The sequence below is a fragment of the Ranitomeya imitator genome, chromosome 3 (genome assembly GCF_032444005.1).
Source record: "Ranitomeya imitator isolate aRanImi1 chromosome 3, aRanImi1.pri, whole genome shotgun sequence".
In the NCBI taxonomy this organism is placed as follows: Eukaryota; Metazoa; Chordata; class Amphibia; order Anura; family Dendrobatidae; genus Ranitomeya; species Ranitomeya imitator.
Window position 1 is genome coordinate 118249361 of NC_091284.1, and position 132887 is coordinate 118382247.

General features: G+C 43.3%; 1 protein-coding gene across 2 annotated transcripts; it reads right to left on the minus strand.

Annotated features, from left to right (window-relative positions):
• Positions 1-19415: 19415 nt before the first annotated feature.
• On the minus strand, positions 19416-113725 carry SLC43A2 (solute carrier family 43 member 2). 2 transcript variants are annotated; one of them, XM_069761340.1, is made up of 14 exons: positions 113498-113725; positions 87824-88009; positions 61136-61358; positions 60989-61044; positions 59659-59735; positions 40621-40713; positions 39529-39662; positions 39243-39445; positions 35381-35527; positions 28929-29064; positions 26419-26551; positions 26207-26280; positions 22262-22385; positions 19416-22050 (listed from the first exon to the last, which is right to left on the minus strand). In XM_069761340.1, the coding sequence occupies exons 2-14, from the start codon at positions 87981-87983 to the stop codon at positions 21889-21891; spliced, it is 1722 nt and encodes a 573-aa protein (XP_069617441.1). In that variant the 5' UTR covers positions 87984-88009; positions 113498-113725; the 3' UTR covers positions 19416-21888. The 2 variants fall into 2 exon arrangements, with proteins under 2 accessions (XP_069617441.1, XP_069617442.1); XM_069761341.1 differs by lacking the exon at positions 113498-113725 and adding an exon at positions 88998-89197.
• Positions 113726-132887: the final 19162 nt, after the last annotated feature.

Genomic DNA, 132887 nt, shown 5'->3' on the forward strand with positions numbered 1-132887 from the left:
ACAATTATTAGGCAATTTACATTCTAAATGATTAATTTTATTATTGAACAACTACAGTGCTGCCGTCAATCCAACAGGTTAATAAAAAGTGAGGTTTTGTCTATTTTACGAGAATATCTCTGTCCAGAATTATTTGGCAACTCAATGAAAACGTAAATTTACCAATCTCATTTGTACATTTCTGACATTTATAAAAAAGATCAGTGACCGATATAACCCCCTTCTTTTCAATAACAGCCATGAGCTGTGGACATATAGATACGTCCAAGGTCGTGTCCCAGCATTTGATGTGAGCTCCGGCACTGAGCCTGCATCTTTCCCTGCATATGACAGCTGATCAGATCAGATGTCTTGTACTTCTAACAGCTTCCAGTGGATACAGGATCCATCCACAGCTGTTAACAAGTTAAAAGCCACTGTCAATCTCTGATGTGCCAGATGGAAGCGCGTTGCGAGACCTGTCCATCGATGCCCACGTCACCTGATCGCGGTGCGCCGATGGGTGTCATGACAGCCGGGGGTCTGCAGAACACCCCCATGCCCCTCATTGTAAATCTCCCTTTGAGTGGGCCCCCCTTTTGCCCCATTCAAAATAAAGCCAAAAAAATAAAATAAAATAATATACTTTTGGTATCGCTGCTTTCAGAAATGTCCAATCTATCAAAATATAAATATTCAAATAAGTCCAACCATCTACCTCTAATGGTACTTCCTTGATACATGCAAACAACCACAAGGTGGCAGTCAAATTACTGTCACCTTAACCCCTTAGCGACCGCCGATACGCCTTTTAACGGCGGCCGCTAAGGGTACTTAAACCACAGCGCCGTTAATTAACGGCGCTGTGGAAAAAGTGTATAGCGCCCCCCACAGGCCGATTTTCTCCGGGGTCTCGGCTGCCGAGGGTAGCCGAGACCCCAGAGAACATGATTCGGGGGGTTTTTAACCCTCCCCGCATTTGCGATCGCCGGTAATTAACCGTTTACCGGCGATCGCAAAAAAAAAAAAAAGCGATCTCTTTTTAATTTCTCTGTCCTCCGATGTGATCGCACATCGGAGGACAGAGAAAAGGGGTCCCAGGTGGCCCCCCAATACTCACCTAGCTCCCCCGATGCTCCTCGTGTCTCCCGGTGGGCGCCGCCATCTTCAAAATGGCGGGCGCATGCGCAGTGCGCCCGCCGGCCGGCACCGGGAGAATCTTTGGGGTCTCGGCTGCCTGGGGTAGCCGAGACCCCAAAGAGCATGATCGGGGGTCGGTTTTAGCGACCCCTGTTTTGCGATCGCCGGTAATTAACTGTTTACCGGCGACCGCAAAAAAAAAAAAAAAAAAAAAAAAGTAAAGTGTAATTCTCTGTCCTCTGATGTGATCGCACATCAGAGGACAGAGAAATAGGGGGATTCGGGGACCCTAGCATACTCACCTAGGTCCCTGGATCCTCTTGCTGCTCCTCCTGGCCGCCGGCAGAAGAACATGGCGGACGCATGCCCAGTGCGCCCGCCATCTGTCTCCACCTGCCGGCCGGCAGGAGAACAGCAGTTAGGGCTAAAATTAGGGTTAGGGTTAGGGGTAGGGTTAGGGGTAGGGTTAGGGTTAGGGTTAGGTTAGGGGTAGGGTTAGGGGTAGGGTTAGGGGTAGGGTTAGGGGTAGGGTTAGGGTTAGGTTAGGGGTAGGGTTAGGGTTAGGTTAGGGGTAGGGTTAGGGGTAGGGTTAGGGGTAGGGTTAGGGTTAGGTTAGGGGTAGGGTTAGGGGTAGGGTTAGGGGTAGGGTTAGGGTAGGGGTAGGGTTAGGGCTAGGGTTAGGTTAGGGGTTAGGGTTACGGCTAGGGTTAGGTTAGGGGTAGGGTTAGGTTAGGGGTAGGGTTACGGCTAAGGTTAGGTTAGGGGTAGGGTTAGGTTAGGGGTAGGGTTACGGCTAGGGTTAGGTTAGGGGTAGGGTTAGGGGTAGGGTTGGGGCTAAATTTAGGGTTAGGGTTGGGGCTAAATTTAGGGTTAGGGTTGGGGCTAAATTTAGGGTTATGCTTCTTTCACACTTACGTCGGTACGGGGCCGTCGCAATGCGTCGGCCCGACATACCGACGCACGTTGTGAAAATTGTGCACAACGTGGGCAGCAGCTGTAGTTTTTCAACGCATCCGCTGCCCAATCTATGTCCTGGGGAGGAGGGGGCGGAGTTACGGCCACGCATGCGCGGTCAGAAATGGCGGATGCGACGTACAAAAAAACGTTTCATTGAACGTTTTTTTGTGCCGACGCTCCGCCAAAACACAACTGATCCAGTGCACGACGGACGCGACGTGTGGCCATCCGTCACGATCCGTCGGCAATACTATGGGCAAAAAACGCATCCTGCGGGCACATTTGCAGGATCCGTTTCTTGTCCAAAACGACGGATTGCGACGGAATGCCAAACAACGCAAGTGTGAAAGTAGCCTTAGGGCTAGGGTTAGGGTTGGGGCTAAAGTTAGGGCTAGGGTTGGGGCTAAAGTTAGGGTTAGAGCTGGGATTAGGTTTAGGGTTTGGATTAGGGTTGGTATTAGGGTTAGGGTTGGCATTAGGGTTACGCTTGGGATTAGGGTTAGGTTTGGGATTAGGGTTAAGGTTAGGGTTGTGATTAGGGGTGTATTGGGATTAGGGTTAGGGTTGAGATTAGGATTAGGGGTGTGTTGGATTTAGGGTTTTGATTAGGGTTATGGTTAGGGTTGACATTAGGGTTGTTTTGGGGTAAGGGTTGTGATTATGGTTAGGGTTAGTGATTAGGATTATGGATCAGGTTGGGATTAGGGTTAGGGGTTGGAGCTAGAATTGGGGGGTTTCCACTGTTTAGGTACATCAGGGGGTCTCCAAACACGACAGCCAATTTTGCGCTCAAAAAGTCAAATGGTGCTCCCTCCCTTCTGAGCTCTGCCGTGCGCCCAAACAGTGGGTTACCCCCACATATGGGGCATCAGCGTACTCGGGATAAATTGGACAACAACTTCTGGGGTCCAATTTCTCTTGTTACCCTTGTGAAAATAAAAACTTGGGGGCTACAAAATCTTTTTTGTGAAAAAAAAAAATATTTTTTATTTTCACGACTCTGCATTCTAAACTTCTGTGAAGCACTTGGGCATTCAAAGTTCTCACCACACATCTAGATAAGTTCCTTGGGGGGTCTAGTTTCCAAAATGGGGTCACTTGTGGGGGGTTACTACAGTTTAGGTATATCAGGGGCTCTGCAATCGCAACATAATGCCCACAGACCATTCTATCAAAGTCTGCATTCCAAAAAGGCGCTCCTTCCCTTCCGAGCTCTGCCGTGCGCCCAAACAGTGGTTTACCCCCACATATGGCACATCAGCGTACTCGGGATAAATTGGACAACAACTATTGCAGTCCAATTTCTCCTGTTACCCTTGTGAAAATAAAAACTTGGGGGCTACAAAATCTTTTTTGTGAAAAAAAAAATATTTTTTATTTTCACGACTCTGCATTCTAAACTTCTGTGAAGCACTTGGGTATTCAAAGTTCTCACCACACATCTAGATAAGTTCCTTGGGGGGTCTAGTTTCCAAAATGGGGTCACTTGTGGAGGGTTTCTACTGGTTAGGTACATCAGGGGCTCTGCAAATGCAACATAATACCCGCAGACCATTCTATCAAAGTCTGCATTCCAAAACGGCGCTCCTTCCTTCCGAGCTCTGCCGTGCGCCCAAACAGTGGTTTACCCCCACATATGGGGTACCAGCATACTCAAGACAAATTGGACAACAACTTTTGGGGTCCAATTTCTCTTGTTACCCTTGTAAAAATAAAAACTTGGGGGCTACAATATCTTTTTTGTGGAAAAAAAAAATATTTTTTATTTTCACGGCTCTGCATTATAAACTTCTGTGAAGCACTTGGGCATTCAAGGTTCTCATCACACATCTAGATAAGTTCCATGGGGGGTCTAGTTTCCAAAATGGGGTCACTTGTGGGGGATTTCTACTGTTTAGGCACATCAGGGGCTCTCCAAACGCGACATGGCGTCCGATCTCAATTCCAGCCAATTCTACATTGAAAAAGTAAAACGGCACTCCTTCTCTTCCAAGCTCTGCGGTGCGCCCTAGCAGTGGTTTACCCCCACATATTGGGTATCAGCGTACTCAGGAGAAATTGCACAACAACTTTTGTGGTCTAATTTCTCCTGTTACCCTTGTGAAAATAAAAATTTGTGGGCAAAAAGATCATTTTTGTAGAAAAAATGCGATTTTTTTTTTTTCACGGCTCTACGTTATAAACTTCTGTGAAGCACATGGGGGTTCAAAGTGCTCGCCACACATCTAGATAAGTTCCTTAAGGGGTCTAGTTTCCAAAATGGTGTCACTTGTGGGGGGTTTCCACTGTTTAGGCACATCAGGGGCTCTCCAAACGCGACATGGCGTCCAATCTCAATTCCAGCCAATTCTACATTGAAAAAGTAAAACGGCGCTCCTTCACTTCCAAGCTCTGCGGTGCGCCCAAACAGTGGTTTACCCCCACATATGGGGTATCGACGTATTCAGGAGAAATCGCACAACAACTTTTGTGGTCTAATTTCTCCTGTTACCCTTGTGAAAATAAGAATTTGTGGGCAAAAAGATCATTTTTGTGTAAACAAAAGCGATTTTTTTATTTTCACGGCTCTACGTTATAAACTTCTGTGAAGCACTTGGGGGTTCAAAGTGCTCGCCACACATCTAGATAAGTTCCTTAAGGGGTCTAGTTTCCAAAATGGTGTCACTTGTGGGGGGTTTCCACTGTTTAGGCACATCAGGGGCTCTCTAAACGTGACATGGCGTCCGATCTCAATTCCAGCCAATTCTGCATTGAAAAAGTCAAACGGCGCTCCTTCACTTCTAAGTTCTGCGGTGCGCCCTAACAGTGGTTTACCCCCACATATGGGGTATTGGCGTATTCAGGAGAAATTGCATAACAAAATTTATGGTTACATTTCTGTTTTTACACTTGTGAAAATAAAAAAAATGGTTCTGAATTAAGATGTTTGCAAAAAAAAGTTAAATGTTCATTTTTTCCTTCCACATTGTTTCAGTTCCTGTGAAGCACGTAAAGGGTTAATAAACTTCTTGAATGTGGTTTTGAGAACCTTGAGGGGTGTAGTTTTTAGAATGGTGTCACACTTCATTATTTTCTATCATATAGACCCCTCAAAATGACTTCAAATGTGATGTGGTCCCTAAAAAAAAATGGTGTTGTAAAAATGAGAAATTGCTGGTCAACTTTTAACCCTTATAACTCCCTAACAAAAAAAAATTTTGTTTCCAAAATTGTGCTGATGTAAAGTAGACATGTGGGAAATGTTATTTATTAACTATTTTTCGTGACATATCTCTCTGATTTAAGGGCATAAAAATACAAAGTTTGAAAATTGCAAAATTTTAAAAATTTTCGCCATATTTCCGTTTTTTTCATAAATAATCGCAAGTAATATCGAAGAAATGTTACCACTAACATGAAGTACAATATGTCATGAAAAAACAATCTCAGAATCAGCGGGATCCGTTGAAGCGTTCCAGAGTTATAACCTCATAAAGTGACAGTGGTCAGAATTGCAAAAATTGGCTCGGTCATTAAGTACCAAATTGGCTCTGTCACTAAGGGGTTAAAGAAGCCAACCATTAATAAAAACTTGAATAAATTTTATTTAAAGAAACAAAAAATGAAGACAATACATATACATTTTAAAAACTACTTCCATTTTTCCGGATCCTCCCCCTGGGGAAAGCCATGAGAAGTACACAATTATAAAACAACAATAAAGTGCATATATCAAAAACAAAGAGACTCAGCCTCTCAAACAACACATAGACTATATATAAGGTGCTATCAGCCTCCCCTTTCTAATGCTAGTGTCCTATGTTATTGAAGCAGCCCTTAGTACCATTATGTCATATATTGCCACCATTAACCGGTCATATTTCGGATCACAACATAAGGTGCATAAAGTTATACAAATGCCATTACCTAGGATAGGTCTTTCTATTGTGTGCCTCCTCTCCTGGCTTCTCCCAGCGCCCCGACGCGCGTTTCGCCCTTGCTTCTTCCGGGGGCGGCCTTTTTTTTCTTCTTTTTTTTTAACTAAGGGCTGCTTCAATAACATAGGACACTAGCATTAGAAAGGGGAGGCTGATAGCACCTTATATATAGTCTATGTGTTGTTTGAGAGGCTGAGTCTCTTTGTTTTTGATATATGCACTTTATTGTTGATTTATAATTGTGTGCTTCTCATGGCTTTCCCCAGGGGGAGGATCCGGAAAAATGGAAGTAGTTTTTAAAATGTATATGTATTGTCTTAATTTTTGTTTCTTTAAATAAAATTTATTCAAGTTTTTATTAATGGTTGGCTTCTTTAAGGTGACAGTAATTTGACTGCCACCTTGTGGTTGTTTATCAAAATATTAAGTAAATTAATCTGATCGGTAAACAAAATTCTCATATGTATTACTAAAGTCCCTGCCCAACCTTGCTTTTATACTCTTAGTCACTTAAATCTGTCATGCTCCACTAAGGAGCCAGATGGCACACTGCAAAACGGATGGGAAGGGAAGCATTGCAACTAGGTAAAGATTAAAGGGACACCACCAAATCTTGCCCTGCGCAAGACTGCGCTCCCTGATGTCATTAGATGAGTTCTTCTACCCTGTGCGGCGATTACGTTCCTAATCCCTGTCCTGCCCTGACTAGCGCATGAGGCAGCACAAACACAGACACAAGGGTAAAGAAATCAGCAATCAGTCTCAGCGCACCTAGAGTAAGGAATGGTATATAATGGTAGAGGAAGGGAGAGAAAAACCAAAAAGGGAGATAAGGAAATCACCAGACAAGGTTCTAAACAACAATCTCCAGAGACGACTCCTAAACTACTTCTCTTTCCAAGGCTCACAGCTCCCAAACCAACTCCAAGGTATAGCAAGCTATCACTGGCAACTACTCCAGCTAACAGGTGAGTGTTTCTACCTTTGCAACAACAGAGCAAAGGAAATTTGCACAGCTAACTGGAAGGCGAAGGAAATCCAATCAGTGCACATGTACGTGTAGCCAGACACTACAATCTTCTTACACGTCTCTGTTGCGGTATGCCCGTGACAAAATCCATGTTTCAAAAACGGATTTAAAAGCTCCATTATTCTTATATTAATTACGGCTTTGACTAGTCAGTGGGGCTAGTTTCCTCCTACTGGTTGGCCTTCTTGGCAAGCTATGACGCCTCTGTCATCACCAGCTCCCTGCACATCTCGTGTATGCGTGTGGCTCTATTCGGCAGCATCATTGCACATCTGAAGCTTGGGTGTATTTGTGGCGCAACAGGGTCCTGGTTGTCACAGTAGCATTACATTCCTCACGGGGACAGCGATGTTACGCTTGAAGGCAAGAAGGGATAACTGCAACCAGGTACCACAAACATGCAACACATTCACTCTCCAGGCCAACAGGGGGAGCATTTGATCCTACTTGCTAGGTGACTCCCCATTTATATGGAGCATCCCCAAGGGCAGTGGGGTACTCGGTACCGGGTCCTTCGGTTCACAGGGAGATGTCACGGTGGCTGACCTGGTCCGCGGCCCTGGGACATCTGTGTCGCCACCAGTGGTATTCGGTCAGGGTGACCGACGCTGCTTTAAGGGGTCCGCTGGGGTGATGTTATGGCAGCTAGATGGTATACCTTCCCACATGTGAAGTATGTCCCCAGGGCTACCCAGTGTGTAGATGGTGGATGGTGAGAGGCGCAGTGAAGAACGAGGACACAAGGTTGCAGTCTCTTTACCTTTTACTGAAGACTTTAGCATCCACAGTCCAGGGCACCAGATCACAGGGCAGGCAGAGTCCGGCCAGTTTGGAGGCAAATCCAGAGTCCCCTTGTCCGGGTAGAAATCAGTAGCCTTCCTCTAGCACTGTGGTGTTGTAGTACCTTACTGCTAAGCTTCCCATAAGGTCCTCACAGATGTTGTAGATGTTATGTTTCTCTCTCTGTCCCCCAGATGGATAGGACAAACCCTTATGACCGGTGGCTTGAGGCATTTTACAGGGACTCTATCATGCCCCTAAGGGGTGCCACCTTGCCTCCTGGGTGTAGGGGCAGACAGGTAACGTGAAATTAGCTGTCCTGCCAGTCTCTGGAGCAAGGCATAAAGGATCGTTGCTCCCTCAGTGTTCCGGCTACCGGGATCCTGCGCCTCAGAAGGAGGCAACCTTGTAGGACAGAACTCCTCCTGGTATCCACTCCTTTGCTATGACTTCTTCACCCTCTCTACAATACAGTTCTCTTTCAGTGTCTCTTTTTAGAAGCTGCCGCACTTAGGGCAGGCACAGCTCCGTGTCCTTCTGTCTCGATCTCTGACAGGATCCCACCCCTGTCAGGGACCAACTACCTGAGCAAAGCTCAGCCAGCAACTAACTTCCTCCCCAGGCAACCAGTTTTACCTAAGTGTGAAGAGTGCCCTAATAAATAGGAGCAGAGCTCCCCCGGGTGGCCTGGGAGTGCAAAATGTGTCGCATGTTTGTGATACCTGGATTCAGTTGTCCTTCTTTGCCTCCAAACGTAATATCACTCCCCCCTAGAGGAGAATGGTATTACTGCACCGACCAGGACCCTGGGGCGCTGCATATATAACTGGTAGTCTGTAGGGAAAAGTCAGTGAGTTCCAGGCAGGACCAGTCAGGAGATGGACTGGATCAGTCTGAGGTAGCAAAAGGTTTTACAGAGCTGTGTAGCCGCAGCGCAGCAGTTCCTGGAAAGAGACATTCAGAGAGCCGAATACATTGCAGAGAGCATGCAGGAAAGCAAAGCACAGGAGAGGACATTAGGGGGAGCAGGCTGCCTCCTTCTGAGGCACAGAAACCGGTAGCCGGAACACCGAGGATCGTAAGGCCCTCTACGACTTACATCAGAGACTGGCAGGACAGCTTAACTCTACGTTACCTGTCTGACCTAACACCCAGGAGGCACAGTGGCAGAGTTCCTATAAACAGCCTCAAGCCACCAGTCATACGGGTTATGTCCTATCCTACCCGGGGGGACAGAGAGAGAGATAGCATCTGTGAGGACCTTATGTGGAGCTTTAAGCCGTAAGAGACTACAGCACCATGGCGCTAAGGGAAGGCTTTTAATTTCCACCTGAGTAAGGGGACTCCTAACTTGCCTTCAAGCCGGCCGGACCCTGCCTGCCCTGTGATCTGGTGCTCTGGACTGTGGATGCTGAAGTCTTCAGTCAGTAAACCAAGGTAAAGAGTCTGCAACTTTGTGTCCTCGTTCTTTACTGCACTCCTCACCATCTTCCATCTACACTACAGGACCCCTGGGGATACACTTCACCTGTGGGAAGTTATATCATCTAGCTGCCATAACATCACCCCAGTGGACACCTCAAAGCAGCGTCGGCCCCCACTGACCGAATAGCACAGGTGGCGTCATGAACATAAACTTTATTTCCCTTTAAAGACCAAATCCCTTTTACATGGGCGCCCAGGGCCACGGACCGGGTCGCAGCCACCGTGACATCCCTCTGTGAACCGCAGGACCAGGCACCGAGTACACCACGGCCCTTCCCGGGGCACTCCATATTCTGCCCAGACTCAAAGGTGCACTGCACATGACCAAATGTGCAGAAGAAGGCCAGTGACCGTAAGAACACTCATTCCTGATTATCGGCTTGTCTAAGCAGGCTGGTAAACTACCAGTGAACAAGCTAAAATTCATCAACATTGGCAGCACATTTCCCTGAGCAAATAGGAAATTTGCTGCTCAGAAAATGATGTGTTATGCACAAAGAACGATCATATTGTGTGCACTTACTTGCCTAAACAGGCCTTTAAATTACCTCTGATCTCCTTGCATGTTGCTAATCGGCTGTTGATTAATGGCCAAAGTTTTTGAGTTTTTGCCACTTAAAACCTATTAACTTTAGTGTCAAAAGTTTTAAGCAGGTGTGAAGAAAATGCTGCAAAGTAAGAAAGGTTTTAAAAAATAGAAGCGTTAGGTTATTTTTCTCAATTAACATGATGCAAAGTGAATGAATAAAAGATAAATCTTAATCCTATCAATATTTGGGGTGACCATCATTTGCCTTCAAAACTACATCAATTCTTCTAGGTGTACTGGCACAAAGTCAGGGATTTGGTGGGATTATAGTCAGGTGTTTAGTAACAAATTATACCAAACATAATAATGACCATCATTTTCATATGTAGGTTGAAACACATACATTGACTGAAACACAAAAGAGGAAATATTTCCACCCTGCACTGACTGACAGCCATAATGATGCTATCAGTCAGTGCCGGTGGTGCAGTTACAGCCTCTATACACAGAGCCTACATCCACAAAAGATCTAATATCTGACAGAAAAAATGTACAATATGTACAATATGTACAATAATAGTAAAAAAGTACAAATTTTTAATAACAAGAAAAAATGACAGACAAGGTTAGAAAATAGTGGGAAACCACAGAGTGGCACCAAGCACCCACCATACATCAAATAGAGGCTGTACACATTAAATTATAGAATAGAAAAATATTTCCCAAGATAATGTATACAAAAAACATCATGAAGTCATGGTGTTCACAAAAGAAAGCACAGAAGGTCCAATAACAGGTATTCAGTATAGTACAAACATTGCCTCTTGTGGTTGATGGTACCGGCCCCAACGCACATTTCGGCTTCTGCCACAAAAGATCTGTGGTTAGTTCACCAAGGTGTTTGGAACAACCTCCCTGCAGAGTTCCTTCAAAAGCTGTATGCACATAGAAGAATTGATGCTGATTTGAAGGCAAAGTGTGGTTACACCAAATATTGATTTGATTTAGATTTTTATTTTCTTAATTTACTTTGCAATTTGTTAATTGGTAAAATTAATTATTACTACATTTAGTCATTTTTTCCACATCTGGGTCGTTAGGCCATATTGATTGCATGCATCCAGTATATATTATTACATTAGGCATCCATTTGATTGGAGAACAATCTGTATAAAAATAATTGGATTAGGGATTTGTCTTTACTTTTGTCATAAATTATGACGCTCACGATCAGCAAGCAATCTAAAAGTTATGATAAAAATATAATGAATTCATTTTGGTTGCATTAGAAAATGTAATCGTCCTACTTGTTGGCTGTTATGATTAATCTGATCAGACTTTGATCAGAATGCTGTCCAAAAGGTTTTATGTTTTTCCTGTACTAGGAGAAATAAAAAAAAATTCTCCACCTTCACCATTCTGACAGTCTGTGAAAATCGAACCGCACTCAGATGTCATCAGAGTACAGTCCCATTTTTTCACAGACCCATAGACTTGCATTGCTGATTTTGATCTTACATTCAGATTAAAATCTGACTTGTGATATTTTCCATGGACCGCCAGGGTCAAGGAAAATATTGGACATGTGCAGAGCCTTAAATAATATTAAAGGTGTGACCATGGATAGCACTCGTATGTGAAATTCAGACGTAATTGCAGCATTTTACTGATAATGCACCAGACTTCATGAACACTCCAAACCTCACAATGTCCATGCTATTGGATGAACTTCTCACGTATATGTGTGTGTGACTGTCAGGCACCTACTCTATTGCTGACTGTAGATAGAAATAAAAATCCTTGTGAATTAAAAATAATAATAATATTTTTTGCTAATTAATATGAATTTCTAAAACATACATTTTCCATAAATGTCAATGTTAGAAATACATCTATTTTACACTTTTTTTTAAGCCCATAGGTTAAAGTTAATGCTTGACAGGAGAGGTGGTCTACCTGGGATGACATGGACAGGCTTCTTAATAGATTTGACATTGGGTTGACCATGGAGCAGAATCTAGTCAATTTCTTGGTTTGACCCAGTAGTCTCCATTTGGAGATGTGGATTTCTCTGAAGGGAATCCCAGGTCTCTAACCCCAACGTAGCCACCATTATTAATGTCTCACGTGCAGAAGACTTAATTTCAAAACATCAAAGCAATAGGATAGCATAGTCATTCAAGCCGGTTTTCCGTCTTTGACAACAGTAGACGGACAGAACTTCAGGGTAGACAGCGGGCAGATAGATATGAATAGGCAACAAGTCATGTCAGTGCCAAGAGATAAAGAATAAAGACCAGGACCTTTGAAAAGACCAGGAAGGAAATTAACCTAATTGCTGTTGTGCGGGAAGGATCCTAAAGAAACCTAGATACTGGTGAGAAGGTACTTTGGCATTCACAGACCTTTTAAGAAGCTAAGAGTCAAACGCATGTAAGGGGGTGTATTATGTCCTTGCATTTTTCTTGCCCGTCCTGGTACCGTATGTTATAATGTATATTTATGTATAATGTTATGTTTTACCTTTGACTACTTACATTTGGTATGTTTCCTAATATACATATTTATTATTGCTGCTTTGTATAAGGAGATGTTCATTGTTTATCATAGGGAAAGCATAATACTCTGCCCACTAGATGGGGATATAGTGATGCTCAGAGTGTAAATAGTTAATGTAGGAGGAGCTAGCTGTAGTTAAGCCGAGGAGCAGTCCACCCCTTAACGTTTTTACGACAGGAGCCCAGCCGTTCAGGGCCTGAGGGCCACAGATGGCAGCACAGATTACCGCAGCCCAGATTATAACAGCGCAGGTGGTAGCAAGACAGCTAACAACAACTGTAGAATGGGGTCCCATTATATGGTGTCCTCTGTAATGTTCAGCACTGTCCCATTATTACTTACTATCATCTTTTTTTACATACAGTGCAGACCAAAAGTTTGGACACACGTTCTCATTTAAATATTTTTCTGTATTTTCATGACTATGAAAATTGTAAATTCACACTGAAGGCATCAAAACTATGAATTAACACATGTGGAATTATATACTTAACAAAAAAGTGTGAAACAACTGAAATTATGTCTTATATTCTAGGTTCTTCAAAGTAGCCACCTTTTGCTTTGATGACTGCTTTGCACACTCTTGGCATTCTCTTGATGAGCTTCAAGAGGTAGTCACCGGAAATGGTTTTCACTTCACAGGTGTGCCCTGTCAGGTTTAATAAGTGGGATTTCTTGCTTTATGAAAGGGGTTGGGACCATCAGTTGTGTTGTGTAAATAAAAAATTAGTGGCCATCATTATTTTAAGAAATTAAGGTAGGTCAGTCCGAAAAATTTGGGAAAACTTTGAAAGTGTCCCCAAGTGCAGTGTCAAAAACCATCAAGCGCAACAAAGAAACTGGCTCACATGAGGACCACCCCAGGAAAGGAAGACCAAGAGTCACCTCTGCTTCTGAGGATAAGTGTATCCGAGTCACCAGCCTCAGGAATCGCAGGTTATCAGCAGCTCAGATTAGAGACCAGGTCAATGCAGCAGACACATCTCTACAACAACTGTTAAGAGGAGACTTTGTGCAGCAGGCCTTCATGGTAAAGACATATTTTCAGTTGTTTCACACTTTTTTGTTAAGTATATAATTCCACATGTGTTAATTCATAGTTTTGATGCCTTCAGTGTGAATTTACAATTTTCATAGTCATGAAAATACAGAAAAATATTTAAATGAGAACGTGTGTCCAAACTTTTGGTCTGCACTGTATGTAAAAAAAGATGATAGTAAGTAATAATGGGACAGTGCTGAACACTACAGAGGACACCATATAATGGGACCCCATTCTACAGTAAAGTGGATCTTTGAGAAATGAAACCTTGCAATGTTCACATGGCATCGGATGTCGTGCAACATACAGCTTCTATGCCTGTTATCTTATTTCCTACTGGTTGTTCCTAGACATTTTGTCAGATGAAGGTCCGAGTGAGTGGACTGAAACGTCAGGTTAAATTTTATCTTGAATTGCACAAAAATAAAAAGCATCTACCATTTCTATGTCGGGGATTCGAGTTCTTCCTCAAGTGAATATTGTACAGAAGGATTGTCAGACTAATCTCTATTGGGAGAGATACTGCTCTGGATCAGGATGGATAGAAAACATAATACCCATTGCTTTACAGTCAATATTCTGTCAGGCTAATGTAAGAGGGTGGTGCTGTTATGGACAGTAACCCTAGAACGCATACCCATAGAAATCTACACATTCATGCACCTGGGGCCTTTTAGGCCTGTTTACAATTATCATGGAATAACTCAAATAAAAATACTTTTCAAAGTTTATTGCAAAGTAAGGATGCATTCCCACTAGCGCAGGGGTCTGCCAGGATGGGATTCCCTAATGGATCTGACCTCCTGGTGACCCCAGCTAAGGCTGGCGGACGCATACCTGGGGCCTCGCAGGCCTGCCAGGTTACTTGTTTTCTATTTTCTGTAAAATTACTTTAGTTAGAATGTTGAAACTCTAGGTATTCCTCAGGTATATAGTTGTTAGTAATTTCCAGTTGTTCATATATTTTTATGTTATAGGCATTTTGGTATAACAACCTTTTTTTGGGACTACCCCATATTCACGCACCTGAGGCCTTTTAGGCCTGTGTGCAAATAACACGGAATAACTCAAATAAAAATACTTTTCAAAATTTATTTTACAATTGCAAGATAAAGATGCATTCCAACTAGCGCTGGGGTCCGCCAGGAGGAGATCCGTAATGGATCTGACCTCCTGGTGACCCCAGCTAAGGCTGGCGGAATCCCGCCATTCCGGCAGCCTTAGCTGGAGTTACCAGGAGGTCAGATCCATTATGGATCCCCTTCTGGCGAACCCCAGCGCTACTGGGAACACAGCCTAAGATGTGTATATTTCAAAACATAATTATGTGCATAAAACAACAAAAAAGTAAGTAAACGGGCACGCCAAATATAGGCATTCTATATGCAATTTTGTTATGAAAACATTTTTTGGTTGTAGCAAACTTGGTGCAGGAATATTTATTTGTAACTTTACATATTCCCCCGACAATTCTCGCATATTATTTTTTCGGCTGAATGTTCCTTGCATACATTTTGTCCGCAAGTAGAACAGAAACGCTCCGATTTTCTTTCCTTCTTTGCTGGACAAATATAGCAGCGCTTTCTTTTTTTTTCTCTTTGCTCTGGATGTTCCAGAAAGCGTATTCCACATCGGATCATTGCCTCCGTAATTTGCCTTGATAAGCATATCATGCTGCTTCTCTCCATCATAGTATGCATCAAAAGTTCATAACAAAGTTCTGTCAAAAATAGACATCTCTTGTCTTTCCTGTTGGCATGGAATTCTGGATTAGTTTGACAATAAACAATGTAGCTATTGAGGGCTGACACATCAAGGATATTGGAAAAAAGGGCAACAGGCCAACGTTTAGTCTGCCTTTTGCACGAATACTCTCCAATCATTTTGTCTATCTTGTCGACACCTCCTTTTGTCTTATTATAATGCAGTATGATTTCAGGTTTTTTTTTCCTGTCATTGGTGTCAATACTTCCATTATGATGCATTGTACTCAGTAATATCACGGATTTTTCTTTCTTGGCTTTATAAGACACCATTGTTGCTTGATTGCAGAAACCGAATACACTCTCGTAGATTGTTCGCTGTGCATTGTGCTTCATGATTGGAGGAATTTTGCGGCGGTTTGGCCTCATAGTACCAACAAGTGTAAGTTGTTTTTGAAGCAAAAAGTTGGCCAGTTCAAAATTGGTAAAGTAATTATCCATTGTAATATTTTTTCCTGAATTGAAAATTGGTAGAGCAAGTGTTTTTACTATGTCGGAACATAGGTCTTTCTGGACTGGAGCATCAGCTTCTTTGCCACAGTAAATCACATGACCATGTTGTCATGCAGAATCCTCACTCTTCCCTGCAATAGCAGAGTCATAAAAGTTCTTCCCCAGCAACAATACAGACAAAAAGACTGAGTATCACATGTAAACCTAGTACAGGCCTAAAATGCCCCAGGTGCGTGAATATGGGGTAGTCCCAAAAAAAGGTTGTTATACCGAAATGCCTATAACATAAAAATATATGAACAACTGGAAATTACTAACAACTATATACCTGAGGATTACTTAGATTTTCAAAATTCTAACTAAAGTACTTTTACAGAAAATAGAAAACAAGTAACCTGGCAGGCCTGCGAGGCCCCAGGTATGCGTTCTAGGGGTAAGGAACACGCTGTCACTTTAAGAGACTGCACCCCCTTGTCTGGCGTGATGGAATGTTCTGCTTCTCCCCTGCAATAAACTGTGTGAATGAACAGGACTGTGCAGAGAGTGGGGGTGGAGCCTGAACAGTGTGTGAGAACTGAAGCTGCTGCAGAGAGAACTTTGTGCTGTTTGCTGCAAGAGAGGACCCACAACCTGTAACGGAGTGGACTTGTGAAATTTGACAGACTTTTCCGTGTGAAGCAAGAGTGGCTGTCCTGTGTGAGTTTGAGAAGCCACAAAGATACCGAGAAAGGGATTCACAGTTTCCAGGAGCACCTCCAGGACCCCAAAGCAAGGAGATGACATTTAACGGAGCTGGCAGAAAGCCGTGCCTACCACCGTACTAGACTGCTGCCCCCCCCCCCCCCTTCCCCGGGACTGGATCTGAGTCCCCAACATCACCGTGAGTTTGTTCCTGTTTTGAGCACATGTCAGGGCCTAGTGTAGGCTTCAATAGTCAAAACACGGCAGCCGTGAGGCCTGCTTAGTAAAGGCCAGTGAGGTTAAACGTAAAGTAGCATTATTCTTTGTTTATTGTTTGCATTTACTTGTGTGACATATATTGAGTCTGTAACAGATTGGAGCAACATGCTATTTTACGGACAAGCTAAAGAATATAACTTTTGTAAATTATCTTTTGCCATTACATACCCGTTTGCATCTTCCTCATCCACTTCATTCCTTGCTACCCTTTGTTGTTTGCACCTCATCTTGTGTACGGTAGTCTTCCTGTACCGTGGTGGTCCCCCAGCCATCACTTCACAGACAGTCAGTCTTCTTTGCCCATTTCTCCGCCATTTTTTCCCATCATCAATTTTACTAATACTTTTTTTTTCTCGTGTTTTCTCCTTGTCATGTCCAGCGTTGTCAATTATTTGCATGTAAACTAATGGTATGATTTCAATCGTTATCTAAAAATTAAAGACCCCCATATATTAAAGCTAAAATCATCCAAACCAGCTGATATCAGTGGATCAATCGACAGTCTAATATGGATAGGGGCCTTTCGACTGCATTGGCTGATGATGTTGGGGGAGATAAGGATTGGAAAGTTGAATAATGTCTGACAATTTTATTATTCAGGAGTTAAGCCTCTTCAAGGGCCGCTTGGCAGCAGATCTCCACTTTCCCCCTTGGAAACACATGAACTTCCAGAACCTTCTTTTCTATTGTGGAGTTGGGAAAGATAGATGTCGGCTAACTGCTATTTAATATGTTTGGGGTCTTTAGACTTGATGTAGACACTTTTTTTTGTGTACTGGTTCTCACTGATGTTGCATTTTCTAAAGATAGTGCATCGTGTTTCCTGGCCCGTGATTATAAGCTGCTGGGGCATTTGGGCAATAGTGAAGGATCCACAGGACAATGTGGTCCATGTAATTCTGCAATGGACACAATAACACTGAAGTGTAGTAAACACACAGAGCCAGGGATTGAAATGCAATAGACTAAATGCTTTTCGGCCACCAGCAGTGAATATATAATTGTTCATGACCCTCAAACACATTGCAATGAATTTCAAAGCAACACGTTATTTAGTCTCATAGTAACATTCTGATGAGTCTGGCAGACATCTGGTGAAAAATGAATAGGTTTGATTTGATCTGCTGACTTCAGCGGAGTTAAATGGCTGTTAGCAGTCGGCTTTATGCTAAGCTCTAATGTGTGTGGATATTTATAGCTCCAGAAATTATTTTCTGAGATGTCCCTGGTTTCATGATATGGTGGGTTGTCCTATATGGTGGCGCCAATATGACCTGGTGGGACGAATATGGTGCTTGCCGTCAGCATTGTTAAACACTGTGCCACAGTGGATAGGCGAGACAGAAAGCAGCCGATAAAAGGAATGGTTTGGCAGTAAGAGAGTCCAGATGGTCCACAGTGTGGTGACTACCTGACCAGTGATTGGACCAGTTATGCTCAGGCTATCCATCGGTGGTACATCAGTGAGTTGGAGGATGGGCCGGCTTTCTCATCAGGAAGCATGGCTGGGAAGCTTGTTTATAGAAAGAAGAGAGGCAGTGAGCTGGAGACTAATAAATGACAAGGATCCTTGGAAGATTCCAAATATTATTATACATTTTTATAGCGCCATTTATTTATTCCATGGCGCTTTACATGTGAACGGGGCAAATATAGACAAGTACAATAAACATGAGTAAAACAAGGCACACACAAGTACAGAAGGAGTGAGGACCCTGCCCGTGAGAGCTCATAGTGAGGATACACTAGGAGAGGGTAGAGCTGGTCATGCGGCGGTTCAGTAGACTGAGGATCACTGCAGGTTGTAGGCTTGTTGGAAGAGGTGGGTCTTCAGGTTCCTTTTGAAGGTTTCCGTGGTAGGCGAGAGCCTGATGTGTTGGGGTAGAGAGTTCCAGAGTATAGGGAGAAGTCTTGGATGCGGTTGTGGGAGGAAGAGATGAGAGAGGAGTAGAGAAGGAGATCATGAGACAATCGGAGGTTGCGTGTAGGTAGGTACCGGGGAGACCATGTCACAGATGTATGGAGGAGTCAGGTTGTGAGTGGCTTTGTATGTCATTGTTAGTGTTTTGAACTGTAGCCTCTTTGCAATAGGAAGCCAGTGAAGGGCCTGGCAGAGAGGAGAGGCTGGGGAATAATGGGGAGACAGGTGGATTAGTCGGGCAGCAGAGTGTAGGATAGATTGGAGGGGTGCCAGAGTGGTAGAGGGGAGGCCAGAGAGTAGGAGGTTGCAGTAGTCGAGGCAGGAGATAAGGGCATGTACTAGTGTTTTTGTGGTTTCATGGTCAAGGAATGCACGGATCTGGGAAATGTTTTTGAGTTGGAATCGGCAAGAGGAGGCAAGGGCTTGGATATGTGGCTTGAAAGAGAGGGTAGAGTATCACCCCGAGGCAGCGAGCGTGTGGGACTAGGGAAAGTGAGCAGCCATTGATGGATAGGTCGGGTGGAGGGGTAGAGTAAGGTGGGGGAAAGATGATGAATTCTGTTTTGTCCATGTTCAGTTTTTGAAAGCGAAAAGAAAAAAAAAGATGAAATAGCAGACAGACATTTTGGGATTTTGGTCAGTAAGGAAGTGAGGTCAGGTCCAGATAGGTAGATCTGCGTATCATCAGCGAAGAGATGATATTGTAAACCGAGAGATTCTATGAGCTGTCTCAGGCCGAAGGTGTACAGTGGGTATGGAAAGTATTCAGACCTTTAAATTTTTCACTCTTTGTTTCATTCAATTCTGAACCACAATGTCACGTACAGGTCATCACATGCTCCTTACCTAACACGCATATTTCATGCATAGAAAAAATAATGCAAGAGTCTTGAGAAGCAATTAGTTATAAAAAAGGGTTTATTTTTTTATTTTTATTATTTTTTATAGTAACAACAAGCACTGTATGTAGATAGTACAGGCACAATAAATACCCACTCATGGGAGCTTACAATCTTTTTTTGCACCTGAGGCACTGAGAGATACAGTGATTTGCTCAAGGTTGCACAGCATCGGCCTTACTGCTTCCATATAGAGATGGAATATCAAGGTGTCTTCACCTGAAGGCCAGCTCAGCACTAGACATTGGGAGAAAATGGTGTATTGCTTTTGTACTCTATATTCCCCGCCATTCTGATTGCAGTTTAGGAAAAATACTGGTGCTTCCCTGTGGTTCCACTCATCGAGTTTAACTAAAACTTTCTGTAGTTACTTGATTTGACAGCACTAGAAAAAAAAGGAACATGAGAAGATAATAAAATGCACCTGTTACCTACTGTCAGAGGTAAGTCCGGCCTCTACAATGCTGATTCCTTGCTTTATTTTTTTCATGATCTTATAGATAATTAGTGCATGTAGGTGATAGGTGCATGAAAATATACTAACTGGGTCTTCTCATTATAACCTGGAGTCTCAAAATACTGATTCTAAGGCAATCACCTTAGAATGATCTGATTTTCGCTGATTTTTAATCTTTACCTCTTGGGACTTTTAGGCTAGCCTCCATTACAAAACAGTGTTTGTAGAGGTGTTTTGTTTTGGAAACTTTATATTAATCTGGAAAAAAATGAACATATTGAATAAACGAAACACTAACATAATCGATATACTTTGAGTGCAACAAATCACTAGTAGACCTGACAGTAATCATGTCTTATACACCCTGTTCTGCACAACAACCGGTTTATTGGGGTGACCGGAGAGTTACATTGAAGTCTTACAGAAGGGTGCACTGGAGTGAGGTAACGGCAAATCTCCCAATATATTGGAGGGCACCTATGAAATTGTACACCCAGTATGTCAGTAGTACAATAGGAGATGATGTAACGAGCAACCAAGCAGATTTTATCACCTTCTAGTGGTTTGCAAAATAAAACGCCATATTTGTTTGCAGTTCTCATAAATGTCCTCCAAAATATCAGAATATATCTGAATATAATTATCACACAAATATAATCAGAAACTATCGAGAACGAGGAGACATAAAAATTTTGGAACTAAATGATAGCGGAATAATACAACTGAGGAGATAAAATAAAGAGAAGAAAATGTAGCACACATCAATGAGATTAGGTGGAGTGATTATAAGAACGAACAAAAAAAAAAATCAACGTAGGGAGGATAGACATCGGCTTTCTGCTTCACCTTACTTATTTGGTTGTCAAGGATAAAAGGTTTTGCGACAAGGAGTTTCTCCAGCTCCGTTCATCAGAAAGCACTTCACACAGACAATTCTATGTCTCAAATATAAAAAATACCTAATTATATCATGCAAGGAACATAAAACATCATATTAGTAATTTATATATAAAAAGAAATAAAAACAAAAATAAAAAAAGAAGAAATAGACATAGGTATTGCTTAGAACACAGACTAGAAATCAGCGACACAGCCCTGGATGCTGCACCCCAGCTTCATGGGAACAGGGGTGTAGTAACGACTAGGGGGGGGTCACAGATCATCAATTCCTGGCTTGTGAGCATTCGCCAGGTAGAAGGATATTATGGCACAACAATTATATATGCATCACATATATATCATCACCTATATGGACATAGAGGATGGATGCGTTATCCCTTTTAAAGTGATATGCCTGCCTTTGTCTACTATAACTATATGTGGAAAGCAGCGAGTTCCATTAGTGCAGAGAAAGAGAAAGTTCAAGGAACAGGTGCATATTCTCCATCGTAATGCACCAAAAATACCACAGGCATCATGCTGCAGGACAGAGACGAACTCCTCCGGGGGGCGGAAATTCTCGGCTGTGCTTCCTGCTGACAAGGTTTGGCTTTCACAATACCCATTGGAGAATGCCCTAAGAATGTAGTTTATCAGGTATTGCCAGTTACATAACAGGCATCATCAGAGCCAGAGATCATGCTAACTGGATCATCATAGAAGTAATCTTGGGTAGCATGATAAATCCTGCTACCACTCTGCTGAGCACCCACGGAAATCAATCCAGACAGCAGAAGATAATCTCCAGCCTTATGGCAACTTACTACAGCGATCTCAAGTCACCAAGAGTCACCGCAGAGGAAGAATCTCCGGTCCAATCACTCAAATTAATTCACATCATTCCCCAGGATACAGGATCAACTTTGGATTTTCTTTCGCAGTAGGATTTATTGGATTTCTATGATGAAGAGATTCAGCCTCCTGTTCTGAGGAGAAGGCTGGTTCACCGGTGGTTGGGATGCTGGAATTGGAGATATGTTCTAAGATGGTGACTTTTTATGCTGGAGTGACGCCTTTCCAGAGATCGAGTGGAAAGGAGCATTGTGAGGATACAGACCTAGCATCTACCTGACGTCGCTTAAACAAAGGCTTCATGATCAGGGGTGCCGTTTATTTTCAGATACAGTTTCGAGTCTTCCATCTTCTGTTTCCTCTGGCGTTCCAGGCTCCGCTTGAAAAAGATGAGGTAGAGCGGGAGGCAGAACCCGAACATGCTCACTGCCAGCAGTCCGACATTGACCTGAAACCAAAGCATCAGTTAGTGGGGTAAAAGGGACGGACGTGATGCAATAACTATCACACTGGATCAGATGACTGAAACCAATATCAGCCTAGGTGCCAAGGAGAAGTACAATTCTCAGTGTCTGATGGGCTGATTTCCCATGTTTTGTAAACCCATAGATATCAAGCATATAAAATATTACATTATTATTGGTTAAATGAATCCTTACCCAAAGTGGATCTCCTTCCAAGGGTCCCATCATAGCCAAGAAAAGTGGCTGCTGAAGAAGTGCAAAGAGAGCGCTGATAAGAGACTGAAGTCCTGTTAAACTGCCAAAATGTGAAGACGGATATCTGCAAAAATAGACAAAAATACCTACAATTAAGGAACTATATGTCCACTGCAACAAACGTTAACTTACTTGCATAGGCGGCACCTAGCACATGAGATCGCTCGGGTTCAGAGCCCTGGCTTGGTGAGGTTACTGTCAGATGCTACATTGGAGTGTGAATGATGAAACCACTAACTCTATAGGAATGTGCATGTGCAAATTGCTGGTTTGTCGCCTCTGTCACACGATTTGAAGCCATGTTGCTTCGGTAAATGTTAATAGTCTTCAGCGTAGTAATAGGTTGTATACAACGTCTGTGATGACTCTGGTTTATAAGCGGCAACAATGAGGGGAGACTATTTGGGATTGCTGAAAGTCTATGTACCAATTAGCTCCTGTGTGTAATATTGTTTTCCTTGTTGTAAAACGTATTGTTATCTACATACAGTATATGGCATTTAGATAACTGAAATGACCTTTATACAGACTTTACAGCTAAAATCAATGTTGATAAATTAGGATGAACAAATATAGTGATTGGAAAATTGGGGAAAAGAAATTCAAATTTATATATATATATATATATATATATATATATATATATATATATATATATATATATATATATATATATATATATATATATATATACACATATACAGTTAGGTCCATATATATTTGGACAGAGACAACATTTTTCTAATTTTGGTTACAGACATTACCAAAATGAATTTTAAACAAAACAATTCAGATGCAGTTGAAGTTCAGACTTTCAGCTTTCATTTGAGGGTATCCACATTAAAATTGGATGAAGGGTTTAGGAGTTTCAGCTCCTTAACATGTGCCACCCTGTTTTTAAAGGGACCAAAAGTAATTGGACAATTGACTCCAAGGCTATTTCATGGACAGGTGTGGGCAATCCCTTCGTTATGTCATTCTCAATTAAGCAGATAAAAGGCCTGGAGTTGATTTGATGTGTGATGCTTGCATTTGGAAGGTTTTGCTCTGAAGTAAACATGCGGTCAAAGGAGCTCTCCATACAGGTGAAACAAGCCATCATTAAGCTGCAAAAACAGAAAAAACCCATCCAAGAAATTGCTACAATATTAGGAGTGGCAAAATTTACAGTTTGGTACATCCTGAGAAAGAAAGAAAGCACTGGTGAACTCATAAATGCAAAAAGACCGGGGCGCCCACGGAAGACAACAGTGGTGGATGATCGCAGAATAATCTCCATGGTGAAGAGAAACCCCTTCACAACAGCCAACCAAGTGAACAACACTCTCCAGGAGGTCGGTGTATCAATAACCAAATCTACCATAAAGAGAAGACTGCATGAAAGTAAATACAGAGGGTTCACTGCACGTGCAAACCACTCATAAGCATCAAGAGTAAAAAGGCTAGACTGGACTTTGCTAACAAACATCTAAAAAAGCCAGCACAGTTCTGGAAGAACATTCTTTGGACAGATGAAACCAAGATCAACCTCTACCAGAATGATGGAAAGAGAAAAGTATGGTGAAGACGTGGTACAGCTCATGATCCAAAGCATACCACATCATCTGTAAAACACGGTGGAGGCAGTGTGATGGCTTGGGCATGCATGGCTGCCAGTGGCACTGGGTCACTAGTGTTTATTGATGATGTGACACAGGACAGAAACAGCCGAATGAATTCTGAGGTATTCAGAGCCATACTGTGTGCTCAGATCCAGCCAAATGCAGCCAAACTGATTGGTCGTCGTTTCATACTACAGATGGACAATGACCCAAAACATAAAGCCAAAGCAACCCAGGAGTTTATTAAAGCAAAGAAGTGGAATATTCTTGAATGGCCAAGTCAGTCACCTGATCTCAACCCAATTGAGCTTTCACTTGTTAAAGACTAAACTTCAGACAGAAAGGCCCACAAACTGAAAACCACCGCAGTGAAGGCCTGGCAGAGCATCAAAAAGGAGGAAACACAGAGTCTGGCGATGTCCATGAGTCCAAGACTTCAGGCAGTCATTGCCAACAAAGGGTTTTCAACCAAGTACTAAAAATGAACATTTTATTTAAAATTATTGAATCTGTCCAATAACTTTGGGTCCTTTTAAAAACAGGGTGGCACATGTTAAGGACCTGAAACTCCTAAACCCTACATCCAATTTTAATGTGGATACCCTCAAATGAAAGCTGAAGGTCTGAACTTCAACTGCATCTGAATAGTTTTGTTTAAAATTAATTGTGGTAATGTCTATAACCAAAATTAGAAAAATGTTGTCTCTGTCCAAATATATATGGACCTAACTGATATATATATATATATATATATATATATATATATATATATATATATATTTTCCCAACTTTCCTATCACTATCTTTATCCACAAAAATCTCAGAAATCTGGCCACTATCACACTGAACAATAGGCCTAATACTGGACTCACACTTCCTATTTGCTACTGAAGACTTTTCAGCACTCTCATTATCATCACAGACAGGATATCTATGAAAGGTAACACCTCTATATACAGTAGATAAAACAGGAGCCACCATTCACAATAACTCATAGCTTCTCTCTTCCCCCTTCCTGCAAAGCCGATCATGCCAACCATGGCTGTGGAGTCGGTAAGCCAAACCTCCGACTCCTCAATTTCCATGACACTAACTAAGACTCCACCAAAATGGGCTCTGACTCCGACTCCACGACTCGGACTCCACAGCCCTGACACAGCTATGGAGTTGGTAAGCCAAACCTCCGACTCCTCAATTTCCATGACACTAAGACTCCACCAAAATGGGCGCTGACTCCGACTCCACGACTCGGACTCCACAGCCCTGACACAGCTATGGAGTCAGTAAGCCAAACCTCCGACTCCTCAATTTCCATGACATCAAGTAAGACTCCACCAAAATGGGCTCCGACTCCACGACTCCGACTCCACAGCCCTGATGCCAAAAAAATACTTCTATACAAGTCAATGTCTCAAAGCCAGTCTCCTGCTGCTTACATCTATGAGACTGCTGAAAAGAACAGAATTATGAGTCTAATATTAGGCCTACTGTCCACTGTGAGAAACCCAAGATTTCTGAATTTTCTTTAATAAAGACTGTGACATGGAAAGTATAAAAAAGAAATGCATTATCCAACATTTAAAAAAAATCTAAAAAGTTTGTACACATCTCAGAGAACCCCTCCTCAATTACAACATTTCCCCACGTAGAATAAAAACACACTATACTCACCGTCTTGGTTCCCGGGGCTCGCATGACGCTCATGTAAGCCCTGCAGCCAATCATTGACCACTAATGAGCCGCTTCACTTCTTTTGGCCGATACTGACATCCCATAATGTAATGTGAGCCCCAGGAGACCTGGCGATTACATTACCAGCACCGGAGGTGCTTGTATTCTATGTGGGGAAATATTGTAACTGAGAAGGGTTTGTCCGAGTAGTGGATAACCCCTTTAAGTATTAGTTCTATTTTGATGAAACATTTCATTTAAGTAAAGTACAGGTATACTAAAACAAATCAATTTTGGAACAAATAAAGCCAGACACTCAAAGCAAGGATTACCAAGCTATGACTTGCCTACTGTAGTCAGCATACAAAGAGAGCAATCACTGGAGAAGGACATCATGGTCAGAAGAATAGAAGGAACAAGGTGAAGAGGAAGACGAGCGACTCCATGGCTTGATACTATCAAGATAATGGTGGAGGAGAACCTGGTGGACCTATCTAGGTTTGCACAAGATCGATCTTCCTACAGAACGTTCATCCATCACGTCACCATGGCTGGAGATCGAGCCAGAGGCCGTTAAAACCGAAATGTAGTGACCTGTATTGCAGATACTTACACAGCAGCATAGAGCCCTCCAACAGCAGAATGGATGAATCCTCTCACTATTGTGTGCAAAATAAATGACAGAATCTGTAGAAGCAAACATAATATGAATGTTATAATAATGATAAAAACAACAGCAGAAAACAACAAGTATTTATTCTGAAGTGGCGGTGAGACAATGAGTATAACATAGGCAATAGAAACTCCGGAGGGACTTTATCATACCTGTAATGGCAGGTTAGGGATGAGACATGTGATCCCAAATCCCACTAATAAAAAGTTGGTAAAAGCAAAAGCTCTTGTGGCATTTGTGATCTTCTGAATCTGACGATCTGGTTTTTTCTTTTTCTTTGCATCTCTGCATAAATAAATGAATACATTAAGGATTAAGATTTAATATTAGATAACATTAAAATGTGGACATCAGAGACAACCCCTTTCCGAATGCTGCAGCACCTGATTTTACCAATGGACGTCATGGGCATCCAAGCATCCCACAACATAAAATGTAAAATAATTGATCCTGTAACTCAAGAACGAGTTAAAGAGTAGCCGTCATTTTAATTTTTATTTCATGATTCAATAGCACACATGAAACTAAGAAACTGTGTAATATATCTTACCACAGAAATATGCTTCTTTCTTCTTCCGGATTAATTTTCACACTCAATTCATGGGTAAAATTGCTAGATCTGTATTCAATGAAGACAGATTTCTCCATTAATGAGATGGGAGAAGACAGTTGGTGTTTTGGAAATTCTATGGAGAAGGAAGGAGGAGCTAGATCCAAAAACACACAGACTTTCTGCTGCAAGTTCTCCTCACATGACAGTTACAGTTCTCCATAGAACTTTATAAGCACCAACTGTCATCTCCTATCTCAGTAATGGGAAAATCTATATTCACTCAACACACACTTTACTTGTGAATTGAGAATTTTGAGAATGAATGATCAGTTTAGGAGGCGAAAGAAGCAAATTTATCTGATAAGGTATATTACAAAGTTTCTTATTTTCACATGTACTACCAATTTATGAAAAATAATTAAAACAGTTTCTTTTTAATTCCAGAATGAAAAGGAAAAGCTATTATAGAGCGTCTCTCTCTCCCCTGTCACCTACAGAGGTGTTACAAATGGATGACCCCTCTCTATTACACCCCTACTCATTAATAGGACACGTCTGTAGGGCTTTACTTCATGTGACAGCCCTTGATTCTCATGTATTTAATGGCAGAGAACAACTCTCCCATCTGTCTCATAGAGGGGAGTCTGAATTGGGTGATCGGAGGGGGGGGGGAAATCACCCAATTAAGATGGGGGCATCTAGGATTCCTATCTACTATATAATTGTCTAAGGATCTAATGTTGAAACTAATAAAAAAAATAAAAAAAATCATCTTCCGCTGCCTTTCCCGCTCCTTGCGACGCTCCGGTAACCGCTCCATGCAAGCGGCAGGTTCCGGTGGCAAGGATGGTATGCGACAAGGACCTGCCATGACGTCATGGTCATGTGACCGCGACCTCATCACAGGTTTTGCGCGCCTGCGTGAGAAGGACCTGCCATGACGTCACGGTCATGTGACCGTGACGTCATCACGGGTCCAGCGCTACCAACCCTGGGACCGCAAGCTGCCAAGTGCATCGCACACAGGCGACATGACTACAAGGGCTCCCTCGGAAGGTGAGTATATGTTTATTTTTCATTTTGTAACCTGTGACATACGTGGCTGGGCAATATACTACGTCGCTGGGCAATATACTACGTGGCTGGGCAATATACTACGTGGCTGGGCAATATACTACGTAACTGGGCAATATACTACGTGGCTGGGCAATATACTACGTAACTGGGCAATATACTACGTAACTGGGCAATATACTACGTGGCTGGGCAATATACTACGTGGCTGGGCAATATACTACGTGGCTGGGCAATATACTACGTAACTGGGCAATATACTACGTAACTGGGCAATATACTACGTGGCTGGGCAATATACTACGTGACTGGGCAATATGCTACGTGACTGGGCAATATACTACGTGGCTGGGCAATATACTACGTGGCTGGGCAATATACTACGTGGCTGGGCAATATACTACGTAACTGGGCAATATACTACGTAACTGGGCAATATACTACGTCGCTGGGCAATATACTACGTGGCTGGGCAATATACTACGTGACTGGGCAATATGCTACGTGACTGGGCAATATACTACGTGGCTGGGCAATATACTACATGACTGGGCAATATGCTACGTGACTGGGCAATATACTACGTGGCTGGGCAATATACTACGTAACTGGGCAATATACTACGTCGCTGGGCAATATACTACGTCGCTGGGCAATATACTACGTGGCTGGGCAATATACTACGTGGCTGGGCAATATACTACGTGGCTGGGCAATGTACTACGTCACTGGGCAATATACTACGTGGCTGGGCAATATACTATGTGGGCTTTGCAATATACTACGTGGACATGCAAATTCTAGAATACCCGATGCATTAGAATCGGGCCACCATCTAGTATGATATAATAGGACATATGACATATTACATTTCACATTCTGCTCTTAAGAACATAGAAGAAATCACTATTCTGAATATGCTCTAAAAGAAGATTGGTGTGTTGGGGCCTTAAAACACTAAAGACTGTGTTAGTGACTCTGGACATAAAAATAAATATTAAAATCTCAAGTTCAATTAAGAAAAAGATAACATACGGAGCAGCGTCCTTATCTTCATCATCGCTGCCATCGTCACAGTCTTTAAGCTTCCAGTCCATAATGTAGCCGATCACAGGGGCTGTCATCAGGCACAGAAGTTGTAACACTCCAAAGATGGAGGTATACAGGCTGACTGCAAAACAGAAATCACCGCTATTAGTTCCAGATATGTAATAACTCATCTGAGTATCACTGCACTGTGACACAAGAAGACATGCAGTATGGTGAGACTATCACAAGTATAGGTACAAAGAACAGGGAATAAAAAGCTGCTGGTTAACAGGATGGTACAAAGACCAGCACACCGTTCTGCCATGTAGCAAATGTTCTTCCGAGAATGGGCATTATAACCAGCAGCTGAGGATGAGACTGCACCTGTCGGCCATAGTGGAGAAGACCTTCTTCAAGGGGCAATCTAGCCAGAAGCATTCAGTGCCTATCCACTTGGTAAGGGCTATATCTGCTGGGACCCTCTTCATTTCATCTTTTTACCTCTATTTGCAAGACCAGGTCTAGGAAGAGTATAAATGGAGTGGTGATCAAAAATGCCCACAGCTACTCCCAGTCTATGGCACTTACGGAAATTGTTATAGGAGGTTTATCAGAAGTAAGATCTTTTAGTGTACATTCAGATGGAAAACAGGTAAAAGCTTACCGTACTATTATGCTATGATATTTATGCACTATTGTTAGGCTAGATCATCGATATCAGAAAGGTGGTCCGATACTCGGCACCCCCACCGGTCAGATCTTTGCACACCAGGCAGCGGCAGGATGTATGGATCATAAAGGCACAGCTCTGTACACTATTTAGCCACTAGAGATGGGTGAACCAGAACGGTTTGTACCGCACACCTAGTCTCCGATGCTGAACTGCGAACACAGACTTCTGGATGTCCGTTTCACAGTTCAGGAAGGGGAGAGAAAAAGAAAGAGAGAAAAAGAGAAAAAGAAAGAGAGAGAGAGAGAGAAAGAGCGAGAGAGAAAGAAAGACAAAAGAGAAAAAGAAAGAGAAAAATAAATAAAAGGAAAGAAAGAAAGAAAGAAAGAAAGAAAGAAAGAAAGAAAGAAAGAAAGAGAGAGAAAGAAAGAAAGAAAGAAAGAAAGAAAGAAAGAAAGAAAGAATTTGAAAGAAAGAGTTCCACTTGGTTCTGTTCTCTATCCTCGTTCAGGAGTGATAATTTGAACCAAACATCAGGACTTGCCACCACTCTGTACAGCCATGACGGTGACTGACCATGTCACTTTTTTAACCTTTTTTGTGAGCAATTACACACAGATCATGGCGCCAAAAGATGAATATCAGAAATTCAGTTTCATGTGGTGCAACAATGGCAAAGAGAACATAAAATGACTGAACTATGTCCTCCTTCTGGGGTGTAACATCTTACCCGTGTGCATCACTGTATGAGGAAAGCAAGGCAGCATGTGACAGCAGAGGAAGCAATACAAGAGGACAAGGGTTAGCACAGACGGCAGAAAGTGGTTTCAGCAAACACATACAATGGTACAACGGATGACGAATATGCTGACATGAAACTGGATTCAGCCTCCCAGAGAAAAAGGAAACCACCCCGTCTTCTGCTTGCCTACGCTGACTTTGCATCTATTACCCAGAAGGGGAAGTGAAAAATGTGAAATATTGGAATTAGAAATGTAGAAATGTGCTGCTGTGAAAAATATCATTCATTTAATTAAAACTGAGGACATGTGATATGTTTCTTTTGTGGAAATACCCCTTTAATTCCACAATTCTGGGGGGGGGGGGGGGGATGAATAATTTCCCCTATGCTTCCATTTTAGCGTGGATTCATTGCGGACCACCGTGTTATGTACCGTGCAGGCACCTCTCAGGTACATGCTTGGCACGTACAGTCCCATTATCAGGTAATGGCAGGTTATTAGGATATTTCATAGATTAGTGATTAGCATCATAAACGAAGCCTTCCCGTTACTCTGATGTACAGGAGCTAAGCTCCACCATTGCTGCAGACATGCGCTCTTTATACGCACTTTGTTTTTATCCCTGCACTCATTTCATGCTTTGGTTTCGGGAAGTAATTTCCCCAGACTTGATCCCACAGGATGCATTCTCCTCGCATGACCTTACACATTACGTCTTTCCTCGCACCAACACTCCAGGGCAATATTAGGAAATATGAGCTCTCTGGATAGAACAGGCACAGCGTGTTCTGAGCGGTAGCAGCACAACAGCCGGAAATACGCAGGTTAACGCCGCCCTGGGATATTTGGGGGCAACATATGGAAACCTGTATCTTTTGTTACAATTTAATGATAATTTCTGAAATCTTCCCATAATGGAAGCGTCTGCCGGTGGACATTATGCAATCAATAAGGCATCCTCATGTATCTGCTATGTATCTGTAGTAAGGTCCTATATAGGTGAGTGGCAGAAGCCCCTGTCAGTAGGCCTGGCCGCGGCCCCGCGCCCTCGTCTCCCGTGCCCAGGTCTGATCTATATACGTATGTTTGCACGCCTGCCAGCCTGTCTCATTACATGACTTTCCACTTGTGGTTTCATCGTTCCTGATAGATCAGGTTCAAACTGGATTTCCCTCATTGAACTTCTGCCACAAATCATTTTGCAATCTGGGACGAGTAACGGAGGCGACCAGCACATGAATGTATCACATGCTAATAACAGTTCCTACATCGGGGGGCGCTGTGACATCATGGACGCTTCCTTATTGTACCTGTATCAGACAAGGACAGATAGGAGAAATGCTGTAAAGGTCATGGATGTATGCAAGAGGGCTCGCTCTTCTGGAAGGTGGCGCCCCATGACGCAGCCAATAATATAATATGTGCCTGTGATAAGGCTCGTAATAACGGACGTTCTACCGGACGGAACCATGATTCCCATAGAGCCCTGTGGTGAGCTCCGATCCGATCAGTAGGGCCACATAATGTCCCAGTCTAGCAGCCATACAACAGACCATAATACATCACCATATTGATGATGATTGGGTTGTAGAAAAAAAATGCGTAAAAAAAAAAATATATATATATATATTGTATTACTACCTGCACCGAACTGCGGTATATGAACATGGCCTTAGGCCTATAGGCACAGAAAGGCTATGGCTCTTTCTATCTTCAGAAGCGCACCGCTCCCCTGCCTCCGGGTTACCAGGGATGCTGCGCTCCTGAATACTGACAGTTTGGACCACTGTCATGGCAGCACCGATGGTCCAAACTGAGTGATTATCCACTGCAGCACAGGAGAAGCACAGGGGCCCTGAAGATGGCCAGATCCGGTGATCCAGCCAGCTTCAGAGCAATGGTTGCCGTATCTAAAGTATAAAAACTGCAAGCCGTGCACACTCCTTGGTCACTCCGAGACCTCAGAGGTGACCGGTAACCTAGGCAACAAGATGTACAAAAGAACATTAAAAAAAAAATCTCTCAGTCCATAAGAACAGGGAGGATTTTTTGAAAGAGATAAATGACAAAGTTGCTTGTCATTTAGCAATTTTAACCACTCAGCTTGAGACATCCCCTTTAATTTTTACACTGCGACTTTAGCCACGCGAGCAAAGATCACTCTACGCTGCCGCTACATTGCAAATAAATGCAACGGGGAAAAAAGGAGGGAAAATACAGTCTATCCGCTTACCGCACACACCACGGGCCATATACATGAATTCCAAACTGATGCTCAGATATCTCAGGACTGGTGTCCCCAATAGCTAATCGTAGATGAGAAAAAGTGGTAATCCGGCACCAAAAATGTATTAAAAATCCATTTTATTACTATCCATTAAAATAAAAAACAGTGTATTTAAAAAAAGAAGGGGGGAATGTAAGAAGGAGGTGGTGATCCTCCCTTTTCTTTTAAATGCACTTTTTTTATTTTATTTTAACGGATATCTATGAAATAGATTTTTAACACAATTTTTGGTGCCGGATTACAACTTTTTCTTTTTGTTTTTAATGCAGTCACATGGCGACCTACAAGATGCCGTGACCAAGGCAAGAAAGTCGTACAAAGTCAGAATCATTTGGATTTTTTACAACTTGCTTGTCACAATACCTTGGGGCTGCCTTATCATGCAATGTAGCGGTGCTATACTGCGATATCTGGCGGGTAGCGTGTATCGTCCTCAGGTAGCCGTGTAGCCCCAGTCCTTTCGTGGAAAGGCTGAAGACATGAAACGGGCGTAAACTTAACACAGTGCTCAGTTTCCTTCAGGGTAAAGTTGTGTGTAAAATGACGACCTGTGAATAATTCAGGTGCGAGACAACACATACTTTTACTCTGAATCATTATCTGTGTGTGAACACCATAGCAAGCAGAAAATAACAACCCCAAGGGCTCATGAATGGCGGAGACCCCGACATCTAGGAGTGTTCTGGAGTCTTATGTGTTCTGTCATAGAACACTCTCCAACATACATCGATCCGTGTGCCAATAAATATGACGATGGTGCTCAATAACGCCTCGGTTTGTAATGGCGATCTTCTTATACAATGCAAAAGGCAAAAATGTGCTAAAAAGAACCTGCCTGCGCTCCTAGAAAATTATGAGTAATTGATGGCCATGTTCATTCTGTTGGGGTGTATGTCTGTGCGATCAGTGTTGCCAGTGCCAGACACATCCCTTTAATAATTGAAATAATAATAATAACGCCCAGTTATCAATGTATTCAGCAAATTCTATAGGAGGAATAACGGGAACAGCACAACAGAGTTCTGAGAATAGATTCTCCATCATGATTTTATAGGAATACAAGTACAGGTCCTTCTCAAAAAATTAGCATATAGCGTTAAATTTCATTATTTACCATAATGTAATGATTACAATTAAACTTTCATATATTATAGATTCATTATCCACCAACTGAAATTTGTCAGGTCTTTTATTGTTTTAATACTGATGATTTTGGCATACAACTCCTGATAACCCAAAAAACCTGTCTCAATAAATTAGCATATCAAGAAAAGGTTCTCTAAACGACCTATTACCCTAATCTTCTGAATCAACTAATTAACTCTAAACACATGCAAAAGATACCTGAGGCTTTTATAAACTCCCTGCCTGGTTCATTACTCAAAACCCCCATCATGGGTAAGACTAGCGACCTGACAGATGTCAAGAAGGCCATCATTGACACCCTCAAGCAAGAGGGTAAGACCCAGAAAGAAATTTCTCAACAAATAGGCTGTTCCCAGAGTGCTGTATCAAGGCACCTCAATGGTAAGTCTGTTGGAAGGAAACAATGTGGCAGAAAACGCTGTACAACGAGAAGAGGAGACCGGACCCTGAGGAAGATTGTGGAGAAGGACCGATTCCAGACCTTGGGGAACCTGAGGAAGCAGTGGACTGAGTCTGGTGTGGAAACATCCAGAGCCACCGTGCACAGGCGTGTGCAGGAAATGGGCTACAGGTGCCGCATTCCCCAGGTAAAGCCACTTTTGAGCTACAGAGAAGCAGCACTGGACTGTTGCTAAGTGGTCCCAAGTACTTTTTTCTGATGAAAGCAAATTTTGCATGTCATTCGGAAATCAAGGTGCCAGAGTCTGGAGGAAGACTGGGGAGAAGGAAATGCCAAAATGGCTGAAGTCCAGTGTCAAGTACCCACAGTCAGTGATGGTGTGGGGTGCCATGTCAGCTGCTGGTGTTGGTCCACTGTGTTTCATCAAGGGCAGGGTCAATGTAGCTAGCTATCAGGAGATTTTGGAGCACTTCATGCTTCCATTGGCTGAAATGCTTTATGGAGATGAAGATTTCATTTTTCAGCACGACCTGGCACCTGCTCACAGTGCCAAAACCACTGGTAAATGGTTTACTGACCATGGTATTACTGTGCTCAATTGGCCTGCCAACTCTCCTGACCTGAACCCCATAGAGAATCTGTGGGATATTGTGAAGAGAAAGTTGAGAGACGCAAGACCCAACACTCTGGATGAGCTTAAGGCCGCTATTGAAGCATCCTGGGCCTCCATAACATCTCAGCAGTGTCACAGGCTGATTGCCTCCATGCCACGCCGCATTGAAGCAGTCATTTCTGCCAAAGGATTCCCGACCAAGTATTGAGTGCATAACTGAACATTATTATTTGTTGGTTTTTTTGTTTGTTATTAAAAAACACTTTTATTTGATTGGATGGGTGAAATATGCTAATTTATTGAGACAGGTTTTTTGGGTTATCAGCAGTTGTGTGCCAAAATCATCAGTATTAAAACAATAAAAGACCTGACAAATTTCAGTTGGTGGATAATGAATCTATAATATATGAAAGTTTAATTGTAATCATTACATTATGGTAAATAATGAAATTTAACACTATATGCTAATTTTTTGAGAAGGACCTGTATTTACTAAACCAGATATATCAGGGACACCGACAAGTCTTCTTTATGAATGAATATACAGCGCGTCAGTGACTCTGCAAAATAATGGCAAATAGTAGCAGAAAAGCACTTACCGGTCTCCAAACTTCCATCCACCAAGAACTCCAGTATGTTGGTCATGGCCCCCATGTAGAAGATGAGACGTAGCTGGGTGACACACATTGTAATAAGGCTGAGCAGTAATATGGGGCTGAAAACACTCTTCATGAAGGAAGGAGTTGCTGCAAGGAAGAAGCACAAAACCACATTGAATATTTCCACAATATGGGTACAGAATGCCTTACGTAGAATATTAGAACAAAACAAGATGGCACGTATTTCAATGAATGTGAATGTGACTAAAGTACCACATTTTGTGCTGATTTATTTCATGATATAGTTTTATAGCTTTATTTATTTCATACAAAGTGTCAAATTCTCTGCATTGAGTTAACTGCTACAACACTGACTGCCTGCAGCCACCACTAGAGGGAGCTTAGAAAATCACTGCAAGCAAGCAAGCAAGCAAGCAAGCAGCCAGAGTTCTACTGCCTGCAGCCACCACTAGAGGGAGCTTAGAAAATCACTGCAAGCAAGCAAGCAAGCAAGCAGCCAGAGTTCTACTGCCTGCAGCCACCACTAGAGGGAGCTTAGAAAATCACTGCAAGCAAGCAAGCAAGCAGCCAGAGTTCTACTGCCTGCAGCCACCACTAGAGGGAGCTTAGAAAATCACTGCAAGCAAGCAAGCAAGCAGCCAGAGTTCTACTGCCTGCAGCCACCACTAGAGGGAGCTTAGAACCTCACTGCAAGCAAGCAGCCAGAGTTCTACCAATAACCCTATGACTCTGTAGAGAATTCAAAGCTTTGTACCAGCAAAAAGGGAACATTTTACCTCCCACACCACCAAATGCATGTCCATATCAGCCAGAATATGGCAAACTTACAGCACTTTTAGTGGCTATTACTTTTGTAATATTGAGACTTATAAGCACCTAATTTTGCACCCATTTTACATTTACAAACATTGTTTTTAAGGGTTTATATTCATTTTAAAGGGGTAAGATATGGATAGGTGATCATTAAGTAAGATAATTTAAGATAAATAGGCAAGTACTGATTTTAATGGGAGGCAGGATAGGGGCTCACCATATACTACGACTAGCAGCGTTAAGGCTACGTTCAGACTAGCGTTGTGCGCCGCTGTGTCGGCGACGCGACGCACAACGCACTGAAAAACGCGGCAAAACGCACGCAAAAACGCTGCGTTTTGCGACGCGTGCGTCGTTTTTTGCCGAAAATTGGACGCAAGAAAAATGCAACTTGTTGCGTTTTCTTGGTCCGACGCTTGCGGCAAAAAAAGACGCATTTGTCGCAAAACGCAACAAGCAAAAACGCATGCGTCCCCCATGTTAAACATAGGGGCGCATGACGCGTGCGTCGCCCGACGCGGCGCCGACGCACACTAGCACAACGCTAGTCTGAACGTACCCTAATTGCGTCAGAAACGCGTCAGTTTTTAATGCTCTTGCATGGATCAACTTGTTTTCATGGAATTTGAATAAATGTGGATGTGCGGCATTCCTCCTGCCTTCTTTGACTGATCTTAATGCATGCCCTGCAATGCTTTCAGCATATTTCTTTGCTGTAGGTTTCATCCGATCCAATTTAAAGCACTACTCCAGTATTTTTTTATTTTATGTTGGAATGGTACTTCTAATCTCAGGTCCCTGCCCCCAGTCTTCCCCTGCTATCGCCGCCGCTCTCTACGGTCTCCAGCAGTTTGTGACCTGCCCGGAACGCTCCAGTGTTTGCTGGAGAGAGCCAGAGGTCACTTTTCAGTGCAAGTCTATGAGACCATCGTTCTGGATATCAGACTTACAGTTAGAGCTTGAGACCATTATTTCTGACTTCTGGCCATTCAGAAGTTGTGGTCACAAGAGGGACCAAAAGGTAAAGACAGTAGCGGGTAAGTATAAGACTACAGGTAAGGAACTTATAATAGAAGCACCACTCCAGCACTGAAAAAAAAAAATGCTGAAATGGTGCTTTAAAAGGAACCTGTCACCCCCAAAATCGATGGTGAGGTAAGCTCACTGTCATCAGTGGCTTATGTACAGCATTCTGTAATGCTGTAGATAAGCCGCCGATGTTACCTGAAAGAGGAGAAAAAGAGGTTAGATTATGCTCACCCAGGGGCGGTCCTGCTCTGTTGGGTGTCTCAGGTCCGGAACAGCGCCTCACATCTTCATTCCATGACGTCCTCTTCTGGTCTTCACGCCGTGGCTCCGGCGCAGGCGTACTTTGTCTGCCCTGTTGAGGGCAGAGGAAAGTACTGCAGTGTGCAGGCGCCGGGAAAGGTCAGAGAGGCCCAGCGCCTGCGCACTGCAGTACTTTACTCTGCCCTCAACAGGACAGACAAAGTAGACCTGCGCCGGAGCCGCGGAAGGAAGACAAGAAGAGGACGTCATGGAATGAAGATAGGAGGCGCCGGAGCGGACCTGAGACACCCATTTGACCGGACCGCAGCAGGACCGTCCGCCCAGGTGAGTATAATCTAACCTCTTTTTCTCCTCTTTCAGGTTACATCGGGGGCTTATCTACAGCATTACAGAATGCTGTAGATAAGCCCCTGATGACGGTGAGCTTACCTCACCATCGATTTTGGGGGTGACAGGTTCCCTTTAAGTCACAATACAACCTCCTACAGGTTGGCATTTAGAGCAAGTACCAGCAAAGTGTAATCAAGCACTATAGAGATAAAATATGGAAGGCTTTCACATTGTACGGTAGAAGAGTGTGGGTTGTAGCTTCTGAATAGACTAAAATATATTCCGCGCAAAGCAAATGTCATATCGACAAAACTACTGTGATAAGAATCCTGTGTTTGTAGAAAGGCCATAATCAATCTACATCTTCATACCCTGAACATAAAACTACAGGACAGGAAATTATTGATCTAATTTAACGAGAGGATGAGATCCTTCGAAGCAGAAAAGCAAATGTCTAACTACGTGTAATAAATGCAGAAGGGGAAGCAATATCGTGCTGATCGCTTCCATCATCTGTGTGACTACCTATAGAAATACACAAAGAAGCTCTTTCCTTGCAGTTCTTCATGCGATACTTCATTTCTAGTTCAACTGCTTTTTGTTTCAGGAAATAACATATGTACATGGCCACAATGGTCAGTCCCCACGACCCTATCTTTTGTATGAAAGTAAGTAATGAGCCTGTGCAAAGGGGATGTGAAGGAAGCAAGTGACATCACCTATCCTCTGTTATATATAGAGGTGTTACCTGGCATTCTAATCCTGACTCTGATGATAAGGCGTATGCTGAAAAATCTTCTTGAAAGAACAGAAAGTATAAGTCTAAAATAGCTTTAGTGGCCAGTATGATTTTTACTATATTGCTTTTTTTCGTAAAGATCGTTATATGGGGAAAAAAAACCATTAGTGAAATTAAATAAAAAAAACATGTAACACAAAGACCTGATTTAGGCTATAGGTCGTTTTCTACTGATAGCTCCACTTAAAACGCACTTGTGTGAAAAAGTCTGGAGGCCATCATACTCTTCCAAGCTCTGTAGAAAAGAGCTTGTAAGTACTTCTTCGCTCCATGATTACAACAACGGCCACTGCTGACAGGCAGCAGAGATAGCGGTAACCTTGGCAACGAGCCCTAAACAATAAAATTTAAATTCTCTCCCTTCTGGAGAGCAGCAAGGATATATAATAACAAGTTGCAAGGTTTCTAATATAGTTGTTGGTTTTAACCTAATTGCAAATTAACGCATCACTATGTTTTTGGAGTGCGGGAGGAAACCGGGACCCCTTTGGTCAGATTCCATTTCAGGACCCCAGGGGCTGAAAATTAGCTATGATAACCATTATTTTTCCCAATAAGTTCCAACTTAGACGGCCCTTGTATAGGGGGTATGTCAGACTAAGCATTTACCTGCATTGTCAGCTTGGCATTTCACTTCCAGGTCTACTGTAGACAGGCACAGTTTATTGCCTTCCTGTAATGCTGACAGCTCTTTGGGATTTTTCATGGAGCCCCCCACACTCAGCCGTCGGCCCACCGTAGTCACTTGTTTGTAGAATTGCTTTCCTGTAATTTTGTGGTCAAATCCCAACCAGCTGAACTTTATCTTCACACTGTGGACATAACAAACAGCATTAGCGTGACTCCGAGTGGTATCATGGAGGCAGATACTTGCTAGTACTGGTGGTGCCCTTACGTGTAGTCCATGTCCTCTGGTCCGGGGAATGGCTCTAGAGGCCAGTTGAAGAAGCAGTTGAAGAAAACGAGTCCTGCGCAGGCAGCCCAGACAATCAGAATAGTTATAAAAGTCACACCGAGGTCATAGATAATCTGCAGACAAAAGCAGAAATTCTTGTGATAGAAAGTCACCATTCTAGGAAATTCTGGTTCGTGTTCTTTTAACAAATCTGTTTTTAACTGTCTGAAAAATAAAGTGTCATGTTTCTCTCTCAACTTGAATGATACAAATATCGGAAAAATATAATAAAATATAATAAAATAAGGTTTCTGCTTTATTTACTAAGAAGTGTACTAGAAAGGTCCTTCTGAAATGAAATCCTGTGCAAGAGAGCATAGGCTAAGTGGATTGTATGCCTGAAAAGCCCCTCGCACGTTGCACAGCGGGCCATATTATCGTGCCTTTATGTCGCCTCTTGGTTCTATTAGCTTTGAGGATGATACGCGGATTATTACAAATGTGCTCTGAGACCATGGTCTGGTATGGGGTGTATTGTTGGTCCATGTGCCACTAATTTCACACATTTTCTTTAGGATTCCATGAGATTCCACAAGTAAAAGATGGTGGCATGTGACATTCCATGTATGAAGGAGGAATCGTTCCCAAGAAGCTTTGCCTCTATAGGAGAACACAGTGACTTTTAAGAGCACAATATGACCTATGGACCTAAGGTGCCAACAGAGAGTTCATGTGCCGCCATACATTATACTTCTATTTCTTCACCTTTTTAGGCCAGTATTTGGTCAGTATTTTACCTCAGTATTTTTAAGACAAAACCAGGAGTGGGTGATAAATACAGAAGTGATGACGTGTTTCTATTATACTTTTCCTCAGATTGTTCCTCTGCTGGTTTTGGGTTACAAATACTGATGTCAAATACTGAACATATGAACGTGGCCTAATGCCTCTTGTTACTAATCGCCACAAATGCTCATTCTGCGGTAGGTCCCAGGAAACATGATTATTGCTGAGAAAATCTGCTCTAGTGCATATAATGTATACTTTTCTTCTGGGACATGTAATTCTCAATCGCAGACAACAAGTCCTCACCTTGATGAAGGGGAAGGTGACTGCAGAGGAAGCATAGGACCCGATCATCAGTGCAATAAAAGTTGAGCGCAGGTCGCCAAACATGTTGGGCAGCTGTAAACAGAAAGTGAGACAGTTAAAGGGACCATATGGAGCCGTGAACGCTTTCATCAACTCACCAGGAGCAGTAGAGCACAATGGCTTCACAAAGGCATAAGAAATTATATTTTATCTGTCCAAAGCGGAAATTAAAAGATGCTATCTGCCTCTGTGTGACAGATGAATGATTACAGAGTAGTCTTTATCGTGTGGGTATTGTCCTGGGGTATAGCGCACCGTATGAGCCCATAATAATAAGAACCGATGCTATTTCCCGACATTGCAGAAGACTTTCTCAGTTTTAAGCAGGATTTTTCTCTTGATACTGGAAGTATCTGTTCCACTGATAAGACATTAATATATAACGCATACAAGAACGGCCATGTTTAATTAGTTTTGCTTCTGGAAGGAGCCAATATTAGTGAATGTGGGATCACACAACTGTGTATCCTCATCGCTGACCACAAAACTCTCCATTCAAGGGACTAAATTATACATGGGGGTTCTGGCATTTGTCCAGCAGATGCTGATTTTTCCTTTGAGGGGCATTACAATCACAAACCCATATGGCATATGTATGGGTAAAGCCACGGTGTTTAATCAATGGAGATCCACCAGTAAGAACCTAACCGAGACCTGTAGCTACATGTGCCATTTATCTGATTTTCCTGGGGGAGTAACCGCACGTTCTCAGTGCAGACCTGGCAATTTAGTCAGGTTATATTACCGTTACATTTTCAAGATGATATTTTTTTGCGCCTGTGAATCTGATTCTTCGTGATAAGGGTTTGTTCACACATTACGTTTTTGCAGCGTTTTTGGAGTGAAAACACACAGTGAATGAGATTTCAGAAGTTTCATGCACACTCCATTTTCTTTACCTTGCGATCATATAGAAAGCATTGTACCAAAGAACCAGAAGATACAAGAGATTCTAACAATATAGTAATCTTTATTAGTCGACATTACAAAAAAATGAATAAAAACACAGAACATTTTAAAAGGTCATTCAGTGTAAGAGCAATGGTACCAAATATTAAATGTATGTAAACTTTTGACTTTGCAATAAGTAATAAAAATGCCTTAAAACATTTTCTCTCATATTATTCTGGCATTTGCCAAATATTAATAATTATGATATTCCTAATTGACCTAAAACGGGAAAGTTTCTTCTGATTTCATGTCAGAAATTGAGAAATACATGCATCTTTATATAGTGTCTGTAAACTTCTGGTTTTAACTAGTATTAGAAAGGAGGTTGTCACAAAAAGACGACCATGGTCCATACACCCAACTAGTTGATATGGACATCATATCTGGATCATGGCCTCCATGTATGAGCCACACTGGAGAGATACACAGTCCGAGCACCTCCCATTCAGACTGACTGCCGCCACCATGTATCACAAGTATAGCCTTTTCTCTCAATGACCGCCATGTACGGCCATTTTCCCATATAGTGCATTTTTTGCCACATTCTTTTTTTTGCAGTATATATGCTGTGTTGACCAGTTAGAGGAAAGTGGATGGGATTTCATGAAAACTCATGCCTTCTGTGCATTTAAGGATTCTGCAGAACTGTGTGTTTTTTGCTGCATTTTTTCCCCTACAGACTTCGATGGGGAGCCTGAAAAAAAACACGTGTAACATTGCAGTTGTGTTTTTAAATGCATTAAATATGCAATAAAAAATACCATCAAAACCACACCAAAAAAAAAAAAAACACAAAAAATGCAAAGAACAGCAGATTGCAGATTGCATATTTTGGTGTGACCATTTGTGTAAAGTGTGAAAAAACCACAGGGTTTACAGTACGTGGGAACATGACTTTATACTATATTTACCCTGCAGCAATGTCTTCAAAGAAAATAGCTGGCTGGCCATGGCTTCGACCAGCAAAACCAGCTGTGTACCAGTGGAGGGTGCCCGGGGACTGTTCTGGTAGTAGTGGACACATAGGGTGATATTCCATTTGTGGGGTCTGTGAGCGCTTGTGTGGGGTACACTCTCCTCACCCTCAGACTGGCGCCCTGGAATGTCCTTACATGAGCTGCATACATTATGGGAGAAGCAGTAGTGTAATGTGCTCGGGTTATGGGTAGCACAGAGCCATCGGTCATAAACTCCACACGTACAGTTGTTAATAAGTAACTATGAATTATGTTCTTGCATATATGTGGTGCAAAAATAGGTTTGTATATATAAGTGGAATGATAATGAGCATGGTTTTCTTGAATGTACCTAATCTTTGGTACGATCCCCTGAAGAAAAAGTCCATTTGGGTAACGTCTGGAGACCATTGTGGCCATTCAACCAGACCTCGTCTAGCTATCCACTTACAATATACAAAATAATATGAATAGACACTGTATGGACACTATGCCAACGTATGCACCCCTGTATGTACCCCTGCATGCACCTCCTGTATGCACCCCTGTATGTACCCCTGCATGCACCCCCTGTAGGCACCTCCTGTGTGCACCCACTGTATGTACCTCTGCATGCACTCCCTGTATGCGCCTCCTGTATGCGCCCCTGTATGCACCTCCTTATGCACCCCTTGTATGCACCTCCTGTATGCACCCACTTTCTGCACCCCATGTATGCACACCTGTATGTACCCCTGCATGCACCCCCTGTATGCACCCACTATATGCACCCCTGTATGCACCCCCTGTATGTACCCCTGCATGCACTCACTTTATGCACACCTGTATGTACCCCTGCATGCACCCCCTGTATGCACCTCCTGTATGCACCTCCTGTATGTACCCCCTGGACAGGCAGAGTATTGACCAGGTAATTGGCGTTTGCTCCCCTGAGGCCCAAACACCTGCAGTGCTTACCATGTCTCACGAGGACAGACTAGGTGAGGCTGTGGATCAGCACAAGAGGGTTTGTAATCAGCTCTTCCCATTCCTAATCCTCTGATATAATGCAGCCTCACCTGGTTTATTTAAAGCTCTAGAGGAATTCCTCCATTGTGTATAATGACAGACATGAGCAGCTCACTAACCCAACAAACTGCACCTGGTCTTGTCAAGCATGGATCATAACAAGAGCGGCGGCGGCGGTGTGGAATAATAGTATCTGCAGGAGGGGAATGTAAGCGTACAACCTCAAGGAGTCAGACGCCGTAATCCTGCCATACATGGATCAAAACATCCTCACACAGGGCAAACAGCTGTTTCATAAACACCAGCAAACTGATTTCCTTCAGTCCCTTGTAATGCTAAAGTCAATTTACTGTGAAGCCACCAGGTAATAACTTCTAATGTTGTACTAGACTATGCCTTAATCATTTCCCCTTAAAAGTTTTTTTTTACTCCCAACTGAGAACAGCATGATGTAGGGACATAGGCCCTGATTCCAGTGATATATCACTTACTGGGCTGCTTGCTGTAGCACTGATAAAATCAGCGTTTTATCAGCAGGAGATTATCACAAGACCTATTTAACCTGCTGCTAAATATTCTCTCATGTTCATGAGTTCTGCATAACCTCGCCAACACCATGGATTTTACTGTAATTAATCAGCTATTAAATATCTCAGAAACTAGAGCTAATCTGGCAAAACCAAAGTCTTATTCTTAACCAGCCCCATAAACTTAATATAACACCGTTCAGACATTGTTAGCACCGAAATCACTGTATACCAGTGTTATGTGTGTACGGTACATAACATTGAGCTGGAACTTGCGGTAACTTTTGGATCCAAGGACAACTGAGCTCAGCATAATCTTTTCCATGGGCAGTGTTTAACCAAGAAAATCATGTCCGGTCTAAACGCTGTCTTCGAAAAAAAAACTGACAGTACTCGGACCATTGTTATTCAAATATGTGACATGTGAACCTAGCCTTATAAGCTGGATGTGACATGTTTAGGTAACCCACTAAGTTAGATTAAGGGTGGTTGTTGGGCCTGAAACACATCAGTATTTAACATTTTTGCATGGCTCTACTCGTTTTCATGGACTTCTAATAAAGCATTTTTATTTTACTGGATGGATGCGCTGATTCCCCTCTTCTGTCTTCTAGTTTGCTGTGTTACACCGGCAGGATCTGTCCTCCATTGAGCCTGATACTCTCAGCTGTGTGTCCAACAAGCAAGCGCAACACCTGATGAAGGCTTTGTTTAAGCCGAAACACGTTGTGTGGAAATATACATATATAGGCATTTTTTAAAAATTATTAGATATATTTTTTAATATATTTCAATAAATTCCAACTTTAATTGATGAAGTTATCCTGTTGGATTAACAAAAGTGCACGGGAAATTTTTTCCTGAAACGGAAGCGCCTACCAGAATTTTCCTCGTTAATAACAAGCAAGCACGGTGAGCTCTATTCAGCTTCATTTTACTACACTATGTAGTTCATTTTACCAGGTGGCAGAATAATACATAACAATAAAAATCTCTTCCATAAAACACTTTTATTTCTTTTAAAAGCTCACTTGAGGAAAAATGATAATTACTTACCAGTAATTTGATTTTCCAGATCCATGACGGCACCTAACGTGAGAGATGGTCCCAGCCCCCCCAGGAACAGGAAACCTGCATAGGAGATAAAAGATGGGGGTGGCACCTCTCTCCTCAGTTTATTGACAGAGTATGTAAGGTAACCGCTTTGTTAGTTCAGGTTTAATGTAAATTACATTTATCCCCATAGCCGACACTAGGCGTAGTTATATTTCCCCATCAGCTTTTTATCATCTGTATATATTTATATCTTATATTATATATACATTCTATATACATATATACTTTTTTTTTGTGCAACACACAACCATCACCAAGATAGGGCGGGAATTAATACGGTGCCGTCATGGATCTGGAAAATCAAATTACCGGTAAGTAATTATCATTTTTTCCCTTCCCCATGACGGCACCTAACGTGAGAGGAGAAAATAGAAGAAGACTCCTAGGCTGGGACAACAGCCGATAAGACTTTCCTCCCAAAGGCAAGACTTGAAAGCCCCAAGTTTAACCTATAGTGGCGAAAGAAGGTAGAGGGTGAAGACCATACTGCCGCATTACAAATTTGCTCTATCGACGCGTTTGCCCTCTCCGCCCAGGATGTGGCGATAGCTCTTGTGGAGTGTTCTGTCACCCCTAGAGGAGGGCATTACCCTGCAGATGAGTAAGAGAGTGCAATAGCCATGCGGACCCAGCGTGCAATAGTAGATTTCGTGGCTTTCTTACCCATGTTTGCTCCCTGAAAGGAAACAAAAAGGGCTGAGGACTGTCACAATGATTTTGTCACTTCCAGGTATTAGACTAGGCAACGTCTGACATCAAGGCAATGAAAAGTTTGTTCTCCCTGGGATTTTGGATTGGAACAAAATGAGGGTAAAACTATCTCCTGGTCCCTATGGAATTTTGAATTGACCTTTGGTAAGAAGGCCGGGTCAGTTTTGATTATTACTCTGTCCTCCAGAATTGTAGTGTATGGAGGATCAATAAAGATAGCCTGGATCTCACTAATGCGTCAGGCCGACGTCGGGGCAACCAGGAGAACCGTTTTTATGGTTAGATTTTTTTCTGACATGGAGCTATGAGGCTCAAAAGGAGGAGAAGTTAAGGCCTGGAGCACTAAATTTAGATCCCAGGGAGCAACCTTTGGCCGAGGTATAAATGGTCTGGCTGTGAAGGAGGCTCGAATGAACCTGTACACCCAAGGGTGATCAGCCAAGTTTTGATCAAATAAGGCGCCAAGCGCTGAAACTTGCTGGTAGATAACCCCCGTTCCAGACCTTTTGGAGGAACTCTAAGACTTCCCTTATTGGGACTTTCTGAGTGGTGGTAGATAGGCGTCGGCCTGAGAACTCTATAAATTTTTCCCAGATTTTTTGGTATTTATTGGATGTAGTTTTTTTTCCTGCTGGATAGCAGAGTAGAAACTAACGGAGCCGAGAAACCCTTTTCTAGAAGAAGCCCCCTCTCAAGTTCCAGGCAGTGAGATGTAGACTGTGTACTTGAGGATGGAACACTGGACCCTGGTGTAGTAGATTTGGCACATCTGGAAGGATCCATGGGTCTGATATGGACATACGCCTGAGCCAGGTGAACCAGGCCCTCTTCGGCTAGAAGGGTGCAATCAATCCTCCCGGATTTTCTTCAACACTGTTGGTATTAGCGGAATCGGGGGAAATGCGTAGGCCAGATGGAAGTTCCATTGGTGTAACAGCGCATCCACTCCTTCTGGGTTCTCTCGTGGGTTCAGGGAATAGAACCTTTCTACCTTCCGGTTTTGTTTTGTGGCAAAGAGGTCTATCTGTGGGATACCCCAAAGAGCACAGATTTCCCCCAAAATTTCCTGATTTAGAGACCATTCGTTCTGATGTTGTATATGCCTGCTCAAGAAGTCCACAACAAGGTTGCTTGTTCCTTTCAGATGTGTACTTGTCAACGATAGGAGGTGATTTTCTGCCAAAGAAAACAGTCTTTTGGTTTCTTCTAACAGAGATCTTGACCTTGTTCCTCCTTGACGATTTATGTAGGAGACTGCCGTGCTGTTGTCGGACAAGACCACTAGGTGTTTCCCTTTGATAATTTCTTCTGTCTGCAGAACTGCTAGCCTTACTGCTGTTAGCTCATTTAGGTTGGAGTATGCTGACTCCATCTGAGGATCCCATCTGCCTTGCAGAATCTGATCTTCCAGATGTGCCCCCCAGCTGAGAGGGCTCGCACCCATGGTTAGCACCACTGGATTTTGGACTGACCATGGCACCCCGTTTTTAAAATTTTCTATTTTTAGCCACCAATCTAAAGAGTCCAGCACTTGTGGCCATAGAACGATTTTCCGGTTTAAATTGTGGGGATTCTTTGCTTGTTCAGTAATTATTTGCCATTGTAGGTCCCTTGATTGCAATTGTGCCCACCGAACCGCTGGGATTGTGGCTGCCAACATCCCCAGAAGGGACATGGCTTCTCTTAACGAGATGGGCTGGCCTAATTGTGTTTGATTTATTTTTTGTTTTATGGCGTTGATTTTCCTGTCCGGAAGGATACAAATTTGCTTGATTGAGTCCAGTTGAATTCCCAGGAATTCCTGTATCTGGACTGGAAGCATCTTTGATTTTTTTTAAATTAACCAACCACCCTAATTTGGACAATAGGTCTCGTACTTTTGAGACTGCCATTTCGCATTCTCCCTGGCTGTCCGCTACAAGGAGAAAGTCGTCTAGATAGGGTATTAGTAAGATATTTTCCTTTCTTACCAACGACGCTATCTCTGAAATTATCTTCATAAAGATTCTGGGAGCCACTGACACCCCGAAAGGGAGACATTGGTACTGTAGATGAGTAGGGATTTGATTTATTTCTACTACTAGTCTTAGGAATTGTTGATGTTTTACACAAATGGGAACATGATAGTAGGCATCTGTGAGGTCTATTACAGCCATGTAACAGCCTGGATATAGCAGTTTTGTTGTAGTTTTTAACGTCTCCATTTTTAATTTGTCTACTTTGATGTATTTATATAGGGATTTTAGATTGAAGATTGTTCTTAGTGAACCATCCGGTTTTGGCGTGAGGTATAGGGTACTGTAAAACCCTTTCCCGATTTCTTGTGCTGGTACTTTGACAAGAACTTGTTTTTCCCTGAGGAGATGAACTTTCCAATGTTGCCTGATTTCTTTTTGCGACATGGGTCACTTTTACACGATGAGGTGGGAGGGAGGTGAAGCTTAAAAGTAGGCCTTCGGTTAAAAGAGATATTACCCATTGTGATGTTTGTAATTTTTCCCATTGGTGGACAAAAAATGAAGCCTCCCCCCACCCGGATATCGGCGTCATTGCTGTTTGGGGTCTGATTTCTGAGGAGGCTTATTAAAGAGATATCCTTTCTCTCTTCTCTCCCCCAGGACTTCCCACGTGTGGATTTATCCCCTGGCGAACCACGGTCTGTTTTTCCCGAACCCCCGAAAGGAACGCCGGTTATCATTCCACCGCCGTCTTAAGAAGGGGGGAGGTTTTTTCTTATCTGCAGCCTTCTCTAGAATCTCATCTAGTGCCTTCCCAAATAGATATTGGCCCTCACAAGAGACTGCACACAATTTGACTTTAGATTGAAAGTCAGCTGACCAATTTTTAAGCCATAATGCTCTTCTACCATAGTTGGAGAGAGCACATGCACGGGCAGAAAAACGCACTGAGTCAATGACTGCATCTGCCAAAAAGCCTGCTGCATTTTGAAGTGAGGGTATTACCTCTAAGAGTCTCCCCCTTGGACATTTGTCCCTTATTTGTTCACTCAATTCCTCTAACCACTTTATAATGGCCCGAGCTGTACAAGTGGCAGCCACTCCTGGCTTAAATGCCCACGTCCATGCTTCCCAAGCCGATTTTAAGAAGACGTCTGCCTTTTTATCAAGGGGATCTTTTAAAGCCCCCATGTCTTCGAAGGGAAGCGCTATGCCCTTGGAAGTGCTCGCAATTGCTTAGCCTAATTTAGGTGTTTTTTCCCATTTATCACAGACTTCTTCCTCAAATGGATATTTCCGCTTAAGGGCCTGAGGAACTGACATTTTTTATTTGTTTTTTTCCACTCTTTTTTAATTAAATTTAACACATTTTCGTGAAAGGGAAAAACTCTGCGTTTTTTCACCTCTAGGTTGCTAAACATAGAATCCTGGGTTGTTTTATGTTCTTTTGGTGTTTCAACCCCCAATGTTGATCTAACTAGCTTAAGCAATTTCCCCACATCCTAAGATAGTATGGCCGACCACACTCTTCATCTGTAGAGTCTAAAGGTACCGTCACACTCAGCAACTTTGCAACGAGAACGACAACAATCTGTGACGTTGCAGCGTCCTGGATAGCGATCTTGTTGTGTTTGACACGCAGCAGCGTTCTGGATCCCGCTGTGACACCGCTGGTCGGAGCTAGAAGTCCAGAACTTTATTTGGTCGCTAGATCGGCGTGTATCGTCATGTTTGACATCAAAAGCAACGACGCCAGCAACGTTTTTACATGGAGCGAGAACGATAAGTGAGTCGCCGTTACGTCACTGGATCGCTCCTGCATCGTTCTAGAGTTGCTGTGTTTGACGTCTCTACAGCGACCTAAACAGCGACGCTCCAGCGATCTAGTTTAGGTCGGATCATTGTCTAGATCGCTGCAGCGTCGCTGAGTGTGACGGTACCTTAAGTCTGAATCATCATCAGGTGGCAATTCCCCTGGTTCGCCTTCTGATTCCACGTCAGAGATTTGGGCAGGTTTTGGAGGTGGATTTTCGGAGCTATGTAACCCATGCTGTTTCATTTGCTCCTTTACTGTGATTTTTACTTCATCCCTAACGATAGCCTTTATAGTTTGGAGTAATGATGAAGACTCCTCGGCCACAGTCTTTTCTACACATAAACGACAGATCCGTTTGTCATAAGTTTTAGGGAGAGCTTTATCACAGAGTGCGCAGACTTTGTTTTTCTGCTTGGCCGTAACCTTCCTCCCCTGTACAATATAATACAGAGATACTGAGTTACTGACATGTTATTTGCCTTACAAAGGCACTCACCCACCGAAACCTTTAGTACCCCGGGTGTCTGTGGAACGTCCACTGGCACCGGCGATTCCACAGTCGGGTCCGCCATGTTTGGAGAGGCTATTGGCACTGCTGCTTATGCCTTGCCTCTTAATATAGTATAGAGGAGAGAGCGGTGTCAGCGCCCCTGAACTTCCTCCCTCCCGGGAGTGTCAGCACAGCGCTCTCCTCGGCATGTGACACTACTTCCAGTCAAACCCGGAAGTACTCCCATTCACCCCGGCGCCAGCCTAGTGATGGGACACATCTCTGCCCCGGCCCAGCCTCCGGCCAGGAGCGGACACCGGGGAACTCCAGCGGGAAGGACGCCACTACTGCAGCACCCATGAGTAATGTGGCCGCATACACTGCCAGCTGCTCCCACCGCGGGCCTCTGTCTCTGGACCGGCACCTCCAGAGAGCGATCCCTCTGGGTTGACGTCGCAGGTTTCCAGCAGGAACAGGAAACCAAACTGAGGAGAGAGGTGCCGCCCCCATCTTTTATCTCCTATGCAGGTTTCCTGTTCCTCACGTTAGGTGCCGTTATGGGGAAGGGAAAATACTGTGCCGTTTGCCAGCAGGGTACAGTCCCAGTCTCACTAGATCTTTCATGCCAGCTCATCCACCACCTATGCCATGCTGAAAACACAGGCGAATGCTGCTGACAAAGCAGGACTGTGAGTGCCGGTCATTGATATACTATCAAAGGAAGTTAAATTCTAAGAAAGTTAATTCCAGGTTCTAATTGTGCTGACAGTTAGAGGATCAGACTACCAGCCTCTTCACAAGCTTCTTTCTAAAAACAGCCTGAAGATATTGGCCTTGCCCAGTGTTATTCCTTCCTTTCCCTTTTGACAGACTCTTATCAGCTCTCCATGACCTGTGCCTGTGAACAAATCCCCTGTAGATGGGCACATTCCCTGAGTCCTTCCTAAATCTCTCAGCTTTGCCTTTGTAATAATAAACAAGAACATTCTGTCTGACCTCCTAAAACTGAGAACATGGAGTACATCCCTCCGCCCCCGTCACCAAAAGGCAGTAACACAGCACCGGCTCCCCACACACAATCATCTATACAAGTTGGACTGCATTCAGCTTCTGACAATACACACTGGGATGAAGACGTCACCTGTAGAAGGACGGTTGTCATTGCCGGAAGGTGAGGCCTTCTCTGCTCTTTTTACCTGTTCTGCAAATTAAAGATCTATTTCCTTCTGACGTGGGAGATGGTGTCGTTGATATCTAGTTTGGTTTTATTTCAGGCCTTCTGGGATAATTCACTAGGTAACATCGGACTTCTTCACGGCATATAGACTGGACTTACCATAAATACCGTGTGATCCTTATATCACATTGGTTTCTCAGTTGATACGAGTTTATCATCTGGAATCCCAAGTACCAAGAGGAAACCCAAGTAAAACACAAGGTGAACATACAAACTCCATGCAGATTCTGCCCAATTTTGACAAATTAGAACTCAGTACCCCAGTTCTAACCACTGTACCACAGATAAAGCTAAAGGCCCTCATTGGAAAAAAAGTCAACCGAACCCACTAAATTTGGCAGGCTTGACTGACCATCTGATGTATGGGGGTCTCTTGGTTATACAGTGGGGCAAAAAAGTATTTAGTCAGTCAGCAATAGTGCAAGTTCCACCACTTAAAAAGATGAGAGGCGTCTGTAATTTACATCATAGGTAGACCTCAACTATGGGAGACAAACTGAGAAAAAAAAAAATCCAGAAAATCACATTGTCTGTTTTTTTATCATTTTATTTGCATATTATGGTGGAAAATAAGTATTTGGTCAGAAACAAACAATCAAGATTTCTGGCTCTCACAGACCTGTAACCTCTTCTTTAAGAGTCTCCTCTTTCCTCCACTCATTACCTGTAGTAATGGCACCTGTTTAAGCTTGTTATCAGTGTAAAAAGACACCTGTGCACACCCTCAAACAGTCTGACTCCAAACTCCACTATGGTGAAGACCAAAGAGCTGTTAAAGGACACCAGAAACAAAATTGTAGCCCTGCACCAGGCTGGGAAGACTGAATCTGCAATAGCCAACCAGCTTGGAGTGAAGAAATCAACAGTGGGAGCAATAATTAGAAAATGGAAGACATACAAGACCACTGATAATCTCCCTCGATCTGGGACTCCACGCAAAATCCCACCCCGTGGGGTCAGAATGATCACAAGAACGGTGAGCAAAAATCCCAGAACCACGCGGGGGGACCTAGTGAATGAACTGCAGAGAGCTGGGACCAATGTAACAAGGCCTACCATAAGTAACACACTACGCCACCATGGACTCAGATCCTGCAGTGCCAGACGTGTCCCACTGCTTAAGCCAGTACATGTCCGGGCCCGTCTGAAGTTTGCTAGAGAGCATTTGGATGATCCAGAGGAGTTTTGGGAGAATGTCCTATGGTCTGAGGAAACCAAACTGGAACTGTTTGGTAGAAACACAACTTGTCGTGTTTGGAGGAAAAAGAATACGGAGTTGCATCCATCAAACACCATACCTACTGTAAAGCATGGTGGTGGAAACATCATGCTTTGGGGCTGTTTCTCTGCAAAGGGGCCAGGACGACTGATCCGGGTACATGAAAGAATGAATGGGGCCATGTATCGTGAGATTTTGAGTGCAAACCTCCTTCCATCAGCAAGGGCATTGAAGATGAAACGTGGCTGAGTCTTTCAACATGACAATGATCCAAAGCACACCGCCAGGGCAACGAAGGAGTGGCTTCGTAAGAAGCATTTCAAGGTCCTGGAGTGGCCTAGCCAGTCTCCAGATCTCAACCCTATAGAAAACCTTTGGAGGGAGTTGAAAGTCCGTGTTGCCAAGCAAAAAGCCAAAAACATCACTGCTCTAGAGGAGATCTGCATGGAGGAATGGGCCAACATACCAACAACAGTGTGTGGCAACCTTGTGAAGACTTACAGAAAACGTTTGACCTCTGTCATTGTCAACAAAGGATATATTACAAAGTATTGAGATGAAATTTTGTTTCTGACCAAATACTTATTTTCCACCATAGTATGCAAATAAATTGTTAAAAAAACAGACAATGTGATTTTCTGGATTTTTTTTTCTCAGTTTGTCTCCCATAGTTGAGGTCTACCTATGATGTAAATTACAGACACCTCTCATCTTTTTAAGTGGTGGAACTTGCACTATTGCTGACTGACTAAATACTTTTTTGCCCCACTGTACCCCTCCAGATGATATTGAGGGAAGAAGAATCTGGCCTGTTGAATTTTAGCAACCGATCCTTTTGTTTGGTGCGGCGGAGGCGTATCTCTCATAGAGAATACTGGAGACAAGTGATCCTGCGGATGGGAAAGCCGGGGGAAATCGCTGCCACCACACTATCATTCGGCCACCAGTTCTCTAATATGTATGGCCGGTGGACACTGCACACTACGGTTCTCAATTTACAGATTAGGAGTTATGTGATTAAAGTATGACTATTTCACAATAGTTGCCTGTAACATAATGCAGTTAAAGTCCAGGTAAAGCAGCTGGTCCACCCAGCATATAACTGGTCTCTATGACTAAGGTATGACTTGCAATGGGTTTCCTGTCCTGTATCGTATGTTAAAGGAAACCTGTCAGCACATTTTAAAATATGGAAGTTGTAATATGGCTGTATAGATGCTTCTCCCTCAATACAAATGAGTCCTTTGTTGTGATGATCAGATCTGTCAGTCAAGAGAAATTCAGCATAGAAGCCATATGCAAATCAGGCTTTAAGTGCATTGGGGGCGTGCCCATGCACTTCAAAGATGCAGTCCAAGACCACCGACGCGCCCCTCGTGTTGCATTTGGCTTCTACACTAGATTTCTCGTGACGGGCACATCAGATCTCTACAAAAAAAGGTATGATTTTTATTTAGGGACGAGCAATTCTATTTTCACATCTCAACATCCATACGTAAAAAAGTGATGACAGGCTCCATCTAATATAGGAAAGTTATATTAGTTTTATTATGTGAAATTTTAGGGAGAATGTAAACAAAACACATTAGGACAAACTTTTGCTCGCTGTCTGACTATAGATTAAAGACTTCGAGGGACTCCACTTATTGTCAGGAGTCAGTCCCCTGGGAGTGGCGCTGAATCACTTATCACATTTTATTTTTTTCATTGTACCCGTCATCTTCAGGTATGAATATACAAGAAAAACAAGATTTGAGGCGGAGATATGGTGGAGAGGCTTTCTATATGTTTAGATAATATACGTAAGGCATATCGCCATCCCATATTATTATTTCACAGACTAAATCACAAGAACTACAAGTACATATTTTCTATCACTGACCAAAGGACTATGAGGTATTTCATTCTGTGATAGAGAATACATTGGGGTACAGACACAGAATAGATATTAGGGGAAAAGAAATTGACAGTGGGGGTGACCAATGAGTGGAACAGGCTGCCACGAGAGGTGGTGAGTTCTCCTTTAATGGAGGTCTATAAACAGAGGATGGACAGACATCTGTCTGAGATGGTTTAGTGAATCCTGCATTGAGCAGGGGTTTGGACATGATGACCCGGGAGGTCCCTTCCAACTCTAACATTCTAGGATTCTTACTACTTTTACTTAAGTTTGTCTATTTTCTTAATATATCAGGCTTAGGCTTTAGGACTCATGTAGACGTAGGTGCAAATCGATCTAAGAACGGACTGCTAATTTACAGACTGGCCACGGCTCTCCCGGACAGCTTCATATATTTCTCTGAGGCTTTGACGCTGGGTTCGGGAGAACCGCAACAGTCCGTACATTAGGGGTCCATGCTCAAACGAATTTGCACGGACGTCTGCATGACACCAAATTCACTGGTTGTCAGAAAGGGAGGAGATATTATCAGGGGAAGCAGGAAAACCTCACCTCCCTGCTTGTCATTGGCTTTTTTTTTTTTACAAAAATACAAAGCCCTCACTTGGTTAAGACAATACTAAAGGGACTCTGGCTCTCATTCACCAAACTCAAAAGTGTCACCTGTCCCATAAAAATTAATAATAAGCCGGTTGAGTATGTTTTGGAAAAGGACCCAAAACAAATCCTGGTCAAAAAAGGGTTACGGTAATTAGAATGCCCTGAATGCTCCAGTTTACATAAAGCAGTCTAGAAAAAATAATCACCATAATGTCTGGCCTTAGAGACCTGGTCTATGCAGAAATGACCCCGGGTTCCTTTCCTAATTTATCAGCATGTTATTCAGGAACTTCTCAGCAGGAATCTGCAGACGTGCAATTATTAACTCTGTGATGATAGATGAACATACAGGAACCTTTTCCTTGTCCTATTATAGAGTTAAAGAGGTTGTCTCATCAAACACATTGGAGCAAAAATATGGACATGATGGGATCAGTATGCAGCTCTTTATTGCAGACAGGTGCCTTTCATTGTGTGCATTATCCTGGCCCATAAAATGGGGTAAAGTGATGCATGCTGCGATTTCTTTCCAAGCAGACCATCAGTCCAATTGGAAAGTCGGCCCTGTGCACTGGCACTTTTGCTATAATGGATGTCTGTGCTCTACGTGTGCAGAAGGACAAAATAATACTCTCATCTGAACAATCCTTAAAGGGTTTTTTCAACAAAGATTTTATTCAATTCATCTTGGAATAATAATAATTTCCACAATTGGATGTGATTAAATAAAATGTCCCTGTGCCGAGATAATCTTATAAATGTGCCCCTGCTGTGTACTGTGTAATGGCCGTGTCTGACCGTGCAGGGACATGGTCTGATCATACCACAGCTCCAGTGTAGGGGAGGAAGCAAAAGAGTATATAGACAGGACAGCATGAGATCACAGCTGATTATTTGTGTGGTAAAACAGTTCCCTGCCTGTTTTTAAACCATGTTTTATCTCAAAGAAAAAATTGACTGTATATAAAAAGGTATATATATCCTTCCCTACCCAGGAGATGTGGTATGATCAGACCATGTTCCTGTACGGTCAGACACAGCCATTACACAGCACACAGCAGGGGCAGTGGAGCACATTTATAAGATTATCTCGGCACAGGAACATTTTATTTAATCATATCAAATTGAGGAAATTATCATTATTCCAAGATCAATTGATTAAAATGTAATTTGTTTGAGGTAAAAGCCCTTTAATGCCGCCCAATTGGTGGTGGTTAGAGTTCTGAAACTTCTCACATCCCAGAACAAAATGGCACACTCGCCTTTCTCCGGATTTGAACAACCAACCACTGACTATAAGGCTAGGTTCACACGAGTGTATAAAAATCATTCAGTTTCATCAAGAAAATTGGAAAAACATTTTCTCATTTGTCATCTGTGTGCAGTCCGTATACAATCCGTTTTATTACGGCAGCAGCTATAAATGATTTCCAAGACCATTTACAGTTTCCTATGTTAGAGAATTGCAACGTATCCATAAAAATTGGATGCTATAATGTGGCTCCGTATGGCATCCAATGTTTTTTCTCACACACTTAGACTTGAATGGCCGAGTCTCATCCGATTTAGGTGCATGCTGCATTTTTTTATCACACGATGATTCAGACAGGGAGAAAAATTGGTAATCTGCACTGCCCCATGGAACAACATTGGTCTGAGTGCCAACAGACAGCGCTTAAACCGAAATTACGGTCATGTGCACGAAGCCTAAGAGCCATCCATGTGGCCTCCTGGAAATAGGTGAATGGAGATTAAGGGCACGTGGTTTTCCCAGCGCTGCTGTCACCTTCAGCGGGTGTCATAATGATTCGGAGATCAGTGGATTATCCTAAAGATATGCCTATAATCTCCTTAATGAGACAGCCACTTTAATAACAATATTGCTGATAGTTTACGGAGACTTTCAGCACATGTATCTACATGCTGGGAGCCTTTACTACGATGTACCCAAATTATAAAGTGAATATATGTAAAAAGAGAAAAACCAGTGGGGTACACATGACCTGGGAGGGATATATTACTAATTGAAAACAAAAGAGGAGAACTCCATGGCGTGAACTCTCTAATAGGCCATAAAACTTAACTTTTATTTAATATCAAAATAATAAGGGTATTGCAGATGAAAGATTAAAAAAGATTGGCCCCTAATCTGCTAGCATTGCACATTTTAAATAAGCTATAGCGTCTGATTATCACACCATTGTTAGGCAGAATAGGGCCCTCAGATTAAAACAACAAGTCCCACTGACATGTTTCACCATTTACAGGGCTTCATCAAGGGAAGGGGCAAATGTAGTACTTCCCCTGATGAAGCCTTGCATATGGTGAAACATGTCAGTGGGACTTGTTGTTTTAATCTGAGGGCCCTATTCTGTATAACAGTGGTGGCAAATGAATAATGGTGCAATCACTGTATGCTTGCACTGCACATTGGGCGGACACGCAGACACGATTTCCAGTGCTTTACCTCCGATGGATGCCACAGCATTTATCTACTGGCAGTATACACTTTTTTTACTGGATAACTATGCATAGAATAGCATCGTTATTCCGTACAGATGAAAAAATATATATTTACATAGGAAATATAGATCCTATGAATAAGTTTGATGTGGTATTTTAGAAGATGAGTGGCTTTAGCAGTAAGAAAAGTACTAGACCTAACATATTTCTCATTCCTTTTGAACCCATTTCTGGTTTTGTTTAAATAAAAAAACACATCTAAAAACTGTTAAAGAAATGTGTTTTTTTCTTACAAAAAGTCTTGATGTGAAGCCACCCTAAAGCTATATTCAGACGACTTTGTGTCCTATACATGCTTTATCCATGTCTGTATGGATGGAACTTGCACCCATTATTATCTATGTACATATTCACACAGATTTTTTTGTGCAGACCGATTGACTTAAAAAAAATCAAACAAAATGGAGACTTGCTGATTTTGATCCGATGTGAGAATAAAATCATCCAGACAATTCAATTGGTCCATGAATCTGTCATCCAAGTGCTGTCCGTTTTTATATGGATTGGGAAGGAGAATCTTGGAAACTGTATTTTTTACTAACAGATGAACAGATTCCACGCAGACACACGGACAGCAAAAAACATACACACGGACCAAAAATTGGATAATAAATACTGCTGAATATCGATTCGCTTTTCTCTCATTGAAAAAAAAAGTTGGACGTGTGAAACTCGCCTAATGCTGTTTTCAGTTTAGCTAGTAAGTGGAATGGTATTTATTGGGGTTAACTGGTATCATTTATAGCAATGTACTGATACAACACAGAAAAAAAAATGGCATAAGCCATAAAGTAACAAAACAATTTGGACTTGGTGCCCTAAAGGGATTAGTGTAAGTGTTCCATAAACAGAACACTTATACAAGGAAGAGAGCGGGTACTGAAAAGCAAACAAGGATCACACACATGAGCAAACCCATTTGTGCATTAGGGCAGTGACACAGAAGGCACATTACAGCAGTGAGTGCGACCCATTGCCTCTCCGAGCAACAAGACCTGCTGGTGGTGCAGCCAAAGCTCCTACTGGCATCTTATCACTAGGACTTAGGCCGATACCAGCTTATAGTCGTCTTGTGATCGCATGGACATGTATGAATAAATCAGCACAGCTGTAGCAACTAGGCTAAGTTACAGGAGAATCATAAAAAAGGCTTTTATGTCATGTCCAAATCGTCAGAATGCTTTCGAGACTGGACCCCAACCATTCTGGACAATGAACAATTCCAGTTTCAGACCCTCAGTGAGAAGATGACAGTATTTGTCTGTTTTATTTCCAATCAAATGAGTGGATGGTTGGGGACCCTATAAGGCTTTCACTTACGGGCTTCATACACATTAGGGGATGTTCACAGGGAGTTTTTGAGGAGGAAACTCTACAAATCCTTCTGAAAAACTCAAAACTCATCAAAAACTTGGGAGTGTGCTCCAAAGACTTAGAAGAAATAGTCAGTGTGCACATACTCTTAGATCACTGTCGACTACATGATCGTTCCTCAGGCAGCTATATCCCCCAACTACCTTTAAAAAAAGAGATCGGCTGAGCGCTCCTGTGTGCTATATAAAAGAGCTGCTGCCAGACTCCTCTGGCAGTGGCTTATGTCACCGAGACAAAAGGATTGTTATTCCAAAGTGGGACATTCCAGATCCTTGTCTTCCTTGACATCATCTGTCAGGGTAGAATCTGGAGGCCCCCATACACATTAGTCTGCTGATTTCGGCGGGTTCGGACAAAGTTAGTCTAACGTGTATCGGTGCCTTTATAGGTTTCTTATTCATACTGGGCTACATATGTTTGGATCCACATAATAATGTTGAAGACCAGCTTCGTATCTGTGGGTGTTCCTGCTGCTATACCACCACAGACTGGCATTTCATGACAAGGACCCAGCTATCTAGAATTACTTTGAAGGAGGATATTGTTCAACAATTGTAGATGACAGTGTCAATTCTGTTAATTTTGGACTTACTGTAAGAGAAGTGAAGGTCATGCACATTCCACCAAAACCATTCAGACATAAGGCTACGAAAATCAGCACAGACAGAGCTGTAATGGGAAGAAAAGCATAGGGTTACAATCTGACATATTATTGTGACGTCCTCACCTGTTAACTAGCTGGCAAACACGGCTAATAGAGGACTTTATGCCCACTGGTATGTACTAGATACAAGCCCTGTTTCACACGTCCACAAATGATGGTAGGCTCGGGGTCTCCTGACACAAATTTGACAACCTGATTTATGCCTATGAGGGTGTTGAGTTTAGGTCAGGAGACCTGTGGCCAATATGTACAGTGCACAGAAACCCAGATTTGTGAAGAGTTGGCATTTAAGAGACCTTCTCCTGATGTGTGTTCTCAAATAGAATTCTTTTCTTTGTAAGACCAATTTTGGAATCTTGTTTCTTAGAACTCTGCATTCTGCCATGCTTCAGTTATTGTTCCTGGAAGAGTAGGAATAAACTGACAACTGGGTGTTCCTCTTTAGGGGATGTACTCTCACAATCTGAGTGTGAACGGACATGTTGTTTGACCAGACGAATGGTACTAACCAGTTTTCAATTTATTCATACATTTCAAGTAGGAATAACAGAGGAACAGCACGACACAGTTCTAAGAAAAAAAATCTACAAGATTATTATTTTATGGTGAGTACAAGTATTAACTAAGGCAGACATGTCAGGATAGTAGGCAGATCATCTTTAAAGGAATCCAATCAGCATGATCCACCCCCCAAACCTCACATGTGTACAAGTGGGGCTTAGAAATATAAAACAATATGTACCTGTACCGATCCGTTGTTCTGTTACTGAAAAAACATTATTTTATTCCATATGAAAGTAAGAGTGAAGTGCTCGGGTTGTGATTGGAGAAATGCCCCAACCTTTGCCTCCCCGGCTCCATTCCCCACCTAGCGCACCCTTCTTCTGCTTGTCTGACAGCTCACTGCCTGTGTTGTCAGGTTAGTGAGTCAAGATGAAGTAGGTAGCGCTAAGCGGGCAATAGAGCCGGGAGGCGGAGGCTCAGGCACTTCTATGGCCACACCCAGAGCACTTCAGCTTCATTTGCATGTGGAATAAAACATTATTTTTTTAACTTATGTTTGAAAGGCCTACAAGCTCTTATATGCATATCCATGTGGCTTCCTGGAATAATACAGCTGGCTCACCAATAGGGGTAATCTCTGGTGTCACAATTTGCCGGTTTAGGTCTCTGATATAGGGTATACCATGTACATAGCACAACTCATAAACCAATGGCACAAAGAACTGCAATGTATTGGCAGATGGCTCTTACTTACAGTTGGGATTACTTGCTCCATAGGCAATTAGAAGACAAGAAACACCAAAGCTGGCACTGAGAAATAGAAAACAAGTCGTTACATTACATTATATCACATAAAAAGTGAAGCCATAATAATAAATGCACAGTATAACACATCACGCACCTTCCACTTAGCCTCAGCTTGCGGGGCCCATACTTGTCCATGATGATTCCCAAAGGCAGGGAAATGGCACTGAGAAGAAAAGACCCCACAGTGAAGGCCAGGTTCAGCATCTCATCCTGCTCTTTGCACACCAGCCAGCCATTCACTTTAATGATTTGTTCTTCATTTGTGTTATTCCCAAGCTGGGAGCTGCCGTTGGTGGAGTTGTCCCATGTATAGTTATCTAGGGTTAAGAAAAATGGGTAAGAAATGAGCATAATTGGAAATATGAAAGAATGTGCAATATCCAGTTATGGGGAAGCTATCATCAGAAAATTACCTATTGCTTAATTTGAGTTTTGTGCTACAATGTACTTTTGGAAAAAAATGGTAATGTTTTTTCTTTTTTCATATCATGATTAGTAATCTTGCCATTTACACACTGGCCACTGGGTTACTTTACTTTAGGGTTCATTCACACTGATGCATGTTCTCTTAGGTGAGAGAATTGGGACAATTATGCTAATGACACTTGGCTCAAACTCTGTCAGAGATTGATCCCAGCGTCATCTGAGTGTGATCCGATTATCTCGCACAGGTGCGGAGAAGAAGGAGAACATAATTTCTCCATCTTCTCCATTGTCTCTGTGCGCGTACATCGGACAGTACTGGGATTACATAAGAGTCCAATCCATTATTTCCCACACACCCATAGACTTGTATGGGTGCACGTGGCCCGAATATCAGAGCCACTCGCACCATGCTGCCTCGGTATGAGAAAATATTCAGATATCTACATTGTCCCATACTATAGCATTGAGCCGAGTGCTATCTGATAAAACATTGCCGTGTGAGCAAACCCATAGACTCATATTTCCTGTCCTTTCAGGAAGAGTTTTCAGCAGGTTCCTTACCATCAGAGGCAGGGTTACGATCACAGATAACACCTGAATACACAGCTGATAACACAGGATCCAGGTGATGCCACAGCTGACCACTGCACACATTTATTTGATGCTTCAATGCAAAAAATAATTTCTGAGTCAGTGTATTGCTGCTAATGTACATGTAAATTTCCACCAAAAATCTTGAAATTAGATTCTTTAAAAGCCCCAGTGGCCAGTATGAAAATTGCAAAATTTCTAATTTTTAATTTTAATAAGGGTTGTGATATGGATAAACAAATAAAATAAATTTTTCACATTATTTAAATGGATTTATCACAAAGCTTGCGTTAAACAATAGGTCATTTTCTCATGGCACATTCCCTTAAAGGGAACCTGTCACCAGGTTTTTCCCATAAAAAGTAGGATCAGCACGTGTAAGTCCTGTGTTACAGCATTCTAGAATGCTGTATATATGTTCGCAACACAAAAAATAGCTTTTATTATACTCGCCTATGGCGATGTCCGGTCCAATGGGCGTCTCTGGTCTTGATCCAGCGCCTCTTCTTACTTTTGTGGATGACTCGTCCTACATCATCCACACAGTGTCCTACGTTGTGCTCCTACACAGGCGCTCTTCTCTCTGCCCTACCGAGGGGAGAGCAAAATACTGTAATGCGCATGCGCAGGGAAAGGCCAAGAGCGCCGGCGCATGCGCACTATAGTATTTTGCTCTGCTCTTGGCAGTGCAGAGAGAAGTAGACCTGCGTAGGAGCGCAACGGAGGACACTGTGTGGATGACATAGTACGCAAGAAGGAAGACGGCGTTCACAAGAAAGAAGAGAGGAGGCGCTGGATTAAGACCAGTGACGCACATTACACCAAGCCATAGATGAGTATAATAAAAGCAGTTTTTGTGTTATGCAGAGCTCATTGGGGACTAGTATACAGCATGCTAGTACTCTATACGGGAAAAACCTGGTGACAGGTTCCCTTTATGAAATGTAAGCTGCCTCTCAAATGCCACATAAATCCGTGTTGTCCACCATGATAAAAAGGGTCTGCCCCTTTACAGAAACAGTGTCACTCTGGTCCATGTACTATGTCTGGTATTGCTTTTAATCCCCCACTTGAAGTGAATGGAGCTGATATGTAATAGTCACTGGATAAAAGTGCAGCATTGTTTCTCAGACACTTTATAATATCAGCCAATTGTTTTAAATCAACAATATAATCCGAATATAAACTAAATGCATGTATAAACTTGTACTGAGTACAAAGTGACAAAAGAAGTGTCTAATCTTCTGTATAGAAGTCATGGTCAAGGATCTTCGATAGATTGTGAAGCAAATGTCTATTTATCTAACATAAAGTAAGTAACGTGTTGATCCTAAAATTAAAGCTGCCCATAGATTTCAGATTTTTGCAGTGAGAAATGCAACATTTATGAGGCTGGCCTGGATGTCAGTTCTAATGGAGCCAATGAACGCCACTCTAGGGGCATGTTCACACTGAGAATTTTCAGGAGGTTTTAGAGCAGAAACTGAGCCAAAACTCTCCAAGTCCTCAAAAACTCAAAGCTCCTCATGGAATCTCTGCTCCAAAAATGCAGCAAAAAAAGATTCAGTGTGCACATACCCATGCATAGTAACTTTCTGGCTTATGGAAGTGGATACCAGCAGGTAACCTTCTCTATTATATCTATACACTGCATTGGAGCCGATGGATGAGGATTGTCATTTCGAGACAGACTCTTCAAGGTGATAAAATCCTTGGTAAACCGTTTATTTTTATGCATCTTTAACAAATAACCTGTTTCTTCTTTAGGCAATTTTATGATTTGCCGCCTATGTAAAATCATGAATGTATATAACAGACATAACAGTACATTGATAACATCAGGTGCATTCCTCCGCACACCAGGGTTCAATGATTAACAGATATCCAATCCTTCTTTAAGAGCAGAACGCAAACAAAATGTATTTTAAACAAAACCTTGCTGCCTTTAGCTTTTCTTTTCTTTTCTTAGGATTGCTACTAGAATGGTGGTGTGCTGATAGCCATATGTGTTTAGTGCTTTTCAGGACTTTTCTAGACAAAAGTATGTTTACAATTAAAAAAGGTGCTGAATTTCTCAAGTTTATGGATTTAAAAAAGACTATTATTCTTCTGTCTTTTGTGGCATTTAAATGATAATTGGGCCATTAGATGTACAAATAACACTTATGATTATGGAAATAATCCAGGTAGCTCATATCAGCCAAACTAGAGACCAATCTGTAAACAGCGCTGTTTTAGGGGGTTTGCGCCTCATTACTACAAAGAAGGGTATTGGTTGGTGTAGACTTGGCATCTCTGTGTGGTTCCCATCCTCCTCTCCCACAGCAGATGGCAATTCACTCACCACCCTGGCCCTTGCTTCCTCTTGCTCCTGCAGTCTTTTGGGGTCTGCACACGTCTGACAGATCCCCGGGAACTGTGCTTAGGGTGCAAGCACGTTCCCGGTCTCTTGGAGATGCAGCGTGCACCAATGGCTGGGAGACACTTATTATTTAAGGCGCCTCCACCTGTTAGAAGGTGCCTGAGCAATGTGTTCTATCAGTATGTCTGCATGCTTGCTAGTTGTCAGGTCCCCTGTTTCCAAGTTACTGCCTATTCCTGCCTGCACCTGCCAGTACCTGATGTTCCTGTATACCAGCCCTGCCTGCCTCTGTCGTGCCTTTTGGGAATACCAGCCATGCATGGCAGCACCTGCCATTCCTCTACACCTGTCATGCCTGCCTGCATCAGCCGATCCTTCCCATTCCTGGACGTTCCAGCTTCCTGCCACTTTGGGGGTCAAGTGCCATTTGTCCGGGGTCTGTCCTGGAGCAGCACCTGGCGTTCATCTGGAGCCATGTCTAACTCCACCATCAGGGGCTTTAGTGAAGAGTTAGGTGGTTCCACTACCACGTGCGTTATAGTTGGCTGAATTATAGGAGCTATTTTTCAATTTTTTTTCCCATGGTGATTGTCTTAATAAAAATAACTATGTGTCAGCACACTGTGATTAATTAATACATGACCTCCAATATTGCTGTAAACATTAAAAAAGGTACTTAGTGTTTTTTTTATCAAAGAGCACAAAAGCCAGTCCATCCACGTGAATGTGTGCAGACCCTATTTTTTGTTGTATACATAGGAGGTCCCCTTCAGGTCTAAGACCCCTTATCTACACATATCTCCCAGACAAAGTTTTAATTGTGTGCTCTGCCTGGTTTTCCTTCAACCCCTATTCAGATGAGGCTGGTTTGGCACACACATGAAGTAGGAAATTAGTGATAGAGAGAGAGACCATCCATATTTAGGTACACCTTGACGTGGTTGGATGGCTTTTGTGCACTTTGATAAAAAACTAAGTACCTTTACGTTTTTAACATTTACACCAATAGTGGAGTTCATATAATTCATTAATAGCAGTGTGCTGACGCATCGTGTATGTACCGTATATACTCGAGTATAAGCCGAGATTTTCAGCCCATTTTTTTGAGCTGAAAGTCCCCCTCTCGGCTTATACTCGAGTCATACCCAGGGGTCAGCAGGGGAGGGGGAGCGGGGGCTGTCTAATTATACTCACCTGCTCCTGGCGCGGTCCCTGCAGGTCCCTGCTTCCCCGGCGCTGCAGCTTCTTCCTGTAGTGAGCGGTCACATGGTACCGCTCATGACAGTAATGAATATGCGGCTCCACCTCCCATAGGGGTGGAGCCGCATATTCATTACTGTAATGAGCGGTAACGGTGACCGCTCACTACAGGAAGAAAATGCTGCGCCGGAGAACAGATGTGCAGTGACCGTGCCAGGAACAGGTGAGTTTGACGGGGGCAGTGCGCGATACTCACCTGCTCCTCGTTCCACCATCGGCGTCGCTGTGTCTTCTGCAGTGACGCTCAGGTCAGAGGGCGTGGTGATGCGATTAGTGTGCGCACCGCCCTCTTCCTGAACGTCGGTGCAGAGGATGGGGAAGACACAGCGGCGATCAGCGGTGGAACATGTGGCCATGTGCAGCATGATATGGGGGCAAATATATGTATGGAGCATCTTATGTGGCCATGCGCAGCATGATACGGGGGCAAATATATGTATGGGGCATCTGTATGGGGCCATGTGCAGCATGATATGGGGGCAAATATCTGTATGGGGCATCTTATGTGGCCATGTGCAGCATTATATGGGGCAAATATCTGTATGGAGCATCTTATGTGGCCATGTGCAGCATTATATGGGGGAAAATATCTGTATGGGGCATCTTATGTGGCCATGTGCAGCATGATATGGGGGCAAATATCTGTATGGGGCATCTATATGGGGCCATGTGCAGCATTATATGGGGGAAATATCTGTATGGGGCATCTTATGTGGCCATGTGCAGCATGATATGGGGGCAAATATCTGTATGGGGCATCTGTATGGGGCCATGTGCAGCATTATATGGTGGCAAATATCTGTATGGGGCATCTTATGTGGCCATGTCCAGCATTATATGGGGGCAAATATTTGTATGGGGCATCTTATGTGGCCATGTGCAGCATTATATGGGGGCAAATATCTGTATGGGGTATCTTATGTGGCCATGTGCAGCATTATATGGGGCAGTTATCTGTATGGAGCATCTTATGGGGCCATGTGCAGCATTATATGGGCAAATATCTGTATGGAGCATCTTATGGGGCCATAATCCACATTTGTGGAGCATTATACAGGGCAAATGTCTCTATGGAGCATTTTATGGGGCCATAATCAGCATTTGTGCAACATTATATGGGGCATATTTTAATATGGAGCATTTTATGGAGCCCATCATAAACTGTATGGAGCATTATATGGGTCTCCTGATTCAATATGGATATTCAAAAACACTTAACCTACTGATGTCTCAATTAATTTTACTTTTATTGGTATCTATTTTTATTTTTGAAATTTACCAGTAGCTGCTGCATTTCCCACCCTAGGCTTATACTCGAGTCATTAAGTTTTCCCAGTTTTTTGTGGCAAAATTAGGGGCGGTCGGCTTATACTCGGGTCAGTTTATACTCGAGTTTCTACGGTATATGTTGGCCATATAGTGTTTAATTTAATACTATGAAATGTGAACTGCCCTTTTTTTTCAGGTTTTTTTTTTGGCTTGAAAATAAGTCTCCAGAACTCCAGAATCAATTTGCAGGACTCCTATCCATCGTCCAGGGCAGTAATGTGTGACTGTTGGATGGGAAGCTTACAAATCTCCATACCTCCTGCCATTCCGAATTCTTCTTTTTATTAGCTGGTCCTGCATAAAGTCATTTGTGCGTCACGCTGAATTGATGACGTTGTGCCTGCCCGGGTAATGAAAAGAAAAGCCAGGAATGGCAGGAGGTAAGGAGATTCCCAGGCTGATGGGACTGGAATCATGAGACCCGATTCTCCCATCTCTACTCTCCATACAGAGGGAGACCTCTTTAATGAGATAGTGGTACATTTAAGTTATAGGGATGCCAGCTTATATGGAAATTATTATTGCAAATGTATAAACCATAATACTGTGGAAAACCTAGAAAATTGCAACAAATCAACCATATATGAGTTATTTTATGAGACAACTATTTAAGAACAATTATGCAAAAAAAAAAGAATAAAATTACTATAAAAGAAATAATAAGGTAAAAAATACAATGTAGTTGTACACATAAGGATCTCCATACTGCAGGAGGTATGTTAGTGAAGAAGCACACATATTATCTTCCTTTCCTTCCCATCCCCCCAGGCTATATGTCAGGGGTAATATAACAGGAAACAGATGTAGGTGAAGAGTCAGATAAGCAACCATGGGTGTTTGGGCCATATGTGAAACCTAGAAAACAATGGAATATCATGGCACTTGCCACTGATTATCTCTGTCTCTTACTGTCATTTTCTCTTAGCAGCAGTCAGTGGTTGGCCGGGTGTTAATGAGATCTGTAGATACAACACCTATAGCCACAATCAATAAGTCAATGAAATGCAAAATCAAAAAGAATAGTGATGAGCGAATATACTCATTACTCGAGATTTCCCGAGCATGCTCGGGTGTCCTCCGAGTATTTTTTAGTGCTCGGAGATTTAGTTTTCTTCACCACAGCTGAATGATTTACAGCTATTAGCCATCTTGATTACATGTGGGGATTCCCTAGCAACTAGGCAACCCCCACATGTACTTATACTGGCTAACAGATGTAAATCATTCAGCTGAGGCGATGAAAACTAAATCTCCGAGCACTAAAAAATAACCGGAGGATCCCCGAGCGTGCTCGGGAAATCTCGAGTAACGAGTATATTCGCTCATCACTAAAAAAGAACATTTAATTTATTAATTCAGCAATAAAAAAAATCATTATAAAAGACACAAAAAAATACATGAAGAGGCAAAACGACATAAAAAGGAACAATAAAAAAAGACTAGCGGGATGAAATGTTTATATATTGTAGCATGTGATATGTCGTTTTAACATTTAATTAATAAAGTAAATTATATTTTAGGGTTTGCCTGGCACCTATTCCATTATGTGAGATCTGTAGATGGTCATTAGGAGGTGCGGGTATAAGTTGACAGTAAACAAGTCTGTTTTAGCTCTGGAATGGAACAGGCTGTCTGCAGAAAGGTCTTCGCCCATGTCCTCGGTACTTTCAGACTGTTTTGAAGGATCCTGGCTCATTTCCCAAAACAGAAAAGGGTTTGTTTGTATTACAAGGCATGATAATTTATATCTTAGTACATCATTCACCCAGACGTAAGAGGCAATCAACCACAGATACTCATACCTCCACCCAAGTTATGTCTATGAGGCTGGAGCGACATGAGGACTTCTGTAACATTTCAAAAAAGTGTAACGCCCCATAGAAAATGTATTGTACCAATAATCTAATCTGATCAAACACAATGTGCCTACATGGCTCCTACAGGCAGGGTCGCCATGGGCTGTATAGTGTCCTGCACTGTATCACTCAATCCCATACCTAAGTTGTCAAAATAAAAATGATATAGTGCCACCCCATTATCATCAAACAATAGAAAGTAATGTACTGTACAGTGACTAGGTAATGTCACACCGCAAATATCACCATACAGTATAGTGCTGCTCAAATAATTCAACCATTATTGTTTATTTAGTTAACGTCCTCCAGCTTGATCTCGAGCCATGGCGACTTGATGGATGAACGTTCTGTAGGAAGATCGATCTTGTGCCAGCCTAGATAGGTCCACCACGGTCTTCTCTGCCATTATCTTGATAGTATCAAGCCATGAAGTTGCTGGTCTTCTTCTTCACCTTGTTCCTTCTATTCTTATGACCATGATGTCCTTCTCCAGTGATTGCTCTCTTCGTATGATGTGTCAAAAGTAGGCAAGTCGTAGCTTGGTGATCATTGCTTCCAGTGACATATACACCCCAAAAACCTTTTGAAATTTTCCCACGCTCAGGTGTCCTTGCTGGCATCTGATCACCGTCCTCTTGCTCTGAATGACGTGGAACACATCTGCTGCATCATCCAAATGGCCAGGCGAAATATCGCCCCTGCACAGAGAAATCGTCACCTGCATACTTTGCTCTACCCTACTGCGGGCAAAGCCTAAGACATAAGTGTGCATGCGTCCTACTATGATCAGAGCCTAAAATAGTAGTGCACATGCCCACAGTAGGGCAGAGCAAAGTGCGCTGGCAGCGATGTCTCTGTGCAGGGGCGATATTTCACCTGGCTGTGTGGCTGATGCAGGAGTCGTCATCCAAGTGAACCAGAGCAGAAGGACGGCAATCAGAAGCCGGGAGGAGGGGTAGACGCCTCAGCAAGGACGCCTATCGGGACCGGACTGGCAGGGTTTACATAAAGCGAGGGAGAATTTCAAAAGATTTTTTGGAGGTGTACTAGGGGAGTCAGGGGATTATATGCCCCTTTATGGAATGCAGCACAGGCGCTGATTAAGATGCTACTCTTAGTTCTGACATGAAAAAATTCCCTTTAATAAACACTAGTGGTTTCTTCACTGCTGAAGGGAGTTTTAAAAAAGTTCTAAATACATAACAAGAAAAAAAGAACTAAAAAGTTTTGAAAAACACAGAAAAGAAAAATGCTAGAGGCCAAAAACATTGAAAAAGTGCTCCGGAAATGACCCAAAGAAGCTTAAAAAAAGACGCTCCGGGAAAAAAAAAAACCAGTGTTTCCTGAAGTGTCTTTGTTTTGAAAAACTTTGATGAGAAAAAAGTCACAATAAAAAATAACAGTCTGAGTGATTAAAGTGCATCTTAGGTATAAAATAAAAAAAATAGGCGGGAGATCTTGCACTATGACTGTACTGAGACTTCTTCCTTTGTCAGTAATTTTTGCTTTTAACCTCTTCTGCCTCCTTTAGAGTTAATCAGCCATTTTCAGCATCTGCAGCGCTGCTGCTTGGTCACTCATCCAATGTTATGCACTCGTCCAATGTTATGCACTCGTCCAATGTTATGCACTGTCAGGGCCTGCTATGGACGACGTGCCTGTGTGTGATGAAATGCGAGGTGTGGCCATGGCCGTTTCTGCAGTTCTTCATCTGCCAGTAATTGTTTATTGTGAGCAGTGATATATTTGCTTATTTTCAACATGTGGGAACATACTAGACTCTAAATTCAAGTGAGACCTGTTCTAATTCATGATGTGCTCCAAACACTGCGTAAACATTCTCCAGCCTGAATAACACACGGGTAAAACTTGTTATTCCAAATACTTACCTAATGCTTGATTTAGCCTGCATCGTGACTGGTCTTGACCTAACCAAGTGGAAAGTTTAACTTCTCTGCCTTAGACTTGTAACTAAATACCCTGGCCAAAGCCTAGTGCCTCATATGCACCCCCTGGCACTCAGCACCTGAGGAGCATTCCCTGCCAGCTCCCTTTAGCTGTGCCCTCGCTTTACCTAACATTCCTTCTATAGCTGAAACAGTATCTGGCAGCCAGATTCATCAGTATAAATGTAACCTTTATAAAAGGTTGTGTATTGATTAGCTATCCTTAGAATAGGCCATCAGAATCAGACAGATGGGGGTCCGACACCTGACACAGCAAACAATCAGCTGTTACTAGGTCCTGCAGCTTCTGGACGTACCGAGTGTATGGAGAACAACACCTGCATATAGCCACTCTCCGGTACCTCAGCTCAGATGCCATTCACTTCACTGATCTTCAGTACCCAGGAACAGCAACTACACAGTGTACAGATCTGTGGTGCGCCACTCCATACACTCTGTACATCCGGCACAAGCGGGACCTGGTAACAGCTGATCTATGGATCTTATTAACACCATGGCCAAACACTGGGACGCCCACCGGCCTTATATTGACCACCTATCCTATGGATAGGTCATCAATATCTAAGACCTTGGAAACACCTTTGAAGGGGTTGTCATCAAATATTTTATTTTATCGGGTTCTTGCACTTAAAAATAAAATACTATTGCACTGTCCCACAGTTGTTCCAGTGCCAGCTCTCCACTGTGGTCTCTGGTCTTTGTTGATACTGCTGCAGAAGTGCCATCACATGATATAACCGCTACTGCCAATCAGTGGGCTGCGGTAATGACACACAGCTTTCCCCCCCCAAAAAAAAAGTGCTTTGTGAATGGGCGTACATGCTATTTACCATTCAGCATAATTGAAACCAGCACTCAAAACAGATAACACTAGCTCATAATGCAATTATTTCCACGCAGACCAAACAAAATACAATGTTGTATTTGTATTTTTTTTTTACTTATATCATATACACAGTTATATCGATAGGAAGCCTCCCCAAGAGGGAATGCAAAAGCTTTTGAGATGACAGTGTCACCTACCCCAATAGAGGAAATACCAGACCATACACCTTACTGGTTGAGTTGGCCATGTTGACACAACATAATGAAAGGCTTTCTATGGTGACTCACATTTGGGATGACCTCCTAGGTAATCTGTAACCACAGTTGACTTTTTCATGGTATAACATGTTAAGAATGTGACCTCTATAGTTACAAAGAACTTAATGAGAAATGTGAATTTACAGCTACAACAAAAAAGGATGCTATTAGTAAATGCCGACGAAGTAAATGAAAGGCAAGCAAAGTTTGGCACAATCAAACATGGTCACAGCAGGGGGAAAATGCTGAAATACTGTATATGTTTTATTCCTGATAATCTATGGGGCTGCTCACTTATCAGTGTTTTTTTTTGGCATATATCTGTTTTTGAACAGCGTCACAGATCAAAATTACCCATACATGTCAAAGGGTCTGTGGAAATCATGGACGATACATGGAAGCCATCCGTTATTAACATTGCAATCTATAGAAGCTTTGAAGTTTACTTCTTTTTTCATCAATGAAAATCACTGACGGATGAAACACGGAACCAAAACTGATGAACAACGGTCTGTGCTTTTACGTCCGAGAAAAATCACATTGCTGCAGCTTCCAGAGGGTTTCCCACACTCGACTATGTTTACACAGGGTTTTTTGTGGAGCTTTATTGAGGGGATCCACCCAAAAATCCTTCCCAAAAACTGCTTCAAAAAAGTGCACGAAGCCTTAGGAAACATTTCAGGGGAAAAGAAGCATTTTTGAAAGCCTCAAAAACTCTTGAGTGAACATTGTGTTTGAAGACTGAAACAGATGACCCATGTGCCAGAAACATTAGAATACACCCATACTCTGTAGCCTGGGTATTTTCCAGGAAAATAGGAAGTGCCGTAACGTACTGGCTGTGTTTAATCTCGAAATCCCGTCCTGCCACTTCCTGTTTGTCTTCCTAGAGGATACACATATGCTATATCTTAGGCCAGGGATATAATGTATATGCCCACAGCTGTATTGCACGCTCTATGCTCCTTCACAAGTACCGAACTAGGGACACGTGGTTTATAAATCATGCAGAAAAGTAATGGCAGGCAACGAGATGATGCCACAGAGAGGTCACATTTTTCATTTTTTTGGGGGGCGATGAGTGAAAATCTGAAGCAGGAAGTGACCATGCATGCATGATCTGCCAAAAGTAAGAAAAAAAAAATATCGTTCCATAAAGAAGCTCATTGTCTTGCTACTACTGCAGATTTCCATGAGCGTCACAGTCAGGAACCATTAGTCCGCTCCTATAAGTACAGATCCAGGGATACATTTGTTGGCAGTTCACCGAAGAGGAAACAGACGTTGTTGTCTCCATCTAAATTTAGATTAAGTGTAATTTGAGGTTGATAAAATCTGACTAGTTGGAAGTAATAGAACACACAGAGCAGTGCTATTGCCCAGCAACCAGTATTTTTGGACTTAGTTCCTAATAGGCACAAATATCTGCATCTGCAGACTCCTATTGATCTCATTAGACATGTCAGGCTCTGGCAGAGATGCACTGGATATCTATAGATTTACATAACTCCTGCAATCCTCCATAGCTGGGAATCACTCAGCCTCTGGGTTCACAGTATGTCTAGTACAGAATTATACAGCGGATAGAACTATTAATGGAAAGAAGGCTCATTAATATGCTGTGAAAAATATCTGTGCAGATGGCAGTGCATGTTCTGACACCGATTCCTACAAGATTCACATTGCAATGAGTGATCATTGATACTTGCAGGACATTTTATCACTTGGTCCATCCAGAAATATGGAAAAAGTAAGAAAGAGTTGTCAAAAAAAGGATTTTTTACTTAGATTATAAGTGGAGATAAGCAAATTTCCCAAAATGATTTTAGGGGCAGATTAGCTCAATTTGGTCTCAGTGGTGCCCCTATAGTTTGAGGACTCTCCAGACCCCAAAGCATAATGAACTAAGGGTAGAGAAGACATCAAAATTAATGAAGTACATTATACCCACTTATCCAAACACCACCTCCAGTGCTCCTTAGTCCGCCAAGCCAGTATTGGGCCCATCCGAGGCTCCCTTCTTGCCCAATGAAGGAAGCACTGGAGAAAATGAAGAATGGCGTAGAGGACTGGGGAGAGCAGCATTCGAGGCGGCTTAAGGACACGTGAGGGCCTAGGACAGGTGAGTATAATTTATTTTATTATTTTTACCTTCACCTAGCCCATAAAAGAAGACAACAAGGCCGACTGACTGCAATTTTGCTGGATAAGTACGAACCGAATACCCCAAATTTTGGATTTACCAGAATCCAAAACTTTTGAGAAATTCAGAACAAGTTTGATTTTGTTATGGATCCGTTTGCTTATATGTAATTATTATAATGTTATAAACGTAAAACTAGATTCTCAGTGTTCTGAGAGTAAAATATGTGCATTTTACAAGCCTTAATTTATTATCAGAGAGAAAAAGGAGAAAATTCCACACTAGTAATTTACTGTACCTTGAACTCCTCGGGCTGTGCAGTAAGAATATATATATATATATATATATATATATATATATATATATATATATATATATATACATATACATACATAATTCCAATAAACAGATTCCCCATGAGGATATATGATCTCTATTCCAAATAACCTTGTCACATTATCCAGAACATTTTGTGTAATGAACTAATGCTGTTTGCTTGTTAGGTGCTTACCCCTTGCCAGGCATAGCCAACAACAAATCATTGCTTTGCCAGGCATAGCCAACAACAAATCATTGCTTGTGTGGAAACAGTGATGTTACTCATTTTTAAAGGTTCACATCTCAGCCGTTTTTTGTCAAGTCGACAGCGCTGCAGACAAACACTGAGTTCAGCAGCTCTGAGTGGATTGTACCATAGACTCGGGCAGAGCTGCTCAGCTCAGTTACTGGCTGCAGCGCTGTCCACGTGACGTCTATGCTGCAGGCAGTAGCAGAAACTGGAAATAGCAGCCGAGACTCAGCGCTGGACCTGGGGAAGATGAGTACAGAAACGTTTTATTTTTCCTTTTTAAAACAAACTACAGCTTGGGGCTAGCAGTTTTCTAAAACCAGAAAATCCCTTTAAATTACTTTCATGAATGCAGTTCACCAGTACTATAGCATGATTCAACTGACAAATACTAGTCAAGAACACAACATCCACACCATTAGTGGAAACTGCTTTATGGGAACAGTACACGTATAGGATTCCAATGTCGCTCTTTAGATTCTAATGGATTCCTCATTTCCACTAGTTTGCATTCCAATAGAGATACTGATGGTAGATGGCTACCTTTACTATAGTGAAACCATATACAATAGGACCCATTTTCATTCTTTGCAATGAATGCACAAGGAAAAGCAATGACAACTCTCTGGAGAGAAGGCCTCCTACTACTCTACATGTGAAATGTCCGGTCCCACAGAGAAAAGAGTGAAGGGTGTAGATGCAACACAACTCTCCTGGATATCCTGGAGGCAAATACTTAATTATAATGCATACCTAGCAATCATCAGCCAAGGGTATTTCTACTAGATGAGTTTTCTTAACAATGAAGATTATAGGGTTTGCACAGTGTTCATAGGGTTTACACAGCACTCATAGGGTTTACATAGCGTTCATAGGGAAACCATAGTGTTCATAGGGGTTACATAGTGTTCATAGGGGTTACACAGCGTTCACAGGGAATACATAGCGTTCATAGGGAATACATAGCATTCATAGGGGTTACACAGCATTCATAGGGTTTACATAGCGTTCATAGGGATTACATAGCACTTGATCAATGGTCCCATTGGGGCTTACATCCGAACCACAGAAAATGGGATTTGGGCGTACACGCTGATGAGACCATTCACTGTAAAGATGCTGAGGAAGTCACCGTGTGCTCTGTTGCACATCATGTTCAGCTGTACACGGAGGTGGGCAACAAGACATAGTCAACTGCATCTTGCTGCCAGCATCAACTAGGCGTATACGGCCAAAAATGATGCACAATAGGACTCCCCGTGACTTCCTCTCCATCATTAGAGCCAATAGCCCTGTTGGCGCATTTGACCCAACCCGGTTTTGCAATGGTTCTGACGCAAGCCCCAATGGGGCCACTGAATGTAGTGGCAAGTGCTATGTGAACCCAATCTATGCTGTAGACTAAATTTTAAGGAGACTATGGCAGCACATGTCACACCAATGCATTGATCTTGTAAATTTACTATAAAGTTTATTACGGACAGTTGGCTGGTTCTAAACATTCATTTAATAAGGAGTATAAATATAATCTAAACGATCTCGACCGACTACCCTTTCCCCAATTTCTGGAATCAATCTTTCAGCACTAGAAAACAGTGTCCAAATTTTGAGAAGATCACCTTGGCTCTCAAGAACACATTCCTGATAACTAGGGGGGGCAGTATGAGAAGCATAATGTTGGTATTGTCTGCACAATGAAAAGCCGCTGAAACTCGCTCTCATGGACATCGATAAAGAAGTGTTCCTTCAGCTCCAACGTGACTCAACAGTTTCCATCTGTCACAAATGCTGACAAAAATGTACTTTTTGTAAAGATTAGCTCCTTGATGACTTGGGGTACTTGGGTTCATAAGTTCAACTCAGGAATATTTGTTCAAAACCAGGCAAGAAACCCAAAGGAAAAATGTTTGCGATGTATTGACGAGAGGTAAAAAACAAAGTCACTACTAACAAAGGGAAACAAAGGCAAACATACTATACCGTATTTATTGTGACTCAACTTCACCAGTGATGAAAAAAATGATATAAGCAGATAATTTTAAGGTTTGTGCATATGGAATTTTTTTCGAAGCAGTCAAAAAAGACGAGTTTTTTAGCGGAAACAGTCTGACATATCATTCCTTCTTTGGAGGAGTTTTCTTTTTCTCCTGACATGTTTTTTCAGACTTTTGATAGTGACAGTGCATAGTTTAATGCTGATTCCATCAGGAATTGTTTTAAAGTAGTGACAAGCATTTTCTTTTCTCCCACCAGGCGTTTTTCAAAAAGTGAATTGTAAAATAAAAGTGCTCAAACCACTGAACATATGAACGAAAAAGTGGTTTTACCACAGAAATGAATACGACGAATAAGTCATGCAGTTTTTGAACAATTTTTCAGTCTTTTTTGGAGTGAAGGCACTTCTGAAAACTCTGTGCACATACGGGGGGGGAAAGAATTTGGCATGCTGATATATAGGATGCCCCTTCTTGTAGTCAAGAGTCTGCTGGGCTGCATTTAAGTATCCTTGCCGGCAGCACATCACCCTGCGCAACAAGCTGTCGACAACATGCATGTTGCATGCGGACAGAAAGAGCATAATAACAACTGCTCTGTCTCCTTACGGTTTGATCAGCCCATGCGAATGGATCCACCAATCGATTTGTATAAAGTCAATTGCTCCTCTTTAGGGTGCAGTCATATGGCTGTATAAATTGGACCGAGATCGGAACACAGTACACGGACTGGCTGGCGGCTCTCCTCACCTGAACGTGACAGGCTTATGTATTTCTATGCAGCTGTCACACTCAGGTTGGGAGAGCTGCCAGGCAGTTCGTGCACTGCGTTCTAATCTCGGTCCGATTTATTCGGCTGTCTGACTTGTGCCCTTAAAGTGCATAAACCGGCCGGTCTAATTGGGCCTTTAGTTCAACCTGCCAAAAAATACTTGGAAAATTAGTCAACACATGTTAGCAATAATTATCGACCCCATACATCAAGGAATCAATGCATTATATATGTTGATGAAATCCACCTGGTGGGTTTGGACACCTTTTTTATGTGCATGGCTTTGAAGACCATGGAGAATAGTATGAAGTGCTCTAAGTATGAGCTGTCATTGCAGTTTGACTTTACCTTTACACTTTTAAAACCAAAGTGCATCTAAGGCTTCTTTCACACTAGCGTCGGAATCTCCCCGTCGCAATGCGTCGGGGAGAGATTCCGACGCTAGCGTTTGCTGCATTGCACAATGGAGGCAGCGGATGCATTTTTCCGGCGCATCTGCTGCCCCATTGTAAGGTGCGGGGTGGTGGGGCGGAGTTCCGGCCGCGCATGCGCGGTCGGAAAAAGCGGTCCGTCAGGAGCAAAAAACGTTACATGTAGCGTTTTTTGCTCCCGAGGGTCCGCCAAAGCACGACGCATCCGTCGCAAGACGGATGTGAAGTGTGGCAATCCGTCGCAAATGCGTCGTCAATACAAGTCTACGGGGAAAAAACGCATCCTGCAAGCACTTTTGCAGGATGCGTTTTTTCTGCAAAACGACGCATTGTGACGGATTAAAAAAGCGCTAGTGTGAAAGTACCCTAACAAAAGCTTTTATGTGCCGAAGTTCATTACTCTATCACAGGATCAGGAATTCTGTCCGGCTTCAGATAACAATATCTACACAATCACACAGAGCATGAAGGCAGAGCATGAAGGCATTACGTGTCTGAGCAGACTTGTATCACTTATCGGAGGGTATAGTACATGTCCCCATAAAACCCATTCCCAAATAAATACACACAGAGACAAAAGTAATGGAATAAAATGGCCGTGAGGTTTTATTTTGGGTTACATAAATACATAATTAATAAACAACCAATAAATAATGTTCCATATATTAAAATTCCAATAAATTCCAAATTTCCAGTAAAACCAAATCCACCCATAACTAAGTGATTTTACCCCACGAATAAAACCATACGACAACTCATAACAAATAAATAAAGGGAGGGAGGGTGGGCTCTTCTTTCTTCGTGCGCCCGCAGACTGAGGTGACAGGAGCTTGACACGGGGTTATATCACAGAAAAATACCGCCAAAACCGTTACCATCCAATCATAATTTGTCAATAAAAGGGCGCACAACCACTGGTCAGAGCCGGCTAGTCTATTAATAGCACACCGGTTACCATTACCTCAAGATTTTCTCCCCAGTAACATAGGAAGAATAAAGTGGGGGTTAGGGTATATGTGGACATGAGACCCCCGCCATATTTCTGTGTGTTTCAGCAGGGGGGGCTTACATTCCACCTAATCATAGCCATGATTATAAAACACATGTAAAGCTTTAACTAACTAAAGACACCACTTCTGCAACCAGGATCTCTAGAATATGGGACCCCCATTACTCGCCCTATCTAAGATGGAAGCCATGGATGACATAGGACAGCCATTCTACAGAAAAGTGTGAGTCGCTGAGGAAGGACACAGAAGATCAGACTTCCAAAGGATGAGGCAGAGACGGGGACAAATTACGCCAATAACATTAATAATAATGGAGAATGTTAAATGTCAATGGCCATGTGGTATTCAAGGTAACCTGCAATACTGCACGGCCATTATCATTTCTCAATCATTTATGAATACTTTTCCATCAATATATCCGAACATAGCACCAGACATACACAACTGCAGAGATTACACCATTGTGGCCACATCTCTGCCATCTAGCTTCTGCCCCGTTGGACCATGCGATCCCACAGGAATAATGTAATGTTTATTACTCTGCCAACATATATCTTAGGCTGACCATACACATGATTTCAGAGTTATTTGTCCTTCATGGTTCTCTGTGAAGGTTTTAATTCTGACCAAAGCTAAAACACATCAACAATTGATCTCTGCCATGATCTTTGTCATGGTCTGAGCTTCCATCGATGCAGAGATGGAGGTCTGTTTGTTGAGATTAATGGCCTTCCAACTACAGCATCTAATAGTAGTCCCAAAATCCATCACAGTAGTATTTCAACAGATATTTGACTTTGGATGTAATGTCTCATTCTCATTCGGTCGGCAGAAATTGATCTATATCAGTCCCCTTTTTGGACATCTAACTTTTCTTGTGTATAGTCAGCTTAAAGAGGTTCTCCAGTGAAAACAAGTTATCACCTATTCTTCGATGCCGCGTGTCTCTGGCATATACACTTTACAGCTTTTCTGTGCTTTCTTGTGCACTTAATACTGTGGCATCAGGAGACTGAGCAACTCTAATGAGCTGATTCATGTTTCCACTGAACTGACAGACTTGGATGAAAGGGACTTCTTTCTGGCCAAAGTTCAGTGGAGGACTCAGCAGATCCAGGAGCTCCATGGACTGACAGCTGAGGTTTACTTTGCAGTCCAAAGGGCGGCTCCAGGAGTGCTGAGATGCTTTTTCTGGACTGAGTAAAGATAGCAACACTTCATGCAGATGTGATCAGAGTCCTCCTTTCATAACCCTTTGTTATGCTACATCTACTCAATTTCTTGCCTGTGGCAGCAGCTTTTGGAGCACGTTATGGCTGAGGCGTTGTCTGAATTACTTACTGGATTGCTAATGTCAGAGAAATGTTCTTGCCCTCTGACCGTGTGGTAAAGTCAAATGCTATTGAAATAATATGACGTGGGGACAGAGTGTAAAGGTTTGAGCCATAAAAATTACAACTAGAACAATTTTTCCAAAGGCATAAAGGTAAAATGTAGCATTAAAATGCACATGAGCAATGAATCCACAGATCCAAGAACAAGAAAAGCGTACTAAAAAAATAATACATCTAGCATTGAACAGATGCAAGAAGGTTTGTAAGACAATACTACACAGGTTTTTATTGGAAACTGGAGTAAATGCAAGAATAAATAGAGAATACTAAATCCATGAGGATGATAACTCGAGGTCAGATTTGTATGCAGGACTCGTATGTCCTTTCATATAATGCTGCATATATCAAAAGCTCTGTGCTGCTTTATAGAGGAGAAAGTCCCCCTTTATGACTTCAATATAATCTTAATAGGGCACATGAACAGGAGTTGTCTTCAGGAGACAACCTGATTTTATTAAAGGAGTTACCCCACAAGCATAAATCATCTATCCATAGGAGACATAGTAAGATTGCTTAATGCAGTTGAAACGCGTCGACTGGGTCATGTCGACCATGTACATTTTTCTTTTGTTGCACTATAATTTCTTTTGAAAAATAAAAAGATAAGGAAAATCCAGTCCTGTTGAGCCGGACTCCAATTTTTTCTATTATCCTCGATAAATGTACCGCCAGGATTCCAGCGTCTCTTAGCCAAATGCGGCTGTAGTGTGCATGCACAACCACTGCTCCATCCACTTCTACGAATGTATGGACGCGGTTGAGCACAAGCATGATCCCCACTCCCATAGACCGTGAACAAGCATCAATTGCACATACCGCTGCTTTATCAAAAGGGACTCAGGTCCCCAGTTATCATGATAGTTGAGGGTCTGAGAGTTGAGACACCCAGCCATCATTCATTCATAACCTGTCCTTTGGATAGGTAATAAATAGAGTCGATGAAAATCAATTCCCAGTCCATCGGCCACGACAGTGGCCTGTGGCCGCTGGACGGGAGAAGGAGTACCTTCTCTTATCTAGCCATGTTTGCAGCTCTTCTTTTGATTCGCTAACCTGGCATAACATCACACATACGCCAGGTCAGGCCGGTTAATCAAAAGAAGAGCCACTGACGTTGTCAGAAAAGAGGCGGTACTCCAGAGGCTATAGATCACTGTCATGGCCGATGGAGTGGGATGTGGGAATACATTTGCACCAACACTAGTAATAAATGGTCTTTGACGGACAATCATTTCCACTGTGAGAATGAGAGGACACATGGACTGTGAAATCTATGCCACCTGTGTGTAATTACCAAAGACAGAGCTCAGTTTTTTTGAAAAATGAAAGCTGTGATAACAAGTTTTTCGCAGGTGAGTTACTGCATTACTTGGTTGTGTAAGTGACTTTTCATTCTGAAAATTTAGCTAGAATTGTTAGAGGTAAAAAGATTCCGACATAAAGACTTTGCAGCTTCAAGATCACGGCATTCACACTAATTTATCCACTGTGTGTACCTGACTCACGAGGCACAAATCTCCTGACTGAATCTATTAACAAGCAGGAGGTATAATTACCCCGGTCTTCCATGATCTGACATTCAGTAGGCTTTTCACTTACCTGGCTCCAAATACATTTGCTGACTATGGCATAAAGAGGTCATGATAACTGGAGTCTATGTAATATAGGAGACAGCCCTAAATGAATGATGGAGAAGACGTGCTGTCTTGCAGTATATTATGTGCAAGTGTGGATAAACTTCGAGATTCTAACTATATCTGTACCACAACTAAAGCTTATATGGTGGTGAAACATTTGTTCAATCAGCAGACCTTCTCATACACAAACCATCTGGGAGAGGTGGGATATCCCCTATCATCACACAGTCTAACCAAAACACAGTATGGCCCCAATTCGACATTCATGGGGGTATTTAAAGTCAATTTCTTTTTTTTGTCTTGTGGTATTTTGTCTTGATATTTTTTGTGTCCAATCCATCAAAATGGCGCACGCATTTCATGAACTTGATGCAATGTCAAAAATAAGCTTTCTTCCTGTCTTCAAGTGTACTTGCAACTTTTGGTGTCACAAGTCACAAAAATTGGGCCAAAATTTTGACATACTCAAAAATACATCAGGGATGGACTGGAGTGAAGTTGTGTAACATTTTGCAACTTTTTAAAAAGTTGCAATCGATGAATCAGTCAAAAACATCTGTAATTGCTTGACTCTGCCCACAAAGTGGAAAAGAATACAAACAAAAAAAGGCGAGCACATGTAAGAAGCGCAAACAGTATAGTGAATTGGGTGCAAACCAAAAAAAAGGGGCAAAACATACAAACTAAACAAAAATCATGAGCAAAGGCAATGATGAATTGGGGACCATATGTCAATAGGAGACATCGTTCCTCTAGGGCAGGGGTTCCCAACCTATAGCTTGAGAGCCACCTGTGCGTGAGGCTCACGCACCCATGATGTGTGGCTCGTGGCTGTCTGCCAGCTTGGTGCATTAGCACCAGGTGTAGCAAACAGGTATTAACAGCAGGTCTCTAGATGGTGACTTTTGTGAGTAGTCCTGCACAGAAGAGCAGATATGAATGGGGGTAAGATAGGAAATCGTGGAGCTTGACATACTGATTTCAGTGGAAAAGCTTTGGCTGTCGTTATACTGGTAATAGGGGGCTCTGAGTGTCACTACTGTGAGGGGGCAGGAGCCGGATGTGGCTCGTGACCCTCTCTCAGAGCACAACGTGGGAAAGGTTGGGGATCTCTGCTCCAGAGGCTATTGGCGTAGTTGGAGGCGACAGCTGGAGCATTTTCCAGGGTGCTAAAAAAATATATGAAAATATACCGTACTTATCAAAGTTATAAATCCTTTTTTTAATGCTTTGCAGCCACAAAAGGAACTGGGCAAGACCAATAAAACTATGCACGTCACACATGGATGCGAAAGGCCGGCACAATAAATCTAATGGAGCATGCTTAGTGATGAGCAGAGCACGGCGGAGCAGGACCAGTCATCTAATGTTCTGTACATGTTAATCATCCTCGGAGTTTGTGTTTGCAGATCTAAAACTAACAGAATCAGTATTGATCCCAGAGACTGAGCAGACTCAAAAATCTCCTATATCCACAATAGAAAGATGAATGGCCATCATCATATTGGAAGATTTTCCATCTCTGTCTTTACCGACCACAAGAATACGAGCTTCGCTGGGTAATGAGAGCTATGGAAGCTCAAGAATTATTGTGCACACACTCTTAAAGCGGTCATGATTGTGTGATTGATTGCTTTCCTCCCCATTTTCTGTTTCCATTACTGAAGCTGGCATCTATCTCTCCTGACTCGCCCATATACATTAAATGGTGGGCCAGTCTCCCCAAAATCAGCAGGTACTGCCGGCTTTATTCTGTATTTTGGGGCCTTAACAACCAGTGGATATCCTGCTGGCAAACAATAATTTTAGGTCAAAATAAAATTTGAGATTATTACAAAAATGTACAATCGTATATAGAGAAAAACATTTTTTTTTCACTAGACAGTCTCCTAGACATATTATCCAAAACAATAGCCTAAAAATAAGGCACTTCCAAATTTCAACAAATATCAAACAATAGAACCACAGCGGAAGCTTAGATGCCAATAAAAAACTAAATTTTATTAATAGTACAATTAAAAATTCTATTAGAGTCCAATTACAGTCAGTGGAGATACATGAGACAGAATTATACTGTCTGCTGAGGAAAATACATATAATACCTAATATAAATCATATGATCCCAAATAAATACATATAAAACCCACAAGAATCAATAAGGCATGAGTGTTACACAGTACATCTATATATAAAGGCCATAAGTGTGCCATAAAAGGAGAAATGCCTAAGGGATATGAGCTGGATTAATATGCCTACGAGAGCAATGGCTGCTAACAAATGTCACGGATACCAAGGGTTAAATCAAATGTATGTTGGCAGACAAAGCTAGCCTAACACATAAGGTATATGAACCTAAAGGATCCCTGAATGATACGGCTGTATCTATTCACATAGTAGCCAAAAAGTGCATGCTGTGCTAAAGTGCAAATATATATCCACAGGGGTCAATAAGGCATGAGTGTTACACAGTACATCTATATTATAAGGACCATAAGTGTGCCATAGAAAAAGAAAAAGAAATGCCTAAGGGGATATGGGCTGAATTAATATGCCTAAGAGAGCAATGGCTACTGAAGAGTGTCACAGATACCAAGGGTTAAATCAAGTGTATGTTGGCAGACAAAGCTAGCCTAACACATAAGGTATATGAACCTAAAGGATCCCTGAATGATACAGCTATATCTATTCACATAGTAGCCAAAAAATGCATGCTGTGCTAAAGTGCAAAGGCATAAATGGAGGTAGGAATGTATTTACCTATAGCAGCAGACCAGTAGATGGACCCCGACACGTGTTTCGCGTTTAAGCTTCGTCCAGGGGGATAGTCTCCTAGACATGTCTCAAGAGGGTACAAAGATATCAGGATCCCCCACTATCACCTACAGCAAAGAGCCCCTCACAAATAGTGACTCTTACTCTAGCGGACCCAGCCTATGCGTGTACATTCCCCTAGCAGATCCAGCCTATCCATGTACATTCCCTTAGCAGACCCAGCCTATCCATGTACATTCCCCTAGCGGACGCAGCCTATCCATGTACATTCCCTAGCAGACCCAGCCTATCCATGTACATTCCCCTAGAAGATCCAGCCTATCCATGTACATTCCCCTAGCAGATCCAGCCTATCCATGTACATTCCCCTAGCAGACCCAGCCTATCCATGTACATTCCCCTAGCAGACCCAGTCTATCCATGTACATTCCCTAGCAGACCCAACCTATCCATGTACATTCCCCTAGCGAACCCAGCCTATCCATGTACATTCCCTAGCAGATCCAGCCTATCCATATACATTCCCCTAGCAGACCCAACCTATCCATGTACATTCCCCTAGCAGATCCAGCCTATCCATGTACATTTCCCTAGCAGATCCAGCCTATCCATGTACATTCCCCTAGCAGACCCAGCCTATCCTTGTACATTCCCCTAGCAGATCCAGCCTATCCATGTACATTCCCCTAGCAGATCCAGCCTATCCATGTACATTCCCCTAGTAGATCCAGCCTATCCACATACATTCCCCTAGCAGACCCAGCCTATCCACGTACATTCTCTTAGCAGATCCAGCCTATCCATGTACATTCCCCTAGCAGATCCAGCCTATCCATGAACATTCCCCTAGCAGACCCAGCCTATGCATGTACATTCTCCTAACAGATCCAGCCTATCCATGTACATTCCCCTAGCAGACCCAGCCTATCCATGTACATTCCCCTAGCGGACCCAGTCTATCCATGTACATTCCCTAGCAGACCCAACCTATCCATGTACATTTCCCTAGCGGACCCAGCCTATCCATGTACATTCCCTAGCAGACCCAGCTTATCCATGCACATTCCCCTAGCAGACCCAGCCTATCCATGTACATTCCCCTAGCAGATCCAGCCTATCCATGTACATTCCCCTAGCAGATCCAGCCTATCCATGTACATTCCCCTAGCAGACCCAGCCTATCCTTGTACATTCCCCTAGCAGATCCAGCCTATCCATGTACCCTCCCCTAGCAGATCCAGCCTATCCATGTACATTCCCCTAGTAGATCCAGCCTATCCACATACATTCCCCTAGCAGACCCAGCCTATCCATGTACATTCTCTTAGCAGATCCAGCCTATCCATGTACATTCCCCTAGTAGATCCAGCCTATCCACATACATTCCCCTAGCAGACCCAGCCTATCCATGAACATTCCCCTAGCAGACCCAGCCTATCCATGTACATTCCCCTAGCAGACCCAGCCTATCCATGTACATTCCCTTAGCAGATCCAGCCTATCCATGTACATTCCCCTAGCATACCCAGCCTATCCATATACATTCCCTTAGCAGATCCAGCCTATCCTTGTCCATTCCCCTAGCAGATCCAGCTTAGCCATGTACATTCCCCTAGCAGATCCAGCCTAGCCATGTACATTCCCCTAGCAGACCCAGCCTATCCATTCCCTTAGCAGATCCAGCCTATCCATGTACATTCCCTTAGCAGATCCAGCCTATCCGTGTACATTCCCCTAGCAGATCCAGCCTATCCGTGTACATTACCCTAGCAGATCCAGCCTATCCGTGTACATCCCCCTTGTATTAGTAAGGCACTATATGTAGGCACAAATCTATGGAGCTGAGTTGACTGTATGGATGAAATCTCTATATACACCATACCCCATCCAGTGTCGGACTGGGGTGCCAAGGGCCCACCAGTGACACTGACTTTGGGTGGTGGCACTTTTCACCTGCATACAAATATTACACTACCCTCGTTCACAAATTTATCTAAACCTCTATATAATAATAAACTGGGTAGTTTGGTAAATGAATGATGAGATGCTGCTTTTATCTGTAACTTGTGAATCAAGTGAATTATGCCAAGTACTGCCCATACAGTGGGGTTGGGGGCCCATGTTTGGACATGGGCCCACCAGGGGATTTCCTGTTCCCCTATGGGCCAGTCTGAGCCTGCCCCCTTCCATTATCGCCAATGCAAATCTTAACCTCATCCGTCTGTAATGCAAATTTTACTATAGTGTATCTTCAAAAGTAGAGTACATCCAATGTTTATGCATCCTGCTGAGAATTAGTATTTAACCAAATCTGCTCCTGTATCAGTAAAAATGCATTTAAATTATCTCTGCCCATTAATTAGAGCCAAAGGGCTACATACAAGTCAATCGGCGTTCGTTTACTTGTGGGTTTAAACAGGCCAACAAAAACTGATGGGAACAGAACGATCATTGATACGATCATTCTGCCCCCGTACAGGATCATGTTATCGACAGCGCTTCCCCTGGTTACATGAGGATTTGCATGGCGGTGTATACGATCCCGTCATCCAACGACGGTTGGCTCATTTGTCGGGCGATCGCCGGCATTTTGCACAGGCCCATAATCTGTATCGTGTGTTCTTATAAGTGTCCCTTCAGCCAAATAAATGAATGAATGAAATAAGTGTTTTCTTCTACGATGTACCAGTGATGCTCCTCATAAGCAGAACTGTTAACACCACATTTGCTAGTTTAGTCAATTCTCTAACTGATGTCACTATAAATCCTTCATCAAATCAATAATGGCTTAGAAAATATCCTGAGTAACTGCGCCATAATGAAGAGATGTGTCACATTGTGTGGGTGAGCTCTACATACATCCCATCCAAACAGCAAGCCATCACGCTTCATATTCACAGAATGATGGCTTGCTCCTTAGTTACATGACATCTATAGTGGTGAGGAACTAATGGTCAATCCATAGTAAACGCCATTTGCCATATGTGGTGGTCAGACCCCTGGGACCTCTGCCGTCAGGCAGCAGCAGGAGGGGGCGCTCATAGTACTGGGCTGCAGTGCGAGACATACATAGATGGTAAGCAGCGAAGGCCATCACTGTTTAGGCCGCCGGAAAAAAATCATTACAATAATGATATGATGATAAAAGCATAGAACACTGCTTAACTAATCCTAAATGATGACGTACCTGGATAGCTGCACAAGTAAGAGTAGAAACCCTCAGATTTCAGCATGATCAGCAAGGATCCCCAGCCTAGGAGTACTGCAGAAAAGAAGAGATTTTCCACCACAGCAGTACATGCCATCCACCATCGACGCCGGTGCGCTGTAGCCAATGTAGGAGCCATTTTCTTTTCTTCTAGTGATTGTCAGTCTGTAAAATAAAGAAAGAAGCAAGATTCAGTTAGTAGAGAAACACTATAAAATGCTCATTTCTCTTCTGCTGTAATGCAATCCTGCACAAATCAATGAGATCAATCTATTTCCAGTGGTTTCTATGGATGCCTGTCCTCTAGAGCCAAAAGTCAGACTGACCCCCTCTACATGTCCTAGTAGCGCATGTGACAATGTATTCACTGCTGCTTATTCTGCTGCTGATGGCTGGACGTACTCATTATTCCGGTATGTGATGTGAGCGACCCTTCCCTTTTGTAAGGAGGGGTATACACTTCGCTGACATTAGTTCTCTGTCGGTTCTAGTCCATTTACTGTAAGCTATGTTATTTTCTCCATTCACAAGCAGAGATTATTATGATTCCTGTTCACAATTCTCCTAGTATTACATTACCTTACCTGTGACCAAGTCATCAATATCAGACTGGTGAGGGTCGGACACCCAGCACTTCCACCGATCAGCTGTTGATAGTGTAAGGAGTCAGGACACCTCGGCTCCCTAGTCTGCACAGCGGCCATTCAGCTCCGATTTAAGTCATCCCCACCGATCTGATACTGATCACTGATCCTACGTTCTAATGTAAAAATCTGGACAACCCCTTTAAGTGTATAGCTGTCATCAGAAGGGTCAAAGCCAAAGCAAAATCTGTAACAGGGACCCTTACCTGCCACGTATTAGTTACAAAACCAATGCCTTCTGTTGTGGCAGAGGGACCTTTGGGGTCTCATCTGCAATTTCTTATCTGCCTCCAACTTTGCCCCTGACTGTAAACCCAATTCATACATTGCACTTCACTGAGGATTCGTGCAAAATTCAGAATCTACTACACTGTCTGGACGGCCAGTGTGACATGATATGACTAAAAAGTGGTACTAGAGAAGTAAGACAAAGAATCTACAAAACATCTCCACCCTTTCATACATAATCATTCTGCAGAACAGTATAATTCGGTTGAAATGATAATTACCTGTTACCGAAAGTCCTTCTCCTATAGTAATTGTACCACCTAAAGTCTTCACTGTGCCCGCTGCCGAGTCTCTGCCAGGTAGCTGTGAACACCTAACAGGCGCCTGTTTATACAACACGACCATGTACACGGATCAGCGGAGGCACACAACGATCAGAGGAGGCACACAACGCACAGGCAGGAAAGCAGTTAGCAAGTAAACACAAAGTCAATGGGTTCAATCTTATCACCTTCATGATATTAAGAGGGGCAAAGATCTATTGCTTTAATTCCTTCACAAAGTTTCAAGATTATAGGAGTGGGAACGAAAAGAAAACCCCAGATAAGAGAACCGACTCCTCGCCAACAAACAACCTGGCTACAGATAAGAATCCTTTACCTAAGCGCAATTGCTTCCCATTCTGATATCTCTTTCTTTTTCTACAAATATGATATAAAAAGGTGGCAAACATCCTTTGACCCATCCAATAACACCTAAACATATTTATAGGAACAGCTCATTAACCAGACACCGCTAAGATCAATGGGGAGACCAGATGGCGCTATGGCTGATCGCACGTGTCTGACCTCCATCTATCAGGAGAACAGGGGTCCTTGGAGTCTTGTTTTCTGGCCAAGGGGGTCATCACATGAAGAAGCAGAAAGGCTTGCTGGAGACATACATGCTTCTAAGGCTACTTTCACACTTCCGTCGGTACGGGGCCGTCGCAAACCGTCGGGCCGACGGACGTTTTGCTAAATTTAGCACAATGTGGGCAGCGGATGCAGTTTTACAACCCATTGTGATGAGCGGGGAGGAGGGGGCGGAGTTCCGGCTGCGCATGCGCGGTCGAAAATGGCGGACACGTCGCACAAAAAAACATTACACTGAACGTTTTTTGTGCCGACGGTCTGCCAAAACACGACGCATCCGTTGCACGATGGATGTGACGTGTGGCCATATGTTGCTAATGCAAGTCTATGGAGAAAAAAACGCACCCTGCGGGCAACTTTGCAGGATGCGTTTTTTCTCCAAAACGACGCATTGTGACGTCCATCAGAAGACGGAAGTGTGAAAGTAGCCTAACTCCCATACTTGAGTTCAAAGAGCCAAATGCATGCAAAGCCACCTTTTCAATCACTCCCTGTTGGATGTGACAAAAAATATACCATAAATATCAGACAGATGTGGCCTCTGTCCTCATAATTCCCAGAGAATAAGAATGATTACCGCACCATCATCATCCTCCTGGATGTGGCAGCTGCCGTCAGGGGATACCTGCATCTACAAGACATTCAGAGCATATCCTGTGGATGTGTCCTCAGTGGAAGGGGTATCCTTTAAATCTATCTTATCTACTTGTGCTACAAAGTTGTGGGTTTCCTGTAAGAAGCCATTTCAGATTGAGCGTAGAGTCTGTCAATGTGATTACTGCCTGGAAGTCTACAAAAATATCATCCCATAATCCAGGGATGTCAAACTCAAATACATCTTGGACATGGTCTCGGACCTATCTTGATATTTATTTTAAAAAATTCTACAATTGAAGACGTTTTCCTTACCATCAAACATAACAATTAACTTTTTTCACATGGAAACAAACTTAAAGGGTTCGTCCCATGAACAAAGTACATATGAAAAGATCTTAGAATAAATTATTGGAGTAATATAATATATTATGTACTAGAGGTAAAAAGCATATGGCCCAACGGCCTAATTTATATATGGAATAACAAAGGATAAAAACCTTGGATAATATAAATAATAAAGTAAGATTCAAAAAGGGGCCGCGAAACAAAGCATGATATCCCCACAGTGAATTCCTCCGCAGTTCCCTCCACATTCACGGTATGATGACCATACTGAACCCCCTTCCTCCCTCCATCCCCTTGACAAAGAATGGTGATCCCATCACAGTATGATTCTCCAACTGTAATCCCCACAAAGCCCTCCATACAGTATAATGGCCACAAAAAGTGCACCAGACAGTATAATGGGCCCCACATAGTCATCCATACAGTATAACGGGGCCCTGAATTGCCTTCCATACAGTTTAATGGCCCCACATAGTGCTCCATACAGAATAATTACCCAACATAGTGCTCCATACAGTATAATGGACCTCACATAGTCATCCATACAGTATAATGGGCCTCACATAGTCATCCATTCAGTATAATGGGCCCACAAAGGGCTGCATACAGAATAATGACCCACATAGTGCTCCATACAGTATAATTGCCCCACATAGTGTGTTCCATACAGTATAATGACCGCACAAAGTGCTCCATGCAATATAATGACCCCACATAGTGCTCCATACAGTATAATAAGCCCAAATAGTGCACCGTACAGTATAATGCCCCCATATAAAGCTCCATACAGTATAATGCCCCCAAATAGTGCTCCATACAGTATAATGGCCCCACATAGTGCTCCATACAGTATAATTATCTAACATAGTGCTCGATACTGTATAATGGGCTGACATAGTGCTCCATACAGTATAATAATCCCAAATAGTGCTCCATATAGTATAATAACTTCCTATAGTGCTCCATAGAGTATAATAGCCCCAAATAGTGCTCTATACAGTATAATGGCCCCACATAGTGCTCCATACAGTATAATGGCCCCAAATAGTGCTCCATCTATATATATAATTGTCTAAGGGTTTTTCCGTCTGTCTGTCTGTCTGTCTGTCCTGGAAATCCCTGCTCTCTGATTGGTCGAGGCCGCCAGGCCTCGACCAATCAGAGACCGGCACAGCATCGGCGTAGAAATCCCGCTCCTGACATTCTATATTGATCATTCCTCCTGACACTTCTATATTGATCAGTCCTCCTGACATTCTATATTGATCAGTCCTCCTGACACTTCTATATTGATCAGTCCTCCTGACACTTCTATATTGATCAGTCCTCCTGACACTTCTATATTGATCAGTCCTCCTGATACCTCTATATTGATCAGTCCTCCTGACAGTCCTCCTGACACTTCTATATTGATCAGTCCTCCTGACACTTCAATATTGATCAGTCCTCCTGACACTTCTATATTGATCAGTCCTCCTGACACTTCTATATTGATCAGTCCTCCTGACACTTCTATATTGATCAGTCCTCCTGACACTTCTATATTGATCAGTCCTCCTGACACTTCTATATTGATCAGTCCTCCTGACACTTCTATATTGATCAGTCCTCCTGATACCTCTATATTTATCAGTCCTCCTGACACTTCTATATTGATCAGTCCTCCTGACACTTCTATATTGATCAGTCCTCCTGATACCTCTATATTGATCAGTCCTCCTGACAGTCCTCCTGACACTTCTATATTGATCAGTCCTCCTGACACTTCTATATTGATCAGTCCTCCTGACACTTCTATATTGATCAGTCCTCCTGACACTTCTATATTGATCAGTCCTCCTGACACTTCTATATTGATCAGTCCTCCTGACACTTCTATATTGATCAGTCCTCCTGATACCTCTATATTGATCAGTCCTCCTGACACTTCTATATTGATCAGTCCTCCTGACACTTCTATATTGATCAGTCCTCCTGATACCTCTATATTGATCAGTCCTCCTGACACTTCTATATTGATCAGTCCTCCTGACACTTCTATATTGATCAGTCATCCTGACACTTCTATATTGATCAGTCCTCCTGACACTTCTATATTGATCAGTCCTCCTGATACCTCTATATTGATCAGTCCTCCTGACACTTCTATATTGATCAGTCCTCCTGACACTTCTATATTGATCAGTCCTCCTGATACCTCTATATTGATCAGTCCTCCTGACAGTCCTCCTGACACTTCTATATTGATCAGTCCTCCTGACACTTCTATATTGATCAGTCCTCCTGACACTTCTATATTGATCAGTCCTCCTGACACTTCAATATTGATCAGTCCTCCTGACACTTCAATATTGATCAGTCCTCCTGACACTTCTATATTGATCTGTCCCTCTATATTGATCAGTCCTCCTGACACTTCTATATTGATCAGTCCTCCTGATACCTCTATACTGATCAGTCCTCCGGACATTCTATATTGAACAGTCCTCCTGATACCTCTATATTGATCAGTCCTCCTGACACTTCTATATTGATCAGTCCTCCTGACACTTCTATATTGACCAGTCCTCCTGACACTTCTATATTGATCAGTCCTCCTGACACTTCTATATTGATCAGTCCTCCTGACACTTCTATATTGATCAGTCCTCCTGACACTTCTATATTGATCAGTCCTCCTGACACTTCTATATTGATCAGTCCTCCTGATACCTCTATATTGATCAGTCCTCCTGACACTTCTATATTGATCAGTCCTCCTGATACCTCTATATTGATCAGTCCTCCTGACATTCTATATTGATCAGTCCTCCTGACACTTCTATATTGATCAGTCCTCCTGATACCTCTATATTGATCAGTCCTCCTGACACTTCTATATTGATCAGTCCTCCTGACACTTCTATATTGATCAGTCCTCCTGACACTTCTATATTGATCAGTCCTCCTGACACTTCTATATTGATCAGTCCTCCTGACACTTCTATATTGATCAGTCCTCCTGACACTTCTATATTGATCAGTCCTCCTGACACTTCAATATTGATCAGTCCTCCTGATACTTCTATATTGATCAGTCCTCCTGACACTTCTATATTGATCAGTCCTCCTGACACTTCTATATTGATCAGTCCTCCTGACACTTCTATATTGATCAGTCCTCCTGACAGCTCTATATTGATCAGTCCTCCTGACACTTCTATATTGATCTGTCCTCCTGACACTTCAATATTGATCAGTCCTCCTGACACTTCAATATTGATCAGTCCTCCTGACACTTCTATATTGATCAGTCCTCCTGACACTTCTATATTGATCAGTCCTCCTGATACCTCTATATTGATCAGTCCTCCTGACACTTCTATATTGAACAGTCCTCCTGATACCTCTATATTGATCAGTCCTCCTGACACCTCTATATTGAACAGTCCTCCTGATACCTCTATATTGATCAGTCCTCCTGACACTTCTATATTGAACAGTCCTCCTGATACCTCTATATTGATCAGTCCTCCTGACACCTCTATATTGAACAGTCCTCCTGATACCTCTATATTGATCAGTCCTCCTGACACTTCTATATTGATCAGTCCTCCTGACACTTCTATATTGATCAGTCCTCCTGACACTTCTATATTGATCAGTCCTCCTGACACTTCTATATTGATCAGTCCTCCTGACACTTCTATATTGATCAGTCCTCCTGACACTTCTATATTGATCAGTCCTCCTGACACTTCAATATTGATCAGTCCTCCTGATACTTCTATATTGATCAGTCCTCCTGACACTTCTATATTGATCAGTCCTCCTGACACTTCTATATTGATCAGTCCTCCTGACACTTCTATATTGATCAGTCCTCCTGACAGCTCTATATTGATCAGTCCTCCTGACACTTCTATATTGATCTGTCCTCCTGACACTTCAATATTGATCAGTCCTCCTGACACTTCAATATTGATCAGTCCTCCTGACACTTCTATATTGATCAGTCCTCCTGACACTTCTATATTGATCAGTCCTCCTGATACCTCTATATTGATCAGTCCTCCTGACACTTCTATATTGAACAGTCCTCCTGATACCTCTATATTGATCAGTCCTCCTGACACCTCTATATTGAACAGTCCTCCTGATACCTCTATATTGATCAGTCCTCCTGACACTTCTATATTGAACAGTCCTCCTGATACCTCTATATTGATCAGTCCTCCTGACACCTCTATATTGAACAGTCCTCCTGATACCTCTATATTGATCAGTCCTCCTGACACTTCTATATTGATCAGTCCTCCTGACACTTCTGTATTGATCAGTCCTCCTGTCACTTCTATATTGATCAGTCCTTCTGACACTTCTATATTGATCAGTCCTCCTGACACTTCTATATTGATCAGTCCTCCTGACACTTCTATATTGATCAGTCCTCCTGATACCTCTATATTGATCAGTCCTCCTGACACTTCTATATTGATCAGTCCTCCTGATACCTCTATATTGATCAGTCCTCCTGACATTCTATATTGATCAGTCCTCCTGACACTTCTATATTGATCAGTCCTCCTGATACCTCTATATTGATCAGTCCTCCTGACACTTCTATATTGATCAGTCCTCCTGACACTTCTATATTGATCAGTCCTCCTGACACTTCTATATTGATCAGTCCTCCTGACACTTCTATATTGATCAGTCCTCCTGACACTTCTATATTGATCAGTCCTCCTGATACCTCTATATTGATCAGTCCTCCTGACACTTCTATATTGATCAGTCCTCCTGATACCTCTATATTGATCAGTCCTCCTGACATTCTATATTGATCAGTCCTCCTGACACTTCTATATTGATCAGTCCTCCTGATACCTCTATATTGATCAGTCCTCCTGACACTTCTATATTGATCAGTCCTCCTGACACTTCTATATTGATCAGTCCTCCTGACACTTCTATATTGATCTGTCCTCCTGACACTTCAATATTGATCAGTCCTCCTGACACTTCAATATTGATCAGTCCTCCTGACACTTCAATATTGATCAGTCCTCCTGACACTTCTATATTGATCAGTCCTCCTGACACTTCTATATTGATCAGTCCTCCTGATACCTCTATATTGATCAGTCCTCCTGACACTTCTATATTGAACAGTCCTCCTGATACCTCTATATTGATCAGTCCTCCTGACACCTCTATATTGAACAGTCCTCCTGATACCTCTATATTGATCAGTCCTCCTGACACTTCTATATTGAACAGTCCTCCTGATACCTCTATATTGATCAGTCCTCCTGACACCTCTATATTGAACAGTCCTCCTGATACCTCTATATTGATCAGTCCTCCTGACACCTCTATATTGAACAGTCCTCCTGATACCTCTATATTGATCAGTCCTCCTGACACTTCTATATTGAACAGTCCTCCTGACACTTCTATATTGATCAGTCCTCCTGACACTTCTGTATTGATCAGTCCTCCTGTCACTTCTATATTGATCAGTCCTCCTGACACTTCTATATTGATCAGTCCTCCTGACACTTCTATATTGATCAGTCCTCCTGACACTTCTATATTGATCAGTCCTCCTGATACCTCTATATTGATCAGTCCTCCTGACACTTCTATATTGATCAGTCCTCCTGATACCTCTATATTGATCAGTCCTCCTGACATTCTATATTGATCAGTCCTCCTGACACTTCTATATTGATCAGTCCTCCTGATACCTCTATATTGATCAGTCCTCCTGACACTTCTATATTGATCAGTCCTCCTGACACTTCTATATTGATCAGTCCTCCTGACACTTCTATATTGATCAGTCCTCCTGACACTTCTATATTGATCAGTCCTCCTGACACTTCAATATTGATCAGTCCTCCTGATACCTCTATATTGATCAGTCCTCCTGACACTTCTATATTGATCAGTCCTCCTGATACCTCTATATTGATCAGTCCTCCTGACATTCTATATTGATCAGTCCTCCTGACACTTCTATATTGATCAGTCCTCCTGATACCTCTATATTGATCAGTCCTCCTGACACTTCTATATTGATCAGTCCTCCTGACACTTCTATATTGATCAGTCCTCCTGATACCTCTATATTGATCAGTCCTCCTGACACTTCTATATTGATCAGTCCTCCTGACACTTCTATATAATAATAATAATAATAATAATTTTTATTTATATAGCGCCAACACTATATTGATCAGTCCTCCTGACACTTCTATATTGATCAGTCCTCCTGATACCTCTATATTGATCAGTCCTCCTGACAGTTTTCCTGACACTTCTATATTGATCAGTCCTCCTGACACTTCTATATTGATCAGTCTTCCTGACACTTCTATATTGATCAGTCCTCCTGACACTTCTATATTGATCAGTCCTCCTGATACCTCTATATTGATCAGTCCTCCTGACAGTCCTCCTGACACTTCTATATTGATCAGTCCTCCTGACACTACTATATTGATCAGTCCTCCTGACACTTCTATATTGATCTGTCCTCCTGACACTTCAATATTGATCAGTCCTCCTGACACTTCTATATTGATCAGTCCTCCTGACACTTCTATATTGATCAGTCCTCCTGATACCTCTATATTGATTAGTCCTCCTGACACTTCTATATTGATCAGTCCTCCTGACACCTCTATATTGATAAATCCTCCTGACACTTCTATATTGATCAGTCCTCCTGACACTTCTATATTGATCTGTCCTCCTGACACTTCAATATTGATCAGTCCTCCTGACACTTCTATATTGATCAGTCCTCCTGACACTTCTATATTGATCAGTCCTCCTGATACCTCTATATTGATCAGTCCTCCTGACACTTCTATATTGATCAGTCCTCCTGACACCTCTATATTGATCAGTCCTCCTGACACTTCTATATTGATCAGTTCTCCTGACACTTCAATATTGATCAGTCCTCCTGACACTTCTATATTGATCAGTCCTCCTGACACTTCTATATTGATTAGTCCTCCTGACACTTCTATATTGATCAGTCCTCCTGACACCTCTATATTGATCAGTCCTCCTGACACTTCTATATTGATCAGTCCTCCTGATACCTCTATATTGATCAGTCCTCCTGACACTTCTATATTGATCAGTCCTCCTGACATTCTATATTGATCAGTCCTCCTGATACCTCTATATTGATCAGTCCTCCTGACACTTCTATATTGATCAGTCCTCCTGACACTTCTATATTGATCAGTCCTCCTGACACTTCTATATTGATCAGTCCTCCTGACACTTCTATATTGATCAGTCCTCCTGATACCTCTATATTGATCAGTCCTCCTGACACTTCTATATTGATTAGTCCTCCTGATACCTCTATATTGATCAGTCCTCCTGACAGTCCTCCTGACACTTCTATATTGATCAGTCCTCCTGACACTTCTATATTGATCAGTCCTCCTGACACTTCTATATTGATCAGTCCTCCTGACACTTCTATATTGATCAGTCCTCCTGACACTTCTATATTGATCAGTCCTCCTGACACTTCAATATTGATCAGTCCTCCTGACACTTCTATATTGATCAGTCCTCCTGACACTTCTATATTGATCAGTCCTCCTGACACTTCAATATTGATCAGTCCTCCTGACACTTCTATATTGATCATTCCTCCTGACACTTCTATATTGATCAGTCCTCCTGACACATCTATATTGATCAGTCCTCCTGACACTTCTATATTGATCAGTCCTCCTGATACCTCTATATTGATCAGTCCTCCTGACACTTCTATATTGATCAGTCCTCCTGACACTTCTATATTGACTAAGGGTTTTTCCATCTGTCTGTCTTTCTGTCTGTCTTGGAAATCCCACGTCTCTGATTAGTCGAGGCCGCCAGGCCTCGACCAATCAGCGACGGGCACAGCATCGACGTAGAAATCCTGCGTCTCTGATTGACACTTCTATATTGATCAGTCCTCCTGACACTTCTGTATTGATCAGTCCTCCTGACACTTCTATATTGATCAGTCCTCCTGACACTTCTATATTGATCAGTCCTCCTGACACTTCTATATTGATCAGTCCTCCTGACATTTCTATATTGATCAGTCCTCCTGACACTTCTATATTGATCAGTCCTCCTGACACTTCTATATTGATCAGTCCTCCTGATACCTCTATATTGATCAGTCCTCCTGACATTCTATATTGATCAGTCCTCCTGACACCTCTATATTGATAAATCCTCCTGACACTTCTATATTGATCATTCCTCCTGACACTTCTGTATTGATCAGTCTTCCTGACACTTCTATATTGATCAGTCCTCCTGACACTTCTATATTGATCAGTCCTCCTGACACTTCTATATTGATCAGTCCTCCTGATACCTCTATATTGATCAGTCTTCCTGACATTCTATATTGATCAGTCCTCCTGACACCTCTATATTGATCAGTTCTCCTGACACTTCAATATTGATCAGTCCTCCTGACACTTCTATATTGATCATTCCTCCTGACACTTCTGTATTGATCATTCCTCCTGACACTTCTGTATTGATCATTCCTCCTGACACTTCTATATTGATCAGTCCTCCTGATACCTCTATATTGATCAGTCCTCCTGACACTTCTATATTGATCAGTCCTCCTGACACCTCTATATTGATCAGTCCTCCTGACACTTCTATATTGATCAGTCCTCCTGACTCCTCTATATTGATCAGTCCTCCTGACACTTCTATATTGATCAGTCTTCCTGACACTTCTATATTGATCAGTCCTCCTGACACTTCTATATTGATCAGTCCTCCTGACACTTCTATATTGATCAGTCCTCCTGACTCCTCTATATTGATCAGTCCTCCTGACACTTCTATATTGATCAGTCCTCCTGACACTTCTATATTGATCAGTCCTCCTGACACTTCTATATTGATCAGTCCTCCTGATACCTCTATATTGATCAGTCCTCCTGACACTTCTATATTGATCAGTCCTCCTGACATTTTATATTGATCAGTCCTCCTGACACTTCTATATTGATCAGTCTTCCTCGACCAATCAGCGACGGGCACAGCAACGATGATGCCATAAAGGACGTAGAAATCCCACGTTTCTGATTCAGCGACGGGCACAGTATCGACGTAGATGTCATAATGGTTGCCATGGCGACGATGATGTCATAAAGGTTGCTTCGACCAATCAGGGACGGGAACAGTCTGACGCGAATTCTGGAATCATCATTGTCCATATACTACGGGGACATGCATATTCTAGAATACCCGATGCGTTAGAATCGGGCCACAATCTAGTAGCATAATAACCTCCTATAGTGCTCCATAGAGTATAATAGACCCAAATAGTGCTCTATACAGTATATTGGCCCCACATAGTGCTCCATACAGTATAATGGCCCCAAATAGTGCTCCATACAGTATAATGTCCCTAAATAGTGCTCCATACAGTATAATGGCCCCACATAATGATCCATACAGTATAATGACCTAACATAGTGCTCCATCTATATATATAATTCTCTAAGGGTTTTTCCGTCTGTCTGTCTGTCTGTCTGTCTGTCTGTCCTGGAAATCCCGGCTCTCTGATTGGTCGAGGCCGCCAGGCCTCGACCAATCAGAGACCGGCACAGCATCGACGATGATGTCATAAAGGACGTAGAAATCCCGCGTCTGATTGGTCGAGGCCGCCAGGCCTCGACCAATCAGCAACGGGCACAGCGACGATGATGTCATAATGGTTGCCATGGCGACGATGACGTCATAAACATTGCCTCGACTAATCAGCGATGGGCACAGTCTGCCGCGAATTCTGGAATCATCATTGTCCATATACTACGGGGACATGCATATTCTAGAATACCCGATGCGTTAGAATCGGGCCACAATCTAGTATTGTATAATGGGCTGACATAGTGCTCCATACAGTATAATAAGCCCAAATAGTGCTCCATACAGTATAATAACCTCCTATAGTGCTCCATACAGTATAATGGCCCCACATAGTGCTCCATACAGTATAATAACCCAACACATTGCTCCATACAGTATAATGGGCTGACATAGTGCTCCATACAGTCTAATAGTCCCACATAGTCCTCCATACAGAATAATGGCCTCACATTAAAAAGATAAATAAATACTCACCTCTGTCCGTTCCCCAGCGGTCACGTTGTAATGATGTCATCGCGCTCACTGAGCTGTCAGATGCAAAGAGGGAATGACGGGAGAGGGAGCGTCAGCTAATGCTCCATCCTCCATAATTATCTTCAACTGTATCGGCATCTAGGATGTCAATATAGTTGAACAAGTGATGTCGCTGGCCAAATATACTCAGGGTACCCGCCTGGTGTCGCAGGCGAGATATACTCACCCTGTGGGCCAGAGTTTGACATATGTGCCATAATCAATACTTTATTTCACATATCTTCAGTTCTGGTATTTCTCATTAAATATGTACACTTCATAATATGATTTTATACGTTAGGTATTATTTTAATCTCCCTTTTTATGTAAATTTTATAGTATTACTTGTGTAGTTTAAAAAAAAAGCAAATATAATCAAATCTACTCATTTTTACAAAAGATTTGTTCAACACTTTATGGCTTACTTCATGAAAAAAGGCAGATAGGAAACATTTTAACATAATCCCAACATAGGCCTCCACCAGAAACAATATCTAGCTGCTACCACGATAATAAAATGACAGCTCCTACACCTCCAGTGGAATTTTTAAACTACTTATTAAACTTCCATTCTCTGTTACTAAAAAGCTGAATCACTGTGTCTCTAAGATGTTTATTAAGAGCAAATCCAGAAAAAATGGAGAGGTTTTAATTATTTACCAGAACAAGCAGTTAAGCAAAGGTACAGACTTGATGCCAGGAAAAATCAAACGGGATGACATGACATGGGAGTCATATATACCAGGCACCACGGTTGTATGTACTGAAGCTTTTTACCAGGGTAATGAATGATAAATATACAAAGGGCCAGGAAAATATGACATTGCTTTATGCACATTTTAAATAGATATTCTAAACTAATTCCAGGTTAGAAAAATCTGATTAAGAATGTCGGGGATAATGGAGAATGTGATTGCTAATAACACAGGTCTGCAAAAAATTTTTTTTCAAGAGCTGTTTTGGTTATTCCACGTAATCTTAAGTGCGCTGAATCCGAAAATGATCTCCGTTTTGTCATAGGACATCACGTTTTCTGACAATTTAAGTAGCTATGTTAAATAAGACAATACCTCAAAATAAATGAAAATAGACTCATAAAATTAATTTTTTATTACAAATGTTTCATGAAAATCATTTTTTAACTGCAATGAGATCACTAACACACACTAAAATCGATTCTTCTTCCCTGTGAGGCTTCTCTTGGTACATTTACGCTTGTGAGTAGCATCTGGAATGTCTCTCTGAAGCGTCCAAGAGTAGTCGGCCATCATTGTAATGCTCCATCTTCCCTGGTATCTTCTTTCCATCTCTTTAATGTCCTGGTGGAATCGTTCACCTTGCTCTTCACTCACAGCTCCCAAATTTTCAGGAAAGTTGTCAAGGTGGGAATGGAGGAAATGCACTCATCAGGCAACCTAAAGCTTGAAATGCTTTCAGCCTTCGTCCGACGATTTTTTTGTAGTCAGGGTCTTGTGTATCTTCAATGCATTGATGTGAATTAATTAATAGTAATTTTGACTTTCAAAACCGTAAGATAAAAAAATACCAAAAATTGAGAAAAATATACTAAATCTGACGTCCAGGATTTTTTTTCAATATTTTTTTTCGTTTTCAGCACACCAAAATACATGGTAATTAGATGAAAATAATCAAACAGCTTTTTAGTCGCAGACCTGTGTAATTGGCGTGGTGCCCCTTTTCGGCAGGCAGCATAGTGCCAATCATGATTCGTTACACAGCTCGATCCCGTGAGACTTCTTGCTTGACGTACAGGCTAACATCTAAAGCCGTACATGTCTGTTAGCAATAGGTCATCAGATTACTCGGGTCTTGCTCAGCTTCAGGACTACTCATTTTCTAAATTAGATTTTGGTGGACGAACCTTTTCAAAACACATGTCTATCTTTTGAGATCATGAAGATTTCTTTTGATAAAGTGTTGAGAAATGTTATCAATGCCATTGTCATGTTTGTGAATGCAGCCTGTGCTATGATCCAGAACTGCATTCCAAATATCTAATGACTGTCATCATAAGATAGGTCATCAATATCAGATTGGTGGGGGTCCGACACCCAGCACCCCCACTGATCAGCTGTAATTATCTCCGGAAGTAAACACATTATCCGGAGCTGCAATGAGGAGCTCCATTTAAGGTGTAGTTGCCACTGCTGGGTACTGCAGATCAGCTCCAATATCTTCAGGATACATCGGTGACCTAACTACCCCTTTAATATTTAACCCCTTTCTGCCAGCTGACGGAATAGTACGTCAGCTGGCAGATCCCCTGCTTTGAGGTGGGCTCCGGCTGTGAGCCCACCTCAAAGCCGCGACATGTCAGCTGTTTTGTACAGCTGACATGGGCGCGCAATGAGCGCGAGCGGAATCGAGATCCGCCCGCGCCCATTAACTAGTTAAATGCCGCCGTCAAGCGCTGGCAGCGGCATTTAACTAGCGCTCCCGGCCGCGCGGCCGGCATTGCTCGCACCGATGACCCCCATCACATGATCGGGGGTCAGCGGTGCATTGCCATAACAACCAGAGGTCTCCTTGAGACCTCTATGGTTGTTGATGGCCGATTGCTTTGAGCGACACCCTGTGGTCGGCGTTCAAAGTACACCTGCATTTCTGCTACATAGAGGTGATCTGTACTTCACCTCTATGTAGCAGAGCCGATCGTGTAGTGCATGCCTGTGTAGTGCCTATGGAGGCTATTGAAGCATGCCAAAATTTAAAAAAAAGGTGTTTAAAAATATAAAAAAATAAAAAATATATAAAAGTTCAAATCACCCCCCTTTCGCCCCAATCAAAATAAAACAATTAAAAAAAAATCAAACATACACATATTTGGTATCACCGCGTTCAGAATCGCCCGATCTATCAATAAAAACAAAGGATTAACCTGACCGCTAAATGGCGTAGCGATAAAAAAAATCAAAACGCCAAAATTACGTTTTTTTGGTTGCCGCGACATTGCATTAAAATGCAATAACGGGCGATCAAAAGAACATATCTACACCAAAATAGTATCATTAAAAACGCCAGCTCGGCACGCAAAAAATAAGCCTTCACCTGACCCCAGATCACGAAAATTGGAGACGCTACGGGTATCGGAAAATGAACTCGTAATGACCTGGAAAATCATAATGGCAGGTTAGTTTTAGCATTTGGTGAACCTAGCAAAAAAGCCAAACAAAAAACGAGTGTGAGATTGCACTTTTTTTGCAATTTCATCACACTTGGAATTTTTTTCCCGTTTTCTGCTACATGGCATGGTAAAACCAATGGTATCGTTCAAAAGTACATCTCGTCCCGCAAAAAATAAGCCCTTACATGGCCATATTGACGGAAAAATAAAAAAGTTATGGCTCTGGGAAGGAGGGGAGCGAAAAACAAAAATGAAAAAACGGAAAAAGCTGCGGGGGTGAAGGGGTTAAAACCTCTTGGCACTGCTCCTGGCTCAATGTCTACACACGGCCTATGTACACTTGCTTATTAATCGGATATAGAAAGCTATCCCACTTAATCATTGGAGATCAGCCTTGTGCCTGATCTCAAGCCTGTCTGCTGCTTCAGAAGATGTTCAGCAAAATTGTGAATGTCTGAACCAAAAGGGTATGTTCACATGAGGAAGATATGGCACAACATGGATTTTCCAGGTTAAAAAATCTGCAGGGTATTAGGAACTGTGAAGCCACTTCCGGAAGAAGCCAGTAGTTACCTGAAGAGGCTCCGCTAGTGGTTTTGCCATCGTTATTTATGGCGTTGGCTTTAGTCTAAACTTTCAGCTGTAACGAGCAGGGAGCTTCCAAATGAAGACACTCAAAAAATGAACAAGTGACCTCTTTCAACCGCGTCACAGTTTCCGATCCGCGACGCTGTCAGGAGAAGTAAAAAATGACTGAACATGAGCACAGCAATTAATTTACATTGCTGTGAATTATGTTCCTTCCATAGGTAGAATCTTCCTTAAAAAGATGTATGTGCACTTACACTGACAGAAAAAGCAAAGTGGATGATACTTTAATAAATATCACTATTTTATACGTACAGGTAAAAAAAAATGCAAAAAGCGTCTGAAAAGAACCCAAAAAATCCACTTCAGCAAAAACACCACTGGCTGCCCAAAAGACGTTGTGTGCACATATCATTAGTATCTGCTACCAGTTCTAGCAGGGATTGTGTGCTGGAAGTGTGTGATGTACATGTTCGCCATGTCATGTGCTTCTCATCCACTTCTATAACCGCTCAAAATGACAAGAAGGCGGATTCTAACGGTGTTTACGTTACACCCTGTTGCGGCTCATTCAGACGTCCGATTTTTGCGTACGAGTGATATCCATGATTTTCACAGCAAGCCCTCCTACCGGTCATAGTCTATGGGCTGCGCAAATGTCTGATGTTTTTTTTCGGACCAACAGGTCAATGGAAAATAGTGGAGATATGTTTGATTCTGATCCAAGGGTGGATACAAAATCAGCAATGCGAGTCAAAGGGTACGTGAAAAAAATCGGAACGCACTCGGATAATATCCAATTGTGGTTGGATTTTCAGGGACTGTCAGAATAGAGAAGGTGGAGAATTGTTTTTTTTTTATAATTTCTCCACGTAAAAGAAAACTGGATGGCACTAGGACCACACTGTGATAAAACCCTGATTAGTATAATCACTCTGATTTTCTCATACGTGAAAAAACGAATGCCCCCACCTCCCCGCACCTAACAATGGGGCAGCGGATGCGCCGGAGAAATGCATCCGCTGCCTCCGTTGTGCAGTGCGTTAAACGCTAGCGTCGGAATCTCTGCCCGACGCATTGCGACGGGGAGATTCCGACGCTGGTGTGAAAGTAGCCTAAATGAGTCCTTAGATTTTTTTAATCTGTGATTTTGATCAGATTTTCATCAGTGTTTGCTCAGTTTTTACTATCAGTGTTTCGTCAGTTTTCTCATATGAAAATTACATCTCAATGGTTTCTGCAGCTTCTCCTATCAGTCCGTGAAAAACGGGCAGTGTGCGGATGGCATCTGAGTGCTGTCTGATTGTATCATAGCCCCATAGACTTGCTCTGGTGATGATATTAATCTGAGACTTGGATCAACATCAGACAAGTCTCCGTACAGCAGCACTGACACTGCAAAGCAGCACTGACACTGTACAGCAGCACTGACACTGTATAGCAGCACTAATACTGTACAGCAGCACGGACACTGCAAAGCAGCACTGACACTACAGCAGCACTGACACTGTACAGCAGCACTGACACTGTATAGCAGAACTAACACTGTATAGCAGAACTAACACTACAGCAGCACTGACACTGTACAGCAGCACTGACACTGTATAGCAGCACTAACACTACAGCAGCACTGACACTGTACAGCAGCACTGACACTGTATAGCAGCACTAACACTACAGCAGCACTGACACTGTACAGCAGCACTGACACTGTATAGCAGCACTAACACTGTACAGCAGCACTGACACTGTATAGCAGCACTAATACTGTACAGCAGCACTGACAATGCAAAGCAGCACTGACACTACAGCAGCACTGACACTACAGCAGCACTGACACTGTACAGCAGCACTGACACTGTATAGCAGCACCAACACTGTATAGCAGAACTAACACTACAGCAGCACTGACACTGTACAGCAGCACTGACACTGTATAGCAGCACTAACACTACAACAGCACTGACACTGTATTGCAGCACTATCAATGAATAGCAGCGAAACTGTAAAGCAGCACTAACACTGTGCAGCAGAACTGACACTGTATAGCAGCACTAATACTGCAGCAGCACTGACACTGTACAGCACCACTAATACTACAGCAGTACTGACACTCTATAGCAGCACTAACACTGTACAGCAAAAGTAACACTACAGCAGCACTATCACTGTGCAGCACTGACACTACAGCAGCACTGACACTATACAGCAGCACTGACACTACAGCAGCACTGACACTGTATAGCAGCACTGACACTACAGCAGCACTGACACTGTACAGCAGCACTGACACTGTACAGCAGCACTGACGCTGCACAGCAGAACTAACACTGTATATCAGCACTAACTGTACAGCAACACTGACACTACAGCAGCAGTAACACAGCAGCAAAAATGACACTGTATAGCAGCACTGACACTGTGCATCAGCACTAACACTAAATCAGCATGAACTGTACAACAGCACTGACACTGTACAGCAACACTGACACTGTACAGCAGCACTAAGTGTGCAGCCGCACTGACACTCTATAGCAGCATGAACACTGTACAGCAGCACTAATACTATAGCAGAACTGACACTGTATAGCAGCACTAACAATGTGCAACAGCACTGTCTATACAGAAGCACTGACATTGAACAGCAGAACTAACACTATACAGCAGAACTATCACTATACAGCAGCACTGACACTGTATAGCAGCACTGACACTATACAGCAGCATGGTCTGTACAGCAGCACTGACACTGTGTAGCAGCACGGTCTGTATATGTTGTGAATTCTGTTTTCAGGCTCCCTCCTGTGGTCATGAATGGTACTTCGGCTGGTTCTGTCCATGGACTTTCTCTGATGCCTGTGGGTGTTTCTGAGTTTCCTTCTACAGGTGACGAGGCTAATTCGTTAGTGGGCTGCTCTACTTAACTCCACTTGGATCCTTGTCCGATGCCAGCTGTCAATGTTGTAGCATTGGTCTAGTTCGCTCCTGGATTTTCCTGGTTACCTGTTTCCTCCTGCAGAAGCTAAGTTTTGCTTTGCTTTTTTCTTGTTTGCTATTTTTTCTGTCCAGCATGCTTATGTGAATTTTGCCTTGCTTGCTGGAAGCTCTGGGACGCAGAGGGGCGCCTCCGCTCCGTTAGTCGATGCGGAAGGTATTTTTCCCTGCACTCTCTGTGTGGCTTTTGTAGGGTTTTTTGCTGACTGCAAAGTGACCTTTCCTATCTTCTGTCTGTTTAGTAAGTCGGGCCTCTCTTTGCTAAATCTATTTCATCTCTGTGTTTGTGATTTCATCTTACTCACAGTCAATATATGTGGGGGGCTGCCTTTTCCTTTGGGGAATTTTCTCTGAGGCTTATTTTTCCTATCTCTAGGGCTAGCTAGTTCTGAGGCTGTGACGAGGCGCCTAGGTCATGTTAGGAGCGCTCCACGGCTATTTCTAGTGTACGTGATAGGATTAGGGATTGCGGTCAGCAGAGGTTCCACTTCCCAGAGCTTGTCCTGTATTCATGTGCTATCAGGTTTTTTCTGGTGCTCTAACTACCAGGTCCAATATTTGTTCTAACCACCAGATCATAACAGTATAGCAGCAATGATACTGTATAGCAGCACTGACGCTATACAGAAGCACGGTCTGTGAACCAGCACTGACACTGTATAGCAGCACGGTCTGTATAGCAGCAATGACACTGTATAGCAGCACTGACGCTATACAGAAGCACGGTCTGTGAACCAGCACTGACACTGTATAGCAGCAATGACACTGTATAGCAGCACTGACGCTATACAGAAGCACGGTCTGTGAACCAGCACTGATACTGTATATCAGCACTGACACTATACAGCAGCACTGACACTATACAGCAGCACGGTCTGTAAAGCAGCACTGACACTGTATAGCAGCACTAACACTGTACAGAAGAATGGTCTGTATAGCAGAACTAAAATTATATAGCAGCACGGTCTGTATTGTAGCAATGACACTGTATAGCAGCACTGACGCTATACAGAAGCACGGTCTGTGAACCAGCACTGATACTGTATATCAGCACTGACACTGTATAGCAGCACGGTCTGTATTGCAGCAATGACACTGTATAGCAGCACTAACGTTATACAGAAGCACAGTCTGTGAACCAGCACTGACACTGTATAGAAGCACTGACACTGTATAGCGGCACGGTCTGTATAGCAGCAATGACAGTATGTAGCAGCACTGACACTGTATAGCAGCACGGTCTGTGAACCAGCACTGACACTGTATAGCAGCACGGTCTGTATAGCAGCAATGACGTTATACAGAAGCACGGTCTGTGAACCAGCACTGACACTGTATAGCAGCACTGACAGTATCTAGCAGCACTAACGTTATACAGAAGCACGGTCTGTGAACAGCACTGATTATATATAGCAGCACTGACACTGTATAGCAGCACTAACGTTATACAGAAGCATGGTCTGTATAGCAGCACGGTCTGTATAGCAGCACTGACACTGTGTAGCAGCACTGACACTGTATAGCAGCACGGTCCGTATAGCAGCACGGTCTGTATAGCAGCACTGACACTGTATAGCAGCACGGTCTGTATAGCAGCAGTGACAGTATGATGTAGCAGCACGGTCTGTATAGCAGCACGGTCTGTATAGCAGCACTGACACTGTAGAGCAGCACGGTCTGTATAGCAGCACTGACACTGTATAGCAGCACTAACGTTATACAGAAGCACAGTCTGTGAACAGCACTGATTATGTATAGCAGCACTGACACTGTATAGCAGCACTAACATTATACAGAAGCACGGTCTGTATAGCAGCACTGACACTGTATAGCAGCACGGTCCGTATAGCAGCACTGACACTGTATAGCAGCACGGTCTGTATAGCAGCAGTGACAGTATGATGTAGCAGCACGGTCTGTATAGCAGCACTGACACTGTAGAGCAGCACGGTCTGTATAGCAGCACTGACACTGTAGAGCAGCACGGTCTGTATAGCAGCACTGACACTGTATAGCAGCACGGTCTGTATAGCAGCACTGACACTATGTAGCAGCACTAACGTTATACAGAAGCACGGTCTGTGAACAGCACTGATTATGTATAGCAGCACTGACACTGTATAGCAGCACTAACGTTATACAGAAGCACGGTCTGTGAACAGCACTGATTATGTATAGCAGCACTGACACTGTATAGCAGCACTAACGTTATACAGAAGCACGGTCTGTATAGCAGCACGGTCTGTATAGCAGCACTGACACTGTAGAGCAGCACTGACACTGTATAGCAGCACGGTCCGTATAGCAGCACGGTCTGTATAGCAGCACTGACACTGTATAGCAGCACGGTCTGTATAGCAGCAGTGACAGTATGATGTAGCAGCACGGTCTGTATAGCAGCACTGACACTGTAGAGCAGCACGGTCTGTATAGCAGCACTGACACTGTATAGCAGCACGGTCTGTATAGCAGCACTGACACTGTAGAGCAGCACTGACACTGTATAGCAGCACGGTCCGTATAGCAGCACGGTCTGTATAGCAGCACTGACACTGTATAGCAGCACGGTCTGTATAGCAGCAGTGACAGTATGATGTAGCAGCACGGTCTGTATAGCAGCACTGACACTGTAGAGCAGCACGGTCTGTATAGCAGCACTGACACTGTATAGCAGCACGGTCCGTATAGCAGCACGGTCTGTATAGCAGCACTGACACTGTATAGCAGCACGGTCTGTATAGCAGCAGTGACAGTATGATGTAGCAGCACGGTCTGTATAGCAGCACTGACACTGTAGAGCAGCACGGTCTGTATAGCAGCACTGACACTGTATAGCAGCACGGTCTGTATAGCAGCACTGACACTATGTAGCAGCACGGTCTGTATAGCAGCACTGACACTGTAGAGCAGCACGGTCTGTATAGCAGCACTGACACTGTAGAGCAGCACGGTCTGTATAGCAGCACTGACACTGTAGAGCAGCACGGTCTGTATAGCAGCACTGACACTGTATAGCAGCACGGTCTGTATAGCAGCACTGACACTGTAGAGCAGCACTGACACTGTATAGCAGCACGGTCCGTATAGCAGCACGGTCTGTATAGCAGCACTGACACTGTATAGCAGCACGGTCTGTATAGCAGCACGGTCTGTATAGCAGCAGTGACAGTATGATGTAGCAGCACGGTCTGTATAGCAGCACTGACACTGTATAGCAGCACGGTCTGTATAGCAGCACTGACACTGTATAGCAGCACGGTCTGTATAGCAGCACTGACACTATGTAGCAGCACGGTCTGTATAGCAGCACTGACACTGTAGAGCAGCACGGTCTGTATAGCAGCACTGACACTGTATAGCAGCACGGTCTGTATAGCAGCACTGACACTGTATAGCAGCACGGTCTGTATAGCAGCACTGACACTATGTAGCAGCACGGTCTGTATAGCAGCACTGACACTGTAGAGCAGCACGGTCTGTATAGCAGCACTGACACTGTATAGCAGCACGGTCTGTATAGCAGCACTGACACTATGTAGCAGCACTAACGTTATACAGAAGCACAGTCTGTACAGCGGTATCTGATACTTTTCTATGTAGCCGCCTGCAGTGTAGTTACTGTCGCCTATTTTCACACGTTGCGATTTTCACGTGACGAGATGCCGGCGCCGCAGCCGCTGACAGGAGGACGCGGACCACCCTGCTGTCACCTGTGGCGGCGGACACTCGGGATGACTCTGGACGAGCGCCCAGCTAGCTTTGCTAAAAAATAGCAAATAGGCGCGCTCCTGATGGACAGGCTCCGCCTCCAGAACACCGATTGGTCGACCGAAACTTGAGAGCTTCCTGTGATTGGTCAGTCAGTTAAAGCCGGGCGAGGGGAGGGGGGACAGGTGTCACAGCAGCCGGTTTGAACCGGCAGGCGCGAGGCTGCGGCTCTGCGGAAGAAGTGCTCGTGAGGGGAGACGGGAGAGCGCGGCTGGGCACGGCGGAGGAGGGAGGGTGTGTGCTGGGACTGAGGGAAGGAGGAGAGGGGGCAGGGGCGCTGCCATGGACCGACAGCTCGGCGGGCAGCTGTAACACAAACAGTAGGGAACATTGTGGACAGGACAGTGCACAGGTGTCAGTAATGACGTACGGGAGCGGGCTGCCGGTGTACCGTCAGCTCAGCGATGATACTGATAATGGGAGAGACAAAAGGCGCAAGTGTGAGAGGAAAGGACGGGACCGAGCAATAAGCCGGACTCCGGGGCATGGCGTAACGTACCGAAGGAACGGCGGAGGCCGCGGACAAAGGAAGCGTCCAGTGTGTCAGTGTGCACAGAGAACACACGGATGGGACTTGTGATGGCGGCTACAGGGGGACACAGGCTCCGGAGGGTGCCAGCAGCGCTACACTGCGCAGAAAACGGGGGGCACTGTATACAGGAGGACACTATATATAGGGGGGACAGTGTATACAGGGGGCAGTGTATACAGGGGACACTATAGGGGGGGCAGTGTATACAGGGGGAGTGCATACAGGGGACACTATATATAGGGGGGACAGTGTATACTGGGGACAGTGTATACAGGGGACACTATAGGGGGGACAGTGTACAGGGGACACTATACAGGGGAGTGCATACAGGGGACACTATATATAGGGGGGACAGTGTATACAGGGGACACTATAGGGGGGACAGTGTATACAGGGGGAGTGCATACAGGGGACACTATATATAGGGGGGACAGTGTATACAGGGGACACTATAGGGGGGACAGTGTACAGGGGACACTATACAGGGGGAGTGCATACAGGGGACACTATATATAGGGGGGACAGTGTATACAGGGGACACTATAGGGGGACAGTGTATACAGGGGACACTATAGGGGGGGCAGTGTACAGGGGACACTATACAGGGGGAGTGCATACAGGGGACACTATATAGGGGGGACAGTGTATACAGGGGACACTATAGGGGGGACAGTGTATACAGGGGACACTATAGGGGGGACAGTGTATACAGGGGACACTATACAGGGGGAGTGCATACAGGGGACACTATATATAGGGGGGACAGTGTATACAGGGGACACTATAGGGGGACAGTGTATACAGGGGACACTATATATAGGGGGGACAGTGTATACAGGGGACACTATAGGGGGACACTATATATAGGGGAAAGTGTATATAGGGGGAACAGTGTATACAGGCCCAGGGGACACTATATATAGGGGGGACAGTGTATACAGGGGACACTATATATATATATATATATATATATATAGGGGGCAGTGTATACAGGGGACACTATATAGGGTGAATAGTGTATACAGGCCCAGGGGACACTATATATAGGGGGGACAGTGTATACAGGGGACACTATATAGGGGGAACAGTGTATACAGGGGACACTATATAGGGGGGCAGTGTATAGGGGGAACAGTGTATACAGGGGACACTATATATAGGGGGGCAGCGTATACAGAGGGGACACTATATAGGGGAACACTATATACATGGGGACAGTATACAGGGGACACTATATACGTGAGGGCAGGAGTATATACAGGGCAGTACATAGATAAGCACAGTATACACAGGGCATTATATACATTATGGCAGTACGACCACTATCCCACAGATTATTCCCATTATCCAGCACAATTACTGACAGCTCAGTCTTCTGCCTGTTCACACTAGCACAACTCCGATCCTGCTGCCGGCTGGGTAGTGGGCACCGTGCAGTGGTAGTGGGCACCGTGCAGTGGTAGTGGGCACCGTGCAGTGGTAGTGGGCACCGTGCAGTGGTAGTGGGCACCGTGCAGTGGTAGTGGGCACCGTGCAGTGGTAGTGGGCACCGTGCAGTGGTAGTGGGCACCGCGTCTTGTCTCGCACACCGCCTGCCTCCATCTCTCCGGCCTCCCCGATGCTCCGGCAGCGCTGCCCCTCCATGTACGGGCCGGCCATCAGCTGTCATGCCCGGCAGGACTCGGTACTCACCGGTGCAGTGGACTCTGATGACAGTGGATGCTGCCCGGGATCGTGGACGGCGCAGTCCTTTCTCTCGCTGATCCCGGCGGTGCGGGTCCCGGGGCTGCCTCTATTCCTTATTTGGACCGGATGGGTTCCGGTGCCGCAGCCTCTTCTCGCCTTTCTCGGGCCCGACCGAGTTGTTTTCTCATTGCTCTTTATTCGGGTCCTTTTTATTGCGGAGCTTCTGAGAAAAACAGTGCTCGAATGTGATTGGCCGACAGGGGCTAGAAACAGAATCCAGCCAATCAGCAGGCGGCGAGATAAAGAGAAGTGATGGAACAAATACGTATAGTGACCAGAGAGAATAAAGTCAGTGGAGATCCATGAGGAGACCCCCAGCTCACCCTATGATGGGACCCCCATCTCACCACATCAGAGACTGCCAAAAAGACATTCACCTTCATTTTACACAATGTCTTGTGAGCACAGTGCAGGATCTGCTGGAATTAGCAGAGCATTGTACTGACATCTGAGTGCTGCCCAACAAAGAAGTCAAGAAGCTGAAAGCTGACACCTTATAACATAAGGCTGTGTGCACACGATGCGGATTTAGTGCGGATCCGCAGCGATTTTTCCGCGCAGAAACGCTGCAGTTCTGCAAAGTGATTTACAGTACAATGTAAATCAATAGAAAAAAAATGTGCTAATGGTGCGGAAAAATCCGCATGAAAACCGCTGTGGATCAAAAGAAGTAGCATGTCACTTCTTTTGTGCGGAACTGCAGCGCTTCTGAACCCTTCCATTATAGAAAAGGGGTAAAACAATGCAGAAAATCCGCACCAAATCTGCAACAAAAATGCACCAAATCCGCATAAAAAAACGTGTCAAATCCGCACCTGCGTTTTCTGCCAGGAGATGCGGATTTTGTGCAGAAAATTCTACACCCCAATCCGCAACGTGTGCACATAGCCTATGCCAGATAGCGGCACAATGGAGCAAACAGCTGACATGGCACAGCAAGATTTACCATTCTGTACACCAGTCCCGAACTGAGCATTGTATCCTCAGAACTACATTGCTTAGATGGAAGGACATATGGAGACTTCTAGACGTCCATTGTTGTTTTGTCTGCTGGAGGAAACCTGATCCATCGACTCCAGCCAATGAGATTCCACAGCAAAGACAAAGAGGACCAGAGACGGAGACCATCACCCAACAGCCAGACAAGGAAAACTCTTGACCATCAAAAAAAGACGTCCATTCCAAGAACCAGGCAATGTTCCTGAACTCTGGAGAGAATTGGTTTTCCCACAAAGAAGGAGAGAAGTGTCTGATTGCTGGGGGCTCAATAGCCATTAGAACAAGGGTCCCAAACAGCCCTTTTCTCTTTATTGTATGACCGCATTGAAGAGCAGCTAGAATGGATTGTCCTATCAAAATTAAAATATTAATGAGCATGGCCAACACCTCCAAGATTTACAACTATCTCCTTGTCACTTATGTATTTCCTTCATATAGAATCCCTATCTACTAACCAGGGCCAATTGGTGATTCCTCAGAAGTTTCTGGAGCTGGATCTGTGAGGACCAGGGCTCATTTAGAAAGAGAGCCAAATGTTTAATAAAGACACCCATTAATTAAACATATAGCAAGTGATTTTGCTTAGTAAGGGCTGGTGCAGACAACTGTATTTTTGGTCCAAGTGCAATGCGACAAAACATCGGATCACGCTTGGACAAATATAATTCTGTTGGGCCTTGCACATGTCAGTTTTTTTCCCTCAGACTGAGTCTATCTGAAGAAAAAAATTGCATGACTTGCATTCGGAAATCGTATCGCACTTGGCCATGCAAGTCAGTGAGTCCGTCAAAAAAATCGGATGGCATCTCAATGTAGTCCAATTTTCTAGGACTGACAGAATGGAGAAGATGGAGAATTTTGTTTTTTACATCTCCACATCCGAGAAAATTGGATCGCAGTCTGATCAAACTCTGATGAGGGTGTGATTAACATAATCAGACCAATTTTCTCGGATGAGAGAAAATACAGTCGTGTGACCCTAGTCTAAAAGGCCATACCTAACACATCTGTCAGCTGTTCCTAAGAGAAGATCCCCCACTTTACGAATGTTGTAGTCCTTTGATGCTGGCTGTAAAAAGTTAGTTTTCATCAGCACCAATTTAGACAGGATCTGACCAACATCTTTAAAGGCTCCCAAAAAGAGAAAACAAGGATTTTTAACTTGTTTAATCCTTTGCATGTCTAATTTGTCCTAATTTAGGTGATGATCAATAGGTTGGGGGGAAGTAGAGGGTTATTGTTTTGCTGATTTAAGTTTTTTGAATAATACATAGATACTAAATACTTTTATTGTTTGGTGATGGATCCTTAAAACTCTATGTCTATGGCCTGCTTTACTAATTCACTACATGCATATGCAGCGCCCCAGAGACCTGGTCGTTGCAGTAATGTCGCTCTGCCACTAAGGGGAGTGATGGTACGTCTGATGGCACTAAAGGAGTTCATCTGACCAGGTATCACCAGCACACATTACACTTCACACTCCGGCCACTAGGGGGAGCAAAAGGTTCTATTTATTAGGCCACTCCTCACACTGGTAAAACTAGGGGTTGGATAGGAAGTTAGGGAGAAGCTGACTGGGTTTTGCCCAGGCAACATCCCGTGGCAGGAGGTGTTGCGGGGGAGACTTCAGGGGAGTCCCTGTCAGGTGTGGGAACCTGGCAGAGACTTAGCGACAAGGACAGATCGTTACAGAGCCGCGCCTGCACTACCTTGCGGCGGCATCTAAAGAAAGGACACAAAGCGAAGGATATTGTGGACAGTGAGAAATGAGATCATGCACAAAGGAGAGCCAGTAGGAGTCGTGCCCCGAGAACGGCAACATCCTACTGAGGCGCGTAGCCGGTGACCGGAACACAGAGGAAGTAACTGACTTTATGCCTTACTTCAAATACCGCAGGACAGTTAATTATAGGTTGGCTGTCTACCTTACATCACCTAAGCAGACATAGGGGGCAACCGTGGAGAGGGGCGTCTCTAGGGTCCCAGAATAGCTCCGAGCCTTCCCGTCAAAGGGGTGCGTCCTAGCCATAACAAACTTGGGGGGCGGAGAACGAGAAAGAACGAGAACAGAAGTTGTGAGGACTATCCCGAATGCTCAGCAGGGAAGCACTACAACACACAGGCGCTAGTGGTAGGCAACGATTTCCACCTGCAAAGGGAACTCTGGATGTGCCGGCCGGTCTCAGACAGCCCTGTTAACAGTGCTCTGGATTGAGGATCCTGAAGTCACCAGTAAAGAGATAAAGAGACTGCAACCCTGTGTCCTCGTTATTGACTACACCTCACACCATCGCCACCTACACTACTGGGAAGCCCTGGGGACATACTTCACCTGTGGGAAGGTATACCATCTAGCTGCCATCACATCACCCCAGTGGACCCCAAGCAGCGTCGGTCACCCTGACCGAATACCACAGGTGGCGTCACGAAGCCTTAGCTGACTTTTATCTCTTTTATTGGACGCCCCTTAGCAGGGTCACGGACCGGGTCCAGCCACCGTGACATCCCCAGAACTGAGCCAGAGAGGACCGGTACCGAGTAACCCGCGGCCCTGCGTCTGGGGGCGCTCCACATACATACGTAATGTGGCATTTGTTTGAATGTTTTTCCTTCAAAGCAAAACAATTTACAGATTAAAGGGTTTGTCCACTGCTTTTATGTTGGTAACCTATCCATTGGATAGGTGATCATTATAAGATTGGTGAGCGTTTGACACACAGCCCCCCACCGATCAGCTGTTATCACCTCTGGGCAGCACGGTGGCTCAGTGGTTAGCACAGCAGCCTTGCAGCACTGGAGTCTTGGGTTCAAATCCCACCAAGGAAACATCTGCAAGGAGTTTGTAAGTTCTCCCCGTGTTTGCGTGGGTTTCCTCCAGGTACTCTGGTTTCCTCACACATTCTAAAGACATACTGATGGGGAATTTAGATTGTGAGCCCCATTCTGGACAGCGATGGTAATGTCTATAAAGCGCTGCGGAATATGTTAGCGCTATATCAAAATAAAGATTATTATTATGGCCGGATGTAAACAGTGTATGGAGCCATTGTCACAACGAGTGTATCACGTCAACCTGGAAGATCTGAGATTAGGCAATCTTTATGTACTGTAAATCACAGGTCTTTCATTTAGCCTGTGTGTTTTTTTTTTTTCTCCATTAAATGGGCTTTGTTTCCATTGGCGCTAAAGAGGTTAACGACTTTTTGTATGCTGGTTAAAGACATGCAGTTCCATATCACAGCTGCTCTTGACCTGCTTGTTTTCTCTCTCTGTAAAACCTGACCAGACCTTCTCATCCCTGCCTGTGAAAGTTTTGCTTCCTGGCTTGCTGGAGTTGGTGTGCTGAAGTTGGAGTTCCTAGTTGCTGCTGGAGTTTGTTGTGTGCAGTTTTTGGGTGTATGTATCTCCATTATCCTATTACAATTTGGTTTGTACCTTCTTATCCTTCCCTTTATTCCTTTTTACCCTTGGTGAATATTTTTGTATGTTAGTTGCTTTTTGTTATCCCTGTTTGTCTTACGTGCATATACATTAACATATCTGTCCCAGGCCTCCTGGGGGGGGGAGGGGGGGGGACAGCTTAGCGTACTAACAGGTTGGAGACTCGAGACTATCTACCTTTAAGAGTACCTGCAGGACAGGGATAGTTAGGGCCCCAGTTACAGGGACAGTTTGAGGACCCCCCTTCCTTACTGAATATCGTCACTGTGTGACAGTCGTTTAATGCCGATCTGCTCCTATTCTACACATTGCATGGAGCTGTGCTGTTCCAGTCTGTTTGCTGTTTCCGCCTGGACACTGCAGGACATGATCACAGCTGACTGGTGGGTGTGCCGGATATCTGACCCCGACTGATCTTCTATTGATGACTTATCCAACAGGTGGTGCTGTAGAGTTCAAGTCCTCTTCCTCTCTGAAGAGGCAATTTGCATATTAAATTTCCCAGAGGAGCATTGCACAGTGAACAAGCATTACCTTTCAGACCTTATTATAAGGATACAACATCAATATAGAAGTATTTAACAAAGTTCTCTGAAGTAAAAATCTGTTACAGCATGGTGGCACAGAGCACCAAGACCACTACACACATTTTCCCAGCATCACCAGGATCTTCTTAGGCCGACTCCTTTATCGGTACCTCATCCTCTATCTGACAGCTAAATAGATCATCATTTACCAGCCACTTGGTATGGCGGTGCAACAAGCTATCATTCATCACAATCTGTAACATCTCCAAAGCAAAGGTAACATACGTACAGTATAAATAGTCACGTATAAACACACTTACAATGTGGCCACAATGTAACTATAGAGCAGTCAGTAAGAAACAATAGAAAGGTTACACCTTCAGTCCATGTGCTGTGAATGGAGGATATAAAGTTCACTCATCTTACGAATGAAAACATTGTAACCTGATTTGACTTAGAAATAAATAAAGGTTATATTACAAAGTGGCTTTATGATACCATAGAATAGCGATGCATGTTATCTAATCTACTTCCTTGAAGCCCTAAATCATGGGGTGTATACTGTATGTCAGACATCTAGAACTGCTGCTCCAGAGCTGGACACCCCTTACTGAGAATATCGCCTTACACTTTTTAACCAAGAGTATGACTTTCTCTACCTTGGTCACTTTGCAGCCTGGCTTCAGTAATGGGTATTATGTCAGAGACAAGTTGTTTCCTCACAGGAGAATAGGGCTCCCCAGGAGAACTGCTTTGCTTCTTTCCCCTGTATACAATAGAGCTGCTGGCAGTTGCTTTGCAAGTGTTTGTTGTGAGGTTAAAACGTGCATCCATGCAAAAGTCTATCGTCCACTAGAGTTCCCCTAAAGGCCCCCATACACATAATTTACAAATCGGTGGTCTCAGCCAACATGGGGGGGCCACCTGACTCGCCACACCATGACAAATGATGTCAGGAATGTTTATGGGGCCACCCAACTCTCCCCTGATAGGTGATATCAGGGAGATAAAGACCCCACATGTCCGATTTTGGACTGTAAAGGTACCGTCACACTTAGCGACGCTGCAGTGATACCGACAACGATCCGGATCGCTGCAGCGTCGCTGTTTGGTCGCTGGAGAGCTGTCACACAGACAGCTCTCCAGCGACCAACGATGCTGGTAACCAGGGTAAACATCGGGTAACTAAGCGCAGGGCCGCGCTTAGTAACCAGATGTTTACCCTGGTTACCATCCTAAAAGTAAAAAAAACAAACGCTACATACTTACCTAACGCTGTCTGTCCTCCAGCGCTGTGCTCTGCACTCCTCCTGTACTGGCTGTGAGCACAGCGGCCGGAAAGCAGAGCGGTGACGTCACCGCTCTGCTTTCCGGCTGACCGACGCTCACAGCCAGTACAGGAGGAGTGCAGAGCACAGCGCCGGGGACAGACAGCGGTAGGTAAGTATGTAGTGTTTGTTTTTTTTTACTTTTAGGATGGTAACCAGGGTAAACATCGGGTTACTAAGCGCGGCCCTGCGCTTAGTTACCCGATGTTTACCCTGGTTACCAGTGAAGACATCGCTGAATCGGTGTCACACACGCCGATTCAGCGATGTCTGCGGGGAGTCCAGCGACGAAATAAAGTTCTGGACTTTCTTCCCCGACCAGCGACAGCACAGCAGGGGCCTGATCGCTGCTGCCTGTCACACTGGACGATATCGCTAGCGAGGACGCTGCAACGTCACGGATCGCTAGCGATATCGTCTAGTGTGACGGTACCTTAAGTGATTTTGTTCTGTGAGATAAGCCTTTGTTGGAGGAGTGTGGCAGCAGGTTTCTCATAGAGAACACAGGAACGCTTGGCATTTACATGTTTTATAGACGGATCTTTTTGCGGATTTCACACTGCATTGTAATGGGTCAAAGATGCTTTGAAAATTGCCAATAAATTGACACTGATTTTGCAGCCAAACTTTACCTTATTTGTATAAAATGTTTACCATTTTTCATGAGATTTCTGCCAGTTTCAAAATGAAAGGGGGTTATCCAAGAATTTGCTTATTTTTTTGCTATGGGGCGAAGAACCATGCTAACTACCTGCCTGTTCTTCCCAACACCAATCTGTGTCAGCACAGGGCGGTTACTGACATCTCCTGTTGACGATTCCTCTGCTTCATTTATCCTCACATCAACAGCATTTTCCAACAGGTACCAATCAGATACCTGAAATGGGTATTCATTTTGTTGCTGTGGGTCACTGATCCACGTTTTGCAGTAATCATAAGGTCCTCTATGACTCTTTCTGCTGTCGTACTTGCCAGGGGTCCTGTTTTTTCTGTTTTCGCCAGAACAATCCTGCTTTGGCCAGTTCTGTTAACTTTTTGAAAAGTGGTTAGAGCTCAGGCGTGAAGACGAGTATCCAAGCTTTCCCCCATCAAATTCATCATAATTTACTTAACAAAAGTGCCATAAAGTAAGAGAAGTGTACTCCATTTTTCGTCTGGCATACATTTTTGGCGGTGGCGCACAGTACTTAAAAGATGTGCCTCTTAACGAATTTGGCACATCTTACTACTGTGGACACTCCATTAATACTGACATACAAATAACCATTCTTAATGGATCAGGGCCTAAATGCTTGTAAGTCGCCATTTAAAGGATATTTCCTAGGTGGTCCAGGTGGTGGGACTTAAAAGTCTTTATATTATTACTATCATGTTAGTGTGCTATTTTTGCACACCTATATATGTACTGTAATTTGTTATTATTTCCAGTGCAAATTCTGCACCAAATTCTTGACCGCGGAAGAGAGTGGTTGATAAATCTGTCATCTATCCTCACTGCAGGAGAGATGGACACAGTGTTTTTTTTTTATTGTGCATCGGTATTAATAAATCTTCCAAATTCCAGCAGTCATCATGGAGTTCCTATATTTATTTATGTAAAGCTGTTCATTAAAACAAAATATTGAAATATTTCAAAGTAGTTTAATGGTTTTCATCTCATGGGTCTCAATGCAAAGTCTTCAACAGGGCCTCCAACTATCAGATACCTTTAAAAAGGTTTCCCAAGAACAAGATAAAATGGAGTCCCTGATATAATCCAAACTGCAGCATCCTTGTCACGTCTAAGGACAAAGTGCAGACAGAAGATATATTGCTCCCGAGACCTGTGTCTCAACTGACATGAGCTGTATCACACATACCCAGTTGGGAGCATGGCTGCAATATGTGAAGAAATATGTTTTAACTCATGTTGTGCTCGGCGAGGAGATCTCCAGCTTCATCTTTCTCAGTCAGTCTAACAGCTTTATATCATGTTCCAAATTATTATGCAAATTGGAGTTAAGTATTATAAAGATTTAATTGTTTTGTTTTCAAATAAACTTGAAGATGGTATTGTGTCTCATGGCTCAATGGATCACTGAAATCAATCTTAAACACATGTGATAATTAGTTTTCCAGGTGATTCTAATTAAAGGAAAACTACTTAAAAAAATTATGTTCCACATTATTAAGCAGGCCACAGGTTTCAAGAAATATGGGAAATAAAAAGGATCCCCCTGCTGCTAAAAAAGCATTAAATAGTGCAATGCCTTGTACAAGGTATGAAAACATTACCTATTTCACAAAAACGTAATTGTGATCATCATACTTTGAAGAGATTTGTGACTGAAACAGAGCACAGACAGAGTTCATGCAGATAAAGGCATAATGAGGAAAGTTTCTGCCAGACAAATTCATTGGATCCAGAGAGCAGCTGTCAAAATACCATTACAAAGCAGCAAACAGTTAATTGAAGCTGCTGATACCTCTGGAGTTCCTCGAACCTCAAAGTATAGGATCCTTCAAAGGCTTGCTGTGGTGCATAAACTTACTGTTCGGCCACCTCTAAACAGTGTTCACAAGCAGAAACGGTTGCAGTGGGCCCAGTCATACATGAAGACTAATTTTCAAACAGTCTTGTTTACTGATGAGTGTCGAGCAACCCTGGATGGTCCAGATGGATGGAGTAGTGGATGGCCACCATGTCATAACAAGGCTGCAACATCAGCAAGGAGGTGGAGAAATCATGTTTTGGGCCGGAATCATGGGGAAACAGCTGGTAGGGCCCTTTAAGGTTCCTGAAGGCGTGAAAATGACCTCTGCAAAGTATACAGAGTTTCTGACTGACAGCTTTCTTCCATGGTATAAAAAGCAGAAACGTGCCTTCAGGAGCAAAATCATTTTCATGCATGACAATGCCCCATCTCATGCTGCAAAGAATACCTCTGAGTCATTGGCTGCTATGGGCACAAAAGGAGATAAACTCATGGTGTGGCCACCATCTTCCCCTGATCTCAACCCTATAGAGAACCTTTGGAGAATCATCAAGCAAAAGATCTATGAGGGTGGGAGGCAGTTCACATTAAAACAGCAGCTCTGGGAGGCTATTCTGACTTCATGCAAAGAAATACAAGCAGAAACTCTCCAAAAACTCACAATTTCAATGGATGCAAGAATTTTGAAGGTGATATCAAAGAAGGGTTCCTAGGTTAACATGTAACTTGGCCTGTTAGGATGTTTTGGAGTTAAATAGCTTTTTTGTTCAGTGAATGTGACCTCCTAATGCTGAAAATTCCACAAATGAGCATTTTCAATTCTTTAAAACATATCAAATGTTTAGAAATTCTACTGTGCCTAATAATTTGGAACAGTGCATTTTGAGTTTTTATTCATTTTGGAGATTATACTGTTATCATTAGGAGGTTTCTTCAATAACATTCGATGTATAATCTAACAGGTGATGACTTTTATTAGACTGACTGTCATTTGCACCGACCATTTAGGAAAATCCGAGAAAAATGTCATTTGCATAATAATTTGGAACATGGGGTATAGCAGTGCACGGAGACTGACTGCGCCCTACTGGAAAACAAATAAACATTGGGGAATAGATATATTTTATCATATATGACAGCCGTGCTCCTGATTGCCAACTGTAATATTTGTTTTACAGCTTTTGTCAGTTGAGACACGGGTCTCTGGAGCTGCATGTCTTCAGTCTGCAGTCTGCACAGACACATGACTAGAACAGGCTGCTGTTTGAATTTTATCAGGGATGCTATTTCAGCTCATTATCGGAGTACCCCTTTAATGCCTTCTTGTATGTGGAGCGCCTGTCAGGGCCATGGGGATACTTGGTATCAGGACAGTTCTAAAAGGGATGTGTCACGGCAGCAGTCACCCGGTCCGTGGCCCTGGATGTCCAATGAAAATGGGGAAAAGGGGAAAAATAAAGTTTATGGGGAATAGTTCATGATGCCACCCGTGGTGTTCGGTCAATATGACCGACGCTGCAGTTTAGATCCACTGGGGCAGTTGGTGACGCAGCTAAGATGGTTCAGCTCTCCACGGGCAGAGCTAGTCCCCAGGGCAGATATAGGTGTTAATTGTGATGATGGTGGTTGTGGTAGTTGTAGCGTAGGGCAAGTGATGCAGGAATAATTCAGAGGACACAGCTGGGTGCAGTTTTCAACACTTTACTCACAGTTCTGCAGATTACTGTCTCCAGCCGTGTGCTGTGGTCCAGCCAACCCCCAGATGATTTGGGGTGCACTTCTCCAGGACTCCTCTCATATGTTCCTTTCCTGGCCTTCTCACTGCGCTGGTTCCCACCTCTCCTGCCCTGTGCCTTCACACACAGTGGTCCAAACCAGCAGCCGCGGATGTTGTCGGGTGACGTCCTCTTGCTCCTATATGGCGGCCTTTTCAGCGAATGTGTGTGGATGTGGTTGTGGCACATACAGATACCACAGCCTCCGGCTTGCTAGCTGAGTCTTGTAGTTCTCCACTAGTCTTGAGGGGCCGGTTCACCACTGCAACCTGGTCGCTCCACCCAACTGGAGCCGGCATGGATACGGGCTCCACGGGTGGATTGCTCACTACCCGTGCCCATAGGACCCCTTCTTTCTTTTCTGGAACTTCCTTCTCCTCACTCTTCTTTCTCTAGCTCCCTCTAACAGGGAGCTCCTTTCTGCACATCTCACTCCATCTACTTCCTCTCACAGACTGCTCACTTTCCCTCCTAATTAGCCCCTCCCCTAACTACTGGCTCCACCCACACCCTCTACCTAGTTGCCCTCTCCAAACTGGGATGAGGCCATCCTCCCATAGGGTACGCCCAGGTACCCTGACTGGAATAATGACATGTTGGATGCTGGTGTTAGAGTCCTGGGTAGTGCCCCCTCCTTACCTGAGAGTGGGATACCACACCTCTGGATGAGGTGCAGTACCTCTGTGGCAACTGAACCCTCAGGGGTGCCACGTATGCGCATTAGAGCATTAGGGCAGCACGGTGGCGCAGTGGTTAGCACAGCAGCCTTGCAGCGCTGGGGTCCTGGGTTCTAATCCCACCCAGGACAACATCTGCAAAGAGTTTGTATGTTCTCTCCGTTTTTGCGTGGGTTTCCTCCCACATTCCAAAGACATACTGACAGGGATTCTAGATTGTGAGCCCCATCAGGGACAGCGATGATAATGTGTGCAAAACTGTAAAGCGCTGCGGAATATGTTAGCGCTATATAAAAATAAAGATTATTATTATTAATAGAGACATTTTGGTACACTCTAGGCCCAGAAGAAACTCCCACACTATAGTTACACTCGTGTTTTACACTCCATAGGGATAATACTGAAATTGATAAAATCTATTTAAGTTTTCAGAGATGTTTGCAGACAGTGATTCCCCTGCTAAACTACTTGGAATAAAAGAGTAATGCCCAGTACAATGTGACCAACTGTGTGTGTAGTAAATATGACAAGCTGACCTGCAATGGGTGCTGCTGATGAAACATTGGCCAACCTTTAGAAATATTCACCTTGAATGTCTCAATACGCCCACAGCTTTACAACATAAAAATATGTGCAGGTTATTACAGATGGATTTGATTAATAAATAATCAAGAACATTGGCATTAAAGGGAACCTGTCAGATTTCCCATGCCTGTGCCGATTGCATTGATCCAATATTTATGAGAGATATATTTTCAGCATCGTAGCGAAGGGATACACTTAATGCCTTCACTCACATCACTGTAAGGCCATTCTAACTGCTCCGACGTTATATCGGCCTGATTGATGATGATATCCATGCCACGTTTCATCTCTATAAACAGAAAATCGCAATAAGAAACATGATGACAATATCTACCACCTGGGACCTCCTGGGGCGAAGATATCCTGAAAGCTAGTGTAACGGGAGTGGTGGAACTGGAGCGCCCTCAAGGGCTAGGGGAATACTCGGTACCAGGCCCTTCGGTTCTCAATGGGGATGTCACGGTGGCTGACCCGGTCCGTGGCCCTCGGGAGGTCCGTTGATAAGATGGGGAAAGGACTTTAAAGGGATAGTGTTCGTGACGCCACCTGTGGTATTCGGTCAGGGTGACCGACACTGCTTAGGGGTCCGCTGGGGTGATGTTATGGCAGCTAGATGGTATACCTTCCCACAGGTGAAGTATGTCCCCAGGGCTTCCCAGAGTGTGGATGGTGGATGATGTAAGGCACAGTGAATAACGAGGACACAAGGTTGCAGTCTCTTTACCTTTACTGAAAGCTTCAGCATCCACAGTCCAGGGTAGGAACCACAGGGTAGGCAGAGTCCGGCCGGTCTGAAGGTAATTCCAGAGTTCCCTTATCCAGGTGGAAATCAATAGCCTTCCTCTAGCGCCTTAGTGTTGTAGTTCCTCCCTGCTGAGCAACTCGGTGAGGTCCTCACAACTAATGTAAATGTTAAGCCTCTTCTCTCTGTCCCCCTGACGGATAGGACAAGCCCGTATGACTGGTGGCCAGAGGCTTTTTATAGGGACCCTAGAGATGCCCCGGCCTCCACAAGTTGCCACCGTGCCTCCTGGGTAGATGGTTGGGCAGCTAACGTGGAATTAACTGTCCTGCCAGTCTCTGAAGTAAAGCATAGAGATCCTTACTCCCTCTGTGTTCTGGCTACCGGTACTGCGCTTCAGAAGGAGGCAGCCTGCTTCTAGCTGGTCTCACTTCTGATATTCCACTCCTGTTGCTATGACTTCGTTTCTCACTCACTGCAACACAATTCCTTTCAATGTCTCCTTCTTGGGATGCTGCCGCACGGGATGCAGGCGCAGCTCCGTGTACCTTCGCCTTCCGCAGGCCGCAGCCTGGAGCTGGCTGGAACTCACTCCAACCAGCTTCTGCCAAACTCGGTCGGGACTCACTGACTGTCTCCTACTCCCTCCAGTCAGCTTCTGTCTCACTTCCTAACCAACCCACCAGTTTTACCCAAGTGTGAGGAGTGCCCTAGTAGATAGAAGCTTAGCTCCCCCTGGCGGACTGGAGTGTGAAGTGTGTGTATGTGGTTGTGATACCTGGACAGAAGATCTCCTTCATTGCCCTCAGACGTAACATCACTCCCCCTGGTGGAAGAATAACATTACTGCAATGACCAAGACTCTGGGGAGCTGCAGAACCACTGTGACGTGATCTGAGGAGAGCCTGGAGGGGCATAACTAGGTGATCACCTGACTCTTCACTGGAGCCCCTGACGGTAGGGTTAGGCTTGTCTCCTGATGGATAGCAGGTGCTATACCTGGACAGACCTCGGACTCATGGCCGCTAACCCCAAGGGACAGATAACTGGAACGGCCTGGTAGGAGAGAATAGCTAATACATGCAGGAAGACAGAAACCACAAATGCTGGCTGGTATACAGATTGGCACTCGCAGGTGCAGGCTGGTATACAGAAAGGCACTGGCAGGTGCAGGACTGGTCCAGCTGGTATACAGATAGGCACTAGCAGGTGTAGGCTGGAACGACTGATATAAAGACAAGCACTGGCAGGTGCGGGCTGGTCCGGCTGGTATACAGATAGGTACTGGCAAGTGTAGGCTGATACAGCTGGTATACAGATAAGCACTGGTTCGACTGGTATGCAGGTAAGCACTGGTAGGTGCAGGCTGGTAAACAAATAAGCATGGTATGGCTGAAATATAGTGAAACAAGGCAAGTACAGGCAGACAGTTACTGGATAGGTAGACTGACTGGTAAGTACTGGGGACATGACAACAAGCAAGCATGCAGGGGACTAACTATACACATTGTTCAGGCACCTCCATTTAGGTGGAGATGCCATAAATAATAAATGTCTCCCAGCCATTGGCTGAGGACACTTAGGCTGGGTTCCCATTGCGTTATGGGACCGCGTTTAACGGACAGCGTTGCACGGCGAAATTAACGCCGTGCAACGCGTCCGTTAACGCGCCCATTGAAGGCAATGGGAACGCGCTTCACTAGCGCGTGCCATGTTCGGCACGCGCTAGCGACGCGCCGGTGATTCCTGGCGCGCCGCAGACGCTGCTTGCAGTGTCCGAGGCGCGCCCGCGGTCCGTTCCCCGCTCTCGCAGATCGGGGATCTGCGAGAGCGGGGACGTTACCGCGACCCCGACCGCAGCCCCATAGAAAACATTGCGTTAGCGCAATGCGCTAGCGCTAAACGGATTGCACTAACGCAATGTGACCCTAGCCTAGGACAGCATGCAAGGCCCCTTAAAGAAGGAGGGAGCACGCGTGCCCTAAGCACAATGCCAGGGGATCTGCACACCATTCACAGACAGCAGCCAGAGAAGGAAGTGCAGGACAGGGGTCACAGTGCTGAGTGAGTCGACATCCCTGCTGGGGGAGGGGAGAAGCATGCAGGGACACCGGCGCTACAGTTAGGGATCTTATAAAATTCAGACCTAGCACATCCCACAAGCAGCCCCCATACAAGCTCATCAAAGGAAGGTATGAGGGTGTAACCTTGATCTAATAAAAAGAAGAATTTGGGTGTCTGTCATTGTTCATTCTGGAAGACACAGTTCACTGAGAGATTGTTCCATATTCCTAATCGGAGAACTTCCCTCCATAAAGATAAAAACCATTCCTTCAACATCAGGTTTAGTAATTTTGTTTCCTTTTTATTTTATGTAATTGTCTATACTGTATTGTTTTGTTCCCATTCTGTATCATTTCTATATATTTTTTTATAAACACTGCCTACCTTTCTGCATTAAATATATAAAATGTAATAGCTCTGTTTGTCTTGCTCTGTAAACCACCCTCCTTAAGCCATATGCTGCCGGTAAAATGTGTCCAATCGGCCTGTATAAACGATTGGTGGTGGCAGCTAGTAGTTCAATTTGTAAATGTGGAGTTGGCAGTGACCCTACAGGGGTATATACAGTATATATACTGTGTATATATTCCATGAGCTGTAATCAGAGGTGTATATACACCATACACTGACCGTGAGTTCCCCAATAACGGCCTAGTAGTGTTAACAGCTGCGGCCTCATCCCTCACTCGTCAGTCTATTACATAATTGCCCTGACAATTGGAAGCAGCAGTGTTGTGTCTCCCTGAAAAACTGGTAACAGTGGTGGGATCTGTGCGACCCCCCCTGTTATTCGTGACAAATAGGGTATTCACATAAGGCTTGTAAAATATAGAGTAGATATACAGGTATTAAATTTAACAGGACTAACATATGCTAATACCTAAAACTAATAATCTTTATTGAAAAAATGTTAAAAGGACAAAAAAGAAATCCAACCCAGGGCCTACAAAATTTAAAGATTAAATGCTCTTTGGAGAACCATACACCCCTAACTGGCCCTAATGGACTCTTGTAAACCCTTCCTAACAGCAGAGGTTGGCACCCTAGCTTAAACGCAATGTGGCGCCCCTGCTCACTGACGGCTAGCCCTATATGCACCCTGGAATTCCCTACATGTATAGAGTGCAATCGGTACTTAACAGATAACCTAGATCAAAGGAAATTAGTGCCGTGGTGTTTATGAAGAGGAAAAGGGTTTTAATGTGATCCCAATGGGGGTGTGTCAATATGCAATGTCAATAGCTCCTAATCGGGAGCCCCAAACAGCACAACCAATAAACCAGAACTCTAAAAACATAAACAAACAAAAAAAACGGATACATAACATATCAAAAGGGTTTACTGACCCTAGATGTACTGTCCCTACCTTGCTGCGGAGGTTGGCACCCTAGGTTGCAACCAGGACTGCCAGTTGTCCTTTCTCTGTGGCCATCGGCTGATCCATTTGCCTCCTGATGAACTTGTATTATGGAAGGGAAACGCGTTGAGGCATTCTTCTATCGAGACATTTAGCTGTCATCCGGATTCCAGATAAGATTCCACTATTTATTATTTGTTGTTTTGGGCATAGTGCAATAGGGTAATAGTACTATGACATGATTTTGTGCAATATGGCTGTACAGTCTGTAATATCTTCAGAACACCACTAATATATTTGAGATAAGTGGATCTGTTGAGAAAGACACCTATAATCGTTTGGCTCTAGCACATAAAGAAGTAATAGACTAAGGTGTTGTTTTGTAAGTACTGATTATGATCAGGCTAGTGGAGTCTTACTATTGTTGTGACCCCCAAATTATAGTAAATTTAGTGGCCTGAGATTTGTCTTCTTGGTTATTGATTTACCATTATTTGGCTTTTGTTCTGTTTTGCTGTAACACCAATATAATCCCTGAGCGCACTATCACCTAACTGTGGAATCTTTAATAATATTCTGTCCCTATCACCCTGATAAAGTTTATCTTGCACCTTTTCTTCCTCCTCCCTCCTGTTTCACTATTTAGAGCAAAGAGGGTGAGTGTTAAGGGGAAGTGAGGGGGAGTCGATGAGAGCGGGGCGCCAATCTGCGTATCTATATCTAGGGTGCCAACCTCCGCAGCAAGGTAAGGACAGTACATCTAGGGTCAGTGGAGGGTAATTTAGCCTAGGCTTTTTTACATCTACCCTGTAAACCCTTTTGATATGTTATGCATCCGTTTTTTTTTCTCGTTTGTTTATGTTTTTAGAGTTCTGGTTTATTGGTTGTGCTGTTTGGGGCTCCCGATTAGGAGCTATTGACATTGCATATTGACACACCCCCATTGGGATCACATTAAATCCCTTTCCCTCTTCATAAACACCACTGCACTAATTTCCTTTTTTGTCCTTTTAACATTTTTTCAATACAGATTATTAGTTTTAGGTATTAGCATATGTTATTCACATAAGACTGCAGCCAGTATCTGTACAAGTACAGAGTGGTAGTAAGTGCATGAAGGGTATGTAAACAGATGCTACCAGGGATCAAATTTAGAATAAAATTTTGTAACAGCAAAATGGGAATAGTTACATAAGTGAGGTGAGGCGATAGGCCAACCTAAAGAAATTAGTTTTTAGGGCGCGCCTAAAACTGTGGATATTGGGAATTAATTGGATTGTCCTGGGTAGTGCATTCCAGAGAATTGGCGCAGCACGCAATAAGTCTTGAAGATGGGAGTGGGAGGTTCGGATTATTGAGGATGCTAGTCATAGGTCATTAGTGGAACGGAGGGCGCGGGTAGGGTGGTAGAGATGAGGGAGGAGATGTATGGTGGTGCAGAACTGTGGAACGCTTTATTGTCTCCATGGTAACAGACAACAAACAAACCCCGCAGTCATACAATGCCATTTACTTCTTGCCAGCCTTCCAGTAGTGCGATGAGCTAAGACTGCAGGAGATACAGGATTGTTGTCTGTTACCTCGGAGATGCATTGTATACATAGGAGCTGTACTATGTCAAAGAGAATTTTTAAACACTAATGTAAAGTTGCTTTTTTTGTGTGTTTACAGGCATGAAATTTGATTTTGAAGATGAATATAGTTTTCAAAGAGGACCTGTCACCAGGTCAAAAGCGACCAACTTTTGCTGTTTTTTAATTCCTGCTATAATCTGGGGATTACTGTAATTAGGGATTACTAATCCCTTTAGTAATCTGTATTTTTTTTTTTGTTTGTCAGGTTTTTAATCCTACACAGGTTTCCAGAGATAATGGTCTTTTTATTAGTGCTAATCTTTATGGTTTAACCCTGCTGTTCTGTTGGTCAAAAATGACCGACTTTGAACTTCAATATTCTTTAAAATATTCAAGATGCGGCTGTGAAACCCGTGGCCGACCGACCCATCCTCATTTAAGTCAATCAACCACAAGTTTCAGAACCGCATCTTGAACACCCCAAAAAATACCAAAGTTCAAAATAGGTCTCCCCAGACCGAACAGAACAGCAGGGTTAAACAAAAGGGGCGGGGCTTACAGGAGTCTCTGGGGGCGTGTCCTGAGGCTACTTTGCATTATTACACTGTGAGCCATACCCCTACATAAATACAATAAATATTAGCACAAAATGAAATAGCCCATATGGCGGATTAAAAAAAGTGACAACAAGAATAACATAGGAGCAAAAATTGGGGGCAGGTCCTCTCTAAAGGGTTATTTTCAAAATTTTTTCCCTTCCGGTCAGCTAATAATGACATTTATAATGAAGTTTGTTCAGCTTCAGTCCACTGGTCCCCGGTGATGGCTGTTATATATTATACCAGGCTCACTCTGGTTTTTGAAGAGAGGTCTAATGCGTTCCTAAACACAAGCAGTTCGTTTCGTTGTCCCACGTCATTGGAGACCGCACAGGTTCCCTCTCTTGTGGAGCGGCTAGATACCTTCCTGGACATTTCTTGGATGGAGGACCTCACAACCTGAGACACGACAGGACTGACCAATTCTTCAGAAAACGGTGACCTTGGTTTCTATTTAAAGGGGTTGTCCAGTCAAAACTCTGTATGACTGCAGATTTATGAATCCCCCCCTACGCATGCACTATGCGCTGCAGGAATTCACCGGTTTCAGACCAGGGACAGGAGGGTATATATTAGCTGTTCTGGGACCCAATTGATCCTAAAAATGGGGCTCTGAAATGCCCTTTTAAACTCATTGATCATCATTCATTGACTTTAGGACTGGTGTACATAACCAAGCACTGTACTCTGCAACCTCTGACATCCCATAGACCAGTGTTTTCCAAACTCCAGTCCTCACGGACCCCACGGGTCATATTTTTAGGATTTCCTTAGTATTGCTCAAGTAGTGAAAGTATCATCAAGGCATCAGGAATTGCCTCACCTGTGCAACACTATGGAAATCCTGAAAACATGACCCGTGGGGTCCGTGAGGACTGGAGTTTGGGAAACACTGCCATAGACGATGAATGGAGCATGCAAGATCAGCACTCCATTGGGTGAAGAGGGAGGGTCCCAGCAATTGGACCTCTGGTCACCACAAAGTTATCAACTATCCGATGGATGATCATGGTGATAACTTGCTGAGTTGGGAATAACCCTTTAAAGGGAACCTGTCACCCCCAATATCGAAGGTGAGCTAAGCCCACCAGCATCAGGGGCTTATCTACAGCATTCTGTGAGGATTCCTTAACACAGTTGGCAAAGGATTCCTTAGCCCAGGAATAAGAACAATAAGCTGAAACCTTATGG

Bases quoted from the DNA above. Each gene is read 5' to 3' on its own strand.
- SLC43A2 (XM_069761340.1), bottom strand. From the start codon at position 87,983: ATGGCTCCTACATTGGCTACAGCGCACCGGCGTCGATGGTGGATGGCA. The intron at 40,714-59,658 runs GTAAGTCCAAAA...TTCTGTTTACAG, and splicing joins TGACCTTCACTTCTCTTACA to CTGCCCAACATGTTTGGCGA. The intron at 39,663-40,620 runs GTGAGGACTTGT...TTTTGTCTGCAG, and splicing joins TCACCTTCCCCTTCATCAAG to ATTATCTATGACCTCGGTGT.